Source organism: Acipenser ruthenus, chromosome 27, assembly GCF_902713425.1.
Source record: "Acipenser ruthenus chromosome 27, fAciRut3.2 maternal haplotype, whole genome shotgun sequence".
NCBI lineage: Eukaryota > Metazoa > Chordata > Actinopteri > Acipenseriformes > Acipenseridae > Acipenser > Acipenser ruthenus.
The window spans coordinates 9,469,591-9,613,769 of record NC_081215.1 but is presented as its reverse complement, the minus strand read 5'-3'; the positions used below and the strand labels follow the sequence as shown (position 1 = coordinate 9,613,769).

Below are 144,179 nucleotides of genomic sequence, written 5' to 3'. Positions count from 1 at the left end.
GTGGCTGTGACGCCTCCTCGGGGTCCGGGGCCGCCCTCTGCTCCTCCCAGATGGCGCCCTCTGCCTTGGGCCTCTGCACTATTGATAACACCGTGCCGTACTCCTGGGACCCCCCATTGTATTATAGAACCTTAAGGGACACTATATATAAATTGGGCTTAGATAAAGCAAAATTGGCCTCCTGGGAATACAAGGCTGTAACTAAATATCTTGCCGGTTCCCAGGAAATTGAAAAAGTAGCTACTTTCTCCCTCACCCAAAGCCAAAAAATCTGGGAGAATGTGTCTCACAGCTGCCTCAGTAATGTCCAGAAGGATATAGCATGGAACACCGTCCACAGTGCACTCCCCACTCGAGCGTTCATGTTCAGGAGGGGACTAGCCCAAGTAGAAACATGCCCCTATGCAAAGTGCCGCAAGAGAGAAACACCAGCCCATATCTTCTGGGAGTGTGATGTGGCTGGCAGTGTCTGGCTCTCTGTCTCTGTCTTCCTAAACAGGTTTGCTGACACGGCCAAGATGACCGCTGAGACTGTGCTCTATGGGCCTGCGGGAGGAATCACTACCAGCACAGCTAAGTGCGTTTGGCGTGTCATCAATGTTGTCAAGCAGATCCTGTGGGAAGGCCGTAACGTCTGTGTCTATCACAAGCAGGAGCTAGACACTATCACCACGACCAGAAGGGCACAAACTCTTATCAAGGACTTTGTAATTCTGGACATCCGGACCCTCGGGAAGGACAAGGCCTGCGCGGAGTGGAGGATCGCCGGACTTCAGGACGTGAAGATGGAATAAAGGAAAAAACTGGAACCGCTAGCTCCTAGGAGCGGGACTACGGGGCACCGCTAAGCCTTTTATTTATTTTGTCATGCCAGCATTCCGCCCTTTTTAGCTGGCATGACCGTTTTTCAACGGTGCCCTGGTTTTATGTAGTCTTTTTGTTTCAGTTTTATGGATTTTGATTAGATTTATTTTGAATGTTTTATTTGATTTTGTTTTGTTTTGCTTTATGTATCTTTAAGATTTTTAATGTTAACTATTAAAAGTTACATTTTAAGTGTTTTAAAATTTTAGAATTTTAACTCACTGTTTCACACACTGTCCCTTTTCCCCTGTCCCTGTTTTAGTAATATAGTTTTATGTTCACTTTTGAACCTTTTTAGAGAGCACTCCCCGGCCCTCACAAGCACTGGTTTTTTATAGATGGTTCTTTTTTTCCAGTCACTTTTAAAACAGCACAGGTTTTTTTCATGTTGATTTTAATCTGTGTCTGTTTTAACCATGTACAAAGCACAATTGTCTTGGTGTTTTTAAATGTATTTTAAATGCTTTTAAAACAAAATGTATGTCTGTATGCATGAATGTCATCTTTAAAAGAAATGTAAAATGAATGAAAAAACGAATGGGTGTAAATGTAAAAAAATGTAAAATCTCAATAAAAGAGTATTTTACTAAAGATTTCCGTGGAGAGGAACATTTATGAGTTTCAACTAATTTTTTGATGCCCTGCTTTGGCGGGGCTTCCTTTTGTTGTGTAATAATAGAATTGCAGTATGTACTGCTAGTACGGTAAATGGGCGCTGTTGTTCATACCAGTACCAGTGTTATACACGGTCACTGTTTTCCCGCTCCCTTTGGTTTAGTTTTCAGCTCAATACATTAAGTTTAAGCACAGATCTGCACAACAGCGCCATGTTGCGACGGCAGCAGTATTACATCTGTAGTGGTTTCTCAAAGAGCCAGCTGCCCTTACATTTATATTTTAATATATATTTTTTTACTGATGATGAAACTCTTTAATATGCTTAGGGTCTCTCTGTTTGTCAATAACCCAGGTTATTGTTTCGGAGGGACTCGAACATGGTCAAAAGAAAAATACACACACACACTCTTTTTCTTTTCTATGTAAACTAGGGCACAACAGATGCCTTTTTAGGGGGTGGGCTATTTTTGACGGATATCCGGTTAATGTCGAAAAAGGGGGCGGGACATAATGGTCATAAATCACTCAAAAAGGTGTGGGGAAAGGGGCGTGGCTTAAGGGTCATAAATCACTCAACAGAATGGGGAAAGGTGCAGGCTTAAATGTCATAAATCATTCAAGGGTGTGGGAAAAGGGGCAGGCCCTAAGGATCATAAACCATTAAAAAGGCGTGGAAAGGGGTGGGGCTTATGGTCATAAATCAATCAATAGGTGCGGGGCTTGGGTTATAAATCAATCAAAAGATGTAAAGGGACGGAACGTAGGGTCATACATCTATCAAAAGGGACGGGGCTTAGAAAGTGACATTCGCTGTATCGCCTTTACTATAATAAATATTCCAGGCAATTTAAAAAAAAGCAACGGCCGAGCTCTGTCTTTAGAAAGTGACATTCGCTCTGTCTTTAGAAAAAGCACTGAAATGTCCCTTACACAATTGTTTAAATTATAGATGCCCACTTAACTGAGAATTTTTCCCAATTGCTTTTTACATTTAATTTTCGTCTTTCGACATTTCTGCTTCACGTTTTAGTTCTCCTTTATGGAGGATATTCCATGCCCAAATTAAAAATAAATAAATGGAAATGTATTTATTTATTTGTTGATTTTTGTATTTCAACATTTATTCATTTATTATTTGTTTATATATTTATTTATTCATTGAGTTATTTCACTATTGCCACTTTGCTTTTCACACGTACATTTTTGCTACGACAGTTCCTTTTCTGCTACTTGCATTTCACTGTGCGCTTTCGCTTTTACATTTCTGCCACTGCATTTCCTTTTCGACTGCTTTTTACATTTCATTACGCACGCGTCAAAGCGAGTGGGCGGTATCATTTTTTTGAATGTTTGAATCAGATCGCCGCGTAGTCTTCTTTGTTCAAGACTGAATAGATTCAATTATTTTAGCCTGTCTGCATACGACATGCCCTTTAAACCCGGGATAATTCTGGTTGCTCTTCTTTGCACTCTTTCTAGAGCAGCAATATCCTTTTTGTAACAAGGTGACCAGAACTGAACACAATATTCTAGGTGAGGTCTTACCAATGCATTGTAAAGTTTTAACATTACTTCCCGTGTCTCTCTCTTGTATCCACCCCTCCTTTTTAGCCCGAATCGCAAGTACTAATACCTCACAATATTACCAAGGTATATAAGGTAAATCATGATTTTTATATTATTAGTGGTTGTTTTTTCAACAGTTCCTGTAATTTGTTAGTGTGACAGGTAAAACAAATTGGGTGAGAAATGGACGTAACATTGGCAAAAAAAAATTAATTATAAAGAAACAGACATCCAAATTTGACGATTGTTTTTATTGTTTGGGACAGCTGTATTTTTTGTCACTGAGTCTGCATAGCACTGACTTTGTTAAATAAATGACAATAGTACCTGTGCTTATGTTGATATTTAACAGATGTTTTCACAAACATAAGCAAGTATTTTAAAAGAAAAAAAAAGTGTTGTTCCCCCCCCCCAAAAAAAGAAACATTTTGAGAATCAGTGCATTATTTATTGTAATCAAAATAATAAAATGGCCTAATAAAATTGCCAGTCGTTCATTTGAATTTCTTTCTTAGTACATTTAGTATTTACATAATTGTATTATTACTTGTACTGTGATTCCTTAAATGTATTTTTGTTTACAACTGTAAGTCGCCCTGGATAATGGCATCTGCTAAGAAATAAATAATAATAATAATAATAATAATAAGAATAATAATATAGCAGAACATTAACCTGGATGTTTTTTTTTTTACTTTGTCATGTTATATTTCTAGTTGTCAAATCAATTATGTTGTATATTTTAATTGGCCCCTGAAGGAGTTCAAACAGATTTCTCATGGCGGAATTCTAAATTAGACAAGTCCAAAGCCGGTGTCCACAGTATGTATACAGGAAAGAAGATCCTCCTCAAATGATGAGTAGTGAAAGTCGTGTCTGGGTAATTTAATGGTTTCGAAACAGGTGGATGCTTTGGGCAGTTTGGTATCTGTGACCTCAACAGACAGCTCCTTCGGGAGGACCTCCCATCCAACCCAGAATCTGAGGAGATCAATCAGCGCTCTTGGTGATGCTACAAAAGTGAAAAATAAATAAATGCCTCTTTTCAAATTTCACAGGGTCTTGAGTACTGTCAAGTCAGCTTTTTGAAAAGTAACAAATATTTTTACTTTTGTTGATTATAATGTGCTACGTATTATCTACCTATGTACATATAATACTTGCATATAAAAGACATGAAGGCTGTATTTGTGCTCTGAGTCGTAAAAAAAAAAAATCATACTAGCACAGTAGTGACATCAAAATGTTATTCGTCTACAAGATTATTCTTATTCATTACATTCCCTTTCAGTGTGAACATTAGCTTATGTATTCTTTGTATAGGAATATTACATATGAAGTGGTGGCAAATGCTGTTTTGAGTGATGAAGAATAAGAAGTTGTCCCTTCTCGTATAAGGTAAGAATGAGTTGGGTGGTTAAAATAAAATTATACACGGCGATGATTAATAGATTAAATTATACCGTTTCAATGAATGTCCTGAAGAAGCCTGTGATACGGCATTTAGTCTGAAGAGAACAGTCATCATCATCATCATCATCATCATCATCATCATCATCATCATCTTCCGCCACATTCAGTGTGGCCAGGTGATTCTTTCAAGGATCATCTTGAGGAAAAAAAGAATGAATAGATAAATGAATGCACGGCTGGGGATCTCTTGCTGAACCTTATTGGCCATTTTTGTTCAATTCCAATATTGAAATTGCTCAATAACAAGCTTCATCTCAAAGCTCTATACAAGCTGGGTTTTATGTTGTAGACCAAAACATACTAGTATATGAGCTTCACAGTTACACCAAAAAATATATAAACTTCAGAATTAGAAATATAACTAGCAAATCACATTATCAAAACACTGAAACAGTAACACACTGCCACAGGCATTCAAAACTTAATTAGGGAACAACATGTAATAAAATGTAACACACCTGGGGGGTGTATAGTGTGTCAGAGGCCCTTGGAAACATCAGTGGAATAATATCTGACTTGACAGTACTCAAGACCCTGTGAAATTTGAAAAGAGGCATTTATTTATTTTTCACTTTTGTAGCATCACCAAGAGCGCTGATTGATCTCCTCAGATTCTGGGTTGGATGGGAGGTCCTCCCGAAGGAGCTGTCTGTTGAGGTCACAGATACCAAACTGCCCAAAGCATCCACCTGTTTCGAAACCATTAAATTACCCAGACACGACTTTCACTACTCATCATTTGAGGAGGATCTTCTTTCCTGTATACATACTGTGGACACCGGCTTTGGACTTGTCTAATTTAGAATTCCGCCATGAGAAATCTGTTTGAACTCCTTCAGGGGCCAATTAAAATATACAACATAATTGATTTGACAATTGATTTGACAACTCTGGCTTCTCTTCAGTTCGAATAAATCTTTCTAAGACTAAGGCTTAGAGGGTAGTGGCATTGCCCGCTCCCTCCGAGGGTCTGTGAGAGGTTTGTTCGGGTGAGGAGGAACAGAATTTTTTTTTATTTTTGACTGGCTTTCTTCAGCTCGGCAACTTTTTGGAAGACTAATGCTCAGTCTGGTTTTGGCTTGCCCAATCCAGGCCGAGGGTCTTTCAAGATTTTGTTGACTGTTGAGAGCAGTTTTTTCTTTTTCAGGCGGTTCCAGTTTTTTTCTTTTTCAGGCTTTTCCAGACGTTCCTGGAGTTAGAGAGAAGGAGGACCTACCATCCAGACGACCTTTGAGGACCCTTTGATGACCTAGACGACCTCATCCCCAGCCCTTGATTGTAATCGAGATCCAGACCGAGAGAGCAGCAGGCGCCCAGCAGAGGGCGCCATCTGGGAGGAGCAGAGGGCGGCCCCGGACCCCGAGGAGGCGTCACAGCCACGATTCTTCCTACGTGGTCTCGGTGCCAAGCAGCGCCCCCTACTCCGCCAGGGAAGGACACCGTTCACCTGGGGAGGGGGTCCCTCTTGCGAGGCGACCATCTCCTCAGGGACTAAAGTAATAGTTCCTTCAACTGCCCAGATTTGCTGCTTACGTTGTTTCTTTTCCGTAGAGAGAGACAACCCGGACGTCCAGAGGCTTCTCCCACCCCAATCGGAGGAGCCAGCTGAAGGATGGCGTTCCGGCCAACCCAGGAGACTAGGAGGCACAATGCGGTGCGCTTCACAAGGACCCAGCAAGAGGAAACGGAACCAGGACTGACGAGACTGGAGTTCAGCCGGACCATTCTTCAGAGGGGTATGGGTTTTTCCCCTTCTGACTTGAATTGTTTGGTGAAATTGCCAGGGCTTAAGGAAGTGTTTGAGGTCAGTTTTAGGAACCCCCAAAAGTTACAAGAAATGTGGTCCTTTTGGGGGGAGAATAAATATCTCGCTCCATACAAAGAATTTTGTGTGGATGCACTGACAGACAGAGAAATGAAAGTTGTTACTGTCCAATTTTTCAATGAGGCTGTTAGCGACTATGATATTACAACATGGCTTAACCGCTATGGGAGGGTGTCATCAGAAGGGAGGAAAATTACAGACGAAGATGGGGTTTGGACAGGAGCCAGAAAGTGGCTGGTACGCCTTAATGTTGATCCATCGGGCATTGGAGGCGTCCGCCACATTCCAAACTCCATAGTGTTAGGGCCCAACAGAGGGCTGGTATTCTATAATGGGATGCCAAAACTCTGCAGGAAATGTGGGGAATTAGGACACCTGGCGGCCGCGTGTACTGTAGTCAAGTGCAGGAACTGCGGCGCCCCCCACGAGACCAGCCACTGCAGAGAAGAGAGGCAGTGCAATTTGTGTGGAAAGAAGGGGCACCTGTTTAAGGACTGCCCCTCTTCCTATGCCAACATGGCCAGAGCCAGCAAGGCAAACACAAACAAGCCTAGGCCTGAGCAGGAAGAGGGAGCAAGTAACAAAGATCAGTCCACATCACCACCAACAGTATCCAAGACCCAGACTCCAGCACCACCATCATCACCAGCACCCCCCTCACCCCCCCGCCCCCGAGACATGTCCCGTTTTACGAGGACCCCTTCCCCCAGCCCAGAGAGAGAGTACAACAGCTACTCCACTAGCTCCTCCAGTAGCTCCTCTGATGCAGAACACGAGGCAGGGAGGGAGCCCGGACCCAGCAGCGGCCCCCCCCTGAGTAGGGCCCTCTCAGCGCCAGCACTCCCCCTCGGCTCTCGTTATGACGCCATAAGGATTGAGTCCGTGGGGGAGGAAAGCGAAAGCGACAGTGAAAGTGAGAGTGAGAAGGAGGGGAAGGGAGTGAAGAACCAGCAGAGGGTGGGGAAAAGAAAGGGTAGAGACGAGGGGGGGAAAAGAAAGAAGATCAGGATCAAAGACAGCAAGTTGCAGGTGGCCCCCATAGATCCAAAACCAGCTAATGTCCACACAAAGTCCCCAGTCTTGCCCTCGCAGGCAGAGACGGAGGCGAGTGGGACGGCTACACTGCCGCCTAGTGGGCAGGTAGCAGCCAGCCAGGGCATCCCCAGCCAGCCTTCCCAGTCGTTGGCACAAACCCTAGCACACCTCGCAGAAGAGGTGTTCACTAATGCACCGAGGGAGAGGTCGGGGTCAACACCTTCCCTGACCAGCAGTACCTCGGTAGCAATGACCCTCTTCAAGCGAAGGGCCTCCCTTCAAAGCATCCTTGACCCCCTCCCTTGTATGGGCAAAACCAGGGGCCCCCTAGAGGTCCTCCTAGATACAGCACTGGAGGACATGGGAATACCCCTGGACGCGGTAAGCCAGAAGTCTGCTAACAGCTCCAATTCAACAGACGGTAACAGCCAAAGAATGCTGTCTGTCATAACCCCCCCCCAGGACAAAGCTGACCCACACGTTCCGAGGGGCCCTGAGCAAGTTCCACCAGACTTACCTTGTGGGGAGTTGAATAGCCCCAACAACTCCACGTACTGTGCATATAAAGACGGTGCCTTCTTGGACGAGGCAGCAGTGAGTACCTTCTCAGGGGTGATGGGAGTTGCAAATAAGCCCAAGCCCCCTCGAAGCAAGCGTAGAGCTAAGAGTAGGAAGAGTGTCCCGACCTCCCAATCATAGTCGCTATGGGGTGGACGCAGCGACTCCTTTTCTTGTTAGCTACCCTGATGGCCCTGATATGTGTGTCTGTTAATGTCAGGAGCATCAGGGAGACACAAAAAAGATTTGATGTACTAAACTATCTAGCTAACTTGAAAGCAGATCTCATCTTTCTGCAGGAGTGCGGTATTTCGTCGAGCCCTGATTATAGGGACCTGAAGGAGAGTTGGACCCTGGGGGACTCCTTCTGGTCGGGCTCCAACATAGCCAGAGCCGACGGAGTAGGTATCCTGTTTAAAAACCCATTTATTACCTCCCGCAGCAGCAGGGAGGTAGAACCTGGTAGAATTCTGAGCGTGGATGTGACATACAACAACACTCCCCTCAGACTGGTCAATGTCTACGCACCCACTAACCAAAACGAAAGAGTTCAATTTTTTCCACAGCTGCGTCCACTCCTGCTGGGGAACGTACCCGTCATCGTGTCAGGTGACTTCAATTGTGCTCTGAGGGACGTAGACCGGAGCAGGCCACGCAACGACCGCTCTAGTAGAGTTTTGTCCTCCGTAATATCTGATTTCTCCCTGTGTGATGCAGGTAAGGACCTGGTGCCTCCCTTTACCTGGGTGAGCTCATCTGGGACCTCCTTCTCCCGTATAGATCTCGTCCTGCATACCAGCTCCCTTACGAAGACGGCAGTAGACACCCAGGCCGTCTTCTTCTCTGACCATAGGCTCCTGCAGGTAACATTGCAGGTCCCTCAGACCTCCCAGATGGGGTCAGGGGTCTGGAAATTAAACACCTCCTTACTCGATGACCCCTCCATAGCTGCAGCCTATAAGAGCAGGCTTGTTGAGTGGACCACTTTGCGTGACCTATTCAACTCCCCTATAGAGTGGTGGGAGATGGTCAAAATGAGAACTAAGGGTTATTTCATAGCAGCAGGCAAGAGGAAAGCAAAAGAAAGGAGGGCCAAATATAAATACCTGAATGCTGCCCTCCAGCGTCTGAGCCTGCTTCAGCTTCGGGGGTTCCCTGTAAGCGACGAGATAGCCCAGACCAAGCTAGATCTTTCAGTGCTTTGTAGGGAGGAACAACGAAAGGTCATGCACAATGCAAAAGTGCAAAAAATGGAGGAAGACGAAAAGTGTACTCGCTTCTTCTTCCAGAAAACGAGGGAGAAGCGGCACTTGATGTCCTCCATGCTCGACAGCAGGGGGAGGATAGTAGAGGATAGTGAGGGAGTGAAAAAAGTGGTAGAGAACTTCTATAGGGACCTGTATAACATCAAAGCTACAGATGACACCCTGATAGAGTGGTTCCTGAGCCAGTTGGAGCCTGACTCAGTGCGGGACGAGGAGGAGGAGGAGAAGGACCCAGAACTCACGCTGGAGGAGCTCACCCAGGCGGTTAAGACCATGAACACCGGTAAGACGCCAGGTCCAGATGGCATCCCGGGTGAGTATTACCATCTTTTTTGGGACACGCTAAAAGTCCATTTAGCGGAGGTCTACAGAGCGGTCTATAGGGAGAAGCGGTTGGGCCCTTCTATGCGGGAGAGTGTAATTACTCTCCTTCATAAGAAAGGGGAAGTTAAAGATCTACGGAATTGGCGCCCAATCAGCCTCCTTTGCGTGGATTACAAGATACTAGCCAAAGCTCTGATGCTCCGGCTACAAGTACACCTCCCTTTGGTCATTGGCCCTGACCAGGCTTGTGGCGTCCCAGGGAGGTCCATCACGGATATTTTAATGTTAACAAGGGACATTCTGGCTTATTCTAGAGAACGGAACCATCCCCTCTGCCTGTTCAACCTTGACCAGGAGAAGGCGTTCGATAGGGTAAGCCATGAATATATGTACAAAGTGATGGACCAGATGAAATTCGCTCCTGGACTTAGGGAGTGGGTTAAAACCATATATACAAACATTAGTACCCGAGTCTTGGTGAACAGGCACCTGACTGGTAAAATATCTATCCAGTCAGGGGTCAGACAGGGTTGCCCACTATCCCCACTGCTATATGTCGTGTGCATTGAACCCCTCCTGCAGGCAATTCGTAGGGATACCAATATAACTGGTTTCCAGCTGCCTGGATCCAACGGGGTCCAGGTCAAAACAACAGCATATATGGACGATGTGTCACTCATTTGCACCAACACATCGTCGGTACCTCGGATTAGTAATATCCTTGAGAAGTACTGCACGGCGACCGGGGCAGTGATTAATAAGTCCAAGAGCGAAGTCTACGTGTCTAAAAATTGGCAGGTAGATAGGGAACTGTCGGACATGTACCCTGTCAAAAAGGACAAAATCAAGATTCTGGGCCTCATTTTCGAGAACAATAGCTCGGGGGCCCAGAGCTGGACGGCGGCCATTAACCAGGTCCGTAAAAAGATTGGCGGATGGAGCACAAGATCCTTAACAATGACGGGTAGAGTATTAATAACCAAGTCTATACTGTTCCCCATCCTCTCTTATGTAGGGAAAATCTTTCCCCCAGACAGGACCACCAAAAAAGTGGTGGACCGCATTATCCACCGCTTTATCTGGGGCAGCAAGATGGAGAGGGTAAAGCGAGCCACCCTGAGTAAAGCCGACAAGAAGGGAGGTAAGGGGGTCCCGGACGTTGTGCAGCTCACCCGAGTGCAGGGGCTCACGCAAACTATCAAGAACATCCAGGCCCTGGACAGGAAGGTATGTTACATGAATCGTTTCTATTTTGCCACCTGTCTCAGGGCCTTGGGCCTCTGCACTATTGATAACACCGTGCCGTACTCCTGGGACCCCCCATTGTATTATAGAACCTTAAGGGACACTATATATAAATTGGGCTTAGATAAAGCAAAATTGGCCTCCTGGGAATACAAGGCTGTAACTAAATATCTTGCCGGTTCCCAGGAAATTGAAAAAGTAGCTACTTTCTCCCTCACCCAAAGCCAAAAAATCTGGGAGAATGTGTCTCACAGCTGCCTCAGTAATGTCCAGAAGGATATAGCATGGAACACCGTCCACAGTGCACTCCCCACTCGAGCGTTCATGTTCAGGAGGGGACTAGCCCAAGTAGAAACATGCCCCTATGCAAAGTGCCGCAAGAGAGAAACACCAGCCCATATCTTCTGGGAGTGTGATGTGGCTGGCAGTGTCTGGCTCTCTGTCTCTGTCTTCCTAAACAGGTTTGCTGACACGGCCAAGATGACCGCTGAGACTGTGCTCTATGGGCCTGCGGGAGGAATCACTACCAGCACAGCTAAGTGCGTTTGGCGTGTCATCAATGTTGTCAAGCAGATCCTGTGGGAAGGCCGTAACGTCTGTGTCTATCACAAGCAGGAGCTAGACACTATCACCACGACCAGAAGGGCACAAACTCTTATCAAGGACTTTGTAATTCTGGACATCCGGACCCTCGGGAAGGACAAGGCCTGCGCGGAGTGGAGGATCGCCGGACTTCAGGACGTGAAGATGGAATAAGGGAAAAAACTGGAACCGCTAGCTCCTAGGAGCGGGACTACGGGGCACCGCTAAGCCTTTTATTTATTTTGTCATGCCAGCATTCCGCCCTTTTTAGCTGGCATGACCGTTTTTGAACGGTGCCCTGGTTTTATGTAGTCTTTTTGTTTCAGTTTTATGGACTTTTATTTGATTTATGTTGAATGTTTTATTTGATTTTGTTTTGTTTTATGTATCTTTAAGATTTTTAATGTAAACTATTAAAAGTTACATTTTAAGTGTTTTAAAATTTTAGAATTTTAACTCACTGTTCCACACACTGTCCCTTTTCCCCTGTCCCTGTTTTAGTAATATAGTTTTATGTTCACTTTTGAACTTTTAGAGAGCACTCCCCGGCCCTCACAAGCACTGGTTTTTTATAGATGGTTCTTTTTTTCCAGTCACTTTTAAAACAGCACAGGTTTTTTTCATGTTGATTTTAATCTGTGTCTGTTTTAACCATGTACAAAGCACAATTGTCTTGGTGTTTTTAAATGTGTTTTAAATGCTTTTAAAACAAAATGTATGTCTGTATGCATGAATGTCATCTTTAAAAGAAATGTAAAATGAATGAAAAAACGAATGGGTGTAAATGTAAAAAAATGTAAAATCTCAATAAAAGAGTATTTTACTAAAGATTTCCGTGGAGAGGAACATTTATGAGTTTCAACTAATTTTTTGATGCCCTGCTTTGGCGGGGCTTCCTTTTGTTGTGTAATAATAGAATTGCAGTATGTACTGCTAGTACGGTAAATGGGCGCTGTTGTTCATACCAGTACCAGTGTTATACACGGTCACTGTTTTCCCGCTCCCTTTGGTTTAGTTTTCAGCTCAATACATTAAGTTTAAGCACAGATCTGCACAACAGCGCCATGTTGCGACGGCAGCAGTATTACATCTGTAGTGGTTTCTCAAAGAGCCAGCTGCCCTTACATTTATATTTTAATATATATTTTTTTACTGATGATGAAACTCTTTAATATGCTTAGGGTCTCTCTGTTTGTCAATAACCCAGGTTATTGTTTCGGAGGGACTCGAACATGGTCAAAAGAAAAATACACACACACACTCTTTTTCTTTTCTATGTAAACTAGGGCACAACAGATGCCTTTTTAGGGGGTGGGCTATTTTTGACGGATATCCGGTTAATGTCGAAAAAGGGGGCGGGACATAATGGTCATAAATCACTCAAAAAGGTGTGGGGAAAGGGGCGTGGCTTAAGGGTCATAAATCACTCAACAGAATGGGGAAAGGTGCAGGCTTAAATGTCATAAATCATTCAAGGGTGTGGGAAAAGGGGCAGGCCCTAAGGATCATAAACCATTAAAAAGGCGTGGAAAGGGGTGGGGCTTATGGTCATAAATCAATCAATAGGTGCGGGGCTTGGGTTATAAATCAATCAAAAGATGTAAAGGGACGGAACGTAGGGTCATACATCTATCAAAAGGGACGGGGCTTAGAAAGTGACATTCGCTGTATCGCCTTTACTATAATAAATATTCCAGGCAATTTAAAAAAAAGCAACGGCCGAGCTCTGTCTTTAGAAAGTGACATTCGCTCTGTCTTTAGAAAAAGCACTGAAATGTCCCTTACACAATTGTGTGGAAAGAAGGGGCATGTATTTATTTATTTGTTGATTTTTGTATTTCAACATTTATTCATTTATTATTTGTTTATATATTTATTTATTCATTGACTTATTTCACTATTGCCACTTTGCTTTTCACACGTACATTTTTGCTACGACAGTTCCTTTTCTGCTACTTGCATTTCACTGTGCGCTTTCGCTTTTACATTTCTGCCACTGCATTTCCTTTTCGACTGCTTTTTACATTTCGTTACGCACGCGTCAAAGCGAGTGGGCGGTATCATTTTTTTGAATGTTTGAATCAGATCGCCGCGTAGTCTTCTTTGTTCAAGACTGAATAGATTCAATTATTTTAGCCTGTCTGCATACGACATGCCATTTAAACCCGGGATAATTCTGGTTGCTCTTCTTTGCACTCTTTCTAGAGCAGCAATATCCTTTTTGTAACAAGGTGACCAGAACTGAACACAATATTCTAGGTGAGGTCTTACTAATGCATTGTAAAGTTTTAACATTACTTCCCGTGTCTCTCTCTTGTATCCACCCCTCCTTTTTAGCCCGAATCGCAAGTACTAATACCTCACAATATTACCAAGGTATATAAGGTAAATCATGATTTTTATATTATTAGTGGTTGTTTTTTCAACAGTTCCTGTAATTTGTTAGTGTGACAGGTAAAACAAATTGGGTGAGAAATGGACGTAACATTGGCAAAAAAAAATTAATTATAAAGAAACAGACATCCAAATTTGACGATTGTTTTTATTGTTTGGGACAGCTGTATTTTTTGTCACTGAGTCTGCATAGCACTGACTTTGTTAAATAAATGACAATAGTACCTGTGCTTATGTTGATATTTAACAGATGTTTTCACAAACATAAGCAAGTATTTTAAAAGAAAAAAAAAGTGTTGTTCCCCCCCCCCAAAAAAAGAAACATTTTGAGAATCAGTGCATTATTTATTGTAATCAAAATAATAAAATGGCCTAATAAAATTGCCAGTCGTTCATTTGAATTTCTTTCTTAGTACATTTAGTATTTACATAATTGTATTATTACTTGTACTGTGATTCCTTAAATGTATTTTTGTTTACAACTGTAAGTCGCCCTGGATAATGGCATCTGCTAAGAAATAAATAATAATAATAATAATAATAATAAGAATAATAATATAGCAGAACATTAACCTGGATGTTTTTTTTTTTACTTTGTCATGTTATATTTCTAGTTGTCAAATCAATTATGTTGTATATTTTAATTGGCCCCTGAAGGAGTTCAAACAGATTTCTCATGGCGGAATTCTAAATTAGACAAGTCCAAAGCCGGTGTCCACAGTATGTATACAGGAAAGAAGATCCTCCTCAAATGATGAGTAGTGAAAGTCGTGTCTGGGTAATTTAATGGTTTCGAAACAGGTGGATGCTTTGGGCAGTTTGGTATCTGTGACCTCAACAGACAGCTCCTTCGGGAGGACCTCCCATCCAACCCAGAATCTGAGGAGATCAATCAGCGCTCTTGGTGATGCTACAAAAGTGAAAAATAAATAAATGCCTCTTTTCAAATTTCACAGGGTCTTGAGTACTGTCAAGTCAGCTTTTTGAAAAGTAACAAATATTTTTACTTTTGTTGATTATAATGTGCTACGTATTATCTACCTATGTACATATAATACTTGCATATAAAAGACATGAAGGCTGTATTTGTGCTCTGAGTCGTAAAAAAAAAAAATCATACTAGCACAGTAGTGACATCAAAATGTTATTCGTCTACAAGATTATTCTTATTCATTACACTCCCTTTCAGTGTGAACATTAGCTTATGTATTCTTTGTATAGGAATATTACATATGAAGTGGTGGCAAATGCTGTTTTGAGTGATGAAGAATAAGAAGTTGTCCCTTCTCGTATAAGGTAAGAATGAGTTGGGTGGTTAAAATAAAATTATACACGGCTATGATTAATAGATTAAATTATACCATCTCAATGAATGTCCTGAAGAAGCCTGTGATACGGCATTTAGTCTCAAGAGAACAGTCATCATCATCATCATCATCATCATCATCATCATCATCATCATCTTCCGCCACATTCAGTGTGGCCAGGTGATTCTTTCAAGGATCATCTTGAGGAAAAAAAGAATGAATAGATAAATGAATGCACGGCTGGGGATCTCTTGCTGAACCTTATTGGCCATTTTTGTTCAATTCCAATATTGAAATTGCTCAATAACAAGCTTCATCTCAAAGCTCTATACAAGCTGGGTTTTATATTGTAGACCAAAACATACTAGTATATGAGCTTCACAGTTACACCAAAAAATATATAAACTTCAGAATTAGAAATATAACTAGCAAATCACATTATCAAAACACTGAAACAGTAACACACTGCCACAGGCATTCAAAACTTAATTAGGGAACAACATGTAATAAAATGTAACACACCTGGGAGGTGTATAGTGTGTCAGAGGCCCTTGGAAACATCAGTGGAATAATATCACTTCTTTCCTTCAGGAGAGGCCAGACCAATGTCTCTTTCAGTCCTTTCCTCAGCTGTTTAACCTGTCGAGTTGTTCTTACAATAACCTACCACAAATAAGAAGAATATAGCATAGAGTAAAAAGCAAACTAAAGAATGTACCCAATTTAAAATGCATAACTGTAGGTCAGGGGTGGTCAAACAGCCCTGTGGACTCCCATCCCCAGCCGGCAAAGGAACAACAGGATCGAACCAGCAACCTCAGAGTGGTAAAGCGCACCGTGCATTCCTAGTGGAGGCCTTTACCGAATGCGCCACTCAGGAACCCAATCCAGCGGATTTTATAGGTCACTTTTCATTATCAATGTCTAAAACACATGGAAGAATTTAATGTGACGAATTAAGCAGGTGAACATGGATATGCACGAAACAAACCTACTTACAGCGTGAAGGAGGAGTTTGTCCATTAGCCAATGCCGATTTTCTTCTGCCATCCCTGGAAGATCCCAGCTTAATGCCAATTGCAGTATTATGCTTGTGTCTTCTTCACTGAGAACTGCTTTGGACTCCTTCTACAATAAAAACAAATACACACACCTTCAGTAACCACCCATCTTATGGAAAACAACACAAAGCACAGTAATGCAGATATTTCAACACTGTTCATATTCAAAGTAAGAAATGTATTAATATAAACGTATGCATTTACATATATGCAGATATCACAGAAATCAACCTGTCACACTCAATATTAGTTAATTATTAATGCATTAGATCATACGTCATTAGTTCCTTAGCTAATGCAACCCTTAGAATAGCTTGACTTTATTTTAATGTCATGAAAGACACTTGTATTAGTTGTTTAAGCCCAGAAAACTTAATCAGGCTTAGCTCCACATTCCATTCTTAGTTGTTCACATGGAACGGAGATCATCCCACTCTACATCAGTGATTTACACTTCAGTACATTTCAGTCTCCAGCCTACAACCTTGAATTTGGGACAATTCTGTTCAAAAGAGTGCTTGTTAGTAATTTTCAGAGGCACAGAAAATGAGAGAATACAGAACAGACAATAAAAGTTTCAGCCATTGAAATTATGCATACATTACTTACTAATTTGACAGTTTCGTGAACATCAATATCAGGACAATCGTGACTCTCCAGATTGGCGGTTTCTGGTGCACCTCCAAGCAACACATGGATAATTGCGGGACTCAATCCAGCTAAGCTTGGACCACTGTGCAGGAAAGAATGTCCAATCATTCGCCCAGCAACGTGAAACATGTCACTCTCGAGAAGGAACTCAGATGTGGAGGGAATTAAATGGTCAGGTTCTCCTTCAAACATTAAAAGTTCTGTCAGTGATTTCTAAGGAGGGAAGAAATCAAACATAAATAAGAATCAAATCACATTTTATTTTCTGCAAAAAATTGAACTCTGACGATGACAAAACATGCACTGCTCACTAAGTTCATACTGTCTAGGCGTTATTTCCACAATTGTAAACATTAAAGCACAGTGTGTAGATGCAAGACTAAACAATAATGGAAACAAACAATGATTTCTGTAGTACTCTTAGAATAAATAACCTGAACAGTGATGTCCTTGGCCAGTTAATTAACTAAAACCATTGCGCATGGGATGCCTCCACTATACAGTCTATCCTTATTCTGTTAGATTGGTGATGTATAAAAAGTAAAAATATGACCGATAAAGCATATAGATTTTTTCCACAAGCACGTGACGAATATTACAAATACATTGTGATCTGTAATATTCTTGAGCAAATTAATATAAACTGACATTTCTAAATAACATCATTTAAAAACCCTGTTTTATAGAAAGCAAGTTACGATGAAAACCAAACTGAAGCTTTGATATAATTGTGGAGAAAAAGAACCTGTTCACTCCTTCACCCACAGCTGCATCGCCGATGGAAAACTCAGAACATTAAAATATGAAACCATGATTAAAATCTTAAAAATAAAGAGAGTGAGTAAAATTCCATTCAAATACCTTCAAGTGTGCATTTTAAAGGACAGGCCCATTCTACTTTGGACATTTTATAAAATGACAAAATGTCCCTCTCTCTATTCTCCATGCGGTCTCGCAAATCCATTCTTAGATGGAGTGGTTTAGCAGTTCCATGCTGCTTCAATACAGCCTCCCTGAACAAATTTGCCATGATTTCACATTCTGAAAAGAAATAAAACATACCCATTGAAAAACAGAAAGGTGTCAGCTTATTTCATTCAACACATAAAATTAATTCAAATAATTTAATTCACAAACCGTCCTCAGTCTCTCTGCTGTCAACGAAGACTGCCCTGTCTACTCCTGCATCCCTATTGCTGTCTATTATTTCACTTGGTCTATCCGGAATACACTCCTGTAGCAGCTCATCAGAATTCAGCAGCACACAAGTTACTGTTGCAGTGGGCACCTCTGAACTCTGAGTCTCACCTACTCCTTCCACTACACTACTGTCTGTGCTCTGAAATGAAGGCCTTGAAGACAATACATTTTAAACCATAAGTTTCACATGAAGTAATTAACTAAGAAGACACAGCAAAACAAAGACAATTAAGGACAAATGATCACAAGCATATGCAGGACCAACACATTGTCAGATCACTGTGAGAATGTTCATCAAAAAGTTCCTTTGGTATATGACAACAGGTAATAAGAACTTGACATATGTATCCATGAAGTGCAGCAAAACAATGATTATAACCACGACTTAAATTATATTACATCAAAACACAGCCAATCAGCTTTTATTCATTTTGAAAACATTTAACGAGACCAATACATTTATTTTTGTAAGACTACATTAGCATAAACATTTCCTGAAAACCACTATACGCATATTTCATCATTTTACTGCAAATAAACCTTTCAAAATAGTTAATGTACTGTATTTAACAATGACCAATTACATTAACAAAAACACTATACCTGCTGCTACAGCCGTCACTGTGACTTTATTTCTGAGAAGGAAAAGTCTTTCTCACAAAAGAGGCACTTCATCAGGGGCCCAGTGGATAAGGACAGCCCAGGAACCTACTAAATGAATTGCAGCAGACACGTCATTCACTGCAAATGCAATGTTACACTACAGCTGAATGAACATGTGGAACCCTGAAAACCCACCAAAGAAGATGGATGAATAATAAGAATTTACCAGCACTAAGAAACAATCAAAGAAAAAAACAATAAGCTCTTACCTGATCCATATTAAGACCTCTTTGTAGCGGCCTTACATAGATAATGACAGAGCCAAATTTGGGTTTCTGGGTCCCTTAAATATTTTGCTGAGTACCCCTCATTAGGGCAAGGAATAACAGCCAAGATCTGGCTTCTCATAGATCCTGAAATCTTCATTAGTTAAAATCCACCACCCTCACTCAGTGTGGGATAAGATTCGAATAACTGTCTTCTGAATCCTTCACAACTGCTGTCACAACCTTGACATAAAACAGAACACAAATGTAATAAATGTGAATCTAGCGAACATCTTAAACACTGATACACAACCTTGTATTTTGCTGCTACTAAAGCAGCATAGGTGTTTTATTGGTTTTATTTTTGTATAGCATCTGTAAGCAAAACACAAAGCCGAACGGATCACTAACTGCAAAACAATCCCAAACTAAATTCCAGACATTTACTTAGGAGTAGCATCTAAAAGGATTTTGGGAGCTTTATGATAGTAATAGTGGTTGATGACATTTCAGTAGCATAGAACAGTGGTTTAATAAAAAGTCTAAAACATCGAAGGTACAGGTTACACCGCATTAAGCTCTACATCGCGTTTTTTTTTGTTATAGAGCTTCTCGGTCCGTGTACATTCTGGCCAATCGTTTTTGCATTCTAAATCGGAAATCGGAAAGCCAGAAAACGACTCGTTTTTCTATTTCAGTTTTTCATAAAAACAAAAATCGACCCGTTTTTCATTTTCCAATTTCTGAGTTTAAAATACAAAAACTGATTCAGACTTGTTTTCCCATTTTTCATATTGCTTTTAGTAACGAAGTATTCGAAATGGAATAATCTAATACAAAAATAAATAACAGACTGCAGGGACGGAAAATGAAATCAATCTCCAAGAGTCGGTGATACAGAAGGTAGTCTTTATTCAAGCAGATATCTGGAGAGACAATACTTCGCAGAAAATATGTTAATGCTTCTCTAACAGGGACACACTTAAACAATGATAGATATACTAACGTATCGGAAGAGGGCCAGACCTATTCAACCAAGCGTGCCAGCCCCCTTTAGTGATCCTATGGCAAGCTCAAGATGCTAACATGTCCTCTCTCCCTGCGGTTTGCAGCTCTTACAAAAGACGGAACTGCGATACAGTGCAAAACTGTAAACAGAATTCACCCCCACCCTTCTCCGTATTCTGTTACAAAAGAACCCCCCACTGCAGCATGAAAACACTCCACAACATTTAATATCTTAAAAATTATGTAGCTCCTTCAAGACCTTTAAAAAAAGGTCAGACACGGCCAGCTCTCTGTGTCCCGCTGTTATGACGATGTAATAATTTCGCGCCTGTGCTTATTGTCGTGGAAGTGTTCTGTTTACCAACATTATTTATTTATTAATTTAGCAGTTGTTACAAAGTACTGTATTACAATACAGCCGTAGGGCTACACTAAGTTAATATAATAATCATCCTTGTATCACTCAGGTACAGTGCATTATAATAATACTAAAAATAATAAGCCTTCACATAAAGGGAAAAAAATCCAGGTAAGGTTCTTCATATTTATATCCTGCTTTATAAATTAACTTTATAAACTTAACTGGATTATATTATCACAGCACATTTGTCCAGGACGCTCACGTATGTTTAGAGCTCCCCTTTCACGGATACCCAATTTGTTTCATTTGGGGGGTGCATCGCCAGCCATAGATATAAATGTACTGATGCAGAAAACGGCATTATTATTTATTTCTTAGCAGACACCCTTATCCAGGGAGACTTACAATTGTTACAAGATATCACATTATTTTACCCATGTATACAGTTGGGTTTTTACTGGAATAATCTTGGTAAAGTACCTTGCTCAAGGGTACAGCAGCAGTGCCCCCCACCTGGGATTGAACCCACGACCCTCCAATCAAGAGTCCAGAGCACTAACCACACTACGCTACACTGCTGCCATAACAACGAGACACATTCGATACGAGTAGAGCACGCATTAGTACTTTTTTTTTTTTTAATTGTCTATTATTTAATTTTGTATTACAGATCATTCCATTTCGAATACTTCGTTAAAGCAATATGAAAAATGGGAAACAAGCCTGAATCAGTTTTTGTATTTAAACTCAGAAATTGGAAAATGAAAAACGGGTCGATTTTTGTTTTTATGAAAAACCGAAATAGAAAAAGTCGTTTTCTGGTTTTCTGATTTCCGATTTAGAATGCAAAAACGATTAGCCGGAATGTACACGGACCCTTCTCATTGGGTTTATTTGTATCTGCTTTTAGAATCGTGATATATACTGAGCATCGAAAGAAACTTTAGATACAATTCACTAGAATGACACATTCTGTTTTACAGCAGGTGCAGTAAGATTGTAATGTGCTGTTTAACAATTGACATTGTACTGTATGGTTATGGGGGGACAGGGGGTACTGTGAAATTCACAGGCTAGTAGTACTAGCGTGTGGCCACCTTTGCTGAGCAGCAGGCATTTTGTCATCATGTCCATCATATACCTCGTTTTTTGTTTGTTTTTTTTCGAATGAAATGTGTAATAATACTGATCAGTTTCTTGTGATGCTCAGTATATGTACTATTAAATAACGCGTTTTAATTTTGACAGAATATTTGCATAAACGTACCTTGAAAGGTGGTTCTACATTCAGTTCGTCTTTCTGCTGAGTCTAGTCGGCTCCGTGGAGTCGGGTTTCCTTCAGACAGCAGAAGTTGGGAGTGTAAGTGACACCAACACGGCGCTGGAGTGGGAACGCTCGTCTTCTTTTTGAAGGCGATCCTCTGTACGGGGCGGAAATCCTTGAAACCGGCTAAAAATAGAGAGGGACAAAAAAATAGAAACGGAAAACGAATACCTTGGGGTTGAGCAATACTGTTGGGTGGAAACCGCGCTGCAGGGTTGGATCATATTTGCATACCCATAATGCACTTTGGCAGAATCTAATTTCCTCTTATGAAATGTATGCTTTTAAAATATCATATTTAAATCTAAATGTCAACATACAGTACTTGTATGCTGTTTTGGCTGTTTTTCTCAAGACGTAGACGTTAAAATGCTCGTTTAAAAAACAACTAACCGTCCCTTGTTACAATAACAATATGAGTAGGTTGTCTACTGCACGTTGATATTAGCATACTCTGGTTTCTCTTCAGATCGCATAAATCTTGAGCTCATCTGGGACCTCCTTCTCCCGTATAGATCTCGTCCTGCATACCAGCTCCCTTACAAAGACGGCAGTAGACACCCAGGCCGTCTTCTTCTCTGACCATAGGCTCCTGCAGGTAACATTGCAGGTCCCTCAGACCTCCCAGATGGGGTCAGGGGTCTGGAAATTAAACACCTCCTTACTCGATGACCCCTCCATAGCTGCAGCCTATAAGAGCAGGCTTGTTGAGTGGACCACTTTGCGTGACCTATTCAACTCCCCTATAGAGTGGTGGGAGATGGTCAAAATGAGAACTAAGGGTTATTTCATAGCAGCAGGCAAGAGGAAAGCAAAAGAAAGGAGGGCCAAATATAAATACCTGAATGCTGCCCTCCAGCGTCTGAGCCTGCTTCAGCTTCGGGGGTTCCCTGTAAGCGACGAGATAGCCCAGACCAAGCTAGATCTTTCAGCGCTTTGTAGGGAGGAACAACGAAAGGTCATGCACAATGCAAAAGTGCAAAAAATGGAGGAAGACGAAAAGTGTACTCGCTTCTTCTTCCAGAAAACGAGGGAGAAGCGGCACTTGATGTCCTCCATGCTCGACAGCAGGGGGAGGATAGTAGAGGATAGTGAGGGAGTGAAAAAAGTGGTAGAGAACTTCTATAGGGACCTGTATAACATCAAAGCTACAGATGACACCCTGATAGAGTGGTTCCTGAGCCAGTTGGAGCCTGACTCAGTGCGGGACGAGGAGGAGGAGGAGAAGGACCCAGAACTCACGCTGGAGGAGCTCACCCAGGCGGTTAAGACCATGAACACCGGTAAGACGCCAGGTCCAGATGGCATCCCGGGTGAGTATTACCATCTTTTTTGGGACACGCTAAAAGTCCATTTAGCGGAGGTCTACAGAGCGGTCTACAGGGAGAAGCGGTTGGGCCCTTCTATGCGGGAGAGTGTAATTACTCTCCTTCATAAGAAAGGGGAAGTTAAAGATCTACGGAATTGGCGCCCAATCAGCCTCCTTTGCGTGGATTACAAGATACTAGCCAAAGCTCTGATGCTCCGGCTACAAGTACACCTCCCTTTGGTCATTGGCCCTGACCAGGCTTGTGGCGTCCCAGGGAGGTCCATCACGGATATTTTAATGTTAACAAGGGACATTCTGGCTTATTCTAGAGAACGGAACCATCCCCTCTGCCTGTTCAACCTTGACCAGGAGAAGGCGTTCGATAGGGTAAGCCATGAATATATGTACAAAGTGATGGACCAGATGAAATTCGCTCCTGGACTTAGGGAGTGGGTTAAAACCATATATACAAACATTAGTACCCGAGTCTTGGTGAACAGGCACCTGACTGGTAAAATATCTATCCAGTCAGGGGTCAGACAGGGTTGCCCACTATCCCCACTGCTATATGTCGTGTGCATTGAACCCCTCCTGCAGGCAATTCGTAGGGATACCAATATAACTGGTTTCCAGCTGCCTGGATCCAACGGGGTCCAGGTCAAAACAACAGCATATATGGACGATGTGTCACTCATTTGCACCAACACATCGTCGGTACCTCGGATTAGTAATATCCTTGAGAAGTACTGCACGGCGACCGGGGCAGTGATTAATAAGTCCAAGAGCGAAGTCTACGTGTCTAAAAATTGGCAGGTAGATAGGGAACTGTCGGACATGTACCCTGTCAAAAAGGACAAAATCAAGATTCTGGGCCTCATTTTCGAGAACAATAGCTCGGGGGCCCAGAGCTGGACGGCGGCCATTAACCAGGTCCGTAAAAAGATTGGCGGATGGAGCACAAGATCCTTAACAATGACGGGTAGAGTATTAATAACCAAGTCTATACTGTTCCCCATCCTCTCTTATGTAGGAAAAATCTTTCCCCCAGACAGGACCACCAAAAAAGTGGTGGACCGCATTATCCACCGCTTTATCTGGGGCAGCAAGATGGAGAGGGTAAAGCGAGCCACTCTGAGTAAAGCCGACAAGAAGGGAGGTAAGGGGGTCCCGGACGTTGTGCAGCTCACCCGAGTGCAGGGGCTCACGCAAACTATCAAGAACATCCAGGCCCTGGACAGGAAGGTATGTTACATGAATCGTTTCTATTTTGCCACCTGTCTCAGGGCCTTGGGCCTCTGCACTATTGATAACACCGTGCCGTACTCCTGGGACCCCCCATTGTATTATAGAACCTTAAGGGACACTATATATAAATTGGGCTTAGATAAAGCAAAATTGGCCTCCTGGGAATACAAGGCTGTAACTAAATATCTTGCCGGTTCCCAGGAAATTGAAAAAGTAGCTACTTTCTCCCTCACCCAAAGCCAAAAAATCTGGGAGAATGTGTCTCACAGCTGCCTCAGTAATGTCCAGAAGGATATAGCATGGAACACCGTCCACAGTGCACTCCCCACTCGAGCGTTCATGTTCAGGAGGGGACTAGCCCAAGTAGAAACATGCCCCTATGCAAAGTGCCGCAAGAGAGAAACACCAGCCCATATCTTCTGGGAGTGTGATGTGGCTGGCAGTGTCTGGCTCTCTGTCTCTGTCTTCCTAAACAGGTTTGCTGACACGGCCAAGATGACCGCTGAGACTGTGCTCTATGGGCCTGCGGGAGGAATCGATACCAGCACAGCTAAGTGCGTTTGGCGTGTCATCAATGTTGTCAAGCAGATCCTGTGGGAAGGCCGTAACGTCTGTGTCTATCACAAGCAGGAGCTAGACACTATCACCACGACCAGAAGGGCACAAACTCTTATCAAGGACTTTGTAATTCTGGACATCCGGACCCTCGGGAAGGACAAGGCCTGCGCGGAGTGGAGGATCGCCGGACTTCAGGACGTGAAGATGGAATAAGGGAAAAAACTGGAACCGCTAGCTCCTAGGAGCGGGACTACGGGGCACCGCTAAGCCTTTTATTTATTTTGTCATGCCAGCATTCCGCCCTTTTTAGCTGGCATGACCGTTTTTGAACGGTGCCCTGGTTTTATGTAGTCTTTTTGTTTCAGTTTTATGGATTTTGATTTGATTTATTTTGAATGTTTTATTTGATTTTTGTTTTGTTTTGTTTTATGTATCTAAAAGATTTTTAATGTAAACTATTAAAAGTTACATTTTAAGTGTTTTAAAATTTTAGAATTTTAACTCACTGTTCCACACACTGTCCCTTTTCCCCTGTCCCTGTTTTAGTAATATAGTTTTATGTTCACTTTTGAACCTTTTTAGAGAGCACTCCCCGGCCCTCACAAGCACTGGTTTTTTATAGATGGTTCTTTTTTTCCAGTCACTTTTAAAACAGCACAGGTTTTTTTCATGTTGATTTTAATCTGTGTCTGTTTTAACCATGTACAAAGCACAATTGTCTTGGTGTTTTTAAATGTGTTTTAAATGCTTTTAAAACAAAATGTATGTCTGTATGCATGAATGTCATCTTTAAAAGAAATGTAAAATGAATGAAAAAACGAATGGGTGTAAATGTAAAAAAATGTAAAATCTCAATAAAAGAGTATTTTACTAAAGATTTCCGTGGAGAGGAACATTTATGAGTTTCAACTAATTTTTTGATGCCCTGCTTTGGCGGGGCTTCCTTTTGTTGTGTAATAATAGAATTGCAGTATGTACTGCTAGTACGGTAAATGGGCGCTGTTGTTCATACCAGTACCAGTGTTATACACGGTCACTGTTTTCCCGCTCCCTTTGGTTTAGTTTTCAGCTCAATACATTAAGTTTAAGCACAGATCTGCACAACAGCGCCATGTTGCGACGGCAGCAGTATTACATCTGTAGTGGTTTCTCAAAGAGCCAGCTGCCCTTACATTTATATTTTAATATATATTTTTTTACTGATGATGAAACTCTTTAATATGCTTAGGGTCTCTCTGTTTGTCAATAACCCAGGTTATTGTTTCGGAGGGACTCGAACATGGTCAAAAGAAAAATACACACACACACTCTTTTTCTTTTCTATGTAAACTAGGGCACAACAGATGCCTTTTTAGGGGGTGGGCTATTTTTGACGGATATCCGGTTAATGTCGAAAAAGGGGGCGGGACATAATGGTCATAAATCACTCAAAAAGGTGTGGGGAAAGGGGCGTGGCTTAAGGGTCATAAATCACTCAACAGAATGGGGAAAGGTGCAGGCTTAAATGTCATAAATCATTCAAGGGTGTGGGAAAAGGGGCAGGCCCTAAGGATCATAAACCATTAAAAAGGCGTGGAAAGGGGTGGGGCTTATGGTCATAAATCAATCAATAGGTGCGGGGCTTGGGTTATAAATCAATCAAAAGATGTAAAGGGACGGAACGTAGGGTCATACATCTATCAAAAGGGACGGGGCTTAGAAAGTGACATTCGCTGTATCGCCTTTACTATAATAAATATTCCAGGCAATTTAAAAAAAAGCAACGGCCGAGCTCTGTCTTTAGAAAGTGACATTCGCTCTGTCTTTAGAAAAAGCACTGAAATGTCCCTTACACAATTGTTTAAATTATAGATGCCCACTTAACTGAGAATTTTTCCCAATTGCTTTTTACATTTAATTTTCGTCTTTCGACATTTCTGCTTCACGTTTTAGTTCTCCTTTATGGAGGATATTCCATGCCCAAATTAAAAATAAATAAATGGAAATGTATTTATTTATTTGTTGATTTTTGTATTTCAACATTTATTCATTTATTATTTGTTTATATATTTATTTATTCATTGAGTTATTTCACTATTGCCACTTTGCTTTTCACACGTACATTTTTGCTACGACAGTTCCTTTTCTGCTACTTGCATTTCACTGTGCGCTTTCGCTTTTACATTTCTGCCACTGCATTTCCTTTTCGACTGCTTTTTACATTTCATTACGCACGCGTCAAAGCGAGTGGGCGGTATCATTTTTTTGAATGTTTGAATCAGATCGCCGCGTAGTCTTCTTTGTTCAAGACTGAATAGATTCAATTATTTTAGCCTGTCTGCATACGACATGCCCTTTAAACCCGGGATAATTCTGGTTGCTCTTCTTTGCACTCTTTCTAGAGCAGCAATATCCTTTTTGTAACAAGGTGACCAGAACTGAACACAATATTCTAGGTGAGGTCTTACCAATGCATTGTAAAGTTTTAACATTACTTCCCGTGTCTCTCTCTTGTATCCACCCCTCCTTTTTAGCCCGAATCGCAAGTACTAATACCTCACAATATTACCAAGGTATATAAGGTAAATCATGATTTTTATATTATTAGTGGTTGTTTTTTCAACAGTTCCTGTAATTTGTTAGTGTGACAGGTAAAACAAATTGGGTGAGAAATGGACGTAACATTGGCAAAAAAAAATTAATTATAAAGAAACAGACATCCAAATTTGACGATTGTTTTTATTGTTTGGGACAGCTGTATTTTTTGTCACTGAGTCTGCATAGCACTGACTTTGTTAAATAAATGACAATAGTACCTGTGCTTATGTTGATATTTAACAGATGTTTTCACAAACATAAGCAAGTATTTTAAAAGAAAAAAAAAGTGTTGTTCCCCCCCCCCAAAAAAAGAAACATTTTGAGAATCAGTGCATTATTTATTGTAATCAAAATAATAAAATGGCCTAATAAAATTGCCAGTCGTTCATTTGAATTTCTTTCTTAGTACATTTAGTATTTACATAATTGTATTATTACTTGTACTGTGATTCCTTAAATGTATTTTTGTTTACAACTGTAAGTCGCCCTGGATAATGGCATCTGCTAAGAAATAAATAATAATAATAATAATAATAATAAGAATAATAATATAGCAGAACATTAACCTGGATGTTTTTTTTTTTACTTTGTCATGTTATATTTCTAGTTGTCAAATCAATTATGTTGTATATTTTAATTGGCCCCTGAAGGAGTTCAAACAGATTTCTCATGGCGGAATTCTAAATTAGACAAGTCCAAAGCCGGTGTCCACAGTATGTATACAGGAAAGAAGATCCTCCTCAAATGATGAGTAGTGAAAGTCGTGTCTGGGTAATTTAATGGTTTCGAAACAGGTGGATGCTTTGGGCAGTTTGGTATCTGTGACCTCAACAGACAGCTCCTTCGGGAGGACCTCCCATCCAACCCAGAATCTGAGGAGATCAATCAGCGCTCTTGGTGATGCTACAAAAGTGAAAAATAAATAAATGCCTCTTTTCAAATTTCACAGGGTCTTGAGTACTGTCAAGTCAGCTTTTTGAAAAGTAACAAATATTTTTACTTTTGTTGATTATAATGTGCTACGTATTATCTACCTATGTACATATAATACTTGCATATAAAAGACATGAAGGCTGTATTTGTGCTCTGAGTCGTAAAAAAAAAAAATCATACTAGCACAGTAGTGACATCAAAATGTTATTCGTCTACAAGATTATTCTTATTCATTACATTCCCTTTCAGTGTGAACATTAGCTTATGTATTCTTTGTATAGGAATATTACATATGAAGTGGTGGCAAATGCTGTTTTGAGTGATGAAGAATAAGAAGTTGTCCCTTCTCGTATAAGGTAAGAATGAGTTGGGTGGTTAAAATAAAATTATACACGGCGATGATTAATAGATTAAATTATACCGTTTCAATGAATGTCCTGAAGAAGCCTGTGATACGGCATTTAGTCTGAAGAGAACAGTCATCATCATCATCATCATCATCATCATCATCATCATCATCATCTTCCGCCACATTCAGTGTGGCCAGGTGATTCTTTCAAGGATCATCTTGAGGAAAAAAAGAATGAATAGATAAATGAATGCACGGCTGGGGATCTCTTGCTGAACCTTATTGGCCATTTTTGTTCAATTCCAATATTGAAATTGCTCAATAACAAGCTTCATCTCAAAGCTCTATACAAGCTGGGTTTTATGTTGTAGACCAAAACATACTAGTATATGAGCTTCACAGTTACACCAAAAAATATATAAACTTCAGAATTAGAAATATAACTAGCAAATCACATTATCAAAACACTGAAACAGTAACACACTGCCACAGGCATTCAAAACTTAATTAGGGAACAACATGTAATAAAATGTAACACACCTGGGGGGTGTATAGTGTGTCAGAGGCCCTTGGAAACATCAGTGGAATAATATCACTTCTTTCCTTCAGGAGAGGCCAGACCAATGTCTCTTTCAGTCCTTTCCTCAGCTGTTTAACCTGTCGAGTTGTTCTTACAATAACCTACCACAAATAAGAAGAATGTAGCATAGAGTAAAAAGCAAACTAAAGAATGTACCCAATTTAAAATGCATAACTGTAGGTCAGGGGTGGTCAAACAGCCCTGTGGACTCCCATCCCCAGCCGGCAAAGGAACAACAGGATCGAACCAGCAACCTCAGAGTGGTAAAGCGCACCGTGCATTCCTAGTGGAGGCCTTTACCGAATGCGCCACTCAGGAACCCAATCCAGCGGATTTTATAGGTCACTTTTCATTATCAATGTCTAAAACACATGGAAGAATTTAATGTGACGAATTAAGCAGGTGAATTTGTTAAATGAAGTCCTTTAGTGATCGTTTCAATTAAAAATTCCCTCAAGACCTCAATCACAACAGTTTCCCTTTTATTGAACACATTTGCTGAATAGGGGCTCTCCATGACTGGGTTTGGCCACCCCTGCTGTAGGTTATCAATTAATTACAAAACTAACCAGTACAATGAGTAAACCTAACATGGATATGCACGAAACAAACCTACTTACAGCGTGAAGGAGGAGTTTGTCCATTAGCCAATGCCGATTTTCTTCTGCCATCCCTGGAAGATCCCAGCTTAATGCCAATTGCAGTATTATGCTTGTGTCTTCTTCACTGAGAACTGCTTTGGACTCCTTCTACAATAAAAACAAATACACACACCTTCAGTAACCACCCATCTTATGGAAAACAACACAAAGCACAGTAATGCAGATATTTCAACACTGTTCATATTCAAAGTAAGAAATGTATTAATATAAACGTATGCATTTACATATATGCAGATATCACAGAAATCAACCTGTCACACTCAATATTAGTTAATTATTAATGCATTAGATCATACGTCATTAGTTCCTTAGCTAATGCAACCCTTAGAATAGCTTGACTTTATTTTAATGTCATGAAAGACACTTGTATTAGTTGTTTAAGCCCAGAAAACTTAATCAGGCTTAGCTCCACATTCCATTCTTAGTTGTTCACATGGAACGGAGATCATCCCACTCTACATCAGTGATTTACACTTCAGTACATTTCAGTCTCCAGCCTACAACCTTGAATTTGGGACAATTCTGTTCAAAAGAGTGCTTGTTAGTAATTTTCAGAGGCACAGAAAATGAGAGAATACAGAACAGACAATAAAAGTTTCAGCCATTGAAATTATGCATACATTACTTACTAATTTGACAGTTTCGTGAACATCAATATCAGGACAATCGTGACTCTCCAGATTGGCGGTTTCTGGTGCACCTCCAAGCAACACATGGATAATTGCGGGACTCAATCCAGCTAAGCTTGGACCACTGTGCAGGAAAGAATGTCCAATCATTCGCCCAGCAACGTGAAACATGTCACTCTCGAGAAGGAACTCAGATGTGGAGGGAATTAAATGGTCAGGTTCTCCTTCAAACATTAAAAGTTCTGTCAGTGATTTCTAAGGAGGGAAGAAATCAAACATAAATAAGAATCAAATCACATTTTATTTTCTGCAAAAAATTGAACTCTGACGATGACAAAACATGCACTGCTCACTAAGTTCATACTGTCTAGGCGTTATTTCCACAATTGTAAACATTAAAGCACAGTGTGTAGATGCAAGACTAAACAATAATGGAAACAAACAATGATTTCTGTAGTACTCTTAGAATAAATAACCTGAACAGTGATGTCCTTGGCCAGTTAATTAACTAAAACCATTGCGCATGGGATGCCTCCACTATACAGTCTATCCTTATTCTGTTAGATTGGTGATGTATAAAAAGTAAAAATATGACCGATAAAGCATATAGATTTTTTCCACAAGCACGTGACGAATATTACAAATACATTGTGATCTGTAATATTCTTGAGCAAATTAATATAAACTGACATTTCTAAATAACATCATTTAAAAACCCTGTTTTATAGAAAGCAAGTTACGATGAAAACCAAACTGAAGCTTTGATATAATTGTGGAGAAAAAGAACCTGTTCACTCCTTCACCCACAGCTGCATCGCCGATGGAAAACTCAGAACATTAAAATATGAAACCATGATTAAAATCTTAAAAATAAAGAGAGTGAGTAAAATTCCATTCAAATACCTTCAAGTGTGCATTTTAAAGGACAGGCCCATTCTACTTTGGACATTTTATAAAATGACAAAATGTCCCTCTCTCTATTCTCCATGCGGTCTCGCAAATCCATTCTTAGATGGAGTGGTTTAGCAGTTCCATGCTGCTTCAATACAGCCTCCCTGAACAAATTTGCCATGATTTCACATTCTGAAAAGAAATAAAACATACCCATTGAAAAACAGAAAGGTGTCAGCTTATTTCATTCAACACATAAAATTAATTCAAATAATTTAATTCACAAACCGTCCTCAGTCTCTCTGCTGTCAACGAAGACTGCCCTGTCTACTCCTGCATCCCTATTGCTGTCTATTATTTCACTTGGTCTATCCGGAATACACTCCTGTAGCAGCTCATCAGAATTCAGCAGCACACAAGTTACTGTTGCAGTGGGCACCTCTGAACTCTGAGTCTCACCTACTCCTTCCACTACACTACTGTCTGTGCTCTGAAATGAAGGCCTTGAAGACAATACATTTTAAACCATAAGTTTCACATGAAGTAATTAACTAAGAAGACACAGCAAAACAAAGACAATTAAGGACAAATGATCACAAGCATATGCAGGACCAACACATTGTCAGATCACTGTGAGAATGTTCATCAAAAAGTTCCTTTGGTATATGACAACAGGTAATAAGAACTTGACATATGTATCCATGAAGTGCAGCAAAACAATGATTATAACCACGACTTAAATTATATTACATCAAAACACAGCCAATCAGCTTTTATTCATTTTGAAAACATTTAACGAGACCAATACATTTATTTTTGTAAGACTACATTAGCATAAACATTTCCTGAAAACCACTATACGCATATTTCATCATTTTACTGCAAATAAACCTTTCAAAATAGTTAATGTACTGTATTTAACAATGACCAATTACATTAACAAAAACACTATACCTGCTGCTACAGCCGTCACTGTGACTTTATTTCTGAGAAGGAAAAGTCTTTCTCACAAAAGAGGCACTTCATCAGGGGCCCAGTGGATAAGGACAGCCCAGGAACCTACTAAATGAATTGCAGCAGACACGTCATTCACTGCAAATGCAATGTTACACTACAGCTGAATGAACATGTGGAACCCTGAAAACCCACCAAAGAAGATGGATGAATAATAAGAATTTACCAGCACTAAGAAACAATCAAAGAAAAAAACAATAAGCTCTTACCTGATCCATATTAAGACCTCTTTGTAGCGGCCTTACATAGATAATGACAGAGCCAAATTTGGGTTTCTGGGTCCCTTAAATATTTTGCTGAGTACCCCTCATTAGGGCAAGGAATAACAGCCAAGATCTGGCTTCTCATAGATCCTGAAATCTTCATTAGTTAAAATCCACCACCCTCACTCAGTGTGGGATAAGATTCGAATAACTGTCTTCTGAATCCTTCACAACTGCTGTCACAACCTTGACATAAAACAGAACACAAATGTAATAAATGTGAATCTAGCGAACATCTTAAACACTGATACACAACCTTGTATTTTGCTGCTACTAAAGCAGCATAGGTGTTTTATTGGTTTTATTTTTGTATAGCATCTGTAAGCAAAACACAAAGCCGAACGGATCACTAACTGCAAAACAATCCCAAACTAAATTCCAGACATTTACTTAGGAGTAGCATCTAAAAGGATTTTGGGAGCTTTATGATAGTAATAGTGGTTGATGACATTTCAGTAGCATAGAACAGTGGTTTAATAAAAAGTCTAAAACATCGAAGGTACAGGTTACACCGCATTAAGCTCTACATCGCGTTTTTTTTTGTTATAGAGCTTCTCGGTCCGTGTACATTCCGGCCAATCGTTTTTGCATTCTAAATCGGAAATCGGAAAGCCAGAAAACGACTCGTTTTTCTATTTCAGTTTTTCATAAAAACAAAAATCGACCCGTTTTTCATTTTCCAATTTCTGAGTTTAAAATACAAAAACTGATTCAGACTTGTTTTCCCATTTTTCATATTGCTTTTAGTAACGAAGTATTCGAAATGGAATAATCTAATACAAAAATAAATAACAGACTGCAGGGACGGAAAATGAAATCAATCTCCAAGAGTCGGTGATACAGAAGGTAGTCTTTATTCAAGCAGATATCTGGAGAGACAATACTTCGCAGAAAATATGTTAATGCTTCTCTAACAGGGACACACTTAAACAATGATAGATATACTAACGTATCGGAAGAGGGCCAGACCTATTCAACCAAGCGTGCCAGCCCCCTTTAGTGATCCTATGGCAAGCTCAAGATGCTAACATGTCCTCTCTCCCTGCGGTTTGCAGCTCTTACAAAAGACGGAACTGCGATACAGTGCAAAACTGTAAACAGAATTCACCCCCACCCTTCTCCGTATTCTGTTACAAAAGAACCCCCCACTGCAGCATGAAAACACTCCACAACATTTAATATCTTAAAAATTATGTAGCTCCTTCAAGACCTTTAAAAAAAGGTCAGACACGGCCAGCTCTCTGTGTCCCGCTGTTATGACGATGTAATAATTTCGCGCCTGTGCTTATTGTCGTGGAAGTGTTCTGTTTACCAACATTATTTATTTATTAATTTAGCAGTTGTTACAAAGTACTGTATTACAATACAGCCGTAGGGCTACACTAAGTTAATATAATAATCATCCTTGTATCACTCAGGTACAGTGCATTATAATAATACTAAAAATAATAAGCCTTCACATAAAGGGAAAAAAATCCAGGTAAGGTTCTTCATATTTATATCCTGCTTTATAAATTAACTTTATAAACTTAACTGGATTATATTATCACAGCACATTTGTCCAGGACGCTCACGTATGTTTAGAGCTCCCCTTTCACGGATACCCAATTTGTTTCATTTGGGGGGTGCATCGCCAGCCATAGATATAAATGTACTGATGCAGAAAACGGCATTATTATTTATTTCTTAGCAGACACCCTTATCCAGGGAGACTTACAATTGTTACAAGATATCACATTATTTTACCCATGTATACAGTTGGGTTTTTACTGGAATAATCTTGGTAAAGTACCTTGCTCAAGGGTACAGCAGCAGTGTCCCCCACCTGGGATTGAACCCACGACCCTCCAATCAAGAGTCCAGAGCACTAACCACACTACGCTACACTGCTGCCATAACAACGAGACACATTCGATACGAGTAGAGCACGCATTAGTACTTTTTTTTTTTTTAATTGTCTATTATTTAATTTTGTATTACAGATCATTCCATTTCGAATACTTCGTTAAAACAATATGAAAAATGGGAAACAAGCCTGAATCAGTTTTTGTATTTAAACTCAGAAATTGGAAAATGAAAAACGGGTCGATTTTTGTTTTTATGAAAAACCGAAATAGAAAAAGTCGTTTTCTGGTTTTCTGATTTCCGATTTAGAATGCAAAAACGATTAGCCGGAATGTACACGGACCCTTCTCATTGGGTTTATTTGTATCTGCTTTTAGAATCGTGATATATACTGAGCATCGAAAGAAACTTTAGATACAATTCACTAGAATGACACATTCTGTTTTACAGCAGGTGCAGTAAGATTGTAATGTGCTGTTTAACAATTGACATTGTACTGTATGGTTATGGGGGGACAGGGGGTACTGTGAAATTCACAGGCTAGTAGTACTAGCGTGTGGCCACCTTTGCTGAGCAGCAGGCATTTTGTCATCATGTCCATCATATACCTCGTTTTTTGTTTGTTTTTTTTCGAATGAAATGTGTAATAATACTGATCAGTTTCTTGTGATGCTCAGTATATGTACTATTAAATAACGCGTTTTAATTTTGACAGAATATTTGCATAAACGTACCTTGAAAGGTGGTTCTACATTCAGTTCGTCTTTCTGCTGAGTCTAGTCGGCTCCGTGGAGTCGGGTTTCCTTCAGACAGCAGAAGTTGGGAGTGTAAGTGACACCAACACGGCGCTGGAGTGGGAACGCTCGTCTTCTTTTTGAAGGCGATCCTCTGTACGGGGCGGAAATCCTTGAAACCGGCTAAAAATAGAGAGGGACAAAAAAATAGAAACGGAAAACGAATACCTTGGGGTTGAGCAATACTGTTGGGTGGAAACCGCGCTGCAGGGTTGGATCATATTTGCATACCCATAATGCACTTTGGCAGAATCTAATTTCCTCTTATGAAATGTATGCTTTTAAAATATCATATTTAAATCTAAATGTCAACATACAGTACTTGTATGCTGTTTTGGCTGTTTTTCTCAAGACGTAGACGTTAAAATGCTCGTTTAAAAAACAACTAACCGTCCCTTGTTACAATAACAATATGAGTAGGTTGTCTACTGCACGTTGATATTAGCATACTCTGGTTTTTCTTCAGATCGCATAAATCTTTCGCCTTTTACTAAAGATTTCCGTGGAGAGGAACATTTATGAGTTTCAACTAATTTTTTGATGCCCTGCTTTGGCGGGGCTTCCTTTTGTTGTGTAATAATAGAATTGCAGTATGTACTGCTAGTACGGTAAATGGGCGCTGTTGTTCATACCAGTACCAGTGTTATACACGGTCACTGTTTTCCCGCTCCCTTTGGTTTAGTTTTCAGCTCAATACATTAAGTTTAAGCACAGATCTGCACAACAGCGCCATGTTGCGACGGCAGCAGTATTACATCTGTAGTGGTTTCTCAAAGAGCCAGCTGCCCTTACATTTATATTTTAATATATATTTTTTTACTGATGATGAAACTCTTTAATATGCTTAGGGTCTCTCTGTTTGTCAATAACCCAGGTTATTGTTTCGGAGGGACTCGAACATGGTCAAAAGAAAAATACACACACACACTCTTTTTCTTTTCTATGTAAACTAGGGCACAACAGATGCCTTTTTAGGGGGTGGGCTATTTTTGACGGATATCCGGTTAATGTCGAAAAAGGGGGCGGGACATAATGGTCATAAATCACTCAAAAAGGTGTGGGGAAAGGGGCGTGGCTTAAGGGTCATAAATCACTCAACAGAATGGGGAAAGGTGCAGGCTTAAATGTCATAAATCATTCAAGGGTGTGGGAAAAGGGGCAGGCCCTAAGGATCATAAACCATTAAAAAGGCGTGGAAAGGGGTGGGGCTTATGGTCATAAATCAATCAATAGGTGCGGGGCTTGGGTTATAAATCAATCAAAAGATGTAAAGGGACGGAACGTAGGGTCATACATCTATCAAAAGGGACGGGGCTTAGAAAGTGACATTCGCTGTATCGCCTTTACTATAATAAATATTCCAGGCAATTTAAAAAAAAGCAACGGCCGAGCTCTGTCTTTAGAAAGTGACATTCGCTCTGTCTTTAGAAAAAGCACTGAAATGTCCCTTACACAATTGTGTGGAAAGAAGGGGCATGTATTTATTTATTTGTTGATTTTTGTATTTCAACATTTATTCATTTATTATTTGTTTATATATTTATTTATTCATTGACTTATTTCACTATTGCCACTTTGCTTTTCACACGTACATTTTTGCTACGACAGTTCCTTTTCTGCTACTTGCATTTCACTGTGCGCTTTCGCTTTTACATTTCTGCCACTGCATTTCCTTTTCGACTGCTTTTTACATTTCGTTACGCACGCGTCAAAGCGAGTGGGCGGTATCATTTTTTTGAATGTTTGAATCAGATCGCCGCGTAGTCTTCTTTGTTCAAGACTGAATAGATTCAATTATTTTAGCCTGTCTGCATACGACATGCCATTTAAACCCGGGATAATTCTGGTTGCTCTTCTTTGCACTCTTTCTAGAGCAGCAATATCCTTTTTGTAACAAGGTGACCAGAACTGAACACAATATTCTAGGTGAGGTCTTACTAATGCATTGTAAAGTTTTAACATTACTTCCCGTGTCTCTCTCTTGTATCCACCCCTCCTTTTTAGCCCGAATCGCAAGTACTAATACCTCACAATATTACCAAGGTATATAAGGTAAATCATGATTTTTATATTATTAGTGGTTGTTTTTTCAACAGTTCCTGTAATTTGTTAGTGTGACAGGTAAAACAAATTGGGTGAGAAATGGACGTAACATTGGCAAAAAAAAATTAATTATAAAGAAACAGACATCCAAATTTGACGATTGTTTTTATTGTTTGGGACAGCTGTATTTTTTGTCACTGAGTCTGCATAGCACTGACTTTGTTAAATAAATGACAATAGTACCTGTGCTTATGTTGATATTTAACAGATGTTTTCACAAACATAAGCAAGTATTTTAAAAGAAAAAAAAAGTGTTGTTCCCCCCCCCCAAAAAAAGAAACATTTTGAGAATCAGTGCATTATTTATTGTAATCAAAATAATAAAATGGCCTAATAAAATTGCCAGTCGTTCATTTGAATTTCTTTCTTAGTACATTTAGTATTTACATAATTGTATTATTACTTGTACTGTGATTCCTTAAATGTATTTTTGTTTACAACTGTAAGTCGCCCTGGATAATGGCATCTGCTAAGAAATAAATAATAATAATAATAATAATAATAAGAATAATAATATAGCAGAACATTAACCTGGATGTTTTTTTTTTTACTTTGTCATGTTATATTTCTAGTTGTCAAATCAATTATGTTGTATATTTTAATTGGCCCCTGAAGGAGTTCAAACAGATTTCTCATGGCGGAATTCTAAATTAGACAAGTCCAAAGCCGGTGTCCACAGTATGTATACAGGAAAGAAGATCCTCCTCAAATGATGAGTAGTGAAAGTCGTGTCTGGGTAATTTAATGGTTTCGAAACAGGTGGATGCTTTGGGCAGTTTGGTATCTGTGACCTCAACAGACAGCTCCTTCGGGAGGACCTCCCATCCAACCCAGAATCTGAGGAGATCAATCAGCGCTCTTGGTGATGCTACAAAAGTGAAAAATAAATAAATGCCTCTTTTCAAATTTCACAGGGTCTTGAGTACTGTCAAGTCAGCTTTTTGAAAAGTAACAAATATTTTTACTTTTGTTGATTATAATGTGCTACGTATTATCTACCTATGTACATATAATACTTGCATATAAAAGACATGAAGGCTGTATTTGTGCTCTGAGTCGTAAAAAAAAAAAATCATACTAGCACAGTAGTGACATCAAAATGTTATTCGTCTACAAGATTATTCTTATTCATTACACTCCCTTTCAGTGTGAACATTAGCTTATGTATTCTTTGTATAGGAATATTACATATGAAGTGGTGGCAAATGCTGTTTTGAGTGATGAAGAATAAGAAGTTGTCCCTTCTCGTATAAGGTAAGAATGAGTTGGGTGGTTAAAATAAAATTATACACGGCTATGATTAATAGATTAAATTATACCATCTCAATGAATGTCCTGAAGAAGCCTGTGATACGGCATTTAGTCTCAAGAGAACAGTCATCATCATCATCATCATCATCATCATCATCATCATCATCATCTTCCGCCACATTCAGTGTGGCCAGGTGATTCTTTCAAGGATCATCTTGAGGAAAAAAAGAATGAATAGATAAATGAATGCACGGCTGGGGATCTCTTGCTGAACCTTATTGGCCATTTTTGTTCAATTCCAATATTGAAATTGCTCAATAACAAGCTTCATCTCAAAGCTCTATACAAGCTGGGTTTTATATTGTAGACCAAAACATACTAGTATATGAGCTTCACAGTTACACCAAAAAATATATAAACTTCAGAATTAGAAATATAACTAGCAAATCACATTATCAAAACACTGAAACAGTAACACACTGCCACAGGCATTCAAAACTTAATTAGGGAACAACATGTAATAAAATGTAACACACCTGGGAGGTGTATAGTGTGTCAGAGGCCCTTGGAAACATCAGTGGAATAATATCACTTCTTTCCTTCAGGAGAGGCCAGACCAATGTCTCTTTCAGTCCTTTCCTCAGCTGTTTAACCTGTCGAGTTGTTCTTACAATAACCTACCACAAATAAGAAGAATATAGCATAGAGTAAAAAGCAAACTAAAGAATGTACCCAATTTAAAATGCATAACTGTAGGTCAGGGGTGGTCAAACAGCCCTGTGGACTCCCATCCCCAGCCGGCAAAGGAACAACAGGATCGAACCAGCAACCTCAGAGTGGTAAAGCGCACCGTGCATTCCTAGTGGAGGCCTTTACCGAATGCGCCACTCAGGAACCCAATCCAGCGGATTTTATAGGTCACTTTTCATTATCAATGTCTAAAACACATGGAAGAATTTAATGTGACGAATTAAGCAGGTGAATTTGTTAAATGAAGTCCTTTAGTGATCGTTTCAATTAAAAATTCCCTCAAGACCTCAATCACAACAGTTTCCCTTTTATTGAACACATTTGCTGAATAGGGGCTCTCCATGACTGGGTTTGGCCACCCCTGCTGTAGGTTATCAATTAATTACAAAACTAACCAGTACAATGAGTAAACCTAACATGGATATGCACGAAACAAACCTACTTACAGCGTGAAGGAGGAGTTTGTCCATTAGCCAATGCCGATTTTCTTCTGCCATCCCTGGAAGATCCCAGCTTAATGCCAATTGCAGTATTATGCTTGTGTCTTCTTCACTGAGAACTGCTTTGGACTCCTTCTACAATAAAAACAAATACACACACCTTCAGTAACCACCCATCTTATGGAAAACAACACAAAGCACAGTAATGCAGATATTTCAACACTGTTCATATTCAAAGTAAGAAATGTATTAATATAAACGTATGCATTTACATATATGCAGATATCACAGAAATCAACCTGTCACACTCAATATTAGTTAATTATTAATGCATTAGATCATACGTCATTAGTTCCTTAGCTAATGCAACCCTTAGAATAGCTTGACTTTATTTTAATGTCATGAAAGACACTTGTATTAGTTGTTTAAGCCCAGAAAACTTAATCAGGCTTAGCTCCACATTCCATTCTTAGTTGTTCACATGGAACGGAGATCATCCCACTCTACATCAGTGATTTACACTTCAGTACATTTCAGTCTCCAGCCTACAACCTTGAATTTGGGACAATTCTGTTCAAAAGAGTGCTTGTTAGTAATTTTCAGAGGCACAGAAAATGAGAGAATACAGAACAGACAATAAAAGTTTCAGCCATTGAAATTATGCATACATTACTTACTAATTTGACAGTTTCGTGAACATCAATATCAGGACAATCGTGACTCTCCAGATTGGCGGTTTCTGGTGCACCTCCAAGCAACACATGGATAATTGCGGGACTCAATCCAGCTAAGCTTGGACCACTGTGCAGGAAAGAATGTCCAATCATTCGCCCAGCAACGTGAAACATGTCACTCTCGAGAAGGAACTCAGATGTGGAGGGAATTAAATGGTCAGGTTCTCCTTCAAACATTAAAAGTTCTGTCAGTGATTTCTAAGGAGGGAAGAAATCAAACATAAATAAGAATCAAATCACATTTTATTTTCTGCAAAAAATTGAACTCTGACGATGACAAAACATGCACTGCTCACTAAGTTCATACTGTCTAGGCGTTATTTCCACAATTGTAAACATTAAAGCACAGTGTGTAGATGCAAGACTAAACAATAATGGAAACAAACAATGATTTCTGTAGTACTCTTAGAATAAATAACCTGAACAGTGATGTCCTTGGCCAGTTAATTAACTAAAACCATTGCGCATGGGATGCCTCCACTATACAGTCTATCCTTATTCTGTTAGATTGGTGATGTATAAAAAGTAAAAATATGACCGATAAAGCATATAGATTTTTTCCACAAGCACGTGACGAATATTACAAATACATTGTGATCTGTAATATTCTTGAGCAAATTAATATAAACTGACATTTCTAAATAACATCATTTAAAAACCCTGTTTTATAGAAAGCAAGTTACGATGAAAACCAAACTGAAGCTTTGATATAATTGTGGAGAAAAAGAACCTGTTCACTCCTTCACCCACAGCTGCATCGCCGATGGAAAACTCAGAACATTAAAATATGAAACCATGATTAAAATCTTAAAAATAAAGAGAGTGAGTAAAATTCCATTCAAATACCTTCAAGTGTGCATTTTAAAGGACAGGCCCATTCTACTTTGGACATTTTATAAAATGACAAAATGTCCCTCTCTCTATTCTCCATGCGGTCTCGCAAATCCATTCTTAGATGGAGTGGTTTAGCAGTTCCATGCTGCTTCAATACAGCCTCCCTGAACAAATTTGCCATGATTTCACATTCTGAAAAGAAATAAAACATACCCATTGAAAAACAGAAAGGTGTCAGCTTATTTCATTCAACACATAAAATTAATTCAAATAATTTAATTCACAAACCGTCCTCAGTCTCTCTGCTGTCAACGAAGACTGCCCTGTCTACTCCTGCATCCCTATTGCTGTCTATTATTTCACTTGGTCTATCCGGAATACACTCCTGTAGCAGCTCATCAGAATTCAGCAGCACACAAGTTACTGTTGCAGTGGGCACCTCTGAACTCTGAGTCTCACCTACTCCTTCCACTACACTACTGTCTGTGCTCTGAAATGAAGGCCTTGAAGACAATACATTTTAAACCATAAGTTTCACATGAAGTAATTAACTAAGAAGACACAGCAAAACAAAGACAATTAAGGACAAATGATCACAAGCATATGCAGGACCAACACATTGTCAGATCACTGTGAGAATGTTCATCAAAAAGTTCCTTTGGTATATGACAACAGGTAATAAGAACTTGACATATGTATCCATGAAGTGCAGCAAAACAATGATTATAACCACGACTTAAATTATATTACATCAAAACACAGCCAATCAGCTTTTATTCATTTTGAAAACATTTAACGAGACCAATACATTTATTTTTGTAAGACTACATTAGCATAAACATTTCCTGAAAACCACTATACGCATATTTCATCATTTTACTGCAAATAAACCTTTCAAAATAGTTAATGTACTGTATTTAACAATGACCAATTACATTAACAAAAACACTATACCTGCTGCTACAGCCGTCACTGTGACTTTATTTCTGAGAAGGAAAAGTCTTTCTCACAAAAGAGGCACTTCATCAGGGGCCCAGTGGATAAGGACAGCCCAGGAACCTACTAAATGAATTGCAGCAGACACGTCATTCACTGCAAATGCAATGTTACACTACAGCTGAATGAACATGTGGAACCCTGAAAACCCACCAAAGAAGATGGATGAATAATAAGAATTTACCAGCACTAAGAAACAATCAAAGAAAAAAACAATAAGCTCTTACCTGATCCATATTAAGACCTCTTTGTAGCGGCCTTACATAGATAATGACAGAGCCAAATTTGGGTTTCTGGGTCCCTTAAATATTTTGCTGAGTACCCCTCATTAGGGCAAGGAATAACAGCCAAGATCTGGCTTCTCATAGATCCTGAAATCTTCATTAGTTAAAATCCACCACCCTCACTCAGTGTGGGATAAGATTCGAATAACTGTCTTCTGAATCCTTCACAACTGCTGTCACAACCTTGACATAAAACAGAACACAAATGTAATAAATGTGAATCTAGCGAACATCTTAAACACTGATACACAACCTTGTATTTTGCTGCTACTAAAGCAGCATAGGTGTTTTATTGGTTTTATTTTTGTATAGCATCTGTAAGCAAAACACAAAGCCGAACGGATCACTAACTGCAAAACAATCCCAAACTAAATTCCAGACATTTACTTAGGAGTAGCATCTAAAATGATTTTGGGAGCTTTATGATAGTAATAGTGGTTGATGACATTTCAGTAGCATAGAACAGTGGTTTAATAAAAAGTCTAAAACATCGAAGGTACAGGTTACACCGCATTAAGCTCTACATCGCGTTTTTTTTTGTTATAGAGCTTCTCGGTCCGTGTACATTCCGGCCAATCGTTTTTGCATTCTAAATCGGAAATCGGAAAGCCAGAAAACGACTCGTTTTTCTATTTCAGTTTTTCATAAAAACAAAAATCGACCCGTTTTTCATTTTCCAATTTCTGAGTTTAAAATACAAAAACTGATTCAGACTTGTTTTCCCATTTTTCATATTGCTTTTAGTAACGAAGTATTCGAAATGGAATAATCTAATACAAAAATAAATAACAGACTGCAGGGACGGAAAATGAAATCAATCTCCAAGAGTCGGTGATACAGAAGGTAGTCTTTATTCAAGCAGATATCTGGAGAGACAATACTTCGCAGAAAATATGTTAATGCTTCTCTAACAGGGACACACTTAAACAATGATAGATATACTAACGTATCGGAAGAGGGCCAGACCTATTCAACCAAGCGTGCCAGCCCCCTTTAGTGATCCTATGGCAAGCTCAAGATGCTAACATGTCCTCTCTCCCTGCGGTTTGCAGCTCTTACAAAAGACGGAACTGCGATACAGTGCAAAACTGTAAACAGAATTCACCCCCACCCTTCTCCGTATTCTGTTACAAAAGAACCCCCCACTGCAGCATGAAAACACTCCACAACATTTAATATCTTAAAAATTATGTAGCTCCTTCAAGACCTTTAAAAAAAGGTCAGACACGGCCAGCTCTCTGTGTCCCGCTGTTATGACGATGTAATAATTTCGCGCCTGTGCTTATTGTCGTGGAAGTGTTCTGTTTACCAACATTATTTATTTATTAATTTAGCAGTTGTTACAAAGTACTGTATTACAATACAGCCGTAGGGCTACACTAAGTTAATATAATAATCATCCTTGTATCACTCAGGTACAGTGCATTATAATAATACTAAAAATAATAAGCCTTCACATAAAGGGAAAAAAATCCAGGTAAGGTTCTTCATATTTATATCCTGCTTTATAAATTAACTTTATAAACTTAACTGGATTATATTATCACAGCACATTTGTCCAGGACGCTCACGTATGTTTAGAGCTCCCCTTTCACGGATACCCAATTTGTTTCATTTGGGGGGTGCATCGCCAGCCATAGATATAAATGTACTGATGCAGAAAACGGCATTATTATTTATTTCTTAGCAGACACCCTTATCCAGGGAGACTTACAATTGTTACAAGATATCACATTATTTTACCCATGTATACAGTTGGGTTTTTACTGGAATAATCTTGGTAAAGTACCTTGCTCAAGGGTACAGCAGCAGTGCCCCCCACCTGGGATTGAACCCACGACCCTCCAATCAAGAGTCCAGAGCACTAACCACACTACGCTACACTGCTGCCATAACAACGAGACACATTCGATACGAGTAGAGCACGCATTAGTACTTTTTTTTTTTTTAATTGTCTATTATTTAATTTTGTATTACAGATCATTCCATTTCGAATACTTCGTTAAAGCAATATGAAAAATGGGAAACAAGCCTGAATCAGTTTTTGTATTTAAACTCAGAAATTGGAAAATGAAAAACGGGTCGATTTTTGTTTTTATGAAAAACCGAAATAGAAAAAGTCGTTTTCTGGTTTTCTGATTTCCGATTTAGAATGCAAAAACGATTAGCCGGAATGTACACGGACCCTTCTCATTGGGTTTATTTGTATCTGCTTTTAGAATCGTGATATATACTGAGCATCGAAAGAAACTTTAGATACAATTCACTAGAATGACACATTCTGTTTTACAGCAGGTGCAGTAAGATTGTAATGTGCTGTTTAACAATTGACATTGTACTGTATGGTTATGGGGGGACAGGGGGTACTGTGAAATTCACAGGCTAGTAGTACTAGCGTGTGGCCACCTTTGCTGAGCAGCAGGCATTTTGTCATCATGTCCATCATATACCTCGTTTTTTGTTTGTTTTTTTTCGAATGAAATGTGTAATAATACTGATCAGTTTCTTGTGATGCTCAGTATATGTACTATTAAATAACGCGTTTTAATTTTGACAGAATATTTGCATAAACGTACCTTGAAAGGTGGTTCTACATTCAGTTCGTCTTTCTGCTGAGTCTAGTCGGCTCCGTGGAGTCGGGTTTCCTTCAGACAGCAGAAGTTGGGAGTGTAAGTGACACCAACACGGCGCTGGAGTGGGAACGCTCGTCTTCTTTTTGAAGGCGATCCTCTGTACGGGGCGGAAATCCTTGAAACCGGCTAAAAATAGAGAGGGACAAAAAAATAGAAACGGAAAACGAATACCTTGGGGTTGAGCAATACTGTTGGGTGGAAACCGCGCTGCAGGGTTGGATCATATTTGCATACCCATAATGCACTTTGGCAGAATCTAATTTCCTCTTATGAAATGTATGCTTTTAAAATATCATATTTAAATCTAAATGTCAACATACAGTACTTGTATGCTGTTTTGGCTGTTTTTCTCAAGACGTAGACGTTAAAATGCTCGTTTAAAAAACAACTAACCGTCCCTTGTTACAATAACAATATGAGTAGGTTGTCTACTGCACGTTGATATTAGCATACTCTGGTTTCTCTTCAGATCGCATAAATCTTTCGCCTTTTACTAAAGATTTCCGTGGAGAGGAACATTTATGAGTTTCAACTAATTTTTTGATGCCCTGCTTTGGCGGGGCTTCCTTTTGTTGTGTAATAATAGAATTGCAGTATGTACTGCTAGTACGGTAAATGGGCGCTGTTGTTCATACCAGTACCAGTGTTATACACGGTCACTGTTTTCCCGCTCCCTTTGGTTTAGTTTTCAGCTCAATACATTAAGTTTAAGCACAGATCTGCACAACAGCGCCATGTTGCGACGGCAGCAGTATTACATCTGTAGTGGTTTCTCAAAGAGCCAGCTGCCCTTACATTTATATTTTAATATATATTTTTTTACTGATGATGAAACTCTTTAATATGCTTAGGGTCTCTCTGTTTGTCAATAACCCAGGTTATTGTTTCGGAGGGACTCGAACATGGTCAAAAGAAAAATACACACACACACTCTTTTTCTTTTCTATGTAAACTAGGGCACAACAGATGCCTTTTTAGGGGGTGGGCTATTTTTGACGGATATCCGGTTAATGTCGAAAAAGGGGGCGGGACATAATGGTCATAAATCACTCAAAAAGGTGTGGGGAAAGGGGCGTGGCTTAAGGGTCATAAATCACTCAACAGAATGGGGAAAGGTGCAGGCTTAAATGTCATAAATCATTCAAGGGTGTGGGAAAAGGGGCAGGCCCTAAGGATCATAAACCATTAAAAAGGCGTGGAAAGGGGTGGGGCTTATGGTCATAAATCAATCAATAGGTGCGGGGCTTGGGTTATAAATCAATCAAAAGATGTAAAGGGACGGAACGTAGGGTCATACATCTATCAAAAGGGACGGGGCTTAGAAAGTGACATTCGCTGTATCGCCTTTACTATAATAAATATTCCAGGCAATTTAAAAAAAAGCAACGGCCGAGCTCTGTCTTTAGAAAGTGACATTCGCTCTGTCTTTAGAAAAAGCACTGAAATGTCCCTTACACAATTGTGTGGAAAGAAGGGGCATGTATTTATTTATTTGTTGATTTTTGTATTTCAACATTTATTCATTTATTATTTGTTTATATATTTATTTATTCATTGACTTATTTCACTATTGCCACTTTGCTTTTCACACGTACATTTTTGCTACGACAGTTCCTTTTCTGCTACTTGCATTTCACTGTGCGCTTTCGCTTTTACATTTCTGCCACTGCATTTCCTTTTCGACTGCTTTTTACATTTCGTTACGCACGCGTCAAAGCGAGTGGGCGGTATCATTTTTTTGAATGTTTGAATCAGATCGCCGCGTAGTCTTCTTTGTTCAAGACTGAATAGATTCAATTATTTTAGCCTGTCTGCATACGACATGCCATTTAAACCCGGGATAATTCTGGTTGCTCTTCTTTGCACTCTTTCTAGAGCAGCAATATCCTTTTTGTAACAAGGTGACCAGAACTGAACACAATATTCTAGGTGAGGTCTTACTAATGCATTGTAAAGTTTTAACATTACTTCCCGTGTCTCTCTCTTGTATCCACCCCTCCTTTTTAGCCCGAATCGCAAGTACTAATACCTCACAATATTACCAAGGTATATAAGGTAAATCATGATTTTTATATTATTAGTGGTTGTTTTTTCAACAGTTCCTGTAATTTGTTAGTGTGACAGGTAAAACAAATTGGGTGAGAAATGGACGTAACATTGGCAAAAAAAAATTAATTATAAAGAAACAGACATCCAAATTTGACGATTGTTTTTATTGTTTGGGACAGCTGTATTTTTTGTCACTGAGTCTGCATAGCACTGACTTTGTTAAATAAATGACAATAGTACCTGTGCTTATGTTGATATTTAACAGATGTTTTCACAAACATAAGCAAGTATTTTAAAAGAAAAAAAAAGTGTTGTTCCCCCCCCCCAAAAAAAGAAACATTTTGAGAATCAGTGCATTATTTATTGTAATCAAAATAATAAAATGGCCTAATAAAATTGCCAGTCGTTCATTTGAATTTCTTTCTTAGTACATTTAGTATTTACATAATTGTATTATTACTTGTACTGTGATTCCTTAAATGTATTTTTGTTTACAACTGTAAGTCGCCCTGGATAATGGCATCTGCTAAGAAATAAATAATAATAATAATAATAATAATAAGAATAATAATATAGCAGAACATTAACCTGGATGTTTTTTTTTTTACTTTGTCATGTTATATTTCTAGTTGTCAAATCAATTATGTTGTATATTTTAATTGGCCCCTGAAGGAGTTCAAACAGATTTCTCATGGCGGAATTCTAAATTAGACAAGTCCAAAGCCGGTGTCCACAGTATGTATACAGGAAAGAAGATCCTCCTCAAATGATGAGTAGTGAAAGTCGTGTCTGGGTAATTTAATGGTTTCGAAACAGGTGGATGCTTTGGGCAGTTTGGTATCTGTGACCTCAACAGACAGCTCCTTCGGGAGGACCTCCCATCCAACCCAGAATCTGAGGAGATCAATCAGCGCTCTTGGTGATGCTACAAAAGTGAAAAATAAATAAATGCCTCTTTTCAAATTTCACAGGGTCTTGAGTACTGTCAAGTCAGCTTTTTGAAAAGTAACAAATATTTTTACTTTTGTTGATTATAATGTGCTACGTATTATCTACCTATGTACATATAATACTTGCATATAAAAGACATGAAGGCTGTATTTGTGCTCTGAGTCGTAAAAAAAAAAAATCATACTAGCACAGTAGTGACATCAAAATGTTATTCGTCTACAAGATTATTCTTATTCATTACATTCCCTTTCAGTGTGAACATTAGCTTATGTATTCTTTGTATAGGAATATTACATATGAAGTGGTGGCAAATGCTGTTTTGAGTGATGAAGAATAAGAAGTTGTCCCTTCTCGTATAAGGTAAGAATGAGTTGGGTGGTTAAAATAAAATTATACACGGCGATGATTAATAGATTAAATTATACCGTTTCAATGAATGTCCTGAAGAAGCCTGTGATACGGCATTTAGTCTGAAGAGAACAGTCATCATCATCATCATCATCATCATCATCATCATCATCATCTTCCGCCACATTCAGTGTGGCCAGGTGATTCTTTCAAGGATCATCTTGAGGAAAAAAAGAATGAATAGATAAATGAATGCACGGCTGGGGATCTCTTGCTGAACCTTATTGGCCATTTTTGTTCAATTCCAATATTGAAATTGCTCAATAACAAGCTTCATCTCAAAGCTCTATACAAGCTGGGTTTTATGTTGTAGACCAAAACATACTAGTATATGAGCTTCACAGTTACACCAAAAAATATATAAACTTCAGAATTAGAAATATAACTAGCAAATCACATTATCAAAACACTGAAACAGTAACACACTGCCACAGGCATTCAAAACTTAATTAGGGAACAACATGTAATAAAATGTAACACACCTGGGGGGTGTATAGTGTGTCAGAGGCCCTTGGAAACATCAGTGGAATAATATCACTTCTTTCCTTCAGGAGAGGCCAGACCAATGTCTCTTTCAGTCCTTTCCTCAGCTGTTTAACCTGTCGAGTTGTTCTTACAATAACCTACCACAAATAAGAAGAATGTAGCATAGAGTAAAAAGCAAACTAAAGAATGTACCCAATTTAAAATGCATAACTGTAGGTCAGGGGTGGTCAAACAGCCCTGTGGACTCCCATCCCCAGCCGGCAAAGGAACAACAGGATCGAACCAGCAACCTCAGAGTGGTAAAGCGCACCGTGCATTCCTAGTGGAGGCCTTTACCGAATGCGCCACTCAGGAACCCAATCCAGCGGATTTTATAGGTCACTTTTCATTATCAATGTCTAAAACACATGGAAGAATTTAATGTGACGAATTAAGCAGGTGAATTTGTTAAATGAAGTCCTTTAGTGATCGTTTCAATTAAAAATTCCCTCAAGACCTCAATCACAACAGTTTCCCTTTTATTGAACACATTTGCTGAATAGGGGCTCTCCATGACTGGGTTTGGCCACCCCTGCTGTAGGTTATCAATTAATTACAAAACTAACCAGTACAATGAGTAAACCTAACATGGATATGCACGAAACAAACCTACTTACAGCGTGAAGGAGGAGTTTGTCCATTAGCCAATGCCGATTTTCTTCTGCCATCCCTGGAAGATCCCAGCTTAATGCCAATTGCAGTATTATGCTTGTGTCTTCTTCACTGAGAACTGCTTTGGACTCCTTCTACAATAAAAACAAATACACACACCTTCAGTAACCACCCATCTTATGGAAAACAACACAAAGCACAGTAATGCAGATATTTCAACACTGTTCATATTCAAAGTAAGAAATGTATTAATATAAACGTATGCATTTACATATATGCAGATATCACAGAAATCAACCTGTCACACTCAATATTAGTTAATTATTAATGCATTAGATCATACGTCATTAGTTCCTTAGCTAATGCAACCCTTAGAATAGCTTGACTTTATTTTAATGTCATGAAAGACACTTGTATTAGTTGTTTAAGCCCAGAAAACTTAATCAGGCTTAGCTCCACATTCCATTCTTAGTTGTTCACATGGAACGGAGATCATCCCACTCTACATCAGTGATTTACACTTCAGTACATTTCAGTCTCCAGCCTACAACCTTGAATTTGGGACAATTCTGTTCAAAAGAGTGCTTGTTAGTAATTTTCAGAGGCACAGAAAATGAGAGAATACAGAACAGACAATAAAAGTTTCAGCCATTGAAATTATGCATACATTACTTACTAATTTGACAGTTTCGTGAACATCAATATCAGGACAATCGTGACTCTCCAGATTGGCGGTTTCTGGTGCACCTCCAAGCAACACATGGATAATTGCGGGACTCAATCCAGCTAAGCTTGGACCACTGTGCAGGAAAGAATGTCCAATCATTCGCCCAGCAACGTGAAACATGTCACTCTCGAGAAGGAACTCAGATGTGGAGGGAATTAAATGGTCAGGTTCTCCTTCAAACATTAAAAGTTCTGTCAGTGATTTCTAAGGAGGGAAGAAATCAAACATAAATAAGAATCAAATCACATTTTATTTTCTGCAAAAAATTGAACTCTGACGATGACAAAACATGCACTGCTCACTAAGTTCATACTGTCTAGGCGTTATTTCCACAATTGTAAACATTAAAGCACAGTGTGTAGATGCAAGACTAAACAATAATGGAAACAAACAATGATTTCTGTAGTACTCTTAGAATAAATAACCTGAACAGTGATGTCCTTGGCCAGTTAATTAACTAAAACCATTGCGCATGGGATGCCTCCACTATACAGTCTATCCTTATTCTGTTAGATTGGTGATGTATAAAAAGTAAAAATATGACCGATAAAGCATATAGATTTTTTCCACAAGCACGTGACGAATATTACAAATACATTGTGATCTGTAATATTCTTGAGCAAATTAATATAAACTGACATTTCTAAATAACATCATTTAAAAACCCTGTTTTATAGAAAGCAAGTTACGATGAAAACCAAACTGAAGCTTTGATATAATTGTGGAGAAAAAGAACCTGTTCACTCCTTCACCCACAGCTGCATCGCCGATGGAAAACTCAGAACATTAAAATATGAAACCATGATTAAAATCTTAAAAATAAAGAGAGTGAGTAAAATTCCATTCAAATACCTTCAAGTGTGCATTTTAAAGGACAGGCCCATTCTACTTTGGACATTTTATAAAATGACAAAATGTCCCTCTCTCTATTCTCCATGCGGTCTCGCAAATCCATTCTTAGATGGAGTGGTTTAGCAGTTCCATGCTGCTTCAATACAGCCTCCCTGAACAAATTTGCCATGATTTCACATTCTGAAAAGAAATAAAACATACCCATTGAAAAACAGAAAGGTGTCAGCTTATTTCATTCAACACATAAAATTAATTCAAATAATTTAATTCACAAACCGTCCTCAGTCTCTCTGCTGTCAACGAAGACTGCCCTGTCTACTCCTGCATCCCTATTGCTGTCTATTATTTCACTTGGTCTATCCGGAATACACTCCTGTAGCAGCTCATCAGAATTCAGCAGCACACAAGTTACTGTTGCAGTGGGCACCTCTGAACTCTGAGTCTCACCTACTCCTTCCACTACACTACTGTCTGTGCTCTGAAATGAAGGCCTTGAAGACAATACATTTTAAACCATAAGTTTCACATGAAGTAATTAACTAAGAAGACACAGCAAAACAAAGACAATTAAGGACAAATGATCACAAGCATATGCAGGACCAACACATTGTCAGATCACTGTGAGAATGTTCATCAAAAAGTTCCTTTGGTATATGACAACAGGTAATAAGAACTTGACATATGTATCCATGAAGTGCAGCAAAACAATGATTATAACCACGACTTAAATTATATTACATCAAAACACAGCCAATCAGCTTTTATTCATTTTGAAAACATTTAACGAGACCAATACATTTATTTTTGTAAGACTACATTAGCATAAACATTTCCTGAAAACCACTATACGCATATTTCATCATTTTACTGCAAATAAACCTTTCAAAATAGTTAATGTACTGTATTTAACAATGACCAATTACATTAACAAAAACACTATACCTGCTGCTACAGCCGTCACTGTGACTTTATTTCTGAGAAGGAAAAGTCTTTCTCACAAAAGAGGCACTTCATCAGGGGCCCAGTGGATAAGGACAGCCCAGGAACCTACTAAATGAATTGCAGCAGACACGTCATTCACTGCAAATGCAATGTTACACTACAGCTGAATGAACATGTGGAACCCTGAAAACCCACCAAAGAAGATGGATGAATAATAAGAATTTACCAGCACTAAGAAACAATCAAAGAAAAAAACAATAAGCTCTTACCTGATCCATATTAAGACCTCTTTGTAGCGGCCTTACATAGATAATGACAGAGCCAAATTTGGGTTTCTGGGTCCCTTAAATATTTTGCTGAGTACCCCTCATTAGGGCAAGGAATAACAGCCAAGATCTGGCTTCTCATAGATCCTGAAATCTTCATTAGTTAAAATCCACCACCCTCACTCAGTGTGGGATAAGATTCGAATAACTGTCTTCTGAATCCTTCACAACTGCTGTCACAACCTTGACATAAAACAGAACACAAATGTAATAAATGTGAATCTAGCGAACATCTTAAACACTGATACACAACCTTGTATTTTGCTGCTACTAAAGCAGCATAGGTGTTTTATTGGTTTTATTTTTGTATAGCATCTGTAAGCAAAACACAAAGCCGAACGGATCACTAACTGCAAAACAATCCCAAACTAAATTCCAGACATTTACTTAGGAGTAGCATCTAAAAGGATTTTGGGAGCTTTATGATAGTAATAGTGGTTGATGACATTTCAGTAGCATAGAACAGTGGTTTAATAAAAAGTCTAAAACATCGAAGGTACAGGTTACACCGCATTAAGCTCTACATCGCGTTTTTTTTTGTTATAGAGCTTCTCGGTCCGTGTACATTCCGGCCAATCGTTTTTGCATTCTAAATCGGAAATCGGAAAGCCAGAAAACGACTCGTTTTTCTATTTCAGTTTTTCATAAAAACAAAAATCGACCCGTTTTTCATTTTCCAATTTCTGAGTTTAAAATACAAAAACTGATTCAGACTTGTTTTCCCATTTTTCATATTGCTTTTAGTAACGAAGTATTCGAAATGGAATAATCTAATACAAAAATAAATAACAGACTGCAGGGACGGAAAATGAAATCAATCTCCAAGAGTCGGTGATACAGAAGGTAGTCTTTATTCAAGCAGATATCTGGAGAGACAATACTTCGCAGAAAATATGTTAATGCTTCTCTAACAGGGACACACTTAAACAATGATAGATATACTAACGTATCGGAAGAGGGCCAGACCTATTCAACCAAGCGTGCCAGCCCCCTTTAGTGATCCTATGGCAAGCTCAAGATGCTAACATGTCCTCTCTCCCTGCGGTTTGCAGCTCTTACAAAAGACGGAACTGCGATACAGTGCAAAACTGTAAACAGAATTCACCCCCACCCTTCTCCGTATTCTGTTACAAAAGAACCCCCCACTGCAGCATGAAAACACTCCACAACATTTAATATCTTAAAAATTATGTAGCTCCTTCAAGACCTTTAAAAAAAGGTCAGACACGGCCAGCTCTCTGTGTCCCGCTGTTATGACGATGTAATAATTTCGCGCCTGTGCTTATTGTCGTGGAAGTGTTCTGTTTACCAACATTATTTATTTATTAATTTAGCAGTTGTTACAAAGTACTGTATTACAATACAGCCGTAGGGCTACACTAAGTTAATATAATAATCATCCTTGTATCACTCAGGTACAGTGCATTATAATAATACTAAAAATAATAAGCCTTCACATAAAGGGAAAAAAATCCAGGTAAGGTTCTTCATATTTATATCCTGCTTTATAAATTAACTTTATAAACTTAACTGGATTATATTATCACAGCACATTTGTCCAGGACGCTCACGTATGTTTAGAGCTCCCCTTTCACGGATACCCAATTTGTTTCATTTGGGGGGTGCATCGCCAGCCATAGATATAAATGTACTGATGCAGAAAACGGCATTATTATTTATTTCTTAGCAGACACCCTTATCCAGGGAGACTTACAATTGTTACAAGATATCACATTATTTTACCCATGTATACAGTTGGGTTTTTACTGGAATAATCTTGGTAAAGTACCTTGCTCAAGGGTACAGCAGCAGTGCCCCCCACCTGGGATTGAACCCACGACCCTCCAATCAAGAGTCCAGAGCACTAACCACACTACGCTACACTGCTGCCATAACAACGAGACACATTCGATACGAGTAGAGCACGCATTAGTACTTTTTTTTTTTTTAATTGTCTATTATTTAATTTTGTATTACAGATCATTCCATTTCGAATACTTCGTTAAAGCAATATGAAAAATGGGAAACAAGCCTGAATCAGTTTTTGTATTTAAACTCAGAAATTGGAAAATGAAAAACGGGTCGATTTTTGTTTTTATGAAAAACCGAAATAGAAAAAGTCGTTTTCTGGTTTTCTGATTTCCGATTTAGAATGCAAAAACGATTAGCCGGAATGTACACGGACCCTTCTCATTGGGTTTATTTGTATCTGCTTTTAGAATCGTGATATATACTGAGCATCGAAAGAAACTTTAGATACAATTCACTAGAATGACACATTCTGTTTTACAGCAGGTGCAGTAAGATTGTAATGTGCTGTTTAACAATTGACATTGTACTGTATGGTTATGGGGGGACAGGGGGTACTGTGAAATTCACAGGCTAGTAGTACTAGCGTGTGGCCACCTTTGCTGAGCAGCAGGCATTTTGTCATCATGTCCATCATATACCTCGTTTTTTGTTTGTTTTTTTTCGAATGAAATGTGTAATAATACTGATCAGTTTCTTGTGATGCTCAGTATATGTACTATTAAATAACGCGTTTTAATTTTGACAGAATATTTGCATAAACGTACCTTGAAAGGTGGTTCTACATTCAGTTCGTCTTTCTGCTGAGTCTAGTCGGCTCCGTGGAGTCGGGTTTCCTTCAGACAGCAGAAGTTGGGAGTGTAAGTGACACCAACACGGCGCTGGAGTGGGAACGCTCGTCTTCTTTTTGAAGGCGATCCTCTGTACGGGGCGGAAATCCTTGAAACCGGCTAAAAATAGAGAGGGACAAAAAAATAGAAACGGAAAACGAATACCTTGGGGTTGAGCAATACTGTTGGGTGGAAACCGCGCTGCAGGGTTGGATCATATTTGCATACCCATAATGCACTTTGGCAGAATCTAATTTCCTCTTATGAAATGTATGCTTTTAAAATATCATATTTAAATCTAAATGTCAACATACAGTACTTGTATGCTGTTTTGGCTGTTTTTCTCAAGACGTAGACGTTAAAATGCTCGTTTAAAAAACAACTAACCGTCCCTTGTTACAATAACAATATGAGTAGGTTGTCTACTGCACGTTGATATTAGCATACTCTGGTTTCTCTTCAGATCGCATAAATCTTTCGCCTTTTACTAAAGATTTCCGTGGAGAGGAACATTTATGAGTTTCAACTAATTTTTTGATGCCCTGCTTTGGCGGGGCTTCCTTTTGTTGTGTAATAATAGAATTGCAGTATGTACTGCTAGTACGGTAAATGGGCGCTGTTGTTCATACCAGTACCAGTGTTATACACGGTCACTGTTTTCCCGCTCCCTTTGGTTTAGTTTTCAGCTCAATACATTAAGTTTAAGCACAGATCTGCACAACAGCGCCATGTTGCGACGGCAGCAGTATTACATCTGTAGTGGTTTCTCAAAGAGCCAGCTGCCCTTACATTTATATTTTAATATATATTTTTTTACTGATGATGAAACTCTTTAATATGCTTAGGGTCTCTCTGTTTGTCAATAACCCAGGTTATTGTTTCGGAGGGACTCGAACATGGTCAAAAGAAAAATACACACACACACTCTTTTTCTTTTCTATGTAAACTAGGGCACAACAGATGCCTTTTTAGGGGGTGGGCTATTTTTGACGGATATCCGGTTAATGTCGAAAAAGGGGGCGGGACATAATGGTCATAAATCACTCAAAAAGGTGTGGGGAAAGGGGCGTGGCTTAAGGGTCATAAATCACTCAACAGAATGGGGAAAGGTGCAGGCTTAAATGTCATAAATCATTCAAGGGTGTGGGAAAAGGGGCAGGCCCTAAGGATCATAAACCATTAAAAAGGCGTGGAAAGGGGTGGGGCTTATGGTCATAAATCAATCAATAGGTGCGGGGCTTGGGTTATAAATCAATCAAAAGATGTAAAGGGACGGAACGTAGGGTCATACATCTATCAAAAGGGACGGGGCTTAGAAAGTGACATTCGCTGTATCGCCTTTACTATAATAAATATTCCAGGCAATTTAAAAAAAAGCAACGGCCGAGCTCTGTCTTTAGAAAGTGACATTCGCTCTGTCTTTAGAAAAAGCACTGAAATGTCCCTTACACAATTGTGTGGAAAGAAGGGGCATGTATTTATTTACACTCTGGCTTCTCTTCAGTTCGAATAAATCTTTCTAAGACTAAGGCTTAGAGGGTAGTGGCATTGCCCGCTCCCTCCGAGGGTCTGTGAGAGGTTTGTTCGGGTGAGGAGGAACAGAATTTTTTTTTATTTTTGACTGGCTTTCTTCAGCTCGGCAACTTTTTGGAAGACTAATGCTCAGTCTGGTTTTGGCTTGCCCAATCCAGGCCGAGGGTCTTTCAAGATTTTGTTGACTGTGGAGAGCAGTTTTTTCTTTTTCAGGCGGTTCCAGTTTTTTTCTTTTTCAGGCTTTTCCAGACGTTCCTGGAGTTAGAGAGAAGGAGGACCTACCATCCAGACGACCTTTGAGGACCCTTTGATGACCTAGACGACCTCATCCCCAGCCCTTGATTGCAATCGAGATCCAGACCGAGAGAGCAGCAGGCGCCCAGCAGAGGGCGCCATCTGGGAGGAGCAGAGGGCGGCCCCGGACCCCGAGGAGGCGTCACAGCCACGATTCTTCCTACGTGGTCTCGGTGCCAAGCAGCGCCCCCTACTCCGCCAGGGAAGGACACCGTTCACCTGGGGAGGGGGTCCCTCTTGCGAGGCGACCATCTCCTCAGGGACTAAAGTAATAGTTCCTTCAACTGCCCAAGATTTGCTGCTTACGTTGTCTCTTTTCCGCAGAGAGAGACAACCCGGACGTCCAGAGGCTTCTCCCACCCCAATCGGAGGAGCCAGCTGAAGGATGGCGTTCCGGCCAACCCAGGAGACCAGGAGGCACAATGCGGTGCGCTTCACAAGGACCCAGCAAGAGGAAACGGAACCAGGACTGACGAGACTGGAGTTCAGCCGGACCATTCTTCAGAGGGGTATGGGTTTTTCCCCTTCTGACTTGAATTGTTTGGTGAAATTGCCAGGGCTTAAGGAAGTGTTTGAGGTCAGTTTTAGGAACCCCCAAAAGTTACAAGAAATGTGGTCCTTTTGGGGGGAGAATAAATATCTCGCTCCATACAAAGAATTTTGTGTGGATGCACTGACAGACAGAGAAATGAAAGTTGTTACTGTCCAATTTTTCAATGAGGCTGTTAGCGACTATGATATTACAACATGGCTTAACCGCTATGGGAGGGTGTCATCAGAAGGGAGGAAAATTACAGATGAAGATGGGGTTTGGACAGGAGCCAGAAAGTGGCTGGTACGCCTTAATGTTGATCCATCGGGCATTGGAGGCGTCCGCCACATTCCAAACTCCATAGTGTTAGGGCCCAACAGAGGGCTGGTATTCTATAATGGGATGCCAAAACTCTGCAGGAAATGTGGGGAATTAGGACACCTGGCGGCCGCATGTACTGTAGTCAAGTGCAGGAACTGCGGCGCCCCCCACGAGACCAGCCACTGCAGAGAAGAGAGGCAGTGCAATTTGTGTGGAAAGAAGGGGCACCTGTTTAAGGACTGCCCCTCTTCCTATGCCAACATGGCCAGAGCCAGCAAGGCAAATACCAACAAGCCTAGGCCTGAGCAGGAAGAGGGAGCAAGTAACAAAGATCAGTCCACATCACCACCAACAGTATCCAAGACCCAGACTCCAGCACCACCATCATCACCAGCACCCCCCTCACCCCCCCGCCCCCGAGACATGTCCCGTTTTACGAGGACCCCTTCCCCCAGCCCAGAGAGAGAGTACAACAGCTACTCCACTAGCTCCTCCAGTAGCTCCTCTGATGCAGAACACGAGGCAGGGAGGGAGCCCGGACCCAGCAGCGGCCCCCCCCTGAGTAGGGCCCTCTCAGCGCCAGCACTCCCCCTCGGCTCTCGTTATGACGCCATAAGGATTGAGTCCGTGGGGGAGGAAAGCGAAAGCGACAGTGAAAGTGAGAGTGAGAAGGAGGGGAAGGGAGTGAAGAACCTGCAGAGGGTGGGGAAAAGAAAGGGTAGAGACGAGGGGGGGAAAAGAAAGAAGATCAGGATCAAAGACAGCAAGTTGCAGGTGGCCCCCATAGATCCAAAACCAGCTAATGTCCACACAAAGTCCCCAGTCTTGCCCTCGCAGGCAGAGACGGAGGCGAGTGGGACGGCTACACTGCCGCCTAGTGGGCAGGTAGCAGCCAGCCAGGGCATCCCCAGCCAGCCTTCCCAGTCGTTGGCACAAACCCTAGCACACCTCGCAGAAGAGGTGTTCACTAATGCACCGAGGGAGAGGTCGGGGTCAACACCTTCCCTGACCAGCAGTACCTCGGTAGCAATGACCCTCTTCAAGCGAAGGGCCTCCCTTCAAAACATCCTTGACCCCCTCCCTTGTATGGGCAAAACCAGGGGCCCCCTAGAGGTCCTCCTAGATACAGCACTGGAGGACATGGGAATACCCCTGGACGCGGTAAGCCAGAAGTCTGCTAACAGCTCCAATTCAACAGACGGTAACAGCCAAAGAATGCTGTCTGTCATAACCCCCCCCCAGGACAAAGCTGACCCACACGTTCCGAGGGGCCCTGAGCAAGTTCCACCAGACTTACCTTGTGGGGAGTTGAATAGCCCCAACAACTCCAAGTACTGTGCATATAAAGACGGTGCCTTCTTGGACGAGGCAGCAGTGAGTACCTTCTCAGGGGTGATGGGAGTTGCAAATAAGCCCAAGCCCCCTCGAAGCAAGCGTAGAGCTAAGAGTAGGAAGAGTGTCCCGACCTCCCAATCATAGTCGCTATGGGGTGGACGCAGCGACTCCTTTTCTTGTTAGCTACCCTGATGGCCCTGATATGTGTGTCTGTTAATGTCAGGAGCATCAGGGAGACACAAAAAAGATTTGATGTACTAAACTATCTAGCTAACTTGAAAGCAGATCTCATCTTTCTGCAGGAGTGTGGTATTTCGTCGAGCCCTGATTATAGGGACCTGAAGGAGAGTTGGACCCTGGGGGACTCCTTCTGGTCGGGCTCCAACATAGCCAGAGCCGACGGAGTAGGTATCCTGTTTAAAAACCCATTTATTACCTCCCGCAGCAGCAGGGAGGTAGAACCTGGTAGAATTCTGAGCGTGGATGTGACATACAACAACACTCCCCTCAGACTGGTCAATGTCTACGCACCCACTAACCAAAACGAAAGAGTTCAATTTTTTCCACAGCTGCGTCCACTCCTGCTGGGGAACGTACCCGTCATCGTGTCAGGTGACTTCAATTGTGCTCTGAGGGACGTAGACCGGAGCAGGCCACGCAACGACCGCTCTAGTAGAGTTTTGTCCTCCGTAATATCTGATTTCTCCCTGTGTGATGCAGGTAAGGACCTGGTGCCTCCCTTTACCTGGGTGAGCTCATCTGGGACCTCCTTCTCCCGTATAGATCTCGTCCTGCATACCAGCTCCCTTACGAAGACGGCAGTAGACACCCAGGCCGTCTTCTTCTCTGATCATAGGCTCCTGCAGGTAACATTGCAGGTCCCTCAGACCTCCCAGATGGGGTCAGGGGTCTGGAAATTAAACACCTCCTTACTCGATGACCCCTCCATAGCTGCAGCCTATAAGAGCAGGCTTGTTGAGTGGACCACTTTGCGTGACCTATTCAACTCCCCTATAGAGTGGTGGGAGATGGTCAAAATGAGAACTAAGGGTTATTTCATAGCAGCAGGCAAGAGGAAAGCAAAAGAAAGGAGGGCCAAATATAAATACCTGAATGCTGCCCTCCAGCGTCTGAGCCTGCTTCAGCTTCAGGGGTTCCCTGTAAGCGACGAGATAGCCCAGACCAAGCTAGATCTTTCAGTGCTTTGTAGGGAGGAACAACGAAAGGTCATGCACAATGCAAAAGTGCAAAAAATGGAGGAAGACGAAAAGTGTACTCGCTTCTTCTTCCAGAAAACGAGGGAGAAGCGGCACTTGATGTCCTCCATGCTCGACAGCAGGGGGAGGATAGTAGAGGATAGTGAGGGAGTGAAAAAAGTGGTAGAGAACTTCTATAGGGACCTGTATAACATCAAAGCTACAGATGACACCCTGATAGAGTGGTTCCTGAGCCAGTTGGAGCCTGACTCAGTGCGGGACGACGAGGAGGAGGAGAAGGACCCAGAACTCACGCTGGAGGAGCTCACCCAGGCGGTTAAGACCATGAACACCGGTAAGACGCCAGGTCCAGATGGCATCCCGGGTGAGTATTACCATCTTTTTTGGGACACGCTAAAAGTCCATTTAGCGGAGGTCTACAGAGCGGTCTACAGGGAGAAGCGGTTGGGCCCTTCTATGCGGGAGAGTGTAATTACTCTCCTTCATAAGAAAGGGGAAGTTAAAGATCTACGGAATTGGCGCCCAATCAGCCTCCTTTGCGTGGATTACAAGATACTAGCCAAAGCTCTGATGCTCCGGCTACAAGTACACCTCCCTTTGGTCATTGGCCCTGACCAGGCTTGTGGCGTCCCAGGGAGGTCCATCACGGATATTTTAATGTTAACAAGAGACATTCTGGCTTATTCTAGAGAACGGAACCATCCCCTCTGCCTGTTCAACCTTGACCAGGAGAAGGCGTTCGATAGGGTAAGCCATGAATATATGTACAAAGTGATGGACCAGATGAAATTCGCTCCTGGACTTAGGGAGTGGGTTAAAACCATATATACAAACATTAGTACCCGAGTCTTGGTGAACAGGCACCTGACTGGTAAAATATCTATCCAGTCAGGGGTCAGACAGGGTTGCCCACTATCCCCACTGCTATATGTCGTGTGCATCGAACCCCTCCTGCAGGCAATTCGTAGGGATACCAATATAACTGGTTTCCAGCTGCCTGGATCCAACGGGGTCCAGGTCAAAACAACAGCATATATGGACGATGTGTCACTCATTTGCACCAACACATCGTCGGTACCTCGGATTAGTAATATCCTTGAGAAGTACTGCACGGCGACCGGGGCTGTGATTAATAAGTCCAAGAGCGAAGTCTACGTGTCTAAAAATTGGCAGGTAGATAGGGAACTGTCGGACATGTACCCTGTCAAAAAGGACAAAATCAAGATTCTGGGCCTCATTTTCGAGAACAATAGCTCGGGGGCCCAGAGCTGGACGGCGGCCATTAACCAGGTCCGTAAAAAGATTGGCGGATGGAGCACAAGATCCTTAACAATGACGGGTAGAGTATTAATAACCAAGTCTATACTGTTCCCCATCCTCTCTTATGTAGGAAAAATCTTTCCCCCAGACAGGACCACCAAAAAAGTGGTGGACCGCATTATCCACCGCTTTATCTGGGGCAGCAAGATGGAGAGGGTAAAGCGAGCCACTCTGAGTAAAGCCGACAAGAAGGGAGGTAAGGGGGTCCCGGACGTTGTGCAGCTCACCCGAGTGCAGGGGCTCACGCAAACTATCAAGAACATCCAGGCCCTGGACAGGAAGGTATGTTACATGAATCGTTTCTATTTTGCCACCTGTCTCAGGGCCTTGGGCCTCTGCACTATTGATAACACTGTGCCGTACTCCTGGGACCCCCCATTGTATTATAGAACCTTAAGGGACACTATATATAAATTGGGCTTAGATAAAGCAAAATTGGCCTCCTGGGAATACAAGGCTGTAACTAAATATCTTGCCGGTTCCCAGGAAATTGAAAAAGTAGCTACTTTCTCCCTCACCCAAAGCCAAAAAATCTGGGAGAATGTGTCTCACAGCTGCCTCAGTAATGTCCAGAAGGATATAGCATGGAACACCGTCCACAGTGCACTCCCCACTCGAGCGTTCATGTTCAGGAGGGGACTAGCCCAAGTAGAAACATGCCCCTATGCAAAGTGCCGCAAGAGAGAAACACCAGCCCATATCTTCTGGGAGTGTGATGTGGCTGGCAGTGTCTGGCTCTCTGTCTCTGTCTTCCTAAACAGGTTTGCTGACACGGCCAAGATGACCGCTGAGACTGTGCTCTATGGGCCTGCGGGAGGAATCACTACCAGCACAGCTAAGTGCGTTTGGCGTGTCATCAATGTTGTCAAGCAGATCCTGTGGGAAGGCCGTAACGTCTGTGTCTATCACAAGCAGGAGCTAGACACTATCACCACGACCAGAAGGGCACAAACTCTTATCAAGGACTTTGTAATTCTGGACATCCGGACCCTCGGGAAGGACAAGGCCTGCGCGGAGTGGAGGATCGCCGGACTTCAGGACGTGAAGATGGAATAAAGGAAAAAACTGGAACCGCTAGCTCCTAGGAGCGGGACTACGGGGCACCGCTAAGCCTTTTATTTATTTTGTCATGCCAGCATTCCGCCCTTTTTAGCTGGCATGACCGTTTTTCAACGGTGCCCTGGTTTTATGTAGTCTTTTTGTTTCAGTTTTATGGACTTTTATTTGATTTATGTTGAATGTTTTATTTGATTTTGTTTTGTTTTGTTTTATGTATCTTTAAGATTTTTAATGTAAACTATTAAAAGTTACATTTTAAGTGTTTTAAAATTTTAGAATTTTAACTCACTGTTCCACACACTGTCCCTTTTCCCCTGTCCCTGTTTTAGTAATATAGTTTTATGTTCACTTTTGAACTTTTAGAGAGCACTCCCCGGCCCTCACAAGCACTGGTTTTTTATAGATGGTTCTTTTTTTCCAGTCACTTTTAAAACAGCACAGGTTTTTTTCATGTTGATTTTAATCTGTGTCTGTTTTAACCATGTACAAAGCACAATTGTCTTGGTGTTTTTAAATGTGTTTTAAATGCTTTTAAAACAAAATGTATGTCTGTATGCATGAATGTCATCTTTAAAAGAAATGTAAAATGAATGAAAAAACGAATGGGTGTAAATGTAAAAAAATGTAAAATCTCAATAAAAGAGTATTTTACTAAAGATTTCCGTGGAGAGGAACATTTATGAGTTTCAACTAATTTTTTGATGCCCTGCTTTGGCGGGGCTTCCTTTTGTTGTGTAATAATAGAATTGCAGTATGTACTGTTAGTACGATAAATGGGCGCTGTTGTTCATACCAGTACCAGTGTTATACACGGTCACTGTTTTCCCGCTCCCTTTGGTTTAGTTTTCAGCTCAATACATTAAGTTTAAGCACAGATCTGCACAACAGCGCCATGTTGCGACGGCAGCAGTATTACATCTGTAGTGGTTTCTCAAAGAGCCAGCTGCCCTTACATTTATATTTTAATATATATTTTTTTACTGATGATGAAACTCTTTAATATGCTTAGGGTCTCTCTGTTTGTCAATAACCCAGGTTATTGTTTCGGAGGGACTCGAACATGGTCAAAAGAAAAATACACACACACACTCTTTTTCTTTTCTATGTAAACTAGGGCACAACAGATGCCTTTTTAGGGGGTGGGCTATTTTTGACGGATATCCGGTTAATGTCGAAAAAGGGGGCGGGACATAATGGTCATAAATCACTCAAAAAGGTGTGGGGAAAGGGGCGTGGCTTAAGGGTCATAAATCACTCAACAGAATGGGGAAAGGTGCAGGCTTAAATGTCATAAATCATTCAAGGGTGTGGGAAAAGGGGCAGGCCCTAAGGATCATAAACCATTAAAAAGGCGTGGAAAGGGGTGGGGCTTATGGTCATAAATCAATCAATAGGTGCGGGGCTTGGGTTATAAATCAATCAAAAGATGTAAAGGGACGGAACGTAGGGTCATACATCTATCAAAAGGGACGGGGCTTAGAAAGTGACATTCGCTGTATCGCCTTTACTATAATAAATATTCCAGGCAATTTAAAAAAAAGCAACGGCCGAGCTCTGTCTTTAGAAAGTGACATTCGCTCTGTCTTTAGAAAAAGCACTGAAATGTCCCTTACACAATTGTTTAAATTATAGATGCCCACTTAACTGAGAATTTTTCCCAATTGCTTTTTACATTTAATTTTCGTCTTTCGACATTTCTGCTTCACGTTTTAGTTCTCCTTTATGGAGGATATTCCATGCCCAAATTAAAAATAAATAAATGGAAATGTATTTATTTATTTGTTGATTTTTGTATTTCAACATTTATTCATTTATTATTTGTTTATATATTTATTTATTCATTGAGTTATTTCACTATTGCCACTTTGCTTTTCACACGTACATTTTTGCTACGACAGTTCCTTTTCTGCTACTTGCATTTCACTGTGCGCTTTCGCTTTTACATTTCTGCCACTGCATTTCCTTTTCGACTGCTTTTTACATTTCATTACGCACGCGTCAAAGCGAGTGGGCGGTATCATTTTTTTGAATGTTTGAATCAGATCGCCGCGTAGTCTTCTTTGTTCAAGACTGAATAGATTCAATTATTTTAGCCTGTCTGCATACGACATGCCCTTTAAACCCGGGATAATTCTGGTTGCTCTTCTTTGCACTCTTTCTAGAGCAGCAATATCCTTTTTGTAACAAGGTGACCAGAACTGAACACAATATTCTAGGTGAGGTCTTACCAATGCATTGTAAAGTTTTAACATTACTTCCCGTGTCTCTCTCTTGTATCCACCCCTCCTTTTTAGCCCGAATCGCAAGTACTAATACCTCACAATATTACCAAGGTATATAAGGTAAATCATGATTTTTATATTATTAGTGGTTGTTTTTTCAACAGTTCCTGTAATTTGTTAGTGTGACAGGTAAAACAAATTGGGTGAGAAATGGACGTAACATTGGCAAAAAAAAATTAATTATAAAGAAACAGACATCCAAATTTGACGATTGTTTTTATTGTTTGGGACAGCTGTATTTTTTGTCACTGAGTCTGCATAGCACTGACTTTGTTAAATAAATGACAATAGTACCTGTGCTTATGTTGATATTTAACAGATGTTTTCACAAACATAAGCAAGTATTTTAAAAGAAAAAAAAAGTGTTGTTCCCCCCCCCCAAAAAAAGAAACATTTTGAGAATCAGTGCATTATTTATTGTAATCAAAATAATAAAATGGCCTAATAAAATTGCCAGTCGTTCATTTGAATTTCTTTCTTAGTACATTTAGTATTTACATAATTGTATTATTACTTGTACTGTGATTCCTTAAATGTATTTTTGTTTACAACTGTAAGTCGCCCTGGATAATGGCATCTGCTAAGAAATAAATAATAATAATAATAATAATAATAAGAATAATAATATAGCAGAACATTAACCTGGATGTTTTTTTTTTTACTTTGTCATGTTATATTTCTAGTTGTCAAATCAATTATGTTGTATATTTTAATTGGCCCCTGAAGGAGTTCAAACAGATTTCTCATGGCGGAATTCTAAATTAGACAAGTCCAAAGCCGGTGTCCACAGTATGTATACAGGAAAGAAGATCCTCCTCAAATGATGAGTAGTGAAAGTCGTGTCTGGGTAATTTAATGGTTTCGAAACAGGTGGATGCTTTGGGCAGTTTGGTATCTGTGACCTCAACAGACAGCTCCTTCGGGAGGACCTCCCATCCAACCCAGAATCTGAGGAGATCAATCAGCGCTCTTGGTGATGCTACAAAAGTGAAAAATAAATAAATGCCTCTTTTCAAATTTCACAGGGTCTTGAGTACTGTCAAGTCAGCTTTTTGAAAAGTAACAAATATTTTTACTTTTGTTGATTATAATGTGCTACGTATTATCTACCTATGTACATATAATACTTGCATATAAAAGACATGAAGGCTGTATTTGTGCTCTGAGTCGTAAAAAAAAAAAATCATACTAGCACAGTAGTGACATCAAAATGTTATTCGTCTACAAGATTATTCTTATTCATTACATTCCCTTTCAGTGTGAACATTAGCTTATGTATTCTTTGTATAGGAATATTACATATGAAGTGGTGGCAAATGCTGTTTTGAGTGATGAAGAATAAGAAGTTGTCCCTTCTCGTATAAGGTAAGAATGAGTTGGGTGGTTAAAATAAAATTATACACGGCGATGATTAATAGATTAAATTATACCGTTTCAATGAATGTCCTGAAGAAGCCTGTGATACGGCATTTAGTCTGAAGAGAACAGTCATCATCATCATCATCATCATCATCATCATCATCATCATCTTCCGCCACATTCAGTGTGGCCAGGTGATTCTTTCAAGGATCATCTTGAGGAAAAAAAGAATGAATAGATAAATGAATGCACGGCTGGGGATCTCTTGCTGAACCTTATTGGCCATTTTTGTTCAATTCCAATATTGAAATTGCTCAATAACAAGCTTCATCTCAAAGCTCTATACAAGCTGGGTTTTATGTTGTAGACCAAAACATACTAGTATATGAGCTTCACAGTTACACCAAAAAATATATAAACTTCAGAATTAGAAATATAACTAGCAAATCACATTATCAAAACACTGAAACAGTAACACACTGCCACAGGCATTCAAAACTTAATTAGGGAACAACATGTAATAAAATGTAACACACCTGGGGGGTGTATAGTGTGTCAGAGGCCCTTGGAAACATCAGTGGAATAATATCACTTCTTTCCTTCAGGAGAGGCCAGACCAATGTCTCTTTCAGTCCTTTCCTCAGCTGTTTAACCTGTCGAGTTGTTCTTACAATAACCTACCACAAATAAGAAGAATGTAGCATAGAGTAAAAAGCAAACTAAAGAATGTACCCAATTTAAAATGCATAACTGTAGGTCAGGGGTGGTCAAACAGCCCTGTGGACTCCCATCCCCAGCCGGCAAAGGAACAACAGGATCGAACCAGCAACCTCAGAGTGGTAAAGCGCACCGTGCATTCCTAGTGGAGGCCTTTACCGAATGCGCCACTCAGGAACCCAATCCAGCGGATTTTATAGGTCACTTTTCATTATCAATGTCTAAAACACATGGAAGAATTTAATGTGACGAATTAAGCAGGTGAATTTGTTAAATGAAGTCCTTTAGTGATCGTTTCAATTAAAAATTCCCTCAAGACCTCAATCACAACAGTTTCCCTTTTATTGAACACATTTGCTGAATAGGGGCTCTCCATGACTGGGTTTGGCCACCCCTGCTGTAGGTTATCAATTAATTACAAAACTAACCAGTACAATGAGTAAACCTAACATGGATATGCACGAAACAAACCTACTTACAGCGTGAAGGAGGAGTTTGTCCATTAGCCAATGCCGATTTTCTTCTGCCATCCCTGGAAGATCCCAGCTTAATGCCAATTGCAGTATTATGCTTGTGTCTTCTTCACTGAGAACTGCTTTGGACTCCTTCTACAATAAAAACAAATACACACACCTTCAGTAACCACCCATCTTATGGAAAACAACACAAAGCACAGTAATGCAGATATTTCAACACTGTTCATATTCAAAGTAAGAAATGTATTAATATAAACGTATGCATTTACATATATGCAGATATCACAGAAATCAACCTGTCACACTCAATATTAGTTAATTATTAATGCATTAGATCATACGTCATTAGTTCCTTAGCTAATGCAACCCTTAGAATAGCTTGACTTTATTTTAATGTCATGAAAGACACTTGTATTAGTTGTTTAAGCCCAGAAAACTTAATCAGGCTTAGCTCCACATTCCATTCTTAGTTGTTCACATGGAACGGAGATCATCCCACTCTACATCAGTGATTTACACTTCAGTACATTTCAGTCTCCAGCCTACAACCTTGAATTTGGGACAATTCTGTTCAAAAGAGTGCTTGTTAGTAATTTTCAGAGGCACAGAAAATGAGAGAATACAGAACAGACAATAAAAGTTTCAGCCATTGAAATTATGCATACATTACTTACTAATTTGACAGTTTCGTGAACATCAATATCAGGACAATCGTGACTCTCCAGATTGGCGGTTTCTGGTGCACCTCCAAGCAACACATGGATAATTGCGGGACTCAATCCAGCTAAGCTTGGACCACTGTGCAGGAAAGAATGTCCAATCATTCGCCCAGCAACGTGAAACATGTCACTCTCGAGAAGGAACTCAGATGTGGAGGGAATTAAATGGTCAGGTTCTCCTTCAAACATTAAAAGTTCTGTCAGTGATTTCTAAGGAGGGAAGAAATCAAACATAAATAAGAATCAAATCACATTTTATTTTCTGCAAAAAATTGAACTCTGACGATGACAAAACATGCACTGCTCACTAAGTTCATACTGTCTAGGCGTTATTTCCACAATTGTAAACATTAAAGCACAGTGTGTAGATGCAAGACTAAACAATAATGGAAACAAACAATGATTTCTGTAGTACTCTTAGAATAAATAACCTGAACAGTGATGTCCTTGGCCAGTTAATTAACTAAAACCATTGCGCATGGGATGCCTCCACTATACAGTCTATCCTTATTCTGTTAGATTGGTGATGTATAAAAAGTAAAAATATGACCGATAAAGCATATAGATTTTTTCCACAAGCACGTGACGAATATTACAAATACATTGTGATCTGTAATATTCTTGAGCAAATTAATATAAACTGACATTTCTAAATAACATCATTTAAAAACCCTGTTTTATAGAAAGCAAGTTACGATGAAAACCAAACTGAAGCTTTGATATAATTGTGGAGAAAAAGAACCTGTTCACTCCTTCACCCACAGCTGCATCGCCGATGGAAAACTCAGAACATTAAAATATGAAACCATGATTAAAATCTTAAAAATAAAGAGAGTGAGTAAAATTCCATTCAAATACCTTCAAGTGTGCATTTTAAAGGACAGGCCCATTCTACTTTGGACATTTTATAAAATGACAAAATGTCCCTCTCTCTATTCTCCATGCGGTCTCGCAAATCCATTCTTAGATGGAGTGGTTTAGCAGTTCCATGCTGCTTCAATACAGCCTCCCTGAACAAATTTGCCATGATTTCACATTCTGAAAAGAAATAAAACATACCCATTGAAAAACAGAAAGGTGTCAGCTTATTTCATTCAACACATAAAATTAATTCAAATAATTTAATTCACAAACCGTCCTCAGTCTCTCTGCTGTCAACGAAGACTGCCCTGTCTACTCCTGCATCCCTATTGCTGTCTATTATTTCACTTGGTCTATCCGGAATACACTCCTGTAGCAGCTCATCAGAATTCAGCAGCACACAAGTTACTGTTGCAGTGGGCACCTCTGAACTCTGAGTCTCACCTACTCCTTCCACTACACTACTGTCTGTGCTCTGAAATGAAGGCCTTGAAGACAATACATTTTAAACCATAAGTTTCACATGAAGTAATTAACTAAGAAGACACAGCAAAACAAAGACAATTAAGGACAAATGATCACAAGCATATGCAGGACCAACACATTGTCAGATCACTGTGAGAATGTTCATCAAAAAGTTCCTTTGGTATATGACAACAGGTAATAAGAACTTGACATATGTATCCATGAAGTGCAGCAAAACAATGATTATAACCACGACTTAAATTATATTACATCAAAACACAGCCAATCAGCTTTTATTCATTTTGAAAACATTTAACGAGACCAATACATTTATTTTTGTAAGACTACATTAGCATAAACATTTCCTGAAAACCACTATACGCATATTTCATCATTTTACTGCAAATAAACCTTTCAAAATAGTTAATGTACTGTATTTAACAATGACCAATTACATTAACAAAAACACTATACCTGCTGCTACAGCCGTCACTGTGACTTTATTTCTGAGAAGGAAAAGTCTTTCTCACAAAAGAGGCACTTCATCAGGGGCCCAGTGGATAAGGACAGCCCAGGAACCTACTAAATGAATTGCAGCAGACACGTCATTCACTGCAAATGCAATGTTACACTACAGCTGAATGAACATGTGGAACCCTGAAAACCCACCAAAGAAGATGGATGAATAATAAGAATTTACCAGCACTAAGAAACAATCAAAGAAAAAAACAATAAGCTCTTACCTGATCCATATTAAGACCTCTTTGTAGCGGCCTTACATAGATAATGACAGAGCCAAATTTGGGTTTCTGGGTCCCTTAAATATTTTGCTGAGTACCCCTCATTAGGGCAAGGAATAACAGCCAAGATCTGGCTTCTCATAGATCCTGAAATCTTCATTAGTTAAAATCCACCACCCTCACTCAGTGTGGGATAAGATTCGAATAACTGTCTTCTGAATCCTTCACAACTGCTGTCACAACCTTGACATAAAACAGAACACAAATGTAATAAATGTGAATCTAGCGAACATCTTAAACACTGATACACAACCTTGTATTTTGCTGCTACTAAAGCAGCATAGGTGTTTTATTGGTTTTATTTTTGTATAGCATCTGTAAGCAAAACACAAAGCCGAACGGATCACTAACTGCAAAACAATCCCAAACTAAATTCCAGACATTTACTTAGGAGTAGCATCTAAAAGGATTTTGGGAGCTTTATGATAGTAATAGTGGTTGATGACATTTCAGTAGCATAGAACAGTGGTTTAATAAAAAGTCTAAAACATCGAAGGTACAGGTTACACCGCATTAAGCTCTACATCGCGTTTTTTTTTGTTATAGAGCTTCTCGGTCCGTGTACATTCCGGCCAATCGTTTTTGCATTCTAAATCGGAAATCGGAAAGCCAGAAAACGACTCGTTTTTCTATTTCAGTTTTTCATAAAAACAAAAATCGACCCGTTTTTCATTTTCCAATTTCTGAGTTTAAAATACAAAAACTGATTCAGACTTGTTTTCCCATTTTTCATATTGCTTTTAGTAACGAAGTATTCGAAATGGAATAATCTAATACAAAAATAAATAACAGACTGCAGGGACGGAAAATGAAATCAATCTCCAAGAGTCGGTGATACAGAAGGTAGTCTTTATTCAAGCAGATATCTGGAGAGACAATACTTCGCAGAAAATATGTTAATGCTTCTCTAACAGGGACACACTTAAACAATGATAGATATACTAACGTATCGGAAGAGGGCCAGACCTATTCAACCAAGCGTGCCAGCCCCCTTTAGTGATCCTATGGCAAGCTCAAGATGCTAACATGTCCTCTCTCCCTGCGGTTTGCAGCTCTTACAAAAGACGGAACTGCGATACAGTGCAAAACTGTAAACAGAATTCACCCCCACCCTTCTCCGTATTCTGTTACAAAAGAACCCCCCACTGCAGCATGAAAACACTCCACAACATTTAATATCTTAAAAATTATGTAGCTCCTTCAAGACCTTTAAAAAAAGGTCAGACACGGCCAGCTCTCTGTGTCCCGCTGTTATGACGATGTAATAATTTCGCGCCTGTGCTTATTGTCGTGGAAGTGTTCTGTTTACCAACATTATTTATTTATTAATTTAGCAGTTGTTACAAAGTACTGTATTACAATACAGCCGTAGGGCTACACTAAGTTAATATAATAATCATCCTTGTATCACTCAGGTACAGTGCATTATAATAATACTAAAAATAATAAGCCTTCACATAAAGGGAAAAAAATCCAGGTAAGGTTCTTCATATTTATATCCTGCTTTATAAATTAACTTTATAAACTTAACTGGATTATATTATCACAGCACATTTGTCCAGGACGCTCACGTATGTTTAGAGCTCCCCTTTCACGGATACCCAATTTGTTTCATTTGGGGGGTGCATCGCCAGCCATAGATATAAATGTACTGATGCAGAAAACGGCATTATTATTTATTTCTTAGCAGACACCCTTATCCAGGGAGACTTACAATTGTTACAAGATATCACATTATTTTACCCATGTATACAGTTGGGTTTTTACTGGAATAATCTTGGTAAAGTACCTTGCTCAAGGGTACAGCAGCAGTGCCCCCCACCTGGGATTGAACCCACGACCCTCCAATCAAGAGTCCAGAGCACTAACCACACTACGCTACACTGCTGCCATAACAACGAGACACATTCGATACGAGTAGAGCACGCATTAGTACTTTTTTTTTTTTTAATTGTCTATTATTTAATTTTGTATTACAGATCATTCCATTTCGAATACTTCGTTAAAGCAATATGAAAAATGGGAAACAAGCCTGAATCAGTTTTTGTATTTAAACTCAGAAATTGGAAAATGAAAAACGGGTCGATTTTTGTTTTTATGAAAAACCGAAATAGAAAAAGTCGTTTTCTGGTTTTCTGATTTCCGATTTAGAATGCAAAAACGATTAGCCGGAATGTACACGGACCCTTCTCATTGGGTTTATTTGTATCTGCTTTTAGAATCGTGATATATACTGAGCATCGAAAGAAACTTTAGATACAATTCACTAGAATGACACATTCTGTTTTACAGCAGGTGCAGTAAGATTGTAATGTGCTGTTTAACAATTGACATTGTACTGTATGGTTATGGGGGGACAGGGGGTACTGTGAAATTCACAGGCTAGTAGTACTAGCGTGTGGCCACCTTTGCTGAGCAGCAGGCATTTTGTCATCATGTCCATCATATACCTCGTTTTTTGTTTGTTTTTTTTCGAATGAAATGTGTAATAATACTGATCAGTTTCTTGTGATGCTCAGTATATGTACTATTAAATAACGCGTTTTAATTTTGACAGAATATTTGCATAAACGTACCTTGAAAGGTGGTTCTACATTCAGTTCGTCTTTCTGCTGAGTCTAGTCGGCTCCGTGGAGTCGGGTTTCCTTCAGACAGCAGAAGTTGGGAGTGTAAGTGACACCAACACGGCGCTGGAGTGGGAACGCTCGTCTTCTTTTTGAAGGCGATCCTCTGTACGGGGCGGAAATCCTTGAAACCGGCTAAAAATAGAGAGGGACAAAAAAATAGAAACGGAAAACGAATACCTTGGGGTTGAGCAATACTGTTGGGTGGAAACCGCGCTGCAGGGTTGGATCATATTTGCATACCCATAATGCACTTTGGCAGAATCTAATTTCCTCTTATGAAATGTATGCTTTTAAAATATCATATTTAAATCTAAATGTCAACATACAGTACTTGTATGCTGTTTTGGCTGTTTTTCTCAAGACGTAGACGTTAAAATGCTCGTTTAAAAAACAACTAACCGTCCCTTGTTACAATAACAATATGAGTAGGTTGTCTACTGCACGTTGATATTAGCATACTCTGGTTTCTCTTCAGATCGCATAAATCTTTCGCCTTTTACTAAAGATTTCCGTGGAGAGGAACATTTATGAGTTTCAACTAATTTTTTGATGCCCTGCTTTGGCGGGGCTTCCTTTTGTTGTGTAATAATAGAATTGCAGTATGTACTGCTAGTACGGTAAATGGGCGCTGTTGTTCATACCAGTACCAGTGTTATACACGGTCACTGTTTTCCCGCTCCCTTTGGTTTAGTTTTCAGCTCAATACATTAAGTTTAAGCACAGATCTGCACAACAGCGCCATGTTGCGACGGCAGCAGTATTACATCTGTAGTGGTTTCTCAAAGAGCCAGCTGCCCTTACATTTATATTTTAATATATATTTTTTTACTGATGATGAAACTCTTTAATATGCTTAGGGTCTCTCTGTTTGTCAATAACCCAGGTTATTGTTTCGGAGGGACTCGAACATGGTCAAAAGAAAAATACACACACACACTCTTTTTCTTTTCTATGTAAACTAGGGCACAACAGATGCCTTTTTAGGGGGTGGGCTATTTTTGACGGATATCCGGTTAATGTCGAAAAAGGGGGCGGGACATAATGGTCATAAATCACTCAAAAAGGTGTGGGGAAAGGGGCGTGGCTTAAGGGTCATAAATCACTCAACAGAATGGGGAAAGGTGCAGGCTTAAATGTCATAAATCATTCAAGGGTGTGGGAAAAGGGGCAGGCCCTAAGGATCATAAACCATTAAAAAGGCGTGGAAAGGGGTGGGGCTTATGGTCATAAATCAATCAATAGGTGCGGGGCTTGGGTTATAAATCAATCAAAAGATGTAAAGGGACGGAACGTAGGGTCATACATCTATCAAAAGGGACGGGGCTTAGAAAGTGACATTCGCTGTATCGCCTTTACTATAATAAATATTCCAGGCAATTTAAAAAAAAGCAACGGCCGAGCTCTGTCTTTAGAAAGTGACATTCGCTCTGTCTTTAGAAAAAGCACTGAAATGTCCCTTACACAATTGTGTGGAAAGAAGGGGCATGTATTTATTTATTTGTTGATTTTTGTATTTCAACATTTATTCATTTATTATTTGTTTATATATTTATTTATTCATTGACTTATTTCACTATTGCCACTTTGCTTTTCACACGTACATTTTTGCTACGACAGTTCCTTTTCTGCTACTTGCATTTCACTGTGCGCTTTCGCTTTTACATTTCTGCCACTGCATTTCCTTTTCGACTGCTTTTTACATTTCGTTACGCACGCGTCAAAGCGAGTGGGCGGTATCATTTTTTTGAATGTTTGAATCAGATCGCCGCGTAGTCTTCTTTGTTCAAGACTGAATAGATTCAATTATTTTAGCCTGTCTGCATACGACATGCCCTTTAAACCCGGGATAATTCTGGTTGCTCTTCTTTGCACTCTTTCTAGAGCAGCAATATCCTTTTTGTAACAAGGTGACCAGAACTGAACACAATATTCTAGGTGAGGTCTTACTAATGCATTGTAAAGTTTTAACATTACTTCCCGTGTCTCTCTCTTGTATCCACCCCTCCTTTTTAGCCCGAATCGCAAGTACTAATACCTCACAATATTACCAAGGTATATAAGGTAAATCATGATTTTTATATTATTAGTGGTTGTTTTTTCAACAGTTCCTGTAATTTGTTAGTGTGACAGGTAAAACAAATTGGGTGAGAAATGGACGTAACATTGGCAAAAAAAAATTAATTATAAAGAAACAGACATCCAAATTTGACGATTGTTTTTATTGTTTGGGACAGCTGTATTTTTTGTCACTGAGTCTGCATAGCACTGACTTTGTTAAATAAATGACAATAGTACCTGTGCTTATGTTGATATTTAACAGATGTTTTCACAAACATAAGCAAGTATTTTAAAAGAAAAAAAAAGTGTTGTTCCCCCCCCCCAAAAAAAGAAACATTTTGAGAATCAGTGCATTATTTATTGTAATCAAAATAATAAAATGGCCTAATAAAATTGCCAGTCGTTCATTTGAATTTCTTTCTTAGTACATTTAGTATTTACATAATTGTATTATTACTTGTACTGTGATTCCTTAAATGTATTTTTGTTTACAACTGTAAGTCGCCCTGGATAATGGCATCTGCTAAGAAATAAATAATAATAATAATAATAAGAAGAAGAATAATAATATAGCAGAACATTAACCTGGATGTTTTTTTTTTTACTTTGTCATGTTATATTTCTAGTTGTCAAATCAATTATGTTGTATATTTTAATTGGCCCCTGAAGGAGTTCAAACAGATTTCTCATGGCGGAATTCTAAATTAGACAAGTCCAAAGCCGGTGTCCACAGTATGTATACAGGAAAGAAGATCCTCCTCAAATGATGAGTAGTGAAAGTCGTGTCTGGGTAATTTAATGGTTTCGAAGCAGGTGGATGCTTTGGGCAGTTTGGTATCTGTGACCTCAACAGACAGCTCCTTCGGGAGGACCTCCCATCCAACCCAGAATCTGAGGAGATCAATCAGCGCTCTTGGTGATGCTACAAAAGTGAAAAATAAATAAATGCCTCTTTTCAAATTTCACAGGGTCTTGAGTACTGTCAAGTCAGCTTTTTGAAAAGTAACAAATATTTTTACTTTTGTTGATTATAATGTGCTACGTATTATCTACCTATGTACATATAATACTTGCATATAAAAGACATGAAGGCTGTATTTGTGCTCTGAGTCGTAAAAAAAAAAAATCATACTAGCACAGTAGTGACATCAAAATGTTATTCGTCTACAAGATTATTCTTATTCATTACACTCCCTTTCAGTGTGAACATTAGCTTATGTATTCTTTGTATAGGAATATTACATATGAAGTGGTGGCAAATGCTGTTTTGAGTGATGAAGAATAAGAAGTTGTCCCTTCTCGTATAAGGTAAGAATGAGTTGGGTGGTTAAAATAAAATTATACACGGCGATGATTAATAGATTAAATTATACCGTTTCAATGAATGTCCTGAAGAAGCCTGTGATACGGCATTTAGTCTCAAGAGAACAGTCATCATCATCATCATCATCATCATCATCATCATCATCATCATCTTCCGCCACATTCAGTGTGGCCAGGTGATTCTTTCAAGGATCATCTTGAGGAAAAAAAGAATGAATAGATAAATGAATGCACGGCTGGGGATCTCTTGCTGAACCTTATTGGCCATTTTTGTTCAATTCCAATATTGAAATTGCTCAATAACAAGCTTCATCTCAAAGCTCTATACTAGCTGGGTTTTATGTTGTAGACCAAAACATACTAGTATATGAGCTTCACAGTTACACCAAAAAATATATAAACTTCAGAATTAGAAATATAACTAGCAAATCACATTATCAAAACACTGAAACAGTAACACACTGCCACAGGCATTCAAAACTTAATTAGGGAACAACATGTAATAAAATGTAACACACCTGGGGGGTGTATAGTGTGTCAGAGGCCCTTGGAAACATCAGTGGAATAATATCACTTCTTTCCTTCAGGAGAGGCCAGACCAATGTCTCTTTCAGTCCTTTCCTCAGCTGTTTAACCTGTCGAGTTGTTCTTACAATAACCTACCACAAATAAGAAGAATGTAGCATAGAGTAAAAAGCAAACTAAAGAATGTACCCAATTTAAAATGCATAACTGTAGGTCAGGGGTGGTCAAACAGCCCTGTGGACTCCCATCCCCAGCCGGCAAAGGAACAACAGGATCGAACCAGCAACCTCAGAGTCGTAAAGCGCACCGTGCATTCCTAGTGGAGGCCTTTACCGAATGCGCCACTCAGGAACCCAATCCAGCGGATTTTATAGGTCACTTTTCATTATCAATGTCTAAAACACATGGAAGAATTTAATGTGACGAATTAAGCAGGTGAATTTGTTAAATGAAGTCCTTTAGTGATCGTTTCAATTAAAAATTCCCTCAAGACCTCAATCACAACAGTTTCCCTTTTATTGAACACATTTGCTGAATAGGGGCTCTCCATGACTGGGTTTGGCCACCCCTGCTGTAGGTTATCAATTAATTACAAAACTAACCAGTACAATGAGTAAACCTAACATGGATATGCACGAAACAAACCTACTTACAGCGTGAAGGAGGAGTTTGTCCATTAGCCAATGCCGATTTTCTTCTGCCATCCCTGGAAGATCCCAGCTTAATGCCAATTGCAGTATTATGCTTGTGTCTTCTTCACTGAGAACTGCTTTGGACTCCTTCTACAATAAAAACAAATACACACACCTTCAGTAACCACCCATCTTATGGAAAACAACACAAAGCACAGTAATGCAGATATTTCAACACTGTTCATATTCAAAGTAAGAAATGTATTAATATAAACGTATGCATTTACATATATGCAGATATCACAGAAATCAACCTGTCACACTCAATATTAGTTAATTATTAATGCATTAGATCATACGTCATTAGTTCCTTAGCTAATGCAACCCTTAGAATAGCTTGACTTTATTTTAATGTCATGAAAGACACTTGTATTAGTTGTTTAAGCCCAGAAAACTTAATCAGGCTTAGCTCCACATTCCATTCTTAGTTGTTCACATGGAACGGAGATCATCCCACTCTACATCAGTGATTTACACTTCAGTACATTTCAGTCTCCAGCCTACAACCTTGAATTTGGGACAATTCTGTTCAAAAGAGTGCTTGTTAGTAATTTTCAGAGGCACAGAAAATGAGAGAATACAGAACAGACAATAAAAGTTTCAGCCATTGAAATTATGCATACATTACTTACTAATTTGACAGTTTCGTGAACATCAATATCAGGACAATCGTGACTCTCCAGATTGGCGGTTTCTGGTGCACCTCCAAGCAACACATGGATAATTGCGGGACTCAATCCAGCTAAGCTTGGACCACTGTGCAGGAAAGAATGTCCAATCATTCGCCCAGCAACGTGAAACATGTCACTCTCGAGAAGGAACTCAGATGTGGAGGGAATTAAATGGTCAGGTTCTCCTTCAAACATTAAAAGTTCTGTCAGTGATTTCTAAGGAGGGAAGAAATCAAACATAAATAAGAATCAAATCACATTTTATTTTCTGCAAAAAATTGAACTCTGACGATGACAAAACATGCACTGCTCACTAAGTTCATACTGTCTAGGCGTTATTTCCACAATTGTAAACATTAAAGCACAGTGTGTAGATGCAAGACTAAACAATAATGGAAACAAACAATGATTTCTGTAGTACTCTTAGAATAAATAACCTGAACAGTGATGTCCTTGGCCAGTTAATTAACTAAAACCATTGCGCATGGGATGCCTCCACTATACAGTCTATCCTTATTCTGTTAGATTGGTGATGTATAAAAAGTAAAAATATGACCGATAAAGCATATAGATTTTTTCCACAAGCACGTGACGAATATTACAAATACATTGTGATCTGTAATATTCTTGAGCAAATTAATATAAACTGACATTTCTAAATAACATCATTTAAAAACCCTGTTTTATAGAAAGCAAGTTACGATGAAAACCAAACTGAAGCTTTGATATAATTGTGGAGAAAAAGAACCTGTTCACTCCTTCACCCACAGCTGCATCGCCGATGGAAAACTCAGAACATTAAAATATGAAACCATGATTAAAATCTTAAAAATAAAGAGAGTGAGTAAAATTCCATTCAAATACCTTCAAGTGTGCATTTTAAAGGACAGGCCCATTCTACTTTGGACATTTTATAAAATGACAAAATGTCCCTCTCTCTATTCTCCATGCTGTCTCGCAAATCCATTCTTAGATGGAGTGGTTTAGCAGTTCCATGCTGCTTCAATACAGCCTCCCTGAACAAATTTGCCATGATTTCACATTCTGAAAAGAAATAAAACATACCCATTGAAAAACAGAAAGGTGTCAGCTTATTTCATTCAACACATAAAATTAATTCAAATAATTTAATTCACAAACCGTCCTCAGTCTCTCTGCTGTCAACGAAGACTGCCCTGTCTACTCCTGCATCCCTATTGCTGTCTATTATTTCACTTGGTCTATCCGGAATACACTCCTGTAGCAGCTCATCAGAATTCAGCAGCACACAAGTTACTGTTGCAGTGGGCACCTCTGAACTCTGAGTCTCACCTACTCCTTCCACTACACTACTGTCTGTGCTCTGAAATGAAGGCCTTGAAGACAATACATTTTAAACCATAAGTTTCACATGAAGTAATTAACTAAGAAGACACAGCAAAACAAAGACAATTAAGGACAAATGATCACAAGCATATGCAGGACCAACACATTGTCAGATCACTGTGAGAATGTTCATCAAAAAGTTCCTTTGGTATATGACAACAGGTAATAAGAACTTGACATATGTATCCATGAAGTGCAGCAAAACAATGATTATAACCACGACTTAAATTATATTACATCAAAACACAGCCAATCAGCTTTTATTCATTTTGAAAACATTTAACGAGACCAATACATTTATTTTTGTAAGACTACATTAGCATAAACATTTCCTGAAAACCACTATACGCATATTTCATCATTTTACTGCAAATAAACCTTTCAAAATAGTTAATGTACTGTATTTAACAATGACCAATTACATTAACAAAAACACTATACCTGCTGCTACAGCCGTCACTGTGACTTTATTTCTGAGAAGGAAAAGTCTTTCTCACAAAAGAGGCACTTCATCAGGGGCCCAGTGGATAAGGACAGCCCAGGAACCTACTAAATGAATTGCAGCAGACACGTCATTCACTGCAAATGCAATGTTACACTACAGCTGAATGAACATGTGGAACCCTGAAAACCCACCAAAGAAGATGGATGAATAATAAGAATTTACCAGCACTAAGAAACAATCAAAGAAAAAAACAATAAGCTCTTACCTGATCCATATTAAGACCTCTTTGTAGCGGCCTTACATAGATAATGACAGAGCCAAATTTGGGTTTCTGGGTCCCTTAAATATTTTGCTGAGTACCCCTCATTAGGGCAAGGAATAACAGCCAAGATCTGGCTTCTCATAGATCCTGAAATCTTCATTAGTTAAAATCCACCACCCTCACTCAGTGTGGGATAAGATTCGAATAACTGTCTTCTGAATCCTTCACAACTGCTGTCACAACCTTGACATAAAACAGAACACAAATGTAATAAATGTGAATCTAGCGAACATCTTAAACACTGATACACAACCTTGTATTTTGCTGCTACTAAAGCAGCATAGGTGTTTTATTGGTTTTATTTTTGTATAGCATCTGTAAGCAAAACACAAAGCCGAACGGATCACTAACTGCAAAACAATCCCAAACTAAATTCCAGACATTTACTTAGGAGTAGCATCTAAAAGGATTTTGGGAGCTTTATGATAGTAATAGTGGTTGATGACATTTCAGTAGCATAGAACAGTGGTTTAATAAAAAGTCTAAAACATCGAAGGTACAGGTTACACCGCATTAAGCTCTACATCGCGTTTTTTTTTGTTATAGAGCTTCTCGGTCCGTGTACATTCCGGCCAATCGTTTTTGCATTCTAAATCGGAAATCGGAAAGCCAGAAAACGACTCGTTTTTCTATTTCAGTTTTTCATAAAAACAAAAATCGACCCGTTTTTCATTTTCCAATTTCTGAGTTTAAAATACAAAAACTGATTCAGACTTGTTTTCCCATTTTTCATATTGCTTTTAGTAACGAAGTATTCGAAATGGAATAATCTAATACAAAAATAAATAACAGACTGCAGGGACGGAAAATGAAATCAATCTCCAAGAGTCGGTGATACAGAAGGTAGTCTTTATTCAAGCAGATATCTGGAGAGACAATACTTCGCAGAAAATATGTTAATGCTTCTCTAACAGGGACACACTTAAACAATGATAGATATACTAACGTATCGGAAGAGGGCCAGACCTATTCAACCAAGCGTGCCAGCCCCCTTTAGTGATCCTATGGCAAGCTCAAGATGCTAACATGTCCTCTCTCCCTGCGGTTTGCAGCTCTTACAAAAGACGGAACTGCGATACAGTGCAAAACTGTAAACAGAATTCACCCCCACCCTTCTCCGTATTCTGTTACAAAAGAACCCCCCACTGCAGCATGAAAACACTCCACAACATTTAATATCTTAAAAATTATGTAGCTCCTTCAAGACCTTTAAAAAAAGGTCAGACACGGCCAGCTCTCTGTGTCCCGCTGTTATGACGATGTAATAATTTCGCGCCTGTGCTTATTGTCGTGGAAGTGTTCTGTTTACCAACATTATTTATTTATTAATTTAGCAGTTGTTACAAAGTACTGTATTACAATACAGCCGTAGGGCTACACTAAGTTAATATAATAATCATCCTTGTATCACTCAGGTACAGTGCATTATAATAATACTAAAAATAATAAGCCTTCACATAAAGGGAAAAAAATCCAGGTAAGGTTCTTCATATTTATATCCTGCTTTATAAATTAACTTTATAAACTTAACTGGATTATATTATCACAGCACATTTGTCCAGGACGCTCACGTATGTTTAGAGCTCCCCTTTCACGGATACCCAATTTGTTTCATTTGGGGGGTGCATCGCCAGCCATAGATATAAATGTACTGATGCAGAAAACGGCATTATTATTTATTTCTTAGCAGACACCCTTATCCAGGGAGACTTACAATTGTTACAAGATATCACATTATTTTACCCATGTATACAGTTGGGTTTTTACTGGAATAATCTTGGTAAAGTACCTTGCTCAAGGGTACAGCAGCAGTGTCCCCCACCTGGGATTGAACCCACGACCCTCCAATCAAGAGTCCAGAGCACTAACCACACTACGCTACACTGCTGCCATAACAACGAGACACATTCGATACGAGTAGAGCACGCATTAGTACTTTTTTTTTTTTTAATTGTCTATTATTTAATTTTGTATTACAGATCATTCCATTTCGAATACTTCGTTAAAGCAATATGAAAAATGGGAAACAAGCCTGAATCAGTTTTTGTATTTAAACTCAGAAATTGGAAAATGAAAAACGGGTCGATTTTTGTTTTTATGAAAAACCGAAATAGAAAAAGTCGTTTTCTGGTTTTCTGATTTCCGATTTAGAATGCAAAAACGATTAGCCGGAATGTACACGGACCCTTCTCATTGGGTTTATTTGTATCTGCTTTTAGAATCGTGATATATACTGAGCATCGAAAGAAACTTTAGATACAATTCACTAGAATGACACATTCTGTTTTACAGCAGGTGCAGTAAGATTGTAATGTGCTGTTTAACAATTGACATTGTACTGTATGGTTATGGGGGGACAGGGGGTACTGTGAAATTCACAGGCTAGTAGTACTAGCGTGTGGCCACCTTTGCTGAGCAGCAGGCATTTTGTCATCATGTCCATCATATACCTCGTTTTTTGTTTGTTTTTTTTCGAATGAAATGTGTAATAATACTGATCAGTTTCTTGTGATGCTCAGTATATGTACTATTAAATAACGCGTTTTAATTTTGACAGAATATTTGCATAAACGTACCTTGAAAGGTGGTTCTACATTCAGTTCGTCTTTCTGCTGAGTCTAGTCGGCTCCGTGGAGTCGGGTTTCCTTCAGACAGCAGAAGTTGGGAGTGTAAGTGACACCAACACGGCGCTGGAGTGGGAACGCTCGTCTTCTTTTTGAAGGCGATCCTCTGTACGGGGCGGAAATCCTTGAAACCGGCTAAAAATAGAGAGGGACAAAAAAATAGAAACGGAAAACGAATACCTTGGGGTTGAGCAATACTGTTGGGTGGAAACCGCGCTGCAGGGTTGGATCATATTTGCATACCCATAATGCACTTTGGCAGAATCTAATTTCCTCTTATGAAATGTATGCTTTTAAAATATCATATTTAAATCTAAATGTCAACATACAGTACTTGTATGCTGTTTTGGCTGTTTTTCTCAAGACGTAGACGTTAAAATGCTCGTTTAAAAAACAACTAACCGTCCCTTGTTACAATAACAATATGAGTAGGTTGTCTACTGCACGTTGATATTAGCATACTCTGGTTTCTCTTCAGATCGCATAAATCTTTCGCCTTTTACTAAAGATTTCCGTGGAGAGGAACATTTATGAGTTTCAACTAATTTTTTGATGCCCTGCTTTGGCGGGGCTTCCTTTTGTTGTGTAATAATAGAATTGCAGTATGTACTGCTAGTACGGTAAATGGGCGCTGTTGTTCATACCAGTACCAGTGTTATACACGGTCACTGTTTTCCCGCTCCCTTTGGTTTAGTTTTCAGCTCAATACATTAAGTTTAAGCACAGATCTGCACAACAGCGCCATGTTGCGACGGCAGCAGTATTACATCTGTAGTGGTTTCTCAAAGAGCCAGCTGCCCTTACATTTATATTTTAATATATATTTTTTTACTGATGATGAAACTCTTTAATATGCTAGGGTCTCTCTGTTTGTCAATAACCCAGGTTATTGTTTCGGAGGGACTCGAACATGGTCAAAAGAAAAATACACACACACACTCTTTTTCTTTTCTATGTAAACTAGGGCACAACAGATGCCTTTTTAGGGGGTGGGCTATTTTTGACGGATATCCGGTTAATGTCGAAAAAGGGGGCGGGACATAATGGTCATAAATCACTCAAAAAGGTGTGGGGAAAGGGGCGTGGCTTAAGGGTCATAAATCACTCAACAGAATGGGGAAAGGTGCAGGCTTAAATGTCATAAATCATTCAAGGGTGTGGGAAAAGGGGCAGGCCCTAAGGATCATAAACCATTAAAAAGGCGTGGAAAGGGGTGGGGCTTATGGTCATAAATCAATCAATAGGTGCGGGGCTTGGGTTATAAATCAATCAAAAGATGTAAAGGGACGGAACGTAGGGTCATACATCTATCAAAAGGGACGGGGCTTAGAAAGTGACATTCGCTGTATCGCCTTTACTATAATAAATATTCCAGGCAATTTAAAAAAAAGCAACGGCCGAGCTCTGTCTTTAGAAAGTGACATTCGCTCTGTCTTTAGAAAAAGCACTGAAATGTCCCTTACACAATTGTGTGGAAAGAAGGGGCATGTATTTATTTACACTCTGGCTTCTCTTCAGTTCGAATAAATCTTTCTAAGACTAAGGCTTAGAGGGTAGTGGCATTGCCCGCTCCCTCCGAGGGTCTGTGAGAGGTTTGTTCGGGTGAGGAGGAACAGAATTTTTTTTTATTTTTGACTGGCTTTCTTCAGCTCGGCAACTTTTTGGAAGACTAATGCTCAGTCTGGTTTTGGCTTGCCCAATCCAGGCCGAGGGTCTTTCAAGATTTTGTTGACTGTGGAGAGCAGTTTTTTCTTTTTCAGGCGGTTCCAGTTTTTTTCTTTTTCAGGCTTTTCCAGACGTTCCTGGAGTTAGAGAGAAGGAGGACCTACCATCCAGACGACCTTTGAGGACCCTTTGATGACCTAGACGACCTCATCCCCAGCCCTTGATTGTAATCGAGATCCAGACCGAGAGAGCAGCAGGCGCCCAGCAGAGGGTGCCATCTGGGAGGAGCAGAGGGCGGCCCCGGACCCCGAGGAGGCGTCACAGCCACGATTCTTCCTACGTGGTCTCGGTGCCAAGCAGCGCCCCCTACTCCGCCAGGGAAGGACACCGTTCACCTGGGGAGGGGGTCCCTCTTGCGAGGCGACCATCTCCTCAGGGACTAAAGTAATAGTTCCTTCAACTGCCCAGATTTGCTGCTTACGTTGTTTCTTTTCCGTAGAGAGAGACAACCCGGACGTCCAGAGGCTTCTCCCACCCCAATCGGAGGAGCCAGCTGAAGGATGGCGTTCCGGCCAACCCAGGAGACCAGGAGGCACAATGCGGTGCGCTTCAAAAGAAACAAGCAAGATGAAACGGAACCAGGACTGACGAGACTGGAGTTCAGCCGGACCATTCTTCAGAGGGGTATGGGTTTTTCCCCTTCTGACTTGAATTGTTTGGTGAAATTGCCAGGGCTTAAGGAAGTGTTTGAGGTCAGTTTTAGGAACCCCCAAAAGTTACAAGAAATGTGGTCCTTTTGGGGGGAGAATAAATATCTCGCTCCATACAAAGAATTTTGTGTGGATGCACTGACAGACAGAGAAATGAAAGTTGTTACTGTCCAATTTTTCAATGAGGCTGTTAGCGACTATGATATTACAACATGGCTTAACCGCTATGGGAGGGTGTCATCAGAAGGGAGGAAAATTACAGATGAAGATGGGGTTTGGACAGGAGCCAGAAAGTGGCTGGTACGCCTTAATGTTGATCCATCGGGCATTGGAGGCGTCCGCCACATTCCAAACTCCATAGTGTTAGGGCCCAACAGAGGGCTGGTATTCTATAATGGGATGCCAAAACTCTGCAGGAAATGTGGGGAATTAGGACACCTGGCGGCCGCGTGTACTGTAGTCAAGTGCAGGAACTGCGGCGCCCCCCACGAGACCAGCCACTGCAGAGAAGAGAGGCAGTGCAATTTGTGTGGAAAGAAGGGGCACCTGTTTAAGGACTGCCCCTCTTCCTATGCCAACATGGCCAGAGCCAGCAAGGCAAACACGAACAAGCCTAGGCCTGAGCAGGAAGAGGGAGCAAGTAACAAAGATCAGTCCACATCACCACCAACAGTATCCAAGACCCAGACTCCAGCACCACCATCATCACCAGCACCCCCCTCACCCCCCCGCCCCCGAGACATGTCCCGTTTTACGAGGACCCCTTCCCCCAGCCCAGAGAGAGAGTACAACAGCCACTCCACTAGCTCCTCCAGTAGCTCCTCTGATGCAGAACACGAGGCAGGGAGGGAGCCCGGACCCAGCAGCGGCCCCCCCCTGAGTAGGGCCCTCTCAGCGCCAGCACTCCCCCTCGGCTCTCGTTATGACGCCATAAGGATTGAGTCCGTGGGGGAGGAAAGCGAAAGCGACAGTGAAAGTGAGAGTGAGAAGGAGGGGAAGGGAGTGAAGAACCAGCAGAGGGTGGGGAAAAGAAAGGGTAGAGACGAGGGGGGGAAAAGAAAGAAGATCAGGATCAAAGACAGCAAGTTGCAGGTGGCCCCCATAGATCCAAAACCAGCTAATGTCCACACAAAGTCCCCAGTCTTGCCCTCGCAGGCAGAGACGGAGGCGAGTGGGACGGCTACACTGCCGCCTAGTGGGCAGGTAGCAGCCAGCCAGGGCATCCCCAGCCAGCCTTCCCAGTTGTTGGCACATACCCTAGCACACCTCGCAGAAGAGGTGTTCACTAATGCACCGAGGGAGAGGTCGGGGTCAACACCTTCCCTGACCAGCAGTACCTCGGTAGCAATGACCCTCTTCAAGCGAAGGGCCTCCCTTCAAAGCATCCTTGACCCCCTCCCTTGTATGGGCAAAACCAGGGGCCCCCTAGAGGTCCTCCTAGATACAGCACTGGAGGACATGGGAATACCCCTGGACGCGGTAAGCCAGAAGTCTGCTAACAGCTCCAATTCAACAGACGGTAACAGCCAAAGAATGCTGTCTGTCATAACCCCCCCCCAGGACAAAGCTGACCCACACGTTCCGAGGGGCCCTGAGCAAGTTCCACCAGACTTACCTTGTGGGGAGTTGAATAGCCCCAACAACTCCACGTACTGTGCATATAAAGACGGTGCCTTCTTGGACGAGGCAGCAGTGAGTACCTTCTCAGGGGTGATGGGAGTTGCAAATAAGCCCAAGCCCCCTCGAAGCAAGCGTAGAGCTAAGAGTAGGAAGAGTGTCCCGACCTCCCAATCATAGTCGCTATGGGGTGGACGCAGCGACTCCTTTTCTTGTTAGCTACCCTGATGGCCCTGATATGTGTGTCTGTTAATGTCAGGAGCATCAGGGAGACACAAAAAAGATTTGATGTACTAAACTATCTAGCTAACTTGAAAGCAGATCTCATCTTTCTGCAGGAGTGTGGTATTTCGTCGAGCCCTGATTATAGGGACCTGAAGGAGAGTTGGACCCTGGGGGACTCCTTCTGGTCGGGCTCCAACATAGCCAGAGCCGACGGAGTAGGTATCCTGTTTAAAAACCCATTTATTACCTCCCGCAGCAGCAGGGAGGTAGAACCTGGTAGAATTCTGAGCGTGGATGTGACATACAACAACACTCCCCTCAGACTGGTCAATGTCTACGCACCCACTAACCAAAACGAAAGAGTTCAATTTTTTCCACAGCTGCGTCCACTCCTGCTGGGGAACGTACCCGTCATCGTGTCAGGTGACTTCAATTGTGCTCTGAGGGACGTAGACCGGAGCAGGCCACGCAACGACCGCTCTAGTAGAGTTTTGTCCTCCGTAATATTTGATTTCTCCCTGTGTGATGCAGGTAAGGACCTGGTGCCTCCCTTTACCTGGGTGAGCTCATCTGGGACCTCCTTCTCCCGTATAGATCTCGTCCTGCATACCAGCTCCCTTACGAAGACGGCAGTAGACACCCAGGCCGTCTTCTTCTCCGACCATAGGCTCCTGCAGGTAACATTGCAGGTCCCTCAGACCTCCCAGATGGGGTCAGGGGTCTGGAAATTAAACACCTCCTTACTCGATGACCCCTCCATAGCTGCAGCCTATAAGAGCAGGCTTGTTGAGTGGACCACTTTGCGTGACCTATTCAACTCCCCTATAGAGTGGTGGGAGATGGTCAAAATGAGAACTAAGGGTTATTTCATAGCAGCAGGCAAGAGGAAAGCAAAAGAAAGGAGGGCCAAATATAAATACCTGAATGCTGCCCTCCAGCGTCTGAGCCTGCTTCAGCTTCGGGGGTTCCCTGTAAGCGACGAGATAGCCCAGACCAAGCTAGATCTTTCAGTGCTTTGTAGGGAGGAACAACGAAAGGTCATGCACAATGCAAAAGTGCAAAAAATGGAGGAAGACGAAAAGTGTACTCGCTTCTTCTTCCAGAAAACGAGGGAGAAGCGGCACTTGATGTCCTCCATGCTCGACAGCAGGGGGAGGATAGTAGAGGATAGTGAGGGAGTGAAAAAAGTGGTAGAGAACTTCTATAGGGACCTGTATAACATCAAAGCTACAGATGACACCCTGATAGAGTGGTTCCTGAGCCAGTTGGAGCCTGACTCAGTGCGGGACGAGGAGGAGGAGGAGAAGGACCCAGAACTCACGCTGGAGGAGCTCACCCAGGCGGTTAAGACCATGAACACCGGTAAGACGCCAGGTCCAGATGGCATCCCGGGTGAGTATTACCATCTTTTTTGGGACACGCTAAAAGTCCATTTAGCGGAGGTCTACAGAGCGGTCTACAGGGAGAAGCGGTTGGGCCCTTCTATGCGGGAGAGTGTAATTACTCTCCTTCATAAGAAAGGGGAAGTTAAAGATCTACGGAATTGGCGCCCAATCAGCCTCCTTTGCGTGGATTACAAGATACTAGCCAAAGCTCTGATGCTCCGGCTACAAGTACACCTCCCTTTGGTCATTGGCCCTGACCAGGCTTGTGGCGTCCCAGGGAGGTCCATCACGGATATTTTAATGTTAACAAGGGACATTCTGGCTTATTCTAGAGAACGGAACCATCCCCTCTGCCTGTTCAACCTTGACCAGGAGAAGGCGTTCGATAGGGTAAGCCATGAATATATGTACAAAGTGATGGACCAGATGAAATTCGCTCCTGGACTTAGGGAGTGGGTTAAAACCATATATACAAACATTAGTACCCGAGTCTTGGTGAACAGGCACCTGACTGGTAAAATATCTATCCAGTCAGGGGTCAGACAGGGTTGCCCACTATCCCCACTGCTATATGTCGTGTGCATTGAACCCCTCCTGCAGGCAATTCGTAGGGATACCAATATAACTGGTTTCCAGCTGCCTGGATCCAACGGGGTCCAGGTCAAAACAACAGCATATATGGACGATGTGTCACTCATTTGCACCAACACATCGTCGGTACCTCGGATTAGTAATATCCTTGAGAAGTACTGCACGGCGACCGGGGCAGTGATTAATAAGTCCAAGAGCGAAGTCTACGTGTCTAAAAATTGGCAGGTAGATAGGGAACTGTCGGACATGTACCCTGTCAAAAAGGACAAAATCAAGATTCTGGGCCTCATTTTCGAGAACAATAGCTCGGGGGCCCAGAGCTGGACGGCGGCCATTAACCAGGTCCGTAAAAAGATTGGCGGATGGAGCACAAGATCCTTAACAATGACGGGTAGAGTATTAATAACCAAGTCTATACTGTTCCCCATCCTCTCTTATGTAGGAAAAATCTTTCCCCCAGACAGGACCACCAAAAAAGTGGTGGACCGCATTATCCACCGCTTTATCTGGGGCAGCAAGATGGAGAGGGTAAAGCGAGCCACTCTGAGTAAAGCCGACAAGAAGGGAGGTAAGGGGGTCCCGGACGTTGTGCAGCTCACCCGAGTGCAGGGGCTCACGCAAACTATCAAGAACATCCAGGCCCTGGACAGGAAGGTATGTTACATGAATCGTTTCTATTTTGCCACCTGTCTCAGGGCCTTGGGCCTCTGCACTATTGATAACACCGTGCCGTACTCCTGGGACCCCCCATTGTATTATAGAACCTTAAGGGACACTATATATAAATTGGGCTTAGATAAAGCAAAATTGGCCTCCTGGGAATACAAGGCTGTAACTAAATATCTTGCCGGTTCCCAGGAAATTGAAAAAGTAGCTACTTTCTCCCTCACCCAAAGCCAAAAAATCTGGGAGAATGTGTCTCACAGCTGCCTCAGTAATGTCCAGAAGGATATAGCATGGAACACCGTCCACAGTGCACTCCCCACTCGAGCGTTCATGTTCAGGAGGGGACTAGCCCAAGTAGAAACATGCCCCTATGCAAAGTGCCGCAAGAGAGAAACACCAGCCCATATCTTCTGGGAGTGTGATGTGGCTGGCAGTGTCTGGCTCTCTGTCTCTGTCTTCCTAAACAGGTTTGCTGACACGGCCAAGATGACCGCTGAGACTGTGCTCTATGGGCCTGCGGGAGGAATCACTACCAGCACAGCTAAGTGCGTTTGGCGTGTCATCAATGTTGTCAAGCAGATCCTGTGGGAAGGCCGTAACGTCTGTGTCTATCACAAGCAGGAGCTAGACACTATCACCACGACCAGAAGGGCACAAACTCTTATCAAGGACTTTGTAATTCTGGACATCCGGACCCTCGGGAAGGACAAGGCCTGCGCGGAGTGGAGGATCGCCGGACTTCAGGACGTGAAGATGGAATAAAGGAAAAAACTGGAACCGCTAGCTCCTAGGAGCGGGACTACGGGGCACCGCTAAGCCTTTTATTTATTTTGTCATGCCAGCATTCCGCCCTTTTTAGCTGGCATGACCGTTTTTGAACGGTGCCCTGGTTTTATGTAGTCTTTTTGTTTCAGTTTTATGGATTTTGATTTGATTTATTTTGAATGTTTTATTTGATTTTTGTTTTGTTTTGTTTTATGTATCTAAAAGATTTTTAATGTTAACTATTAAAAGTTACATTTTAAGTGTTTTAAAATTTTAGAATTTTAACTCACTGTTTTATACACTGTCCCTTTTCCCCTGTCCCTGTTTTAGATCTAGTTTTATGTTCACTTTTGAACCTTTTTAGAGAGCACTCCCCGGCCCTCACAAGCACTGGTTTTTTATAGATGGTTCTTTTTTTCCAGTCACTTTTAAAACAGCACAGGTTTTTTTCATGTTGATTTTAATCTGTGTCTGTTTTAACCATGTACAAAGCACAATTGTCTTGGTGTTTTTAAATGTGTTTTAAATGCTTTTAAAACAAAATGTATGTCTGTATGCATGAATGTCATCTTTAAAAGAAATGTAAAATGAATGAAAAAACGAATGGGTGTAAATGTAAAAAAATGTAAAATCTCAATAAAAGAGTATTTTACTAAAGAGCTGGACGGCGGCCATTAACCAGGTCCGTAAAAAGATTGGCGGATGGAGCACAAGATCCTTAACAATGACGGGTAGAGTATTAATAACCAAGTCTATACTGTTCCCCATCCTCTCTTATGTAGGAAAAATCTTTCCCCCAGACAGGACCACCAAAAAAGTGGTGGACCGCATTATCCACCGCTTTATCTGGGGCAGCAAGATGGAGAGGGTAAAGCGAGCCACTCTGAGTAAAGCCGACAAGAAGGGAGGTAAGGGGGTCCCGGACGTTGTGCAGCTCACCCGAGTGCAGGGGCTCACGCAAACTATCAAGAACATCCAGGCCCTGGACAGGAAGGTATGTTACATGAATCGTTTCTATTTTGCCACCTGTCTCAGGGCCTTGGGCCTCTGCACTATTGATAACACCGTGCCGTACTCCTGGGACCCCCCATTGTATTATAGAACCTTAAGGGACACTATATATAAATTGGGCTTAGATAAAGCAAAATTGGCCTCCTGGGAATACAAGGCTGTAACTAAATATCTTGCCGGTTCCCAGGAAATTGAAAAAGTAGCTACTTTCTCCCTCACCCAAAGCCAAAAAATCTGGGAGAATGTGTCTCACAGCTGCCTCAGTAATGTCCAGAAGGATATAGCATGGAACACCGTCCACAGTGCACTCCCCACTCGAGCGTTCATGTTCAGGAGGGGACTAGCCCAAGTAGAAACATGCCCCTATGCAAAGTGCCGCAAGAGAGAAACACCAGCCCATATCTTCTGGGAGTGTGATGTGGCTGGCAGTGTCTGGCTCTCTGTCTCTGTCTTCCTAAACAGGTTTGCTGACACGGCCAAGATGACCGCTGAGACTGTGCTCTATGGGCCTGCGGGAGGAATCACTACCAGCACAGCTAAGTGCGTTTGGCGTGTCATCAATGTTGTCAAGCAGATCCTGTGGGAAGGCCGTAACGTCTGTGTCTATCACAAGCAGGAGCTAGACACTATCACCACGACCAGAAGGGCACAAACTCTTATCAAGGACTTTGTAATTCTGGACATCCGGACCCTCGGGAAGGACAAGGCCTGCGCGGAGTGGAGGATCGCCGGACTTCAGGACGTGAAGATGGAATAAAGGAAAAAACTGGAACCGCTAGCTCCTAGGAGCGGGACTACGGGGCACCGCTAAGCCTTTTATTTATTTTGTCATGCCAGCATTCCGCCCTTTTTAGCTGGCATGACCGTTTTTGAACGGTGCCCTGGTTTTATGTAGTCTTTTTGTTTCAGTTTTATGGATTTTGATTTGATTTATTTTGAATGTTTTATTTGATTTTTGTTTTGTTTTGTTTTATGTATCTAAAAGATTTTTAATGTTAACTATTAAAAGTTACATTTTAAGTGTTTTAAAATTTTAGAATTTTAACTCACTGTTTTATACACTGTCCCTTTTCCCCTGTCCCTGTTTTAGATCTAGTTTTATGTTCACTTTTGAACCTTTTTAGAGAGCACTCCCCGGCCCTCACAAGCACTGGTTTTTTATAGATGGTTCTTTTTTTCCAGTCACTTTTAAAACAGCACAGGTTTTTTTCATGTTGATTTTAATCTGTGTCTGTTTTAACCATGTACAAAGCACAATTGTCTTGGTGTTTTTAAATGTATTTTAAATGCTTTTAAAACAAAATGTATGTCTGTATGCATGAATGTCATCTTTAAAAGAAATGTAAAATGAATGAAAAAACGAATGGGTGTAAATGTAAAAAAAAAAAAAAAAAAAAAAAAAAAAAAAAAAAAAAAAAAAAAATGTAAAATCTCAATAAAAGAGTATTTTACTAAAGAGCTGGACGGCGGCCATTAACCAGGTCCGTAAAAAGATTGGCGGATGGAGCACAAGATCCTTAACAATGACGGGTAGAGTATTAATAACCAAGTCTATACTGTTCCCCATCCTCTCTTATGTAGGAAAAATCTTTCCCCCAGACAGGACCACCAAAAAAGTGGTGGACCGCATTATCCACCGCTTTATCTGGGGCAGCAAGATGGAGAGGGTAAAGCGAGCCACTCTGAGTAAAGCCGACAAGAAGGGAGGTAAGGGGGTCCCGGACGTTGTGCAGCTCACCCGAGTGCAGGGGCTCACGCAAACTATCAAGAACATCCAGGCCCTGGACAGGAAGGTATGTTACATGAATCGTTTCTATTTTGCCACCTGTCTCAGGGCCTTGGGCCTCTGCACTATTGATAACACCGTGCCGTACTCCTGGGACCCCCCATTGTATTATAGAACCTTAAGGGACACTATATATAAATTGGGCTTAGATAAAGCAAAATTGGCCTCCTGGGAATACAAGGCTGTAACTAAATATCTTGCCGGTTCCCAGGAAATTGAAAAAGTAGCTACTTTCTCCCTCACCCAAAGCCAAAAAATCTGGGAGAATGTGTCTCACAGCTGCCTCAGTAATGTCCAGAAGGATATAGCATGGAACACCGTCCACAGTGCACTCCCCACTCGAGCGTTCATGTTCAGGAGGGGACTAGCCCAAGTAGAAACATGCCCCTATGCAAAGTGCCGCAAGAGAGAAACACCAGCCCATATCTTCTGGGAGTGTGATGTGGCTGGCAGTGTCTGGCTCTCTGTCTCTGTCTTCCTAAACAGGTTTGCTGACACGGCCAAGATGACCGCTGAGACTGTGCTCTATGGGCCTGCGGGAGGAATCACTACCAGCACAGCTAAGTGCGTTTGGCGTGTCATCAATGTTGTCAAGCAGATCCTGTGGGAAGGCCGTAACGTCTGTGTCTATCACAAGCAGGAGCTAGACACTATCACCACGACCAGAAGGGCACAAACTCTTATCAAGGACTTTGTAATTCTGGACATCCGGACCCTCGGGAAGGACAAGGCCTGCGCGGAGTGGAGGATCGCCGGACTTCAGGACGTGAAGATGGAATAAAGGAAAAAACTGGAACCGCTAGCTCCTAGGAGCGGGACTACGGGGCACCGCTAAGCCTTTTATTTATTTTGTCATGCCAGCATTCCGCCCTTTTTAGCTGGCATGACCGTTTTTGAACGGTGCCCTGGTTTTATGTAGTCTTTTTGTTTCAGTTTTATGGATTTTGATTTGATTTATTTTGAATGTTTTATTTGATTTTTGTTTTGTTTTGTTTTATGTATCTAAAAGATTTTTAATGTTAACTATTAAAAGTTACATTTTAAGTGTTTTAAAATTTTAGAATTTTAACTCACTGTTTTATACACTGTCCCTTTTCCCCTGTCCCTGTTTTAGATCTAGTTTTATGTTCACTTTTGAACCTTTTTAGAGAGCACTCCCCGGCCCTCACAAGCACTGGTTTTTTATAGATGGTTCTTTTTTTCCAGTCACTTTTAAAACAGCACAGGTTTTTTTCATGTTGATTTTAATCTGTGTCTGTTTTAACCATGTACAAAGCACAATTGTCTTGGTGTTTTTAAATGTATTTTAAATGCTTTTAAAACAAAATGTATGTCTGTATGCATGAATGTCATCTTTAAAAGAAATGTAAAATGAATGAAAAAACGAATGGGTGTAAATGTAAAAAAATGTAAAATCTCAATAAAAGAGTATTTTACTAAAGATTTCCGTGGAGAGGAACATTTATGAGTTTCAACTAATTTTTTGATGCCCTGCTTTGGCGGGGCTTCCTTTTGTTGTGTAATAATAGAATTGCAGTATGTACTGCTAGTACGGTAAATGGGCGCTGTTGTTCATACCAGTACCAGTGTTATACACGGTCACTGTTTTCCCGCTCCCTTTGGTTTAGTTTTCAGCTCAATACATTAAGTTTAAGCACAGATCTGCACAACAGCGCCATGTTGCGACGGCAGCAGTATTACATCTGTAGTGGTTTCTCAAAGAGCCAGCTGCCCTTACATTTATATTTTAATATATATTTTTTTACTGATGATGAAACTCTTTAATATGCTTAGGGTCTCTCTGTTTGTCAATAACCCAGGTTATTGTTTCGGAGGGACTCGAACATGGTCAAAAGAAAAATACACACACACACTCTTTTTCTTTTCTATGTAAACTAGGGCACAACAGATGCCTTTTTAGGGGGTGGGCTATTTTTGACGGATATCCGGTTAATGTCGAAAAAGGGGGCGGGACATAATGGTCATAAATCACTCAAAAAGGTGTGGGGAAAGGGGCGTGGCTTAAGGGTCATAAATCACTCAACAGAATGGGGAAAGGTGCAGGCTTAAATGTCATAAATCATTCAAGGGTGTGGGAAAAGGGGCAGGCCCTAAGGATCATAAACCATTAAAAAGGCGTGGAAAGGGGTGGGGCTTATGGTCATAAATCAATCAATAGGTGCGGGGCTTGGGTTATAAATCAATCAAAAGATGTAAAGGGACGGAACGTAGGGTCATACATCTATCAAAAGGGACGGGGCTTAGAAAGTGACATTCGCTGTATCGCCTTTACTATAATAAATATTCCAGGCAATTTAAAAAAAAGCAACGGCCGAGCTCTGTCTTTAGAAAAAGCACTGAAATGTCCCTTACACAATTGTTTAAATTATAGATGCCCACTTAACTGAGAATTTTTCCCAATTGCTTTTTACATTTAATTTTCGTCTTTTGACATTTCTGCTTCACGTTTTAGTTCTCCTTTATGGAGGATATTCCATGCCCAAATTAAAAATAAATAAATACATAAATAAATATATAAATGGAAATGTATTTATTTATTTGTTGATTTTTGTATTTCAACATTTATTCATTTATTATTTGTTTATATATTTATTTATTCATTGACTTATTTCACTATTGCCACTTTGCTTTTCACACGTACATTTTTGCTACGACAGTTCCTTTTCTGCTACTTGCATTTCACTGTGCGCTTTCGCTTTTACATTTCTGCCACTGCATTTCCTTTTCGACTGCTTTTTACATTTCATTACGCACGCGTCAAAGCGAGTGGGCGGTATCATTTTTTTGAATGTTTGAATCAGATCGCCGCGTAGTCTTCTTTGTTCAAGACTGAATAGATTCAATTATTTTAGCCTGTCTGCATACGACATGCCCTTTAAACCCGGGATAATTCTGGTTGCTCTTCTTTGCACTCTTTCTAGAGCAGCAATATCCTTTTTGTAACAAGGTGACCAGAACTGAACACAATATTCTAGGTGAGGTCTTACCAATGCATTGTAAAGTTTTAACATTACTTCCCGTGTCTCTCTCTTGTATCCACCCCTCCTTTTTAGCCCGAATCGCAAGTACTAATACCTCACAATATTACCAAGGTAATTGGTAAACAAGGTGGTTGTTTTTTCAACAGTTCCTGTAATTTGTTAGTGTGACAGGTAAAACAAATTGGGTGAGAAATGGACGTAACATTGGCAAAAAAAATTAATTATAAAGAAACAGACATCCAAATTTGACGATTGTTTTTATTGTTTGGGACAGCTGTATTTTTTGTCACTGAGTCTGCATAGCACTGACTTTGTTAAATAAATGACAATAGTACCTGTGCTTATGTTGATATTTAACAGATGTTTTCACAAACATAAGCAAGTATTTTAAAAGAAAAAAAAAAGTGTTGTTCCCCCCCCCCCCCCAAAAAAAGAAACATTTTGAGAATCAGTGCATTATTTATTGTAATCAAAATAATAAAATGGCCTAATAAAATTGCCAGTCGTTCATTTGAATTTCTTTCTTAGTACATTTAGTATTTACATAATTGTATTATTACTTGTACTGTGATTCCTGAAATGTATTTTTGTTTACAACTGTAAGTCGCCCTGGATAATGGCATCTGCTAAGAAATAAATAATAATAATAATAATAATAATAATAATAATAATAATAATAATAATAATAATAATAATATAGCAGAACATTAACCTGGATGTTTTTTTTTTTACTTTGTCATGTTATATTTCTAGTTGTCAAATCAATTATGTTGTATATTTTAATTGGCCCCTGAAGGAGTTCAAACAGATTTCTCATGGCGGAATTCTAAATTAGACAAGTCCAAAGCCGGTGTCCACAGTATGTATACAGGAAAGAAGATCCTCCTCAAATGATGAGTAGTGAAAGTCGTGTCTGGGTAATTTAATGGTTTCGAAGCAGGTGGATGCTTTGGGCAGTTTGGTATCTGTGACCTCAACAGACAGCTCCTTCGGGAGGACCTCCCATCCAACCCAGAATCTGAGGAGATCAATCAGCACTCTTGGTGATGCTACAAAAGTGAAAAATAAATAAATGCCTCTTTTCAAATTTCACAGGGTCTTGAGTACTGTCAAGTCAGCTTTTTGAAAAGTAACAAATATTTTTACTTTTGTTGATTATAATGTGCTACGTATTATCTACCTATGTACATATAATACTTGCATATAAAAGACATGAAGGCTGTATTTGTGCTCTGAGTCGTAAAAAAAAAAATCATACTAGCACAGTAGTGACATCAAAATGTTATTCGTCTACAAGATTATTCTTATTCATTACATTCCCTTTCATTGTGAACATTAGCTTATGTATTCTTTGTATAGAATATTACATATGAAGTGGTGGCAAATGCTGTTTTGAGTGATGAAGAATAAGAAGTTGTCCCTTCTCGTATAAGGTAAGAATGAGTTGGGTGGTTAAAATAAAATTATACACGGCGATGATTAATAGATTAAATTATACCGTTTCAATGAATGTCCTGAAGAAGCCTGTGATACGGCATTTAGGCTCAAGAGAACAGTCATCATCATCATCATCATCATCATCATCATCATCATCATCTTCCGCCACATTCAGTGTGGCCAGGTGATTCTTTCAAGGATCATCTTGAGGAAAAAAAGAATGAATAGATAAATGAATGAACGACAGGTGATCTCTTGCTGAACCTTATTGGCCATTTTTGTTCAATTCCAATATTGAAATTGCTCAATAACAAGCTTCATCTCAAAGCTCTATACAAGCTGGGTTTTATGTTGTAGACCAAAACATACTAGTATATGAGCTTCACAGTTACACCAAAAAATATATAAACTTCAGAATTAGAAATATAACTAGCAAATCACATTATCAAAACACTGAAACAGTAACACACTGCCACAGGCATTCAAAACTTAATTAGGGAACAACATGTAATAAAATGTAACACACCTGGGGGGTGTATAGTGTGTCAGAGGCCCTTGGAAACATCAGTGGAATAATATCACTTCTTTCCTTCAGGAGAGGCCAGACCAATGTCTCTTTCAGTCCTTTCCTCAGCTGTTTAACCTGTCGAGTTGTTCTTACAATAACCTACCACAAATAAGAAGAATGTAGCATAGAGTAAAAAGCAAACTAAAGAATGTACCCAATTTAAAATGCATAACTGTAGGTCAGGGGTGGTCAAACAGCCCTGTGGACTCCCATCCCCAGCCGGCAAAGGAACAACAGGATCGAACCAGCAACCTCAGAGTCGTAAAGCGCACCGTGCATTCCTAGTGGAGGCCTTTACCGAATGCGCCACTCAGGAACCCAATCCAGCGGATTTTATAGGTCACTTTTCATTATCAATGTCTAAAACACATGGAAGAATTTAATGTGACGAATTAAGCAGGTGAATTTGTTAAATGAAGTCCTTTAGTGATCGTTTCAATTAAAAATTCCCTCAAGACCTCAATCACAACAGTTTCCCTTTTATTGAACACATTTGCTGAATAGGGGCTCTCCATGACTGGGTTTGGCCACCCCTGCTGTAGGTTATCAATTAATTACAAAACTAACCAGTACAATGAGTAAACCTAACATGGATATGCACGAAACAAACCTACTTACAGCGTGAAGGAGGAGTTTGTCCATTAGCCAATGCCGATTTTCTTCTGCCATCCCTGGAAGATCCCAGCTTAATGCCAATTGCAGTATTATGCTTGTGTCTTCTTCACTGAGAACTGCTTTGGACTCCTTCTACAATAAAAACAAATACACACACCTTCAGTAACCACCCATCTTATGGAAAACAATACAAAGCACAGTAATGCAGATATTTCAACACTGTTCATATTCAAAGTAAGAAATGTATTAATATAAACGTATGCATTTACATATATGCAGATATCACAGAAATCAACCTGTCACACTCAATATTAGTTAATTATTAATGCATTAGATCATACGTCATTAGTTCCTTAGCTAATGCAACCCTTAGAATAGCTTGACTTTATTTTAATGTCATGAAAGACACTTGTATTAGTTGTTTAAGCCCAGAAAACTTAATCAGGCTTAGCTCCACATTCCATTCTTAGTTGTTCACATGGAACGGAGATCATCCCACTCTACATCAGTGATTTACACTTCAGTACATTTCAGTCTCCAGCCTACAACCTTGAATTTGGGACAATTCTGTTCAAAAGAGTGCTTGTTAGTAATTTTCAGAGGCACAGAAAATGAGAGAATACAGAACAGACAATAAAAGTTTCAGCCATTGAAATTATGCATACATTACTTACTAATTTGACAGTTTCGTGAACATCAATATCAGGACAATCGTGACTCTCCAGATTGGCGGTTTCTGGTGCACCTCCAAGCAACACATGGATAATTGCGGGACTCAATCCAGCTAAGCTTGGACCACTGTGCAGGAAAGAATGTCCAATCATTCGCCCAGCAACGTGAAACATGTCACTCTCGAGAAGGAACTCAGATGTGGAGGGAATTAAATGGTCAGGTTCTCCTTCAAACATTAAAAGTTCTGTCAGTGATTTCTAAGGAGGGAAGAAATCAAACATAAACAAGAATCAAATCACATTTTATTTTCTGCAAAAAATTGAACTCTGACGATGACAAAACATGCACTGCTCACTAAGTTCATACTGTCTAGGCGTTATTTCCACAATTGTAAACATTAAAGCACAGTGTGTAGATGCAAGACTAAACAATAATGGAAACAAACAATGATTTCTGTAGTACTCTTAGAATAAATAACCTGAACAGTGATGTCCTTGGCCAGTTAATTAACTAAAACCATTGCGCATGGGATGCCTCCACTATACAGTCTATCCTTATTCTGTTAGATTGGTGATGTATAAAAAGTAAAAATATGACCGATAAAGCATATAGATTTTTTCCACAAGCACGTGACGAATATTACAAATACATTGTGATCTGTAATATTCTTGAGCAAATTAATATAAACTGACATTTCTAAATAACATCATTTAAAAACCCTGTTTTATAGAAAGCAAGTTACGATGAAAACCAAACTGAAGCTTTGATATAATTGTGGAGAAAAAGAACCTGTTCACTCCTTCACCCACAGCTGCATCGCCGATGGAAAACTCAGAACATTAAAATATGAAACCATGATTAAAATCTTAAAAATAAAGAGAGTGAGTAAAATTCCATTCAAATACCTTCAAGTGTGCATTTTAAAGGACAGGCCCATTCTACTTTGGACATTTTATAAAATGACAAAATGTCCCTCTCTCTATTCTCCATGCTGTCTCGCAAATCCATTCTTAGATGGAGTGGTTTAGCAGTTCCATGCTGCTTCAATACAGCCTCCCTGAACAAATTTGCCATGATTTCACATTCTGAAAAGAAATAAAACATACCCATTGAAAAACAGAAAGGTGTCAGCTTATTTCATTCAACACATAAAATTAATTCAAATAATTTAATTCACAAACCGTCCTCAGTCTCTCTGCTGTCAACGAAGACTGCCCTGTCTACTCCTGCATCCCTATTGCTGTCTATTATTTCACTTGGTCTATCCGGAATACACTCCTGTAGCAGCTCATCAGAATTCAGCAGCACACAAGTTACTGTTGCAGTGGGCACCTCTGAACTCTGAGTCTCACCTACTCCTTCCACTACACTACTGTCTGTGCTCTGAAATGAAGGCCTTGAAGACAATACATTTTAAACCATAAGTTTCACATGAAGTAATTAACTAAGAAGACACAGCAAAACAAAGACAATTAAGGACAAATGATCACAAGCATATGCAGGACCAACACATTGTCAGATCACTGTGAGAATGTTCATCAAAAAGTTCCTTTGGTATATGACAACAGGTAATAAGAACTTGACATATGTATCCATGAAGTGCAGCAAAACAATGATTATAACCACGACTTAAATTATATTACATCAAAACACAGCCAATCAGCTTTTATTCATTTTGAAAACATTTAACGAGACCAATACATTTATTTTTGTAAGACTACATTAGCATAAACATTTCCTGAAAACCACTATACGCATATTTCATCATTTTACTGCAAATAAACCTTTCAAAATAGTTAATGTACTGTATTTAACAATGACCAATTACATTAACAAAAACACTATACCTGCTGCTACAGCCGTCACTGTGACTTTATTTCTGAGAAGGAAAAGTCTTTCTCACAAAAGAGGCACTTCATCAGGGGCCCAGTGGATAAGGACAGCCCAGGAACCTACTAAATGAATTGCAGCAGACACGTCATTCACTGCAAATGCAATGTTACACTACAGCTGAATGAACATGTGGAACCCTGAAAACCCACCAAAGAAGATGGATGAATAATAAGAATTTACCAGCACTAAGAAACAATCAAAGAAAAAAACAATAAGCTCTTACCTGATCCATATTAAGACCTCTTTGTAGCGGCCTTACATAGATAATGACAGAGCCAAATTTGGGTTTCTGGGTCCCTGTCACAAAGACGGCCGGAGTGGGTGGCGTTAGACCAGAAACAGGGAGTAAACAGACAGAGAGATGGGGTTTTGGTGAGGCTGAACGCGTGATCGCATTCAGCATTTAATAAACAGAACAGAAAATAAAAGGTTTGAACAATGGAATACAAAACACAGGACACGGCACTTGTAGCCAAAATAAAAAGACAGACAAAACGGACTACACAGACAAACAAACACGGTGAGCAGATACTCTAACTATTATTATTATTATTATTATTACTATTCTCTTTACCTCCGTCTCCAATCCCGTTCTCCACTCACCGAACACCAACCCCCACTGAGTGAAAATGTGCATCTATATATACTGTTGTGCTGGGATTCAATTACTAATTAATTATTCACTTGAATCCCAGCACGTGAATTAATTCTGTGCAACCCCGTGCTCACATATTACATTTAACCAGCACGTGAAGTGATTTGTGCTCTCCTCGTGCCTAAATACAAATCTACACTTTAAATACACGTGAAACACAGACCCGTTTATATCCCGTGTACCAATCTATACACCAACATTAACATACGCACGCATACATACATACACAGAACACACAAATGCACACAGGGGCGGGGCACTTTGCCACATATACCCCCCCTTGTGCGCAGCACACATGGCCTCAACGGCCACCTCCCCCCTTAAATACCCAGCAGTCCAGGCCAAAGTCTCGGGCTGGGAAGGGAGGCTTCAGTGGGCCCATGGCTGGCCATGCTGTCAGCACCCCTGCCGGTAGTGGCACGGCTGACAGCCTGTTGGTCCCGTCCTGCAGCGAAAAAGCTGCGGGGGCAGGTGGTCCCCCGACCTCCCCCTTCTTCGTAGCCGGCAGCTCCCTCCTGTGGGGCTCCGGCCACAAGAACTCCTGCAGCGAAACTGCTGCTGGGGTTGGTGGTCTCCAGACCTCCTCCCCCTTCTTCGTGGCCGACAGCTCCCCTTTCTGGGGCTCCGGCCACCGTACTCCCTGCGGAGGTACGGGCAGCAGAGGCAGCTCCTGCTCCTCTGCTCCGGGCGGAGGCAGAGGCAGCTCCAGCTCCTCTGCTCCTGGCGGTGGTGGAGGCAGAGGTAGCTCCAGCTCCTCTGCTCCTGGCGGTGGTGGAGGCAGAGGTAGCTCCAGCTCCTCTGCTCCTGGCGGTGGTGGAGGCAGAGGTAGCTCCAGCTCCTCTGCTCCTGGCGGTGGTGGAGGCAGAGGTAGCTCCAGCTCCTCTGCTCCTGGCGGTGGTGGAGGCAGAGGTAGCTCCAGCTCCTCTGCTCCTGGAGGTGGTGGAGGCAGAGGCAGCTCCAGCTCCTCTGCTCCTGGCGGTGGTGGAGGCAGAGGCAGCTCCAGCTCCTCTGCTCCTTGCGGTGGTGGTGGCGGAGGCAGAGGCAGCTCCTGCTCCTCTGCTCCTTGTGGTGGTGGTGGCGGAGGCAGAGGCAGCTCCTGCTCCTCTGCTCCTGGCGGTGCTGGCTCCCTCTGCTGTGGCGGCTGGGCATGTGCGCGCCGTGCTGCCTTCAGCAGCATAGCGAGAGGCTGCTGGGGGACACCAGCATCCTGCCCTTCTCCCCCCCAAAAATTTTCAGGGGGTTGAGCCTGTAACCCCTCCCCTTCCGGCTCTTGGGGCTGAACCAGCAGGCATTTTCCCTCTGCTGGTGGCTTGGGTCCCAGGGCTGTGGAAGCCCCGACTTGCCTCCCTTTGGGCTGTGGACGCACCGACTCCTCCCTTTTGGGCTGTGGACGCACCGACTCCTCCCTTTTGGGCTGTGGACGCACCGACTCCCCCCACTCAGGCGTAGGATGTTCGGGCTCCTCCCACTCAGGCGTAGGACGTTCGGGCTCCTCCCACTCAGGCGTAGGACGTTCGGGCTCCTCCCACTCAGGCGTAGGACGTTCGGGCTCCTCCCACTCAGGCGTAGGACGTTCGGGCTCCTCCCACTCAGGCGTAGGACGTTCAGGCTCCTCCCGCTTGGGCTGTGGACGCTCAGGCTCCTCCCGCTTGGGCTGTGGACGCTCAGGCTCCTCCCATTTGGGCTGTGGACGCTCAGGCTCCTCCCATTTGGGCTGTGGAGGCAAAACCAGCAGGCATTCACCCTCTGCTGGTGGAGATGGGGACAGCAGGTACTCACCCTCTGCTGGTGGATATGGGGACAGCAGGCATTCACCCTCTGCTGGTGGGCCTGCTACCTGGGCTGCTGTTCCTTTTATCGTTGCCTCCAGGTAGCTGAGGAGAAACTCCACACCTTCCTCCAAGGTGTTTGGGGTGTGTTCCTCCTGATAGGCCTCCCATCTCTCACTGTCCATCATCCACAGGGCCCGGACGATTATGGGCAGAGACTGGGCCTCCAGCCCAGCATTCTCTAGGAACCAGCCCCGCAGTTTGATGGCGTCTTCTGCCATTGACCTTTTTTTTTTTTTTTTTTTTTTTTTTTTTTCCAGACCCCTCCTGGTCTGACGCTTGGAGGCGCGGCTATCCCACGATGACACCACGTGTCACAAAGACGGCCGGAGTGGGTGGCGTCAGACCAGAAACAGGGAGTAAACAGACAGAGAGATGGGGTTTTGGTGAGGCTGAACGCGTGATCGCGTTCAGCATTTAATAAACAGAACAGAAAATAAAAGGTTTGAACAATGGAATACAAAACACAGGACACGGCACTTGTAGCCAAAATAAAAAGACAGACAAAACGGACTACACAGACAAACAAACACGGTGAGCAGATACTCTAACTATTATTATTATTATTATTATTACTATTCTCTTTACCTCCGTCTCCAATCCCGTTCTCCACTCACCGAACACCAACCCCCACTGAGTGAAAATGTGCATCTATATATACTGTTGTGCTGGGATTCAATTACTAATTAATTATTCACTTGAATCCCAGCACGTGAATTAATTCTGTGCAACCCCGTGCTCACATATTACATTTAACCAGCACGTGAAGTGATTTGTGCTCTCCTCGTGCCTAAATACAAATCTACACTTTAAATACACGTGAAACACAGACCCGTTTATATCCCGTGTACCAATCTATACACCAACATTAACATACGCACGCATACATACATACACAGAACACACAAATGCACACAGGGGCGGGGCACTTTGCCACAGTCCCTTAAATATTTTGCTGAGTACCCCTCATTAGGGCAAGGAATAACAGCCAAGATCTGGCTTCTCATAGATCCTGAAATCTTCATTAGTTAAAATCCACCACCCTCACTCAGTGTGGGATAAGATTCGAATAACTGTCTTCTGAATCCTTCACAACTGCTGTCACAACCTTGACATAAAACAGAACACAAATGTAATAAATGTGAATCTAGCGAACATCTTAAACACTGATACACAACCTTGTATTTTGCTGCTACTAAAGCAGCATAGGTGTTTTATTGGTTTTATTTTTTTATAGCATCTGTAAGCAAAACACAAAGCCGAACGGATCACTAACTGCAAAACAATCCCAAACTAAATTCCAGACATTTGCTTAGGAGTAGCATCTAAAAGGATTTTGGGAGCTTTATGATAGTAATAGTGGTTGATGACATTTCAGTAGCATAGAACAGTGGTTTAATAAAAAGTCTAAAACATCGAAGGTACAGGTTACACCGCATTAAGCTCTACATCGCGTTTTTTTTTTTGTTATAGAGCTTCTCGGTCCGTGTACATTCCGGCCAATCGTTTTTGCATTCTAAATCGGAAATCGGAAAGCCAGAAAACGACTCGTTTTTCTATTTCAGTTTTTCATAAAAACAAAAATCGACCCGTTTTTCATTTTCCAATTTCTGAGTTTAAAATACAAAAACTGATTCAGACTTGTTTTCCCATTTTTCATATTGCTTTTAGTAACGAAGTATTCGAAATGGAATAATCTAATACAAAAATCATGCACAATGCAAAAGTGCAAAAAATGGAGGAAGACGAAAAGTGTACTCGCTTCTTCTTCCAGAAAACGAGGGAGAAGCGGCACTTGATGTCCTCCATGCTCGACAGCAGGGGGAGGATAGTAGAGGATAGTGAGGGAGTGAAAAAAGTGGTAGAGAACTTCTACAGGGACCTGTATAACATCAAAGCTACAGATGACACCCTGATGGAGTGGTTCCTGAGCCAGTTGGAGCCTGACTCAGTGCGGGACGACGAGGAGGAGGAGAAAGACCCAGAACTCACGCTGGAGGAGCTCACCCAGGCGGTTAAGACCATGAACACCGGTAAGACGCCAGGTCCAGATGGCATCCCGGGTGAGTATTACCATCTTTTTTGGGACACGCTAAAAGTCCATTTAGCGGAGGTCTACAGAGCGGTCTACAGGGAGAAGCGGTTGGGCCCTTCTATGCGGGAGAGTGTAATTACTCTCCTTCATAAGAAAGGGGAAGTTAAAGATCTACGGAATTGGCGCCCAATCAGCCTCCTTTGCGTGGATTACAAGATACTAGCCAAAGCTCTGATGCTCCGGCTACAAGTACACCTCCCTTTGGTCATTGGCCCCGACCAGGCTTGTGGCGTCCCAGGGAGGTCCATCACGGATATTTTAATGTTAACAAGGGACATTCTGGCTTATTCTAGAGAACGGAACCATCCCCTCTGCCTGTTCAACCTTGACCAGGAGAAGGCGTTCGATAGGGTAAGCCATGAATATATGTACAAAGTGATGGACCAGATGAAATTCGCTCCTGGACTTAGGGAGTGGGTTAAAACCATCTATACAAACATTAGTACCCGAGTCTTGGTGAACAGGCACCTGACTGATAAAATATCTATCCAGTCAGGGGTCAGACAGGGTTGCCCACTATCCCCACTGCTATATGTCGTGTGCATTGAACCCCTCCTGCAGGCAATTCGTAGGGATACCAATATAACTGGTTTCCAGCTGCCTGGATCCAACGGGGTCCAGGTCAAAACAACAGCATATATGGACGATGTGTCACTCATTTGCACCAACACATCGTCGGTACCTCGGATTAGTAATATCCTTGAGAAGTACTGCACGGCGACCGGGGCAGTGATTAATAAGTCCAAGAGCGAAGTCTACGTGTCTAAAAATTGGCAGGTAGATAGGGAACTGTCGGACATGTACCCTGTCAAAAAGGACAAAATCAAGATTCTGGGCCTCATTTTCGAGAACAATAGCTCGGGGGCCCAGAGCTGGACGGCGGCCATTAACCAGGTCCGTAAAAAGATTGGCGGATGGAGCACAAGATCCTTAACAATGACGGGTAGAGTATTAATAACCAAGTCTATACTGTTCCCCATCCTCTCTTATGTAGGAAAAATCTTTCCCCCAGACAGGACCACCAAAAAAGTGGTGGACCGCATTATCCACCGCTTTATCTGGGGCAGCAAGATGGAGAGGGTAAAACGAGCCACCCTGAGTAAAGCCGACAAGAAGGGAGGTAAGGGGGTCCCGGACGTTGTGCAGCTCACCCGAGTGCAGGGGCTCACGCAAACTATCAAGAACATCCAGGCCCTGGACAGGAAGGTATGTTACATGAATCGTTTCTATTTTGCCACCTGTCTCAGGGCCTTGGGCCTCTGCACTATTGATAACACCGTGCCGTACTCCTGGGACCCCCCATTGTATTATAGAACCTTAAGGGACACTATATATAAATTGGGCTTAGATAAAGCAAAATTGGCCTCCTGGGAATACAAGGCTGTAACTAAATATCTTGCCGGTTCCCAGGAAATTGAAAAAGTAGCTACTTTCTCCCTCACCCAAAGCCAAAAAATCTGGGAGAATGTGTCTCACAGCTGCCTCAGTAATGTCCAGAAGGATATAGCATGGAACACCGTCCACAGTGCACTCCCCACTCGAGCGTTCATGTTCAGGAGGGGACTAGCCCAAGTAGAAACATGCCCCTATGCAAAGTGCCGCAAGAGAGAAACACCAGCCCATATCTTCTGGGAGTGTGATGTGGCTGGCAGTGTCTGGCTCTCTGTCTCTGTCTTCCTAAACAGGTTTGCTGACACGGCCAAGATGACCGCTGAGACTGTGCTCTATGGGCCTGCGGGAGGAATCACTACCAGCACAGCTAAGTGCGTTTGGCGTGTCATCAATGTTGTCAAGCAGATCCTGTGGGAAGGCCGTAACGTCTGTGTCTATCACAAGCAGGAGCTAGACACTATCACCACGACCAGAAGGGCACAAACTCTTATCAAGGACTTTGTAATTCTGGACATCCGGACCCTCGGGAAGGACAAGGCCTGCGCGGAGTGGAGGATCGCCGGACTTCAGGACGTGAAGATGGAATAAAGGAAAAAACTGGAACCGCTAGCTCCTAGGAGCGGGACTACGGGGCACCGCTAAGCCTTTTATTTATTTTGTCATGCCAGCATTCCGCCCTTTTCAGCTGGCATGACCGTTTTTCAACGGTGCCCTGGTTTTATGTAGTCTTTTTGTTTCAGTTTTATGGACTTTTATTTGATTTACGTTGAATGTTTTATTTGATTTTGTTTTGTTTTATGTATCTTTAAGATTTTTAATGTAAACTATTAAAAGTTACATTTTAAGTGTTTTAAAATTTTAGAATTTTAACTCACTGTTTTATACACTGTCCCTTTTCCCCTGTCCCTGTTTTAGATCTAGTTTTATGTTCACTTTTGAACCTTTTTAGAGAGCACTCCCTGGCCCTCACAAGCACTGGTTTTTTATAGATGGTTCTTTTTTTCCAGTCACTTTTAAAACAGCACAGGTTTTTTTCATGTTGATTTTAATCTGTGTCTGTTTTAACCATGTACAAAGCACAATTGTCTTGGTGTTTTTAAATGTGTTTTAAATGCTTTTAAAACAAAATGTATGTCTGTATGCATGAATGTCATCTTTAAAAGAAATGTAAAATGAATGAAAAAACGAATGGGTGTAAATGTAAAAAATGTAAAATCTCAATAAAAGAGTATTTTACTAAAGATTTCCGTGGAGAGGAACATTTATGAGTTTCAACTAATTTTTTGATGCCCTGCTTTGGCGGGGCTTCCTTTTGTTGTGTAATAATAGAATTGCAGTATGTACTGTTAGTACGGTAAATGGGCGCTGTTGTTCATACCAGTACCAGTGTTATACACGGTCACTGTTTTCCCGCTCCCTTTGGTTTAGTTTTCAGCTCAATACATTAAGTTTAAGCACAGATCTGCACAACAGCGCCATGTTGCGACGGCAGCAGTATTACATCCGTAGTGGTTTCTCAAAGAGCCAGCTGCCCTTACATTTATATTTTAATATATATTTTTTTACTGATGATGAAACTCTTTAATATGCTTAGGGTCTCTCTGTTTGTCAATAACCCAGGTTATTGTTTCGGAGGGACTCGAACATGGTCAAAAGAAAAATACACACACACACTCTTTTTCTTTTCTATGTAAACTAGGGCACAACAGATGCCTTTTTAGGGGGTGGGCTATTTTTGACGGATATCCGGTTAATGTCGAAAAAGGGGGCGGGACATAATGGTCATAAATCACTCAAAAAGGTGTGGGGAAAGGGGCGTGGCTTAAGGGTCATAAATCACTCAACAGAATGGGGAAAGGTGCAGGCTTAAATGGCATAAATCATTCAAGGGTGTGGGAAAAGGGGCAGGCCCTAAGGATCATAAACCATTAAAAAGGCGTGGAAAGGGGTGGGGCTTATGGTCATAAATCAATCAATAGGTGCAGGGCTTGGGTTATAAATCAATCAAAAGATGTAAAGGGACGGAACGTAGGGTCATACATCTATCAAAAGGGACGGGGCTTAGAAAGTGACATTCGCTGTATCGCCTTTACTATAATAAATATTCCAGGCAATTTAAAAAAAAGCAACGGCCGAGCTCTGTCTTTAGAAAAAGCACTGAAATGTCCCTTACACAATTGTTTAAATTATAGATGCCCACTTAACTGAGAATTTTTCCCAATTGCTTTTTACATTTAATTTTCGTCTTTCGACATTTCTGCTTCACGTTTTAGTTCTCCTTTATGCCCATGCCCAAATTAAAAATAAATAAATACATAAATGAATAAATAAATGGAAATGTATTTATTTATTTGTTGATTTTTGTATTTCAACATTTATTCATTTATTATTTGTTTATATATTTATTTATTCATTGACTTATTTCACTATTGCCACTTTGCTTTTCACACGTACATTTTTGCTACGACAGTTCCTTTTCTGCTACTTGCATTTCACTGTGCGCTTTCGCTTTTACATTTCTGCCACTGCATTTCCTTTTCGACTGCTTTTTACATTTCGTTACGCACGCGTCAAAGCGAGTGGGCGGTATCATTTTTTTGAATGTTTGAATCAGATCGCCGCGTAGTCTTCTTTGTTCAAGACTGAATAGATTCAATTATTTTAGCCTGTCTGCATACGACATGCCCTTTAAACCCGGGATAATTCTGGTTGCTCTTCTTTGCACTCTTTCTAGAGCAGCAATATCCTTTTTGTAACAAGGTGACCAGAACTGAACACAATATTCTAGGTGAGGTCTTACCAATGCATTGTAAAGTTTTAACATTACTTCCCGTGTCTCTCTCTTGTATCCACCCCTCCTTTTTAGCCCGAATCGCAAGTACTAATACCTCACAATATTACCAAGGTATATAAGGTAAATCATGATTTTTATATTATTAGTGGTTGTTTTTTCAACAGTTCCTGTAATTTGTTAGTGTGACAGGTAAAACAAATTGGGTGAGAAATGGACGTAACATTGGCAAAAAAAATTAATTATAAAGAAACAGACATCCAAATTTGACGATTGTTTTTATTGTTTGGGACAGCTGTATTTTTTGTCACTGAGTCTGCATAGCACTGACTTTGTTAAATAAATGACAATAGTACCTGTGCTTATGTTGATATTTAACAGATGTTTTCACAAACATAAGCAAGTATTTTAAAAGAAAAAAAAAAGTGTTGTTCCCCCCCCCCCCCCCAAAAAGAAACATTTTGAGAATCAGTGCATTATTTATTGTAATCAAAATAATAAAATGGCCTAATAAAATTGCCAGTCGTTCATTTGAATTTCTTTCTTAGTACATTTAGTATTTACATAATTGTATTATTACTTGTACTGTGATTCCTGAAATGTATTTTTGTTTACAACTGTAAGTCGCCCTGGATAATGGCATCTGCTAAGAAATAAATAATAATAATAATAATAATAATAATAATAATAATAATAATAATAATAATAATAATATAGCAGAACATTAACCTGGATGTTTTTTTTTTTACTTTGTCATGTTATATTTCTAGTTGTCAAATCAATTATGTTGTATATTTTAATTGGCCCCTGAAGGAGTTCAAACAGATTTCTCATGGCGGAATTCTAAATTAGACAAGTCCAAAGCCGGTGTCCACAGTATGTATACAGGAAAGAAGATCCTCCTCAAATGATGAGTAGTGAAAGTCGTGTCTGGGTAGTTTAATGGTTTCGAAGCAGGTGGATGCTTTGGGCAGTTTGGTATCTGTGACCTCAACAGACAGCTCCTTCGGGAGGACCTCCCATCCAACCCAGAATCTGAGGAGATCAATCAGCACTCTTGGTGATGCTACAAAAGTGAAAAATAAATAAATGCCTCTTTTCAAATTTCACAGGGTCTTGAGTACTGTCAAGTCAGCTTTTTGAAAAGTAACAAAAATTTTTACTTTTGTTGATTATAATGTGCTACGTATTATCTACCTATGTACATATAATACTTGCATATAAAAGACATGAAGGCTGTATTTGTGCTCTGAGTCGTAAAAAAAAAAATCATACTAGCACAGTAGTGACATCAAAATGTTATTCGTCTACAAGATTATTCTTATTCATTACATTCCCTTTCAGTGTGAACATTAGCTTATGTATTCTTTGTATAGGAATATTACATATGAAGTGGTGGCAAATGCTGTTTTGAGTGATGAAGAATAAGAAGTTGTCCCTTCTCGTATAAGGTAAGAATGAGTTGGGTGGTTAAAATAAAATTATACACGGCGATGATTAATAGATTAAATTATACCGTTTCAATGAATGTCCTGAAGAAGCCTGTGATACGGCATTTAGTCTCAAGAGAACAGTCATCATCATCATCATCATCATCATCATCATCATCATCATCATCATCATCATCATCATCATCTTCCGCCACATTCAGTGTGGGCCAGGTGATTCTTTCAAGGATCATCTTGAGGAAAAAAAGAATGAATAGATAAATGAATGAACGGCAGGGGATCTCTTGCTGAACCTTATTGGCCATTTTTGTTCAATTCCAATATTGAAATTGCTCAATAACAAGCTTCATCTCAAAGCTCTATACAAGCTGGGTTTTATGTTGTAGACCAAAACATACTAGTATATGAGCTTCACAGTTACACCAAAAAATATATAAACTTCAGAATTAGAAATATAACTAGCAAATCACATTATCAAAACACTGAAACAGTAACACACTGCCACAGGCATTCAAAACTTAATTAGGGAACAACATGTAATAAAATGTAACACACCTGGGGGGTGTATAGTGTGTCAGAGGCCCTTGGAAACATCAGTGGAATAATATAACTTCTTTCCTTCAGGAGAGGCCAGACCAATGTCTCTTTCAGTCCTTTCCTCAGCTGTTTAACCTGTCGAGTTGTTCTTACAATAACCTACCACAAATAAGAAGAATATAGCATAGAGTAAAAAGCAAACTAAAGAATGTACCCAATTTAAAATGCATAACTGTAGGTCAGGGGTGGTCAAACAGCCCTGTGGACTCCCATCCCCAGCCGGCAAAGGAACAACAGGATCGAACCAGCAACCTCAGAGTGGTAAAGCGCACCGTGCATTCCTAGTGGAGGCCTTTACCGAATGCGCCACAGGAACCCAATCCAGCGGATTTTATAGGTCACTTTTCATTATCAATGTCTAAAACACATGGAAGAATTTAATGTGACGAATTAAGCAGGTGAATTTGTTAAATGAAGTCCTTTAGTGATCGTTTCAATTAAAAATTCCCTCAAGACCTCAATCACAACAGTTTCCCTTTTATTGAACACATTTGCTGAATAGGGGCTCTCCATGACTGGGTTTGGCCACCCCTGCTGTAGGTTATCAATTAATTACAAAACTAACCAGTACAATGAGTAAACCTAACATGGATATGCACGAAACAAACCTACTTTCAGCGTGAAGGAGGAGTTTGTCCATTAGCCAATGCCGATTTTCTTCTGCCATCCCTGGAAGATCCCAGCTTAATGCCAATTGCAGTATTATGCTTGTGTCTTCTTCACTGAGAACTGCTTTGGACTCCTTCTACAATAAAAACAAATACACACACCTTCAGTAACCACCCATCTTATGGAAAACAACACAAAGCACAGTAATGCAGATATTTCAACACTGTTCATATTCAAAGTAAGAAATGTATTAATATAAACGTATGCATTTACATATATGCAGATATCACAGAAATCAACCTGTCACACTCAATATTAGTTAATTATTAATGCATTAGATCATACGTCATTAGTTCCTTAGCTAATGCAACCCTTAGAATAGCTTGACTTTATTTTAATGTCATGAAAGACACTTGTATTAGTTGTTTAAGCCCAGAAAACTTAATCAGGCTTAGCTCCACATTCCATTCTTAGTTGTTCACATGGAACGGAGATCATCCCACTCTACATCAGTGATTTACACTTCAGTACATTTCAGTCTCCAGCCTACAACCTTGAATTTGGGACAATTCTGTTCAAAAGAGTGCTTGTTAGTAATTTTCAGAGGCACAGAAAATGAGAGAATACAGAACAGACAATAAAAGTTTCAGCCATTGAAATTATGCATACATTACTTACTAATTTGACAGTTTCGTGAACATCAATATCAGGACAATCGTGACTCTCCAGATTGGCGGTTTCTGGTGCACCTCCAAGCAACACATGGATAATTGCGGGACTCAATCCAGCTAAGCTTGGACCACTGTGCAGGAAAGAATGTCCAATCATTCGCCCAGCAACGTGAAACATGTCACTCTCGAGAAGGAACTCAGATGTGGAGGGAATTAAATGGTCAGGTTCTCCTTCAAACATTAAAAGTTCTGTCAGTGATTTCTAAGGAGGGAAGAAATCAAACATAAATAAGAATCAAATCACATTTTATTTTCTGCAAAAAATTGAACTCTGACGATGACAAAACATGCACTGCTCACTAAGTTCATACTGTCTAGGCGTTATTTCCACAATTGTAAACATCAAAGCACAGTGTGTAGATGCAAGACTAAACAATAATGGAAACAAACAATGATTTCTGTAGTACTCTTAGAATAAATAACCTGAACAGTGATGTCCTTGGCCAGTTAATTAACTAAAACCATTGCGCATGGGATGCCTCCACTATACAGTCTATCCTTATTCTGTTAGATTGGTGATGTATAAAAAGTAAAAATATGACCGATAAAGCATATAGATTTTTTCCACAAGCACGTGACGAATATTACAAATACATTGTGATCTGTAATATTCTTGAGCAAATTAATATAAACTGACATTTCTAAATAACATCATTTAAAAACCCTGTTTTATAGAAAGCAAGTTACGATGAAAACCAAACTGAAGCTTTGATATAATTGTGGAGAAAAAGAACCTGTTCACTCCTTCACCCACAGCTGCATCGCCGATGGAAAACTCAGAACATTAAAATATGAAACCATGATTAAAATCTTAAAAATAAAGAGAGTGAGTAAAATTCCATTCAAATACCTTCAAGTGTGCATTTTAAAGGACAGGCCCATTCTACTTTGGACATTTTATAAAATGACAAAATGTCCCTCTCTCTATTCTCCATGCTGTCTCGCAAATCCATTCTTAGATGGAGTGGTTTAGCAGTTCCATGCTGCTTCAATACAGCCTCCCTGAACAAATTTGCCATGATTTCACATTCTGAAAAGAAATAAAACATACCCATTGAAAAACAGAAAGGTGTCAGCTTATTTCATTCAACACATAAAATTAATTCAAATAATTTAATTCACAAACCGTCCTCAGTCTCTCTGCTGTCAACGAAGACTGCCCTGTCTACTCCTGCATTCCTATTGCTGTCTATTATTTCACTTGGTCTATCCGGAATACACTCCTGTAGCAGCTCATCAGAATTCAGCAGCACACAAGTTACTGTTGCAGTGGGCACCTCTGAACTCTGAGTCTCACCTACTCCTTCCACTACACTACTGTCTGTGCTCTGAAATGAAGGCCTTGAAGACAATACATTTTAAACCATAAGTTTCACATGAAGTAATTAACTAAGAAGACACAGCAAAACAAAGACAATTAAGGACAAATGATCACAAGCATATGCAGGACCAACACATTGTCAGATCACTGTGAGAATGTTCATCAAAAAGTTCCTTTGGTATATGACAACAGGTAATAAGAACTTGACATATGTATCCATGAAGTGCAGCAAAACAATGATTATAACCACGACTTAAATTATATTACATCAAAACACAGCCAATCAGCTTTTATTCATTTTGAAAACATTTAACGAGACCAATACATTTATTTTTGTAAGACTACATTAGCATAAACATTTCCTGAAAACCACTATACGCATATTTCATCATTTTACTGCAAATAAACCTTTCAAAATAGTTAATGTACTGTATTTAACAATGACCAATTACATTAACAAAAACACTATACCTGCTGCTACAGCCGTCACTGTGACTTTATTTCTGAGAAGGAAAAGTCTTTCTCACAAAAGAGGCACTTCATCAGGGGCCCAGTGGATAAGGACAGCCCAGGAACCTACTAAATGAATTGCAGCAGACACGTCATTCACTGCAAATGCAATGTTACACTACAGCTGAATGAACATGTGGAACCCTGAAAACCCACCAAAGAAGATGGATGAATAATAAGAATTTACCAGCACTAAGAAACAATCAAAGAAAAAAACAATAAGCTCTTACCTGATCCATATTAAGACCTCTTTGTAGCGGCCTTACATAGATAATGACAGAGCCAAATTTGGGTTTCTGGGTCCCTTAAATATTTTGCTGAGTACCCCTCATTAGGGCAAGGAATAACAGCCAAGATCTGGCTTCTCATAGATCCTGAAATCTTCATTAGTTAAAATCCACCACCCTCACTCAGTGTGGGATAAGATTCGAATAACTGTCTTCTGAATCCTTCACAACTGCTGTCACAACCTTGACATAAAACAGAACACAAATGTAATAAATGTGAATCTAGCGAACATCTTAAACACTGATACACAACCTTGTATTTTGCTGCTACTAAAGCAGCATAGGTGTTTTATTGGTTTTATTTTTGTATAGCATCTGTAAGCAAAACACAAAGCCGAACGGATCACTAACTGCAAAACAATCCCAAACTAAATTCCAGACATTTACTTAGGAGTAGCATCTAAAAGGATTTTGGGAGCTTTATGATAGTAATAGTGGTTGATGACATTTCAGTAGCATAGAACAGTGGTTTAATAAAAAGTCTAAAACATCGAAGGTACAGGTTACACCGCATTAAGCTCTACATCGCGTTTTTTTTTGTTATAGAGCTTCTCGGTCCGTGTACATTCCGGCCAATCGTTTTTGCATTCTAAATCGGAAATCGGAAAGCCAGAAAACGATTCGTTTTTCTATTTCAGTTTTTCATAAAAACAAAAATCGACCCGTTTTTCATTTTCCAATTTCTGAGTTTAAAATACAAAAACTGATTCAGACTTGTTTTCCCATTTTTCATATTGCTTTTAGTAACGAAGTATTCGAAATGGAATAATCTAATACAAAAATAAATAACAGACTGCAGGGACGGAAAATGAAATCAATCTCCAAGAGTCGGTGATACAGAAGGTAGTCTTTATTCAAGCAGATATCTGGAGAGACAATACTTCGCAGAAAATATGTTAATGCTTCTCTAACAGGGACACACTTAAACAATGATAGATATACTAACGTATCGGAAGAGGGCCAGACCTATTCAACCAAGCGTGCCAGCCCCCTTTAGTGATCCTATGGCAAGCTCAAGATGCTAACATGTCCTCTCTCCCTGCGGTTTGCAGCTCTTACAAAAGACGGAACTGCGATACAGTGCAAAACTGTAAACAGAATTCACCCCCACCCTTCTCCGTATTCTGTTACAAAAGAACCCCCCACTGCAGCATGAAAACACTCCACAACATTTAATATCTTAAAAATTATGTAGCTCCTTCAAGACCTTTAAAAAAAGGTCAGACACGGCCAGCTCTCTGTGTCCCGCTGTTATGACGATGTAATAATTTCGCGCCTGTGCTTATTGTCGTGGAAGTGTTCTGTTTACCAACATTATTTATTTATTAATTTAGCAGTTGTTACAAAGTACTGTATTACAATACAGCCGTAGGGCTACACTAAGTTAATATAATAATCATCCTTGTATCACTCAGGTACAGTGCATTATAATAATACTAAAAATAATAAGCCTTCACATAAAGGGAAAAAAATCCAGGTAAGGTTCTTCATATTTATATCCTGCTTTATAAATTAACTTTATAAACTTAACTGGATTATATTATCACAGCACATTTGTCCAGGACGCTCACGTATGTTTAGAGCTCCCCTTTCACGGATACCCAATTTGTTTCATTTGGGGGGTGCATCGCCAGCCATAGATATAAATGTACTGATGCAGAAAACGGCATTATTATTTATTTCTTAGCAGACACCCTTATCCAGGGAGACTTACAATTGTTACAAGATATCACATTATTTTACCCATGTATACAGTTGGGTTTTTACTGGAATAATCTTGGTAAAGTACCTTGCTCAAGGGTACAGCAGCAGTGTCCCCCACCTGGGATTGAACCCACGACCCTCCAATCAAGAGTCCAGAGCACTAACCACACTACGCTACACTGCTGCCATAACAACGAGACACATTCGATACGAGTAGAGCACGCATTAGTACTTTTTTTTTTTTTAATTGTCTATTATTTAATTTTGTATTACAGATCATTCCATTTCGAATACTTCGTTAAAGCAATATGAAAAATGGGAAACAAGCCTGAATCAGTTTTTGTATTTAAACTCAGAAATTGGAAAATGAAAAACGGGTCGATTTTTGTTTTTATGAAAAACCGAAATAGAAAAAGTCGTTTTCTGGTTTTCTGATTTCCGATTTAGAATGCAAAAACGATTAGCCGGAATGTACACGGACCCTTCTCATTGGGTTTATTTGTATCTGCTTTTAGAATCGTGATATATACTGAGCATCGAAAGAAACTTTAGATACAATTCACTAGAATGACACATTCTGTTTTACAGCAGGTGCAGTAAGATTGTAATGTGCTGTTTAACAATTGACATTGTACTGTATGGTTATGGGGGGACAGGGGGTACTGTGAAATTCACAGGCTAGTAGTACTAGCGTGTGGCCACCTTTGCTGAGCAGCAGGCATTTTGTCATCATGTCCATCATATACCTCGTTTTTTGTTTGTTTTTTTTCGAATGAAATGTGTAATAATACTGATCAGTTTCTTGTGATGCTCAGTATATGTACTATTAAATAACGCGTTTTAATTTTGACAGAATATTTGCATAAACGTACCTTGAAAGGTGGTTCTACATTCAGTTCGTCTTTCTGCTGAGTCTAGTCGGCTCCGTGGAGTCGGGTTTCCTTCAGACAGCAGAAGTTGGGAGTGTAAGTGCCCAATCCAGGCCGAGGGTCTTTCAAGATTTTGTTGACTGTTGAGAGCAGTTTTTTCTTTTTCAGGCGGTTCCAGTTTTTTTCTTTTTCAGGCTTTTCCAGACGTTCCTGGAGTTAGAGAGAAGGAGGACCTACCATCCAGACGACCTTTGAGGACCCTTCGATGACCTAGACGACCTCATCCCCAGCCCTTGATTGTAATCGAGATCCAGACCGAGAGAGCAGCAGGCGCCCAGCAGAGGGTGCCATCTGGGAGGAGCAGAGGGCGGCCCCGGACCCCGAGGAGGCGTCACAGCCACGATTCTTCCTACGTGGTCTCGGTGCCAAGCAGCGCCCCCTACTCCGCCAGGGAAGGACACCGTTCACCTGGGGAGGGGGTCCCTCTTGCGAGGCGACCATCTCCTCAGGGACTAAAGTAATAGTTCCTTCAACTGCCCAGATTTGCTGCTTACGTTGTTTCTTTTCCGTAGAGAGAGACAACCCGGACGTCCAGAGGCTTCTCCCACCCCAATCGGAGGAGCCAGCTGAAGGATGGCGTTCCGGCCAACCCAGGAGACCAGGAGGCACAATGCGGTGCGCTTCACAAGAAACAAGCAAGATGAAACGGAACCAGGACTGACGAGACTGGAGTTCAGCCGGACCATTCTTCAGAGGGGTATGGGTTTTTCCCCTTCTGACTTGAATTGTTTGGTGAAATTGCCAGGGCTTAAGGAAGTGTTTGAGGTCAGTTTTAGGAACCCCCAAAAGTTACAAGAAATGTGGTCCTTTTGGGGGGAGAATAAATATCTCGCTCCATACAAAGAATTTTGTGTGGATGCACTGACAGACAGAGAAATGAAAGTTGTTACTGTCCAATTTTTCAATGAGGCTGTTAGCGACTATGATATTACAACATGGCTTAACCGCTATGGGAGGGTGTCATCAGAAGGGAGGAAAATTACAGATGAAGATGGGGTTTGGACAGGAGCCAGAAAGTGGCTGGTACGCCTTAATGTTGATCCATCGGGCATTGGAGGCGTCCGCCACATTCCAAACTCCATAGTGTTAGGGCCCAACAGAGGGCTGGTATTCTATAATGGGATGCCAAAACTCTGCAGGAAATGTGGGGAATTAGGACACCTGGCGGCCGCGTGTACTGTAGTCAAGTGCAGGAACTGCGGCGCCCCCCACGAGACCAGCCACTGCAGAGAAGAGAGGCAGTGCAATTTGTGTGGAAAGAAGGGGCACCTGTTTAAGGACTGCCCCTCTTCCTATGCCAACATGGCCAGAGCCAGCAAGGCAAACACGAACAAGCCTAGGCCTGAGCAGGAAGAGGGAGCAAGTAACAAAGATCAGTCCACATCACCACCAACAGTATCCAAGACCCAGACTCCAGCACCACCATCATCACCAGCACCCCCCTCACCCCCCCGCCCCCGAGACATGTCCCGTTTTACGAGGACCCCTTCCCCCAGCCCAGAGAGAGAGTACAACAGCCACTCCACTAGCTCCTCCAGTAGCTCCTCTGATGCAGAACACGAGGCAGGGAGGGAGCCCGGACCCAGCAGCGGCCCCCCCCTGAGTAGGGCCCTCTCAGCGCCAGCACTCCCCCTCGGCTCTCGTTATGACGCCATAAGGATTGAGTCCGTGGGGGAGGAAAGCGAAAGCGACAGTGAAAGTGAGAGTGAGAAGGAGGGGAAGGGAGTGAAGAACCAGCAGAGGGTGGGGAAAAGAAAGGGTAGAGACGAGGGGGGGAAAAGAAAGAAGATCAGGATCAAAGACAGCAAGTTGCAGGTGGCCCCCATAGATCCAAAACCAGCTAATGTCCACACAAAGTCCCCAGTCTTGCCCTCGCAGGCAGAGACGGAGGCGAGTGGGACGGCTACACTGCCGCCTAGTGGGCAGGTAGCAGCCAGCCAGGGCATCCCCAGCCAGCCTTCCCAGTTGTTGGCACATACCCTAGCACACCTCGCAGAAGAGGTGTTCACTAATGCACCGAGGGAGAGGTCGGGGTCAACACCTTCCCTGACCAGCAGTACCTCGGTAGCAATGACCCTCTTCAAGCGAAGGGCCTCCCTTCAAAGCATCCTTGACCCCCTCCCTTGTATGGGCAAAACCAGGGGCCCCCTAGAGGTCCTCCTAGATACAGCACTGGAGGACATGGGAATACCCCTGGACGCGGTAAGCCAGAAGTCTGCTAACAGCTCCAATTCAACAGACGGTAACAGCCAAAGAATGCTGTCTGTCATAACCCCCCCCCAGGACAAAGCTGACCCACACGTTCCGAGGGGCCCTGAGCAAGTTCCACCAGACTTACCTTGTGGGGAGTTGAATAGCCCCAACAACTCCACGTACTGTGCATATAAAGACGGTGCCTTCTTGGACGAGGCAGCAGTGAGTACCTTCTCAGGGGTGATGGGAGTTGCAAATAAGCCCAAGCCCCCTCGAAGCAAGCGTAGAGCTAAGAGTAGGAAGAGTGTCCCGACCTCCCAATCATAGTCGCTATGGGGTGGACGCAGCGACTCCTTTTCTTGTTAGCTACCCTGATGGCCCTGATATGTGTGTCTGTTAATGTCAGGAGCATCAGGGAGACACAAAAAAGATTTGATGTACTAAACTATCTAGCTAACTTGAAAGCAGATCTCATCTTTCTGCAGGAGTGTGGTATTTCGTCGAGCCCTGATTATAGGGACCTGAAGGAGAGTTGGACCCTGGGGGACTCCTTCTGGTCGGGCTCCAACATAGCCAGAGCCGACGGAGTAGGTATCCTGTTTAAAAACCCATTTATTACCTCCCGCAGCAGCAGGGAGGTAGAACCTGGTAGAATTCTGAGCGTGGATGTGACATACAACAACACTCCCCTCAGACTGGTCAATGTCTACGCACCCACTAACCAAAACGAAAGAGTTCAATTTTTTCCACAGCTGCGTCCACTCCTGCTGGGGAACGTACCCGTCATCGTGTCAGGTGACTTCAATTGTGCTCTGAGGGACGTAGACCGGAGCAGGCCACGCAACGACCGCTCTAGTAGAGTTTTGTCCTCCGTAATATTTGATTTCTCCCTGTGTGATGCAGGTAAGGACCTGGTGCCTCCCTTTACCTGGGTGAGCTCATCTGGGACCTCCTTCTCCCGTATAGATCTCGTCCTGCATACCAGCTCCCTTACGAAGACGGCAGTAGACACCCAGGCCGTCTTCTTCTCCGACCATAGGCTCCTGCAGGTAACATTGCAGGTCCCTCAGACCTCCCAGATGGGGTCAGGGGTCTGGAAATTAAACACCTCCTTACTCGATGACCCCTCCATAGCTGCAGCCTATAAGAGCAGGCTTGTTGAGTGGACCACTTTGCGTGACCTATTCAACTCCCCTATAGAGTGGTGGGAGATGGTCAAAATGAGAACTAAGGGTTATTTCATAGCAGCAGGCAAGAGGAAAGCAAAAGAAAGGAGGGCCAAATATAAATACCTGAATGCTGCCCTCCAGCGTCTGAGCCTGCTTCAGCTTCGGGGGTTCCCTGTAAGCGACGAGATAGCCCAGACCAAGCTAGATCTTTCAGTGCTTTGTAGGGAGGAACAACGAAAGGTCATGCACAATGCAAAAGTGCAAAAAATGGAGGAAGACGAAAAGTGTACTCGCTTCTTCTTCCAGAAAACGAGGGAGAAGCGGCACTTGATGTCCTCCATGCTCGACAGCAGGGGGAGGATAGTAGAGGATAGTGAGGGAGTGAAAAAAGTGGTAGAGAACTTCTATAGGGACCTGTATAACATCAAAGCTACAGATGACACCCTGATAGAGTGGTTCCTGAGCCAGTTGGAGCCTGACTCAGTGCGGGACGAGGAGGAGGAGGAGAAGGACCCAGAACTCACGCTGGAGGAGCTCACCCAGGCGGTTAAGACCATGAACACCGGTAAGACGCCAGGTCCAGATGGCATCCCGGGTGAGTATTACCATCTTTTTTGGGACACGCTAAAAGTCCATTTAGCGGAGGTCTACAGAGCGGTCTACAGGGAGAAGCGGTTGGGCCCTTCTATGCGGGAGAGTGTAATTACTCTCCTTCATAAGAAAGGGGAAGTTAAAGATCTACGGAATTGGCGCCCAATCAGCCTCCTTTGCGTGGATTACAAGATACTAGCCAAAGCTCTGATGCTCCGGCTACAAGTACACCTCCCTTTGGTCATTGGCCCTGACCAGGCTTGTGGCGTCCCAGGGAGGTCCATCACGGATATTTTAATGTTAACAAGGGACATTCTGGCTTATTCTAGAGAACGGAACCATCCACTCTGCCTGTTCAACCTTGACCAGGAGAAGGCGTTCGATAGGGTAAGCCATGAATATATGTACAAAGTGATGGACCAGATGAAATTCGCTCCTGGACTTAGGGAGTGGGTTAAAACCATATATACAAACATTAGTACCCGAGTCTTGGTGAACAGGCACCTGACTGGTAAAATATCTATCCAGTCAGGGGTCAGACAGGGTTGCCCACTATCCCCACTGCTATATGTCGTGTGCATTGAACCCCTCCTGCAGGCAATTCGTAGGGATACCAATATAACTGGTTTCCAGCTGCCTGGATCCAACGGGGTCCAGGTCAAAACAACAGCATATATGGACGATGTGTCACTCATTTGCACCAACACATCGTCGGTACCTCGGATTAGTAATATCCTTGAGAAGTACTGCACGGCGACTGGGGCAGTGATTAATAAGTCCAAGAGCGAAGTCTACGTGTCTAAAAATTGGCAGGTAGATAGGGAACTGTCGGACATGTACCCTGTCAAAAAGGACAAAATCAAGATTCTGGGCCTCATTTTCGAGAACAATAGCTCGGGGGCCCAGAGCTGGACGGCGGCCATTAACCAGGTCCGTAAAAAGATTGGCGGATGGAGCACAAGATCCTTAACAATGACGGGTAGAGTATTAATAACCAAGTCTATACTGTTCCCCATCCTCTCTTATGTAGGAAAAATCTTTCCCCCAGACAGGACCACCAAAAAAGTGGTGGACCGCATTATCCACCGCTTTATCTGGGGCAGCAAGATGGAGAGGGTAAAGCGAGCCACCCTGAGTAAAGCCGACAAGAAGGGAGGTAAGGGGGTCCCGGACGTTGTGCAGCTCACCCGAGTGCAGGGGCTCACGCAAACTATCAAGAACATCCAGGCCCTGGACAGGAAGGTATGTTACATGAATCGTTTCTATTTTGCCACCTGTCTCAGGGCCTTGGGCCTCTGCACTATTGATAACACCGTGCCGTACTCCTGGGACCCCCCATTGTATTATAGAACCTTAAGGGACACTATATATAAATTGGGCTTAGATAAAGCAAAATTGGCCTCCTGGGAATACAAGGCTGTAACTAAATATCTTGCCGGTTCCCAGGAAATTGAAAAAGTAGCTACTTTCTCCCTCACCCAAAGCCAAAAAATCTGGGAGAATGTGTCTCACAGCTGCCTCAGTAATGTCCAGAAGGATATAGCATGGAACACCGTCCACAGTGCACTCCCCACTCGAGCGTTCATGTTCAGGAGGGGACTAGCCCAAGTAGAAACATGCCCCTATGCAAAGTGCCGCAAGAGAGAAACACCAGCCCATATCTTCTGGGAGTGTGATGTGGCTGGCAGTGTCTGGCTCTCTGTCTCTGTCTTCCTAAACAGGTTTGCTGACACGGCCAAGATGACCGCTGAGACTGTGCTCTATGGGCCTGCGGGAGGAATCACTACCAGCACAGCTAAGTGCGTTTGGCGTGTCATCAATGTTGTCAAGCAGATCCTGTGGGAAGGCCGTAACGTCTGTGTCTATCACAAGCAGGAGCTAGACACTATCACCACGACCAGAAGGGCACAAACTCTTATCAAGGACTTTGTAATTCTGGACATCCGGACCCTCGGGAAGGACAAGGCCTGCGCGGAGTGGAGGATCGCCGGACTTCAGGACGTGAAGATGGAATAAAGGAAAAAACTGGAACCGCTAGCTCCTAGGAGCGGGACTACGGGGCACCGCTAAGCCTTTTATTTATTTTGTCATGCCAGCATTCCGCCCTTTTTAGCTGGCATGACCGTTTTTCAACGGTGCCCTGGTTTTATGTAGTCTTTTTGTTTCAGTTTTATGGACCTTTGATTTAATTTGAATGTTTTATTTGATTTTGTTTTGTTTTGTTTTATGTATCTTTAAGATTTTTAATGTAAACTATTAAAAGTTACATTTTAAGTGTTTTAAAATTTTAGAATTTTAACTCACTGTTTATACACTGTCCCTTTTCCCCTGTCCCTGTTTTAGGTCTAGTTTTATGTTCACTTTTGAACCTTTTAGAGAGCACTCCCCGGCCCTCACAAGCACTGGTTTTTTATAGATGGTTCTTTTTTTCCAGTCACTTTTAAAACAGCACAGGTTTTTTTCATGTTGATTTTAATCTGTGTCTGTTTTAACCATGTACAAAGCACAATTGTCTTGGTGTTTTTAAATGTATTTTAAATGCTTTTAAAACAAAATGTATGTCTGTATGCATGAATGTCATCTTTAAAAGAAATGTAAAATGAATGAAAAAACGAATGGGTGTAAATGTAAAAAAATGTAAAATCTCAATAAAAGAGTATTTTACTAAAGAGTTCCGTGGAGAGGAACATTTATGAGTTTCAACTAATTTTTTGATGCCCTGCTTTGGCGGGGCTTCCTTTTGTTGTGTAATAATAGAATTGCAGTATGTACTGTTAGTACGATAAATGGGCGCTGTTGTTCATACCAGTACCAGTGTTATACACGGTCACTTGTTTCCCGCTCCCTTTGGTTTAGTTTTCAGCTCAATACATTAAGTTTAAGCACAGATCTGCACAACAGCGCCATGTTGCGACGGCAGCAGTATTACATCTGTAGTGGTTTCTCAAAGAGCCAGCTGCCCTTACATTTATATTTTAATATATATTTTTTTACTGATGATGAAACTCTTTAATATGCTTAGGGTCTCTCTGTTTGTCAATAACCCAGGTTATTGTTTCGGAGGGACTCGAACATGGTCAAAAGAAAAATACACACACACACTCTTTTTCTTTTCTATGTAAACTAGGGCACAACAGATGCCTTTTTAGGGGGTGGGCTATTTTTGACGGATATCCGGTTAATGTCGAAAAAGGGGGCGGGACATAATGGTCATAAATCACTCAAAAAGGTGTGGGGAAAGGGGCGTGGCTTAAGGGTCATAAATCACTCAACAGAATGGGGAAAGGTGCAGGCTTAAATGTCATAAATCATTCAAGGGTGTGGGAAAAGGGGCAGGCCCTAAGGATCATAAACCATTAAAAAGGCGTGGAAAGGGGTGGGGCTTATGGTCATAAATCAATCAATAGGTGCGGGGCTTGGGTTATAAATCAATCAAAAGATGTAAAGGGACGGAACGTAGGGTCATACATCTATCAAAAGGGACGGGGCTTAGAAAGTGACATTCGCTGTATCGCCTTTACTATAATAAATATTCCAGGCAATTTAAAAAAAAGCAACGGCCGAGCTCTGTCTTTAGAAAGTGACATTCGCTCTGTCTTTAGAAAAAGCACTGAAATGTCCCTTACACAATTGTTTAAATTATAGATGCCCACTTAACTGAGAATTTTTCCCAATTGCTTTTTACATTTAATTTTCGTCTTTCGACATTTCTGCTTCACGTTTTAGTTCTCCTTTATGGAGGATATTCCATGCCCAAATTAAAAATAAATAAATGGAAATGTATTTATTTATTTGTTGATTTTTGTATTTCAACATTTATTCATTTATTATTTGTTTATATATTTATTTATTCATTGACTTATTTCACTATTGCCACTTTGCTTTTCACACGTACATTTTTGCTACGACAGTTCCTTTTCTGCTACTTGCATTTCACTGTGCGCTTTCGCTTTTACATTTCTGCCACTGCATTTCCTTTTCGACTGCTTTTTACATTTCGTTACGCACGCGTCAAAGCGAGTGGGCGGTATCATTTTTTTGAATGTTTGAATCAGATCGCCGCGTAGTCTTCTTTGTTCAAGACTGAATAGATTCAATTATTTTAGCCTGTCTGCATACGACATGCCCTTTAAACCCGGGATAATTCTGGTTGCTCTTCTTTGCACTCTTTCTAGAGCAGCAATATCCTTTTTGTAACAAGGTGACCAGAACTGAACACAATATTCTAGGTGAGGTCTTACTAATGCATTGTAAAGTTTTAACATTACTTCCCGTGTCTCTCTCTTGTATCCACCCCTCCTTTTTAGCCCGAATCGCAAGTACTAATACCTCACAATATTACCAAGGTATATAAGGTAAATCATGATTTTTATATTATTAGTGGTTGTTTTTTCAACAGTTCCTGTAATTTGTTAGTGTGACAGGTAAAACAAATTGGGTGAGAAATGGACGTAACATTGGCAAAAAAAAATTAATTATAAAGAAACAGACATCCAAATTTGACGATTGTTTTTATTGTTTGGGACAGCTGTATTTTTTGTCACTGAGTCTGCATAGCACTGACTTTGTTAAATAAATGACAATAGTACCTGTGCTTATGTTGATATTTAACAGATGTTTTCACAAACATAAGCAAGTATTTTAAAAGAAAAAAAAAGTGTTGTTCCCCCCCCCCAAAAAAAGAAACATTTTGAGAATCAGTGCATTATTTATTGTAATCAAAATAATAAAATGGCCTAATAAAATTGCCAGTCGTTCATTTGAATTTCTTTCTTAGTACATTTAGTATTTACATAATTGTATTATTACTTGTACTGTGATTCCTTAAATGTATTTTTGTTTACAACTGTAAGTCGCCCTGGATAATGGCATCTGCTAAGAAATAAATAATAATAATAATAATAATAATAATATAGCAGAACATTTTTTTTTACTTTGTCATGTTTATATTTCTAGTTGTCAAATCAAATATGTTGTGTATTTTAATTGGCCCCTGAAGGAGTTCAAACAGATTTCTCATGGCAGAATTCTAAATTAGACAAGTCCAAAGCCAGTGTCCACAGTACGTATACAGGAAAGAAGATCCTCCTCAAATGATGAGTAGTGAAAGTCGTGTCTGGGTAATTTAATGGTTTCGAAGCAGGTGGATGCTTTGGGCAGTTTGGTATCTGTGACCTCAACAGACAGCTCCTTCGGGAGGACCTCCCATCCAACCCAGAATCTGAGGAGATCAATCAGCGCTCTTGGTGATGCTACAAAAGTGAAAAATAAATAAATGCCTCTTTTCAAATTTCACAGGGTCTTGAGTACTGTCAAGTCAGCTTTTTGAAAAGTAACAAATATTTTTACTTTTGTTGATTATAATGTGCTATGTATTATCTACCTATGTACATATAATACTTGCATATAAAAGACATGAAGGCTGTATTTGTGCTCTGAGTCGTAAAAAAAAAAAATCATACTAGCACAGTAGTGACATCAAAATGTTATTCGTCTACAAGATTATTCTTATTCATTACACTCCCTTTCAGTGTGAACATTAGCTTATGTATTCTTTGTATAGGAATATTACATATGAAGTGGTGGCAAATGCTGTTTTGAGTGATGAAGAATAAGAAGTTGTCCCTTCTCGTATAAGGTAAGAATGAGTTGGGTGGTTAAAATTAAATTATACACGGCGATGATTAATAGATTAAATTATACCATCTCAATGAATGTCCTGAAGAAGCCTGTGATACGGCATTTAGTCTCAAGAGAACAGTCATCATCATCATCATCATCATCATCATCATCATCTTCCGCCACATTCAGTGTGGGCCAGGTGAGTCTTTCAAGGATCATCTTGAGGAAAAAAAGAATGAATAGATAAATGAATGCACGGCTGGGGATCTCTTGCTGAACCTTATTGGCCATTTTTGTTCAATTCCAATATTGAAATTGCTCAATAACAAGCTTCATCTCAAAGCTCTATACAAGCTGGGTTTTATATTGTAGACCAAAACATACTAGTATATGAGCTTCACAGTAACACCAAAAAATATATAAACTTCAGAATTAGAAATATAACTAGTAAATCACATTATCAAAACACTGAAACAGTAACACACTGCCACAGGCATTCAAAACTTAATTAGGGAACAACATGTAATAAAATGTAACACACCTGGGAGGTGTATAGTGTGTCAGAGGCCCTTGGAAACATCAGTGGAATAATATCACTTCTTTCCTTCAGGAGAGGCCAGACCAATGTCTCTTTCAGTCCTTTCCTCAGCTGTTTAACCTGTCGAGTTGTTCTTACAATAACCTACTACAAATAAGAAGAATATAGCATAGAGTAAAAAGCAAACTAAAGAATGTACCCAATTTAAAATGCATAACTGTAGGTCTGTTTGTCAATAACCCAGGTTATTGTTTCGGAGGGATTCGAACATGGTCAAAAGAAAAATACACACACACACTCTTTTTCTTTTCTATGTAAACTAGGGCACAACAGATGCCTTTTTAGGGGGTGGGCTATTTTTGACGGATATCCGGTTAATGTCGAAAAAGGGGGCGGGACATAATGGTCATAAATCACTCAAAAAGGTGTGGGGAAAGGGGCGTGGCTTAAGGGTCATAAATCACTCAACAGAATGGGGAAAGGTGCAGGCTTAAATGTCATAAATCATTCAAGGGTGTGGGAAAAGGGGCAGGCCCTAAGGATCATAAACCATTAAAAAGGCGTGGAAAGGGGTGGGGCTTATGGTCATAAATCAATCAATAGGTGCGGGGCTTGGGTTATAAATCAATGAAAAGATGTAAAGGGACGGAACGTAGGGTCATACATCTATCAAAAGGGACGGGGCTTAGAAAGTGACATTCGCTGTATCGCCTTTACTATAATAAATATTCCAGGCAATTTAAAAAAAAGCAACGGCCGAGCTCTGTCTTTAGAAAAAGCACTGAAATGTCCCTTACACAATTGTTTAAATTATAGATGCCCACTTAACTGAGAATTTTTCCCAATTGCTTTTTACATTTAATTTTCGTCTTTCGACATTTCTGCTTCACGTTTTAGTTCTCCTTTATGGAGGATATTCCATGCCCAAATTAAAAATAAATAAATACATAAATGAATAAATAAATGGAAATGTATTTATTGTTGATTTTTGTATTTCAACATTTATTCATTTATTATTTGTTTATATATTTATTTATTCATTGACTTATTTCACTATTGCCACTTTGCTTTTCACACGTACATTTTTGCTACGACAGTTCCTTTTCTGCTACTTGCATTTCACTGTGCGCTTTCGCTTTTACATTTCTGCCACTGCATTTCCTTTTCGACTGCTTTTTACATTTCGTTACGCACGCGTCAAAGCGAGTGGGCGGTATCATTTACACGATTGAGTTTGCAGTGCAGGCAGTAACCGTTATGGTGGCTCGTTGCTCTAGGTGTATGATTCTCGCTTAGGGTGCAAGAGGTCCGGGGATCAAATCCTGGACGAACCCTTTTTATTGTTGTATTTTTTTTTAATGAAACACTTTTTTCAATGAGGACAAGAGTATTCTTACACAAACTGTTTTAGCAATAGAAATTGTTTATAAAAATGCAAAAGCACAGGTAAAATAATACATAGTCAAGTACAACAAATAATACTGTAAATATGGTACAGCGGGTAAGGATTACGTATATACAGACGTGCTCAAATTTGTTGGTACCCCTCCACAAAAAACGAAGAATGCACATTTTTCTCTGAAATAACTTGAAACTGACAAAAGTAATTGGCATCCATAATTGTTTATTCCATATTTAATAGAAATCAGACTTTGCTTTTGATTTGTTATTCAATATAATATTGTAAATAATAAAACAAATGAAAATGGCATGGACAAAAATGATGGGACCGCTAACCTAATATTTTGTTGCACAACCTTTAGAGGCAATCACTGCAATCAAACGTTTTCTGTAGCTCTCAATGAGACTTCTGCACCTGTTAACAGGTAGTTTGGCCCACTCTTCCTGAGCAAACTGCTCCAGCTGTCTCAGGTTTGATGGGTGCCTTCTCCAGACTGCAAGTTTCAGCTCTTTCCATAGATGTTCGATAGGATTCAGATCAGGACTCATAGAAGGCCACTTCAGAATAGTCCAATGTTTTGTTCTTATCCATTCTTGGGTGCTTTTAGCTGTGTGTTTTGGGTCATTATCCTGTTGGAGGACCCATGACCTGCGACTGAGACAGAGCTTTCTGACACTGGGCAGTACGTTTCGCTCCAGAATGCCTTGATAGTCTTGAGATTTCATTGTGCCCTGCACAGATTCAAGGCACCCTGTGCCAGGCGCAGCAAAGCAGCCCCAAAACATAACCGAGCCTCCTCCATGTTTCACTGTAGGTATGGTGTTCTTTTCTTTGAAAGCTTCATTTTTTCGTCTGTGAACATAGAGCTGATGTGACTTGCCAAAAAGCTCCAGTTTTGACTCATCTGTCCAAAGGACATTCTCCCAGAAGGATTGTGGCTTGTCAATATCCATTTTAGCAAATTCCAGTCTGGCTTTTTTATGTTTTTCTTTCAAAAGTGGAGTCCTCCTGGGTCTTCTTCCATGGAGCCCACTTTCGCTCAAAAAGCGACGGATGGTGTGATCAGAAACTGACGTACCTTCACCTTGGAGTTCAGCTTGTATCTCTTTGGCAGTTATCCTTGGTTCTTTTTCTACCATTCGCACTATCCTTCTGTTCAATCTGGGGTCGATTTTCCTCTTGCGGCCGCGCCCAGGGAGGTTGGCTACAGTTCCATGGACCTTAAACTTCTTAATAATATTTGCAACTGTTGTTACAGGAACATCAAGCTGCTTGGAGATGGTCTTGTAGCCTTTACCTTTACCATGCTTGTCTATTATTTTCTTTCTGATCTCCTTAGACAACTCTCTCCTTTGCTTTGTCTGGTCCATGTTCAGTGTGGTGCACACAATGATACCAAACAGCACAGTGACTACTTTTCTCCATTTAAATAGGCTGAATGACTGTTTACAAGATTGGAGACATGTGTGATACTAATTAAAGAAACTAATTAGTTTGAAATATCACTATAATCCAATTATTTATTATCTTTTCTAAGGGGTACCAACAAATGTGTCCAGGCCATTTTAGAATATCTTTGTAGAATAAGCAATAATTCATCTCTTTTCACAGCTTCTTTGCTTTATTCTATGACATACCAAAGGCATGCAAGTATACATGATAAAATAGCTTTTAATTTCATCACTTTTCAGGAGGAATGAAGCATTATTTCAATGAGCTGTAAGGGTACCAACAAATTTGAGCACGTCTGTAGGTATAGATAAAAAGCAAGTATAGACCATGGGTGGCTTGCATAAAAGTGCAGAGTAGCTACTCTCAGAGTAAACAGTAGAGTAAACAGCAGAGTAAGCTTAGTCTGCTTTCACCACAGCTGAGTAAGCTTACTAAAGAAGTAAATAAGAGAGGAAGTTAAACCTGGGTAGAGGCTGGTTTAGTAGAGGAGGAGGCTCCTTTCTTTCATTTAGCATTTGGAATATGGATGAGTATTTATTGGATTTCAAACAAATATTTGATTTTGAAGAGAAAACAAGACCTGGAAGAGTGTTTAGAGATGGGACTAATTCTCTTGACATGTACAGTGAAGAAGAATTTCATCAACTATATTGTTTTACAAAATATACAGTCCAGGGACTGGTGGAGAAGATTTCTGGAAACATACAACATGTAACACGTACAAATAAAGCACTTTAATGCTCCTATCTGTTCACTTTTTGCAGCGCTGTGGGCTGTGTGCAGTTTTCAGTGGTGTCAGTGCCTGCTGTAGTACCTGGATCCTGAACATTTAATTGGTCTTGAACTAATATAATAATAATAATAATAATAATAATAATAATAATAATAATAACTGTACTTGACATCGATTCTGGAGATAAGCATGCTATTGTTATTTCCTCCTGCCTCATATCGCTATCTGGTACCTCTTCAATATAGGCAAAGTTTTGGGGTGTAATCTCTTTAATTGTGAGTGACAGGGGGTCGGTCTGTCTTTCTACAGGTCCACCTCCAGTTCTATTTTTTCTCTTCTTTCTTTTGCTATTTATTTTTTTTGCCTTTTTCTTAAATTCTTTCCATGCACCCTGTAGCTGTTTTACCGACCTTTTTGTAACCCTTTCCTCCTTAGAAATAAACTGTTTCTTTATTTCCACCCATGCTTTTTTCTCTGTCCTAAACTGCCTGATAATTTTTTTCAAAATCACTGTAATTGTTCCCCCTTTGTCTTTTTGTTGCTGTTTCCTTATCTAGATAAAAAATAAATAAAGGTAGGTTGCCATGGTTAGTGTAATTCTATTTATTTATCCACATTGTATTTGGCAAATACGATGGATTTATGTTTTCTTATCGTGACCTGCATTACAAAGTTGTTTTTAAGATGTTTCCTCTTTATCACGTGTATAATCTCACAATCGCCAACAGTCAACAAACACTACTTGAGATTTCAATGTAAAAAAACAAAACAAAACAACAACAAAAAAACTGTACTCTTTACGAAGTGTAAATATAAATGCTAGAAATTGCGTAGGCGACAATACGTGTCGATATTATTAATTATTATTATTGCCTTGCGCATATCTGTCCGGGACTCGGGCACTAAGGGTGGGAAAGAAAGTATATTCTTGGCAAGTACTTTAAAATATATGATTGTAATAAGTTTTACATTTGTTTCACATTTACTTATTAACCTTCATACAATTCCTTGCCGTTTGTTATATAAAAAAAGACATTGATACCACGGTGAAACAATAATTATGAGAAAAGACGTTCAGAACGGGTCTGCTACAAAGGAAAATATCGGGGATTGAAAAGGGCCTAGCGTAGTGAAAGCGGAATAAGAGCTCGATGGTGTGGAAAGCAACGGATATCGCCGTTGTTATATAGTTTTCTAAAGTACAAACATATTGTGATTAACACAGTTTAGTACAATTTACTTACACCTGACACTTACCTCCTCACTAAAGTTTACCTCCGCACTAAAAAAAAAAATGTCTACCGGTTGGGAATGTTGAATACTTTATTTGCATAATTTACTCCTCTGATTAATTTTTACTCTGAGAGTAGTAACTCATCTGTTAATTTTCTCTCGTGCAACCCAATTTTACTCTCCGAATAGCTAATCCACTTTTATGCAAGCCACCCCGTATCTGGTATCTGGTAAATAATTGTCAACTACAGTTTGTGCGTAAAATATTTAAGGAGAATATCAAATTTAAAATAAATAAATAAATAAATAAATAAATAAAAAAGGAATCTCCCCGTCGGGGAATTGAACCCCGGTCTCCCGCGTGACAGGCGGGGATACTGACCACTATACTAACGAGGAATGCCTAAACTGTAACCGTTCTGTGCTCACAAGAATACTACACTTAATGACTAATGAGAGAGTCCTCCACCTATCCAGTCGTCGCTTTTTTTTTGCTTCGTTCTGGCTCAGTGGTGCCGTCGTGACGAACTTTGCAACCTGTTGACTTTTGCATTACGTATGTGCATGAGTCAGTGTTTCGGTGAATTTTGTCCGTGATTACTAATATTAATAGCGCAAAAATAAAACAAACCGTGACGCATGCGCATATCTCAAAGTAATGCACAATTCGGCACATCGGAGCGACACTAAAATACAGATTTTTCTTAACAATTATGCAAATTTACATTTTATTTTTATAGTGAACTTTTACACATAATAGGTCATTCATGTATCTAATTATCTACAAGCATTTTCAGTCTTTCTCCATCTTGTCAGAATACTTTACTGTATTTGGGTCTGTGTTGGTGTTTGGGTCCATAGTCGTAATTGATGTACTGTTGATGTCTTCATCAGCATTTGTTCTGCCGCCTTATTGTTTGTATTAGAAAAAGCACATAATGCTCTTTTCATCGCATCAAAGGGTGTGTCCATTGAGCGCGCGAGTTCCAGCTCGAACAGTATTGCTGAAAGCACCGATCGCAACAGATATAACTGGCTCGTTGGTCTAGGGGTATGATTCTCGCTTTGGGTGCGAGAGGTCCCGGGTTCAAATCCCGGACGAGCCCTCTTTTTCTTTACTTTCTATTATTCCTTAGTTTTTTTTACAAAGCAATTCTGAAATGAACAAAAGCACAGGTAAATTAATATATAGTCAAGCACAACGAATAATACTGTAAATATGGTACAGCGGGTAAGGATTACGTATATAGGTATAGATAAAAAGCAAATATACACCATATCTGGTAAATAATTGGCAACTACAGTTTGTGCGTAAAATATTTAAGGAGAGTTTTAAAAAATATATAAAAAAATAAATTACAAAAACTCTCCCCGTTGTTTAGCTAAACCGCCCTAAACGTTTTCATTTTCATTCTCTATGGTTGTGCTAAACCACTACGGATGTAATACTGCTGCCGCCGCAACACGTTTTTGGCGCTGTTGTGCAGGTCTGTGCCTAAACTTAATGTATTGAGTTGTGCAGATCTACCAAGAGATGGCACTAAAGAGGAGCATGAAGCGTTTCATGTGCTTCGGCTCAGTGAATTTTGCGAACCAAATGATTCAGATGCTTCACTTCCCTTCCTTCCCACCATCACTAATTGCACGAATGGTTGAGTGATTGGATGAAAGTGGGGTACAGCCGGTTATACTGTACATACACAACTAAGACACCCACTTTTTCAGTTTGAGCAAGAATGCTGCAGTCTGTAACGGAGGTTAGTGTGAATAGCACGCCCATTTATCATACCAAAACTATACATTGCAATTCTATTATTTTACAACACAAGGAAGCCCCGCCAAAGCAGGACATCAAAAAATGTGTTGAAACTCGTAAATGTTCCTCTCCACGGAAATCTTTAGTAAAATACTCTTTTATTGAGATTTTACATTTTTTACATTTACACCCATTCTTTTTTTCATTCATTTTACATTTCTTTTAAAGATGACATTCATGCATACAGACATACATTTTGTTTTAAAAGCATTTAAAATACATTTAAAAACACCAAGACAATCGTGCTTTGTACATGGTTAAAACAGACACAGATTAAAATCAACATGATAAAACCTGTGCTGCTTTAAAAGTGACTGGAAAAAGAACCATCTATGAAAACAATGCTTGTGAGGGCTGGGGAGTGCTCTCTTAAAAAAGTTCAAAGGTGAACATAAAACAGAACAATAAAACTATAGAACTAAAACTAAAGGGGACAGGGGGTCTTTCTAAATAAATGAATAAACATTTATTTATTCATTCATTTATTTATTCATTTATTTATTTCTCTATGTATTTATTTTTAATTTTGGCATGGATAGTCCTCCATATATGTCACAGGAGAGATTGTCTGCATTGGCTGTACTGTCAATTGAAAGACAAGTACACTTTTTTGATGTAATCGAAAAATGTGCATTATTTGAAATCTGCTGTGTAGACCTTGTGTTAGAAACTAAAAATATACGATTTGACATTATTTACAAAGAAGAAATGTATTTGTATTATTATTATTATTATTATTATTATTATTATTATTATTATTATTATTATTATTGTTGTTGTTGTTGTTGTTGTTGTTGTTGTTGTTGTTGTAATTGTATTATTACTACTACTACTACTACTACTACTACTGTGAGGTCGCACTTTTCTGTGAGCTCCTCACTTCCCCCATTAAAAACATTTAAAACAGTTGTTTCAACTTTTTATTTTTCAATTCTTTTTATAATTTCACTTATCTAAAGTAGTAGTGCACCTTTTAGTTGAAAAATATTCTGGTTAAGTTGTTTTATTTTTTAAATAAAACACTTTATTAGTTGTTCCTTTTCTCTCCCTGCACTTGCCTACATAAGCAAGTGCAGGAGAGATTTTTCTTTCTTTGAATTTTCTTTCTTTTTAAAAACACTCTTTTATTAATTCATTAATTTTACCTTAAAGCTTTTATTTTTGTCTTTTTAAGAAAATTATTTTTATGTAAGTAGCTGTTTTTAGTTTTTAGTAAAAAATCGTTTTGTTTTCAAAATCCCCCATCTCTGCTGTGTGCAGAGTGGGGGAAGGGCAGGCAGGGAGCACAGGCCGTGTGCTCCTTTGTTTGCCCTTTGTTTGTCTTTTGATTTAATTTTAAGTTTAAAACTATTTATTAGTTTTAGACTTTGATTTATTTTTGAATTTTCTTTGTGCCCCTGCACTATTGTAGTGCAGGGGTGGGTGAATTTGTATTTGTTTATTTATTTAAAAGTAAACAAATACGTTTGTTTGTATTAAAAAAAAAAAAAAAAAAAAAAAAAAAAAAAAAAAAAAAAAAATCCCTTTGTTTTTTGATTGTTTTATTTTTTGTTGTGTGTGTGCCCCTGCACTATTGAAGTGCAGGGGTGTGTGTGTGTAAATTTTATTTTTTCGTTGTTTTAAAATAAATTAATACTTTCTGTTTGTTTGTTTAATTTTTTACTTTGCTACTCCTGCATTATTGGAGTGCAGGGGTAGCTATTTTTCGTTTATTTAATTTAAAAAAAAAAAAAAAAAAAAAAAAAAAAAAAAAAAAAAAAAAAAAAAAATTATTACGAATTTTGTTTTGATTTAAAACTTTTCTGTTCTGTGCGCCCCTGCACTATTGGAGTGCAGGGGTGTGCAAATTGTGTTTGTTTTATTTTTTTTTTGAACTATTGTTTGTTTCTTGTTTAATTAATAAATAAATAAATACATAAATAAAGAAATAAATAATACAAATAAAAGTAAATAATGAGTGGGCAGACACCACAGCCCCCCAAGCAATGGGCAAAGGCGGCCGCGAGCAACGCGGCCCCCCCATTTAAAAATATCACCAGGAGGCACGGGGTCAGGTGCCTCCTGCGAGACTCCCTCTCGATCGAGGGCTTCGTCAAGGCCATGGCGAAGGCGGTGGGACCAGCAGCGATCGTGGCGGCCTCCAAAATGTACGGGAAAGCCGTCTTTTTCCTGAAATCGGAGGCCGCCGCGAACACCGCGATCGAGAGGGGTCTCAGCGTGGGGGGCATGTTTGTCCCCATCGAGCCCCTCGCGGGGCTGGGCAGCAGGGTCATCCTGTCCAACGTGCCACCGTTTATTCAGGATGCCCTGCTCATGCCCCATCTGCAAGCCCTGGGGGAGGTCAAGACGGCCATCCACCCCATCCCCCTGGGCTGCAGAGACCAGGCCTTCCGCCACATCCTGTCCTTCCGCCGTCAGGTGACCATCCACCTGGCGGGGAGGGACACTGCGGAGGGCAGCTTTGTGGTCCCCTTCGAGGGGACCAATTACGTTATCTTTTATTCCTCGGAGGAGGTGCGGTGCTTTCACTGCAAGGAGCTGGGGCACCAGAAAAAGAGGTGCCCCAAGCTCCAGAAAAGCGCAAAGGCACCCGCGCAGGCACCGCGCCCCTCCGAGTCCACCTCGCCCCCGGGGCCCTCCAAGAGGCCCGCAGAGAAGGGGGGCAAAAAAGTACCCGCCCCCCTCCCAGTAACATCCGGGGAGGGAAAGGGAGAGAGGGCCCCCGAGGCGGCCGGACCCTCCGCGCCTCTCGAAAGCGCGCGGGGGGAGAAGGCCGCCGAGTGGACCTTGGTCGCCCGCCGGAAGAAGAAGGTGGCGGCCAGGTCCACCGGGGAGGCCAAGCGGGGGGAGACGAAGCCCGCCGCCGCACCATCTGGCGGTGGGTCAGGGGGAGTCTCAGAGAAAGGGACTCCCTCGACGGCACCCCCCGCGAGGCAGGGCGGCAAAGCCGCCCGCAAAACCAAGCACCTCATCCCCGGGTATGATGACAGAAGCGCTGCCGGAGGCATGCTCCCCGTCGCCGTGGCAGGGCAGGGGACAGACTCCGGCAGCATCAGGGGGAAGAGGAAGGCGCAAGCGCGTCTTCCCACGTGTGCACGCAAGTGCACACGTCTCGGCCTCTTGCTGAGGGTCCCCGGGGGGGCGATGGAGGGCCCCCAGAAACGAAAGAGACCGCCTCGGCATCCCCCCTCTACCGGCGACGAGGGCTCCGGCCCTCGTGCTGCCACAGAGGGGGAGAAAGATCCATCTCCCGAGGCGGTCCGGGGCTCCGCAAAGGCAGCGGAGCCCATGGAAGAGGCCCCCGCCGAGAGGCCAAAGGGGAGGGAGGAACCCGCGAGGGCAAAAGAAGCCCTTCGGGTAGATCCCCTCCCCGTCACACCACAGACCTCGGAGGCCGGCCCCGACCCTGCCATCGGGGGGCCGGCCGCAGCGGATGTCGCCGAGGGGGCGCAGGAGGGGCCCCCGAAGGAACAGCTGCCTCGGGAACCGCCTTCCTCCGACGGCGACGCGGGTCCTGAACCCTGTGTTGCCGAGGAGGGGGCGGCGGAACCAGCTCTCGAGGCAGGCGTGGGCTCCGCGGACAAAGCGGAGCCCATGCAGGCGATCCCCGCCGAGGGGCCGGAGGGGGAGGACCAACTACCCCTCCCGGAACAACAGCTGCCTCGGGCTCCCGAGGCAAGCGTGGGCTCCGCGGATAATGCGGAGCCCATGCAGGCGACCCCGGCCGAGGGGCCGGACGGGGAGGAACGACTACCCCTCCCGGAACAACAGCTGCCTCGGGCTCCCGCCTCCGTGGAGGAGGCGGATCCGGCTCCCGAGGCAAGCGTGGGCTCCGCAGACAACGCGGAGCCCATGCAGGCGACCCCCGCCGAGGGGCCGGAGGGGGAGGAACAATTACCCCTCCCGGAACAAGAGCTGCCTCGGGCTCCCGAGGCAAGCGTGGGCTCCGCGGATAATGCGGAGCCCATGCAGGCGACCCCGGCCGAGGGGCCGGAGGGGGGGGACGAACCACCCCTCCCACAACAAGAACTGCCTCTGGCTCCCGTCTCCGGGGAGGAGGCGGATCCAGCTCCCGAGGCAAGCGTGGGCTCCGCAGACAACGCGGAGCCCATGCAAGCGACCCCCACCGAGGGGTCGGAGGGGGGGGAAGAACCACCCCTCCCGGAACAAGATCTGCCTCAGGCTCCCCTCTCCTGCGGCGACGGGGGTTCCGGCCCTCGTGCCGCCGCGGAGGGGGAGGAGAAAACACCCCCTGAGGCAGAGGCGGGCTCAGAGGAGCCCGCGTTTACATTGGTCTCCGGAGCGCGGAAGGGAGGGGAAGAACCGGAGAGGGCAGAAGGTGGTGCCCTCGCGGTAGATCCCCTCCCCGAAGCGCAACGGGGCCAAGAAACCGGTCCCCGACCCAGCATCGAGGGGCCGGTTCCAGTCACCGAGGGGGCGCGGGAGGAGCCCCTGAAACAGCAACCGGTGACTGATGCGGAGGAAGGGGAAGGACCCGAAAGGGTGTATCCCCTTTCTCTAGGGGAGGGAGGGGAAGGACCCGAGAGGGTGGATCCCCTTCCTTCGAGGGAAGAGGACGGGCCTGAGACCGTGCCTCGGACCTCAAAGGAGGGACCCAGAGCGGGGACGACGAGACCGTCCGGCTCGGCGGTGTACGTCGAGCGTCCGTCTGCGCCCCCGAAATCGAGGGTGCAGACGGTCCCCGCCAGGGTTCCTCCGCCGATCTCTCCCGCCGCGTCCCCTGGGGGGGGGGCGCTGGGGGAGTCGGTTAAGATCAAAATAAGACGCAACGCGCTCACCCACCAACGTGAGTGCGTTGTGCTTCTCCACCGCGAGGGGGGCGGTGGAGAACCGGAGGAGAGGGAGGAGGACTCCGAGTCCGCGTGCAGCGTGGGCTCGGAGAGTCTGTCCGCCCCTTCTCCGGACATCCCTGCGGCGGAGCTCCTGGAGTTCCTGGAGGCCACCATCCACCGCAGGGACAAGGTCCAGCTGGCCCTGGACAAATGGGGGGATTTCCAGAGGATCCTCAACTCTGTGAGATCCTTCCTCAGGGCCAGCCACGCCAGCAAAACTTCGGGCACGTGCGTGCACATACGTGCCCGAAAGTTTCACGACCAGTTGGTGAACTTCGGGAGATCTCAGGATCTCCCGTGAGTGTCGCCAACTACTCCTGACAGAGGACCATGTATCGCATCGGGACCGTGAACGTCAACGGATGCAAGGACCATTTCCGCAGGGCCCAGGTAATCTCCTTCCTGAAAAAAGGGGGTTACTCTGTGTGCTTCCTGCAGGAAACCCACTCCACCCCGCAGGCCGAGGCCAACTGGCTGCTGGAGTGGGGGGGGAGAGTGTCCTTCAGCCACCTCACCGAGTCATCTTGTGGGGTGGCGACGCTCTTCTCCGGGTCCTTTGTTCCCACGGTGCTCGATGTGGTCAACGTCGTGCCGGGCCGTCTGTTGCACCACCGGATCCGGGACGGGGACGCTACCGTTCACCTGGTGAACGCGTACGCCCCGTCCACGGGTCCGGCGAGGGTCCAGTTTTTCCGCCGGATGTCGGCCCACCTGAACACCATCGGCGCCGACGAGCTCGTGGTCCTCGGGGGTGACTTCAACTGCACCCTCGAGGCCGCGGACCGGGTGGGGCGCGAGCCCTACCCGCTCTCGTCGGCCGCCCTGAGAGAGCTGATCACTCGGCTCTCTCTGGTCGACATCTGGCGGTGGCAACACCCGGACGCCTCGGCCTTCACCTTCACCCGGGTGAGGGAGGGGCGGGTGTCTCAGTCCCGGATCGACAGGTTCTACGTGTCGCGGAACCACGCTCATTGCGTTCGCGCCTCCGACATCAGGCCGGCGCCGTTCACGGACCACAACCTGGTGGCCGTGACGGTGGCCGTGGTGCCAGCTAGGCATTCTTCAGCCTACTGGCACTTCAACAACAGCCTGTTGGAGGACGAGCGCTTTGAGCGGTCTTTCCGGGACTTTTGGACGGTCTGGCACGACAGGCGATCTCGCTTCCCCACCTGGCGTCAGTGGTGGGACGTGGGGAAAGCGCAGATCAAGGTCCTCTGTCAGGAGTACACGAGGGGCGCGAGCAGGCGGAGGGACTCGCGGATCGAGCGGCTGGAAAGGGAGCTGCTCGGTCTGGAGAGCCGCCTGGCTCGCGGGGACCAACTCGAGCAGAGCGCGTACGAGGAGAAGAAGTGCACCCTGCGGGACCTGCAGCTCCAGCGGTCCCGGGGGGCGTTTGTGCGCTCGCGGGTCCAGTTCCTTCGGGAGATGGACCGCGGCACACACTTCTTCTACGCGTTGGAGAAAAAGAAGGGAGACCGTAAGAACATCACCTGCCTCCTGGCGGACGACGGCTCCCTTCTGACGGATCCGGAGAGCGTGAACGAGAGGGCCAGGGCTTTCTACTCTGCCCTCTTCTCTCCGGATCCCGTCGACTCCGACGCGTGCAGGGTTCTGTGGGATGGGCTTCCCACGGTCGGCGAGGGCGTCCGGGACGAGTTCGAGGGCCAGCTGACCCTGGCCGAGCTCTCCGACGCCCTCAGTCAGATGCCCTATAACAAATCGCCGGGCATCGACGGGCTGACCGTGGAGTTCTACAAGAAGTTTTGGGACTTGCTGGGGCCCGCCTTTGCGCGGGTCCTGGCGGAAGCCTACGAGACCGGGGAGATGCCCCTTTCGATGAGGCGGGCGGTGTTAACGCTCCTGCCCAAGAAGGGGGATCTCCGCTGCCTAAAGAACTGGCGCCCGGTCTCGCTGCTATGCACGGACTACAAAATCGTGGCCAAGGCCGCCTCCATGAGGCTCAAGTCCGTGCTGGCAGACGTGATCCACCCCGACCAGTCCTACACGGTCCCGAACCGGACGATTTTCGATAACATCTTTCTGGTTCGGGACCTCCTGCACTACTGCAGGAGGACTGGTCAGTCGGTCGCCTTCCTGTCGCTGGATCAGGAGAAGGCGTTCGACCGGGTGGATCACGAGTATCTCTTCGGAACCCTGCGAGCATTCGGATTCGGGCCGCGCTTTGTCGGTCTGTTCCGGATGCTGTACGCCTCTGCCGAGTGCCTAGTAAAGGTTAACTGGTCCCTGACCGCGCCCCTCGCGTTCAGGAGAGGAGTGCGTCAGGGCTGCCCTCTGTCCGGACAACTGTACGCGCTGTGCATCGAGCCCTTCCTCTGCCTCCTTCGCAGGAGGCTCACGGGGTTGGCGCTCGGCGCGCCGGACACGAGGGTGGTCCTGTCGGCCTACGCCGACGACGTGCTCCTGGTGGCCTCCGACCCGGTTGACCTGGAGAGGATGCGGAGCTGCCAGAGCGTCTACTCTGCCGCTTCCTCTGCCAGGATCAACTGGGACAAGTGCTCCGGGTTACTGGTGGGTCCCTGGCGGGTGGACTCCCTCCCTGTCGCGCTCCAGCAGTTCAAGTGGAGCGCGGACAGTTTCAAATATCTGGGAGTCCACCTGAGCCCCGCGGAGACCTCGGTCGCAGCCAACTGGGTGGAGTTGGAGGACAAGGTGGCTGCTCGGCTGAGGTCGTGGTCGGGTCTGCTGAGACTGCTTTCCTTCAGGGGACGGGCTTTAGTGATTAACCAACTGGTGGCGTCGATGCTTTGGCATCGACTCACTGTCCTGAGCCCGCCCCCTGAGTTTGTGTCCAGGGTCCAGAGGAAGCTGACGGACTTCTTCTGGGCCGGAAAGCACTGGGTCTCTGCGGCGGTTCTGAGCCTCCCTCTGGCCGAGGGAGGCCAAGGGTTGGTGTGCATCAAGAGCCAGGTGCACACCTTCCGCCTCCAGACGCTGCAGAGATTCCTGTACGCAGACCCGGCCCCGCAGTGGTGCACGCTGGCGTCGCTTCTGTTGCGCCAGCTGCACGACCTGGGCTACGACCGGCAGCTCTTTTGGATCGACCTCCGGGGAATCCGTCTCCCCGAGCTGCCGGTCTTTTACCAGGACCTGCTCAGGACCCGGAGCATGTTTAACGTCGGCCGAGACGCCGTTCCGACCGAGGGCGAGGAACTCCTGCTGGAGCCCCTGCTGCACAACCCCCACCTGGGTGCGCAGGTGTTGGAGTCCCCCTCGGTGCGGCGCGCGCTGATCTCGGCCAAGGTGACCAGAGTCTGGGATCTCCTGGATCGCGAGCGGTCCGAGTGGCTGACCCCCGAGTCGCTCGTCGCCAGGGCGGCTCGGGCGACCGTCAGGACGGCCGGCCGCGCGATCCGGGAGTGCAAAGCAGCGTTGCACCCAGACTCTGTCAGGTATCTCGAGGGAGTTCTCAGGACCGGGGAGCCATCTTCCACCCCCCCCCCTACCCCCGGCTCTCCGGTCCTGCTGATCGAACCCAAGGCGCGGGCCCCCCCCCGGCCTCCCCTCGAGAACAACCTGAGCAGGATCTCGCGGTTCTCCTCGACGCCCCTCCGATCGGCGTCGAGGAGGACCCTGTACGCGATGACGCTCCACACCCTCCACTTCCTCGCCCTCGTCTCCCGCCGAGACACCGCTTGGCGGGAGACCCTCCGACCACCGGAGGGCGTCGGTCCCCAGTGGGAGGCCCTGTACTCCCCGCTGATCTCCAGGGGAGCTGGGGACTTGGGGTGGAGGGTCCTGCACGGAGCGCTCGCGTCAGGAGAGATCCTGCGTCACTTTACCGACTCGGACGCCGCATGCCCTTTCTGCGGTCAGTCCGAGTCGGTAGCACATATTTATTTTCTGTGCGCCAGGCTGCAGCCGTTTTTCCTGCTG

General features: G+C 41.7%; 11 long non-coding RNA genes and 7 other non-coding genes across 42 annotated transcripts; 6 read left to right on the top strand and 12 right to left on the bottom strand.

Moving 5' to 3' along the window:
* Window positions 1-3,284: 3,284 nt before the first annotated feature.
* Window positions 3,285-5,027, bottom strand: LOC131701860 (uncharacterized). Of its 2 annotated transcripts, XR_009309071.1 has the most exons (3): window positions 4,980-5,027; window positions 4,512-4,657; window positions 3,285-4,060 (listed from the first exon to the last, which is right to left on the bottom strand). It is a non-coding gene; the product is annotated as an uncharacterized LOC131701860 (long non-coding RNA). The 2 variants fall into 2 exon arrangements; XR_009309070.1 differs by having other exon boundaries at window positions 4,512-5,027.
* Window positions 5,028-13,883: 8,856 nt separating this feature from the next.
* On the bottom strand, window positions 13,884-21,944 carry LOC131701883 (uncharacterized). 5 transcript variants are annotated; one of them, XR_009309129.1, is made up of 6 exons: window positions 21,474-21,944; window positions 17,630-19,080; window positions 16,727-16,981; window positions 16,056-16,184; window positions 15,111-15,256; window positions 13,884-14,659 (listed from the first exon to the last, which is right to left on the bottom strand). It is a non-coding gene; the product is annotated as an uncharacterized LOC131701883 (long non-coding RNA). The 5 variants fall into 5 exon arrangements; XR_009309127.1 differs by lacking the exons at window positions 13,884-14,659; window positions 15,111-15,256 and adding an exon at window positions 15,286-15,719 and having other exon boundaries at window positions 17,630-18,679; window positions 18,841-19,080; window positions 21,474-21,941; XR_009309128.1 differs by lacking the exons at window positions 13,884-14,659; window positions 15,111-15,256 and adding an exon at window positions 15,286-15,719 and having other exon boundaries at window positions 17,630-18,676; window positions 18,841-19,080; window positions 21,474-21,941.
* Window positions 21,945-27,346: 5,402 nt separating this feature from the next.
* Window positions 27,347-35,572, bottom strand: LOC131701878 (uncharacterized). Of its 4 annotated transcripts, none has more exons than XR_009309110.1 (8): window positions 35,120-35,571; window positions 32,487-32,726; window positions 31,276-32,325; window positions 30,373-30,627; window positions 29,702-29,830; window positions 29,042-29,182; window positions 28,574-28,719; window positions 27,347-28,122 (listed from the first exon to the last, which is right to left on the bottom strand). It is a non-coding gene; the product is annotated as an uncharacterized LOC131701878 (long non-coding RNA). The 4 variants fall into 4 exon arrangements; XR_009309111.1 differs by having other exon boundaries at window positions 31,276-32,322; XR_009309109.1 differs by having other exon boundaries at window positions 31,276-31,455; window positions 32,218-32,726; window positions 35,120-35,567.
* A 53-nt stretch (window positions 35,573-35,625) lies between these two features.
* On the top strand, window positions 35,626-35,740 carry LOC131701919 (U5 spliceosomal RNA). The gene has a single exon (XR_009309155.1). It is a non-coding gene; the product is annotated as a U5 spliceosomal RNA (small nuclear RNA).
* Window positions 35,741-37,374: 1,634 nt separating this feature from the next.
* Window positions 37,375-45,983, bottom strand: LOC131701881 (uncharacterized). 4 transcript variants are annotated; one of them, XR_009309119.1, is made up of 7 exons: window positions 45,148-45,983; window positions 42,515-42,754; window positions 41,304-42,353; window positions 40,401-40,655; window positions 39,730-39,858; window positions 38,602-39,210; window positions 37,375-38,150 (listed from the first exon to the last, which is right to left on the bottom strand). It is a non-coding gene; the product is annotated as an uncharacterized LOC131701881 (long non-coding RNA). The 4 variants fall into 4 exon arrangements; XR_009309120.1 differs by having other exon boundaries at window positions 41,304-42,350; XR_009309118.1 differs by having other exon boundaries at window positions 41,304-41,483; window positions 42,246-42,754; window positions 45,148-45,832.
* Window positions 45,654-45,768, top strand: LOC131701915 (U5 spliceosomal RNA). Its single transcript, XR_009309151.1, has one exon. It is a non-coding gene; the product is annotated as a U5 spliceosomal RNA (small nuclear RNA).
* Window positions 45,984-47,402: 1,419 nt separating the features above from the next.
* Window positions 47,403-55,840, bottom strand: LOC131701874 (uncharacterized). 4 transcript variants are annotated; one of them, XR_009309086.1, is made up of 8 exons: window positions 55,173-55,837; window positions 52,540-52,779; window positions 51,329-52,378; window positions 50,426-50,680; window positions 49,755-49,883; window positions 49,095-49,235; window positions 48,630-48,772; window positions 47,403-48,178 (listed from the first exon to the last, which is right to left on the bottom strand). It is a non-coding gene; the product is annotated as an uncharacterized LOC131701874 (long non-coding RNA). The 4 variants fall into 4 exon arrangements; XR_009309087.1 differs by having other exon boundaries at window positions 51,329-52,375; XR_009309085.1 differs by having other exon boundaries at window positions 51,329-51,508; window positions 52,271-52,779; window positions 55,173-55,822.
* Window positions 55,679-55,793, top strand: LOC131701914 (U5 spliceosomal RNA). The gene has a single exon (XR_009309150.1). It is a non-coding gene; the product is annotated as a U5 spliceosomal RNA (small nuclear RNA).
* A 9,491-nt stretch (window positions 55,841-65,331) lies between the features above and the next one.
* Window positions 65,332-73,769, bottom strand: LOC131701876 (uncharacterized). 4 transcript variants are annotated; one of them, XR_009309098.1, is made up of 8 exons: window positions 73,102-73,766; window positions 70,469-70,708; window positions 69,258-70,307; window positions 68,355-68,609; window positions 67,684-67,812; window positions 67,024-67,164; window positions 66,559-66,701; window positions 65,332-66,107 (listed from the first exon to the last, which is right to left on the bottom strand). It is a non-coding gene; the product is annotated as an uncharacterized LOC131701876 (long non-coding RNA). The 4 variants fall into 4 exon arrangements; XR_009309099.1 differs by having other exon boundaries at window positions 69,258-70,304; XR_009309097.1 differs by having other exon boundaries at window positions 69,258-69,437; window positions 70,200-70,708; window positions 73,102-73,751.
* On the top strand, window positions 73,608-73,722 carry LOC117969554 (U5 spliceosomal RNA). The gene has a single exon (XR_004662597.1). It is a non-coding gene; the product is annotated as a U5 spliceosomal RNA (small nuclear RNA).
* A 1,587-nt stretch (window positions 73,770-75,356) lies between the features above and the next one.
* LOC131701872 (uncharacterized) lies at window positions 75,357-83,791 on the bottom strand. 4 transcript variants are annotated; one of them, XR_009309082.1, is made up of 8 exons: window positions 83,130-83,789; window positions 80,497-80,736; window positions 79,286-80,335; window positions 78,383-78,637; window positions 77,712-77,840; window positions 77,052-77,192; window positions 76,584-76,729; window positions 75,357-76,132 (listed from the first exon to the last, which is right to left on the bottom strand). It is a non-coding gene; the product is annotated as an uncharacterized LOC131701872 (long non-coding RNA). The 4 variants fall into 4 exon arrangements; XR_009309083.1 differs by having other exon boundaries at window positions 79,286-80,332; XR_009309081.1 differs by having other exon boundaries at window positions 79,286-79,465; window positions 80,228-80,736; window positions 83,130-83,772.
* LOC131701913 (U5 spliceosomal RNA) lies at window positions 83,636-83,750 on the top strand. Its single transcript, XR_009309149.1, has one exon. It is a non-coding gene; the product is annotated as a U5 spliceosomal RNA (small nuclear RNA).
* A 13,053-nt stretch (window positions 83,792-96,844) lies between the features above and the next one.
* On the bottom strand, window positions 96,845-102,084 carry LOC131701888 (uncharacterized). 4 transcript variants are annotated; one of them, XR_009309134.1, is made up of 7 exons: window positions 102,009-102,084; window positions 100,798-101,847; window positions 99,895-100,149; window positions 99,224-99,352; window positions 98,564-98,704; window positions 98,099-98,241; window positions 96,845-97,649 (listed from the first exon to the last, which is right to left on the bottom strand). It is a non-coding gene; the product is annotated as an uncharacterized LOC131701888 (long non-coding RNA). The 4 variants fall into 4 exon arrangements; XR_009309132.1 differs by having other exon boundaries at window positions 100,798-100,977; window positions 101,740-102,076; XR_009309133.1 differs by having other exon boundaries at window positions 100,798-101,844; window positions 102,009-102,065.
* Window positions 102,085-110,812: 8,728 nt separating this feature from the next.
* Window positions 110,813-112,888, bottom strand: LOC131701911 (uncharacterized). Its single transcript, XR_009309145.1, has 3 exons — window positions 112,551-112,888; window positions 112,064-112,228; window positions 110,813-111,613 (listed from the first exon to the last, which is right to left on the bottom strand). It is a non-coding gene; the product is annotated as an uncharacterized LOC131701911 (long non-coding RNA).
* Window positions 112,889-113,208: 320 nt separating this feature from the next.
* On the bottom strand, window positions 113,209-118,726 carry LOC131701894 (uncharacterized). Of its 2 annotated transcripts, XR_009309138.1 has the most exons (6): window positions 118,627-118,726; window positions 115,994-116,233; window positions 115,725-115,832; window positions 114,783-114,962; window positions 113,880-114,134; window positions 113,209-113,337 (listed from the first exon to the last, which is right to left on the bottom strand). It is a non-coding gene; the product is annotated as an uncharacterized LOC131701894 (long non-coding RNA). The 2 variants fall into 2 exon arrangements; XR_009309137.1 differs by having other exon boundaries at window positions 115,725-116,233.
* Window positions 118,727-127,134: 8,408 nt separating this feature from the next.
* Window positions 127,135-128,936, bottom strand: LOC117963721 (uncharacterized). Its single transcript, XR_004660842.2, has 3 exons — window positions 128,800-128,936; window positions 128,340-128,477; window positions 127,135-127,888 (listed from the first exon to the last, which is right to left on the bottom strand). It is a non-coding gene; the product is annotated as an uncharacterized LOC117963721 (long non-coding RNA).
* A 5,007-nt stretch (window positions 128,937-133,943) lies between these two features.
* trnad-guc (transfer RNA aspartic acid (anticodon GUC)) lies at window positions 133,944-134,015 on the bottom strand. Its single transcript has one exon. It is a non-coding gene; the product is annotated as a tRNA-Asp (tRNA).
* Window positions 134,016-134,650: 635 nt separating this feature from the next.
* trnap-ugg (transfer RNA proline (anticodon UGG)) lies at window positions 134,651-134,722 on the top strand. The gene has a single exon. It is a non-coding gene; the product is annotated as a tRNA-Pro (tRNA).
* The last annotated feature ends 9,457 nt before the right edge of the window (window positions 134,723-144,179 follow it).